Source organism: Rhinopithecus roxellana, chromosome 12 (genome assembly GCF_007565055.1).
Source record: "Rhinopithecus roxellana isolate Shanxi Qingling chromosome 12, ASM756505v1, whole genome shotgun sequence".
Lineage (NCBI taxonomy): Eukaryota > Metazoa > Chordata > Mammalia > Primates > Cercopithecidae > Rhinopithecus > Rhinopithecus roxellana.
In genome coordinates this window covers 135,752,995-135,894,685 of record NC_044560.1, presented here as the reverse complement: position 1 = coordinate 135,894,685, position 141,691 = coordinate 135,752,995, and the positions used below count along the sequence as shown (strand labels likewise).

General features: G+C 48.8%; 4 protein-coding genes across 12 annotated transcripts; 3 read left to right on the top strand and 1 right to left on the bottom strand.

Annotated features, from left to right (window-relative positions):
- The first annotated feature begins 28,233 nt into the window (after positions 1–28,233).
- Positions 28,234–33,355, top strand: LYPD5 (LY6/PLAUR domain containing 5). Its single transcript, XM_010372450.2, has 5 exons — positions 28,234–28,378; positions 29,970–30,098; positions 30,818–30,994; positions 31,206–31,352; positions 31,882–33,355. Exons 1-5 carry the CDS (start codon positions 28,315–28,317, stop codon positions 32,118–32,120), a joined length of 756 nt encoding a protein of 251 aa, XP_010370752.1. The 5' UTR covers positions 28,234–28,314; the 3' UTR covers positions 32,121–33,355.
- A 15,755-nt stretch (positions 33,356–49,110) lies between these two features.
- KCNN4 (potassium calcium-activated channel subfamily N member 4) lies at positions 49,111–66,983 on the top strand. Of its 6 annotated transcripts, XM_030913127.1 has the most exons (10): positions 49,111–49,291; positions 49,995–51,472; positions 55,607–55,702; positions 57,622–58,049; positions 60,750–60,885; positions 63,365–63,475; positions 63,554–63,753; positions 64,165–64,234; positions 65,809–65,976; positions 66,431–66,983. In XM_030913127.1, exons 2-9 carry the CDS (start codon positions 51,314–51,316, stop codon positions 65,971–65,973), a joined length of 1,365 nt encoding a protein of 454 aa, XP_030768987.1. In that variant the 5' UTR covers positions 49,111–49,291; positions 49,995–51,313; the 3' UTR covers positions 65,974–65,976; positions 66,431–66,983. The 6 variants fall into 6 exon arrangements, with proteins under 6 accessions (XP_030768987.1, XP_030768988.1, XP_030768990.1 ...); XM_030913128.1 differs by lacking the exon at positions 49,111–49,291 and having other exon boundaries at positions 49,486–51,472; positions 66,414–66,983; XM_030913130.1 differs by lacking the exon at positions 49,111–49,291 and having other exon boundaries at positions 49,490–51,472; positions 60,754–60,885.
- Positions 66,984–79,696: 12,713 nt separating this feature from the next.
- SMG9 (SMG9 nonsense mediated mRNA decay factor) lies at positions 79,697–103,764 on the top strand. Of its 4 annotated transcripts, none has more exons than XM_030912946.1 (14): positions 79,697–80,073; positions 83,905–84,060; positions 86,621–86,695; positions 86,775–87,039; positions 87,133–87,230; positions 89,775–89,887; positions 94,768–94,879; positions 96,788–96,883; positions 97,323–97,408; positions 100,385–100,584; positions 101,257–101,364; positions 101,546–101,674; positions 101,995–102,139; positions 103,322–103,764. In XM_030912946.1, exons 2-14 carry the CDS (start codon positions 83,911–83,913, stop codon positions 103,398–103,400), a joined length of 1,656 nt encoding a protein of 551 aa, XP_030768806.1. In that variant the 5' UTR covers positions 79,697–80,073; positions 83,905–83,910; the 3' UTR covers positions 103,401–103,764. The 4 variants fall into 4 exon arrangements, with proteins under 4 accessions (XP_030768806.1, XP_010370746.1, XP_010370747.1 ...); XM_010372444.2 differs by having other exon boundaries at positions 100,478–100,584; positions 103,322–103,707; XM_010372445.2 differs by lacking the exon at positions 96,788–96,883 and having other exon boundaries at positions 100,478–100,584; positions 103,322–103,707.
- Positions 103,765–115,687: 11,923 nt separating this feature from the next.
- Positions 115,688–117,202, bottom strand: IRGC (immunity related GTPase cinema). The gene has a single exon (XM_030913853.1). The coding sequence runs from the start codon at positions 117,140–117,142 to the stop codon at positions 115,751–115,753; it is 1,392 nt and encodes a 463-aa protein (XP_030769713.1). The 5' UTR covers positions 117,143–117,202; the 3' UTR covers positions 115,688–115,750.
- Between the last annotated feature and the right edge of the window lie 24,489 nt (positions 117,203–141,691).

The following is a 141,691-nucleotide window of genomic DNA, read 5'->3' as shown; positions in this document are numbered from 1 at the left end:
AGAGAGCAGGTCTCGCTCTGAGCATGGGGACATAATGGCAATTAGGAGGCTTCCCTCCTCAGAGGCCTCTTGTGGCTTTCCACAACTTATTGTCCCATATTTTTATGGCCAGTTTGTGCAGGCACCCCCAAGCCCTTTTCCCAACAGGGGTGGGCAAAACGAGGTCGGGCATCTCCCTGGCCGCGTGTGATGGACCGTCCATGGTAGTGACAGACATGGTGTAGGGGGTGTGTGCAATATTATGTGTGTGATAGAGCCAGGGATGTGCCCTACCGTGCGAATGGTGACGTTACGTCTTTATGAGAGTGCACATGCCAGGGCTGGGATGTCTTGTGTGACACATGGAATGGGGTGTGTGTGTGCATCTGTGCACTTGAAATGGCCAGGGTATGTCGTCATGACTGCGTGTGTGCTCATGACAGAGCAGGTGTGTTTCTTTGTGACTCTGTGACAAACTGTGTGTATGTGCGAAAGAGAAGAAAGTGATGTATGGCAGGACTGGGATAAATCTGTGACTGTGACACAAGTGTGTGGGTTTGTGTGTAGAGTGACAGCTGGAGTGCGTTTTTATGATAGTGTGAATGTGTCCTGTGGTATGTGACAGGTCTCAGGTATGTCTCTGTGACTATGTGGTATGAGTGTGTGTGTGCGTGACCTATGCGTGTGACAAGTCAGCATATGTCTCTGTAACTGTGTGTGACAGGCATCGTGCATGTTTGTTGGGTGGTAGCTTTTATGGATATGACAGTATATGAAAAGTATGTGAAAAGTTAGCACCTGTGCATGTTATAGGGCCAGATGTGTCTGTGACGTTATGTAGAAGACTTTTGTATGTGCATGTTTTGTGTGTGTCTTTGGAAGTGACAGGGCCAAAATGTATTTCCATGACTATATGACAGTTCTTATGTAAGTGTGAATCATGGTACACACAGTTTGACAAATATTATGTGTGAGGGCATCTTTAGACTAGGCAAGCCGGGGCTAGCTTTCTGTGTGTGTGTGTGTATGTAAGTAAGAAAGAGAATTCTGTGTGTGTGTGTGTCTTTGAGCATCTGATTAGTCAGCATATGTGTCTTTGGGACTATGCTAACACACTTATGTGTGAGTACCTTTGCACGTGACAATTCCCGAGTGTGTCTTTGTGACTGTACATAACATATTGCATGCATATGAGTGACAGGTCTGAAGTGGATTTGTGTGTTCCAGACATGGAGTACATGTAGGTGTCTGTATGATTATCAGGGCAAAGATATGTCTCTGTGGTTTGTGACAGATATTATACGTTTGAAAGAGAGAGAGTGGATATGACAGGATCTGGGCATATGTCTGTGACAGATTGAATGGTTATGAGGCTATGACTGACAAGTGATGTGCTTTGTGACTTACTGAATATGTATCTTTTAGTCTTTCAAAGTCAAAATATAGACTAATGTCTGAAATTAAAACAATTTATTTGGGTAGAAAGAATTGCATTGGGGTATACATGCAGACCAGGGGGTCTTTGGTATGTCCAAAGAACAAAGAAAAGTTTCGAGGTTTTATTTTTAAAAAGAGAAATGTGGATGGGCGCGGTGGCTCACGCCTGTAATCCCAGCACTTTGGGAGGCAGAGGCGAGCAAATCACTTGAGGTCAGGAGTTCCAGACCAGCCTGGCTATATGGTGAAACCCCATCTCTATTAAAAATACAAAAATTAGCCAGCCGTGGTGGTGCATGCCTGTAGTCCCATCTACTTGGGAGGCTGAGGCACAAGAATTGCTTGAACCCAGGAGGCAGAGGTTGCAGTGAGCTGAGATTTCACCAACGCACTCCAGCCTGGGTGACAGAACAAGACTCCATCTGAAAAAAAAAAGAAAAAGAGAAATGTTATGTATTGCTCTTTGAGAAAGTTCACTGGCACTAGTAAAATTTTGGGGAGCTGGCAAGTTTTGATTGGTAAGTGACAGCAATGAGTAAAACTATTCTTAGAGTCACTGGAGGCTGTTTCAGCAGCTATTAGATAAAACAGGTTATAGGTTGCAGCGGACTGCTTCAGCAGCCAGGCTTGCAGAGAATTACATTCTTGCAGCAATGTTACATGCCCTGAGTGCTTTTTCCCTCTGGCTTTTCTACTCTGTTTTAGTTGGGTATAACAATAATGACCCAATTCCTGTGATCAACTTTCACAAGTATGAGTGTGGTTTGTATGACTTTGTCATGTATAACTGTGACACAAGACTGAACAGTTATTATTGTATTATATCCGTGGATGGAACATTATATGGCTAATAAAAAATGGATATGACATAACATTAAATGATATTCAAAATTATGATTATTAATAACCAAGATGGCCAGGCACAGTGGCTCACACCTGTAATCCCAGCACTTTGGGAAGCTAAGGTGGGAGGATCACTGGAGCCCAGAGTTCAAGACCACCCTTGGCAACACAGTGAGACCCCATCTCTACAGATTTTTGAAATAAATTTAAAATAATAATAAAATAATAATAATAACCAAAAAATGTAATTATATATGAATAACATCTACTAAGTATTTCATTGGCTATTTTGTGAGGATTATATATTCAAAGTGATATTTTAGTTGAATATTCAATGAATAAGGGGAGAATATAACCACAGGTATTAAGTATCCAGTGTACCACACAATATTCTGTGTTTGCATATATTCCTCATCCCATCTTACCAGAATCAGGCTATTCATAGCAAATCTTGATGGTGAAATGTCCAGTTGCATTAATGAATGTCAAGAACTTAGAGGCATTATGCAGTCAAATGATTTTCCATCTATAGTACAATCTATTTGCTCACACTTAATGACTGTAAGAAAAGTCTTCCCCCACAATTCTGTTATTTTTTTAAATTTGGAAATAGCTTTCTATTTCTGAAAGAATTAATGACAAACTGTGAGGCAGCCAAATATTTATATATGTAGCAGAATATATATATATCGCCATATATATATATGTATATATTTGGTTTCAAGCCCTAGTTCTGGTGCAAAGCTATTAAAACTCAGCTTGGAACTTACTATCTTTTGTATGCTAGTGAGATGACTCATGTTGAGGGGGTAAGAGGAGCCTGGATAACTTCGGGATGGAGTCTGGTCACCAGAAAAACCAACCATATGATCAAAGGGTCAGAACTTTAAGCCTCACCCAACTCCAACTTGGGGAGAGGAGAAGGGCTGGAGATTGAGTTCGGTCACCAATGGCTAATGCTATAATCAATCCTTTTTACATAATGAAACCTCCATAAAAACCTTAAATGATGGGGTTCGGCAAGCTTCTGAGTTGGTGAACACTCCGGGCATGGTGGCTCACACCTGTAATCCCAGCACTTTGGGAGGCCAAGGTGGGCAGATCACTTGAGGTCAGGAGTTCAAAAGCAGCCTGAGCAACATAAACACAGATCACCTGAGTGATCTGTGTTTAAGTCTGGGGCTCATCCAGAATCCGATCTATCCCACTATCCCACACTACAATCCAAATATCAACTTATTTTCTTGTTAATCCTACAAAAACTTCTCTGTCTATAACAAGCCTATCAGAGATGCACAGATCAAGTGTCCACCCCCAGATATGTTAGCTGTATCCCTGTGAAGGACTCATTTATCTTGGAATTTAGTTCCTTAAGGCTAATTTGCCTCTACCACTTCTATCTAACTTCATAGAAAAGTGTGACTTTTATTTTGTCCAGATTTTTCTTATTTTTACAATGGGGTAGAAGGTCTTGTGTGTCATTATACATCCTAAACTAAAGCAAAAGTCTTATATGGGGTCTATTTTTCATTTTTCATTCTGTTTTTTCTTGGTCTTTTTAAAAGGTTATTGTTAAGCGTTGAATTGTGTCCCCTCAAAATTCATGTGTTGAAGACCCACTCCCCAGGACTTTATAATATAACTTTATTTAGATATAGGGTCATTGGGGCCAGGCACGGTGGCTCACGCCTTTTTTTTTTTTTTTTTTTTTTTTTTTTTTTTTTTTGAGACAGAGTCTCACTCTATCGCCCAGGCTGGAGTGCAGTGGTGTGATCTCAGCTCACTGCAAGCTCCACCTCCTGGGTTCACGCCATTCTCCTGCCTCAGCCTCCTGAGTAGCTGGGACCACAGGCGCCCACCACCACGCCCAGCTAATTTTTTTTTTTTTTGTATTTTTACTAGAGACGGGGTTTCACTGTGTTAGCCAGGATGGTCTCGATCTCCTTACCTCGTAATCCTCCCACCTCGGCCTCCCAAAGTGCTGGGATTATGGGAGTGAGCCACCGTGCCTGGCCGTCCCTGACTATATTTTTGACCACCTGTCCTTAATCATCTATTTGTAGACAGCAATTGGTTAAGTTAAATTTTCCACAGACTTCTCTTTCAGCTGCCAGCAAATAGTCTAAGGCCAGTCTATTCTGATAGATGGCATTTCTCATTTGGGTTTCCTGCCAGACTAAAACAGTCAAAGCTCTACCAGTTTCATTAGTGATTATTTATAAGACGGCCTGCAACCGTATGATCCGATTGAGCATGTGGATGGGGGTTCGGTATCCCTATGAGCCGTCTTGTGCCCACGTGGCAAGCCCATAGTACTGTATGACCCTCTCAGGGGGCCACTCATCATCTTTCCAATTTCCTATAGCTGTGCTTCTCTTTTCCTGGGAGGCATAGACAGGGAAACCTAGGAGCTCACCTGTCTTTATGGGCAGTAGAAAAAAGGATGGCTTAATGGTGCCAACGACACAACTACCTGCCCATTGATCAGGTAACTGAGTGTAGGCTGTGTGCCCACATATCTAGTATAGTCCAGCGGGAGCCATCCAGTCTCGATGAGATTCTGGATGAGCCTTGGCAGTCTGTAATTTAGAAAATTTACTAAATGGATTATTTTCAGTATGGTTTAGACCCCACCAAGTGACTGTCCTTGTTGTGCTGTTGTACAACTTCTGTCCTAGACAACTGAGCTTTCCTACAGGGATGGTGAAGTCTTTTCCTTCTCTAGCTACACAGTATTGTCCAATAATTGAAGTTTTTAGGACCCAGAAGTTGCTAGTTTGGGCCTTCTGAACTGGAATTGTGTCAGGAACTGGATCAGTGGGCACCAGCTCTCCTTGGGCTTCCCAAGGTCATCAGTCTCCCATAGTAGTTCCCTCACATACATAACAGAAAGTAACATTGAGGAAATGAGCTACACTTTCTGCTAACTGGAAAAAGAAGTTCTTTGTCTTTTTCGGAAGCTCTGGTGCTGGCAGATTCAGCTCATCATAAAAAGTTTGAAACACTGGTTTGGGAGAGCGCCTGTGGACCTCCCCTTGAACTAAAATGGCAGCTTGGGGGTTTAGCCCGGACCCATCGATCTCCAGGGTTACACGTTCTCCTTTTTTCCAATGGGGGTCTAGGGGATTATTGGGTCATGAGTTAGAGGCCAATGACAATTGTGCCTATTGGCCATGTGTTATTTAGGCTCCTTAGAAAAAGGACAGAAAAGACCTGGTTCACCTTCAAAAAAAGGAAGCCAATCCCTCCTGTTCTGCCGGTCACTGTAACCCACTAGAACTAATAATCACTAATCCCCTAGACCCCTCAGGAGTCTGAGGCAGGAGAATTGCTTGAACCCTGGGGGCGGAGGTTGCAGTGAGCTGAGACCATGCCATTATGCTCCAGCCTGGGCAACCAGAGCATACTCCATCTCAAAGAAAAGGAAGATGGGAAAAATGAAAAGAATGAAGGCTATGTCCAACTTGAAGTTAGAAAACAGAATAACAATAAATACAAAGAAAGTTGGATGAAGTCAGCAATAAGCACAAGTTAAAGAAATAGAAAACACTGATGCAATAGAGGCTAAATGCCAACAACTGCTTATTTGAAGTGATCCACCTCTGAGTTCATTAAAAAATATATTATTTTAAAAGATGAATAAAAAAGAGAACAGGCACAAATAATGTTAAGAAAGAAAAAGACTACACAAGAATAGAAAATATTTTTTGAATTAGAATAAATCTGAAAAGAGATGAAATGGTCAATTTCCTAGAAAGCTATAACTTAAAGAATTGACAAGAGGAGACAGAAACTTTTAATAATAGATAATTTGTCATTAATGATACAGCATTAGTAGTTTAGAATTTAAATTCTAATCATCACCAGGCTCAGATAATTGCATGCAGGAGTTGAATTAGGAAAGAGTTCAGACACATCGTGTGTGTCACTTCAGATCCTCTCAGCCTCACCTGTGCCTGGGGCCTCTGGAAACTTGTTTCTCTTGACTCACTGCTACAGCAACATCCCTGCATGAGCTCGGAACAACTCTTCATGGGCACAAGCAGCAACAGAGCCTGACCTCATGCCTGCAATGGACACTACTTGTCTCAAGCCTTAGGGCTTTCCTGTTGATGCTGATGTGTGAGAGGTTACAGAACCCATTGAACTATTCACACGCGACCTGGAAGTACAGTGGAGTTAATAGTCTCTGGGACAAACCTTTCATGAATAGGTGATAGGAGCCAGTGGATGAATTCACCTCCCTTCTTCTCCTCAGCTAGGTGGTCTTAAAATACAAAATTAAACATCAGTTACACTTGATAGCAAGCAGTGGCCAGCTCAGTAAGACCTTCATACAAGTGTCCTCTCCTTCCCCACCACACTATACTTTTCCCTCGCTCCTGCTTCCCTGGAATTGTACCTGCTGATAAAATAATAGCACAGAAACTTCTTAGGGTCCTCCCTGTAGGGAATGTAAGCTAAGAGGAGTGTTTCCAGGAGAGACCCTCAAGATCCTTGTGATAGGATTTTAAGCTTGTTACTTATCCACATTTGGCCCAAGTCTGATCTCACAGTGAGTTCGGTGAGTCCATGAACTCACTCTATGGTTGTTTTCCTCTGCCTTTTAACATGTATTTGGGATAGATATGCTCATCTTCTGGTAGAACCTATTATAGTGGCTTCCTAACTTGTGAACTAAGAGTCTTTACGGGCCAGGCGCGGTGACTCACGCCTGTAATCCCAGCACTTTGGGAGGCTGAGGTGGGCGGATCACATGGCCAGGAGATCGAGACCATCCTGGCCAAAAAAGTGAAACCTCATCTCTACTAAAATACAAAAAATTAATCAAGTGTGGTGGTGCGCACCTGTAAGCCAAGCTACTTGGGAGGCTGAGGCAGGGGAATTGCTTGAACCCGGGAGGCAGATATTGCAGTGAGCTGAGATCACGCCACTGCACTCCAGCCTGGCGACAGAGTGAGACTCCGTCTCAAAAAGAAAAAAAAAAAAAAAAGAGTCCTTATGGTATAAAGGGCCAAGTGGAAACCCTTCAAACTCAATACTGTGTTGTGGGAGGAATTACAGAGATTGCGTCATCATCAAAAAGTAAGAGGATGCAGGATCCTTTGTCCCTCTCATATTCCGATTCATTTCACTTGGCCCCTGCAAAAAACCTGCATGACTGAAGCTAGTGGATGTGGTAGATTGAAAAAAAAAATCCAGGCCGGGCGCGGTGGCTCAAGCCTGTAATCCCAGCACTTTGGGAGGCCGAGACGGGCGGATCACGAGGTCAGGAGATCGAAACCATCCTGGCTAACACAGTGAAACCCCGTCTCTACTAAAAATACAAAAAACTAGCCGGGCGAGGTGGCGGCGCCTGTAGTCCCAGCTACTCGGGAGGCTGAGGCAGGAGAATGGCGTGAACCTGGGAGGCGGAGCTTGCAGTGAGCTGAGATCTGGCCACTGCACTCCAGCCTAGGTGACAGAGCAAGACTCCGTCTCAAAAAAAAAAAAAAAAAAAAAAAAAAAAAAAAAAAAAAGAAAAAAAAAATCCACAAATTCTTCCCATTCCTGTGTGTATATTCTTTGCAACATGAATTTGCAGCTCTTCCCTTCAAAGGTGGAGTCAATTTCTCCACTCCTTGAATCTTGGCATGTACGTTTGATTTTCTTCGAGACATTAGTAAATGTGACATGTATAGAGGTTTGAAAAATGCTCGCTGAATGGAAATCGCTTTCTTGTTGCATTTTGAACCCAGCTCCCATGAGTTCAAGCAAGCCTGAACTAGACTGAGGGATGATGAGAAACATAAGGCCAAGTCATCCTCATACCCACCCACCTGACAATAACCAACCAACCATTAGAAATTTGAGTGAGGCCTGACTATACTATCCAGCTGCAGCCAAACCAGCCCAGAGCAAAAGAAATGCTCATAAAGCCCCCAGAATTGTGAGAAATACTATTTGTAATTTCAAGCCTCGAGTTTTGGGGTTACTGATTGTATTAGTTCTTTTTCACACCGCTGATAAAGACATACCCGAGACTGGGTAACTGATAAAGAAAAACAGGTTTAATGGACTCATAGTTCCACATGCCTGGGGAGGCCTCACAATCATGGCAGAAGAGCAAGAGAGAGCAAAGGGATGTCTTATATGGCGGCCAGCAAAGACAGAATGATAGCCAAGCAAAAAGGGTTTCCCCTTATTAAACCATCAGCTCTCATGATACTTATTCACTATCATGAGAACAGCATGGGGGAACCCCCCACCCCATGATTCAGTTATCTCCCACCAGGTCCTTCCCACAACATGTGGGAATTATGGGAGCTACAATTCAAGATGAGATTTGAGTGGGGACACAGTCAAACTATATCACTGATTATGTGACCAAAGCTAATTTATAGTGACTACTTTAAATGTAAACAAATAGCAGCTCCAATTTCAGCTGCTGTGTCAGATGTGACGTCTTTACTGGAGTTGACCAACCTAGTTTTTGGTTCTTAGTATGTGCTTAGTGATCTGACAAATGTATTTTACTTGATCTCTGACATTTAGGAGAATCAAAAGCCATTCATGTATGCATGGTAAGGACTGCAGCACTATCTTGCCCCAGGTTCCTGATAACCCTCCTAATCTCTATTATGTTGTAGTCCACAGAGGCCTTGATCATCTTTACATTCTGAAGAACATAGCACTGGTTCATTCCACCAATAACATCATCTAATTGGACCTAGTGATCAGGAAGTGGCAATCACTGTAGAAACCATAGTAATGCAAATGAGTGACAGAAAGAGGGAGATAAACCTCATGAAAGTTCACTAACTTACCACATCAATGGAGATTTTAGAAGTCCAATCATCTGGGACATGCCATAATATCTCCCTTAAGGTAAAGAATAAGTTATTACAACTCACACTTCCTAAACTGATAAAGAGGCACATAATTTGGTAGGGCTCTTTGACATTTGAAAGTGATAGATACATGATAGATGATAGATAGATAGATAGATAGATAGATAGATAGATAGATAGATAGAGTGGGGCGTGGTGGCTCACGCCTGGAATCCCAGCAGTTTGGAAGGTCAAGGCAGGGGGATCACTTGAGGTTAGGAGTTCGAGACCAGCCTGGCCAACATGGCGAAACCCCCTCTCTACTAAAAATACAAAAATTAGGTATGGTGGTGCATGCCTGTAGTCCCAGCTACTCAGGAGGCTGAGGCAGGGGAATCGCTTGAAGTCAGGAAGCAGAGATTGCAGTGAGCTGAGATCACGCCACTGCACTCCAGCCTGGGTGAAAAAGTGAAACTCTGTCTCAAAAATAAAATAAAATAAAAATAATAGATGGGTGTATATAGATGTGTGTATATGTATAATATATAGATTTATATGATAGATATATAAATCACACTTCAGAATAGTGTTCTTTTTTTCTCTTTTTTAAATAGTTCTAGGTGTCTTTTATAGCTGGTTTTTCGTTTTGTTTTTGTTTTAGACAGGGTCTCACTCTATTGCCCAGGCTGGAGTGCAGTGGCACGATCACAGCTCACTGCAACCTTGACCTCCCTGGCTCAAGTAGATCCTCCCACCTCAGCCTCCTGAGTAACTGGGACTACAGGCACATGCCACCGTGCCCAGCTAGTTTTTAAATTTTTTGTGGAGAAGGGGTCTCCCTGTGTTGCCCACACTGGTCTCAAACTGCTTTTTCTTTCTTTCTTTTTTTAGAAATAGGTTCTCACTCTATTGCCCAGGCTGGCCTCAAACTCTGGCTTCAAGCAATCCCCCCACTTTGGCCTCCCAAAGTACTGGAATTACAGGTGTGAGCCATCATGCCTGGCCTGGAATATTGTTCTGACTCATTTTTCAGATAAACTTGAAGCCTGCTGAGTTTCAAAGCAGGTGAGAGCTCTACGGCAGGTAAAGCCTGTGATGCAATCTCTCTGTCCCTGAGCCACATGAATCAGCAACTTCGATGGTGTCAGCTCTATCTGTGATGGTTGGAGCTGTTATGTGGAGTCTCTGGCAAGATACAAAAGCAAAATTACAGCCCGTAAGGTTCTGAAGGAAGTCCGATTATTATGCAGCATATAAGTGCTTTCAATTTGAAAACCAGCTGCTGAGTACTAGTAGAGTCTATGATTTTGACCATGGGACATCAAGTATCTATATGACTAAAACTACCTGTCATGAGTTGGGTATCTAACCCACTGAATCACAGTGTCATTTTGGCACAGTAGTAATTCATTGTAAGAGATCTAGATGGCACAAAAGAGTTACACAGACAGCTCAGACTCTCATGTCATTGGCCTTGGTTGCAGCTATGTTGTTCCTTTAATTCATATTCATGACATCGTATGAAGATTTTACTGTAGAAAATTAAGGAAGAAAAGGTCTGGCTCATAGATGGATCAGTATGACTGATATATTTTGGAAGCTGAACCTGAATTATCGTATTATAGGACCGCTACTCAGAGGCGGGTCCTACAGGCAGTGGTGAAGGTAAATCCTGGTGTACAGAGCTGTGATTGGAGATCTTCACTTCATCTGTTTGTCTGTCTTAGAGATAGGTCTTTCTCTGTTACACAGGCTGGAGTGCAGTGGTAGGATCACAGCTCACTGCAGCCTCAATCTCTTGGGTTCAAGTGATTTTTTCATTTCAGCCTCCCCAATAGCTGGGACTACAGGTGTGCACCACTACACCAGCTAATTTGTTTTAAATGTTTTGTAGAGATGGAGTCTCCCTATGTTGCCCAGATTGATTTTGAACTCCTGGGTTCAAGCTAGCCTCCCGCCTCAGGCTCACGAAGTGCTGGGATTACAGGCTGAGCCACCACACCTGGCCCCTGAACTTAAATTGGAGTGAGATGTGGCCCAATGTGCAGATATACATGGGCTCCTGGGAAATGGCCCATGGCTTTCTATTTGGTCAGAATCTTGTAAGGTATGAGACTGGAAGCTCAGGGGCAAGTAGGTCTAGGAAGAAGTATGTGGATAAATTCATGGGCGTACACACAAAATGCGTACATGTATGTGTCTCTTCCTAATGCCTACTAAAAATAATCCTTGACTGGGCGCAGTGGCTCATGCCTGTAATCCCAGAACTTTGGGAGGCTGATGCAGGCAAATCACTTGAGGTCAGGAGTTTGAGACCAGCCTGGCCAACATGGTGAAACCCCATCTCTGCTAAAAATACAAAAATTAGCCAGGCATGGTGGTGTGCACCTGTAATCCCAGCTACTCAAGAGACTGAGACAAGAGAATCACTTGAACCCAGGAGGCAGAGGTTGCAGTGAGCCAAGGTTGCACCACTGCACTCCAGCCGGGGCAACAGAGTGAAACTGCATCTTAAAAAGTAAATAAATAAAAACAATAATCCTCCACAAAGAAGGCTCTTAACAACAGTGATGATTCATCCCATGAAAGTAAGTTTGTCCATCTGGTCCCATGCTGGTTCAGTGGTCTCATGAACGGAGCGGCCGTGGTGGCAAGGATGAAAGCTATGCCTGTATGTTAGTCCATTTTGCATTGCTATAAAGGAATACCTGAGCCTGGGTAATTTATAAGGAAAGAAAGTTATTTGGCTCACAGTTCTGCAGACTGTACAAGAAGTATAGCGCCAGCATCTGCTTCTGATGAGGCCTCAGGAAGCTTACAATCATGGTGGAAGACGAAGGGGAAACAGGTGTGTCACATGGCAAAAGACAGAGCAAGAGACGGTGGAGGTTCCAGACTCTTTAACAACCAGATCTTGCATAAACTCATTATTGTGGGAGGGCACCACGCAGAGGCTCCCTCTCACCGAAACTAATCAAGTTACTGCCACTACTGAGTACCCAATCTACTAGCAGCAGAGGCTGATCCTGAGCACTTGATATGGAACTGCTTCTCAAGGAGACCAGCCAGCTACCTAATAGTAACATAATTACACAGGACATCTCCTGAATGGAGCAGAAATTTATTCTTACAGTGTTCTTAGTATCTTTATGAGGTAGGAGGTGGGACTTGATTCCAGAGGCGGGGCTCAGACACCAGACCAAATTGAGGACTAGCTAAAACAGGTCCTGGGTGGAAGCAGCTTTCCATAAGACACTCCCACCAGTTTGCCATGTCACTTTACCATTGCCATGGCAATACCCGGAAGTTATCACTCATTTCCATGGTGATGACCTAGAAGTTACCACTCTTTTCCTAGAAATGTCTGCATAACCTGCCCCTTAATTTGCATGTAGTTTAAAGTGAGTATAAAAATGACTGCAAAACTGCCTTTGGGCTGCTACTGTGGACACACTGGCTATGGGGTAATCCTGCTCTCCAAGGAGCAGTCCCTCTGCTGCCGCTGTACACTGCTGCTTCAATAAAAGTTGCTGTTTAACACCACCGGCTTGCCCTTGAATTCTTTTCTGGGCAAAGCCAAGAACCCTCCTGGGCTAAGCTCTGGTTTGGGGGTTTGCCTGCCCTACTTCACTTACAGTAGTGATAATGACTCCAGATGGGAATACGCCTTCCTGCCCGCACTAACTCTACCAGCACCACCCATCTGAGAATGCTTCATCATCAGTAAATTATCATATTCAGCATTGCTCAAAAAAAGGCATGCATTTAAAATAGCAAAGAAGATGTGACAGTGGGTTTACTGTCTTATTAGATATCCCACCTCACAGAAGCAACCAACCTAGTAGAACGCCAGCAACCTGGCCTGTGAAAGGCTTGGTCTTGTCTCCCTGAATGTAGCATAAGCACTGAGCCAATGAATAGTGTAGGGTTCTGTGTTACCAATAGCTAGAATACTGGCACAGAAAGTAAAAGTAAAGGCAGGATTTACTTTTGCTAAATGGACTAGTTTATTGCATCTAAGCTTATCTGGCTGTGCTTTTATCCTGGTCACACCAATAAGATAGATTCTCCAAGAAATCTGGTTAGATGTTGTGACTCAAACCTACAATTTCCTTGTGGGTAAAAATGAATGTTTTTAAATATTTTAATTATTTGGCCTTGTAGGTCTTCCCCCCATGTTCTTTATTACTGTCACATTTATTGTGTGAATGTCAGACGAATGACCAAGGTTCAAGTTATTTAGCCCTTTAAAAATAGTCGGAAAAGAAGGAAAGGGAAGAATTGAATTGGAGAAAGATCCCTTGCCTATGCCAGAATTTATATTTAGGAGTGAAACAAATGATGTCTGCAACTTGCTTTTAATGGTTCAACAGTAATAGACAAATAATACTTGAACCTCCACCGTCTCTTGCTCTGTCTTTTGCCATGTGACACACCTGTTTCCCCTTCGTCTTCCACCATGATTGTAAGCTTCCTGAGGCCTCATCAGAAGCAGATGCTGGCGCTATACTTCTTGTACAGTCTGCAAGAAGTACTTGTCTATTATATCATGATGATGATCAATAGCTGGCTGGATGGCTAGATAGATAGATGATAGATATAGATAGATGATAGATAGATAGATAGATAGATAGATAGATAGATAGATAGATAGATAGATAGATAGATAGAAAAAATAACCACAAATTATTTGCCTCCCTCTATCCACACCATTTGTTAGTGCCCCTCTGCATTGACTCTGGGATACCCCAGTGACTTGCTCTGGCCAATGGGACATGGGATATTAGCAAACATAACATAAGCAAAGGCATGAAAACCACCTGTTTATTAGGGGTTGCCCTTTTTTGCTCCCCTTTGGAACGTTGCAACTCCCATGTGATAAAGTTCAAGCTAGCCATTTGGAGGAGAATTGAGGCCTGCCTGACAGCCAGCCAATTACGAGTCTTGTGAGTGAGACTATTCTGGGTCATCCAGCCACCACCCAACCCTCCAGCTGACCACAAGCACATGACAGAGCCCAGCAGAAATCAATCAAGCCAGACCATATCAGAAGAACAACCCGGGAGACACACAGGATTTGGAGAGGGGTAAAATGCTTGACGTTTTAAGCCCCCACATATTGCTTGTGGTTTCCTACGTGCCAAAAGCTGACAAAGGGAGAAAGAAAGGAAGAAAAGAAAGAAAAAGAAAGAAAGAAAGAAAGAAAGAAAGAAAGAAAGAAAGAAAGAAAGAAAGAAAGGAAGGAAGGAAGGAAGGAAGGAAGGAAGGAAGGAAGGAAGGAAGGAAGGAAGGAAGGAAGGAAGGAAGGAAGGAAGGAAGGAAGGAGGGAGGGAAGGAAAGAGAAAGGAAGGAAGGAAAGAGGAAGAAAGGAAGGAGAAGGAAGAGAAGGAAAGAAGAAAGAAAGAAAGAAGAAAGAAAGAAATAGAAGAAAGAAGAGAGAGCAAGAAAAGAAAAGAAAGGAAGAAAGAAAAGAAAGGAAGGAAGGAGGGAAGGAGGGAAGAAAGGAAGGAAGAAAGGAAGGAAGAAAGGAAGGAAGAGCCGGGCGCGGTGGCTCAAGCCTGTAATCCCAGCACTTTGGGAGGCCGAGACGGGCGGATCATGAGGTCAGGAGATCGAGACCATCCTGGCTAACACGGTGAAACCCCGTCTCTACTGAAAATACAAAAAACTAGCCGGGCGAAGTGGCGGGCGCCTGTAGTCCCAGCTACTCCGGAGGCTGAGGCAGGAGAATGGCGTAAACCCGGGAGGTTGCAGTGAGCTGAGATCCGGCCACTGCACTCCAGCCCAGGCGACAGAGCAAGACTCCGTCTCAAAAAAAAAAAAAAAGGAAGGAAGAAAGGAAAAAAGAAAGGAAGAAAGAGAGGGAGGGAGGGAGGGAGGGAGGGAGGGAGGGAAGGAGGGAAGAAGGAAGGAAGGAAGGAAGGAAGGAAGGAAGGAAGGAAGGAGGGGAAGGGAGGAGGAGGGAGGGGGGGGGATAAGGGGGGGAAGGGGAGGGGGGGGAGGGGAGGGGGGGAGGGAGGGGGAAGGGAGAGAGACTGGGCGCGGTGGCTCAAGCCTGTAATCCCAGCACTTTGGGAGGCCGAGACGGGCGGATCACGAGGTCAGGAGATCGAGACCATCCTGGCTAACACGGTGAAACCCCGTCTCTACTAAAATACCAAAAAAAAACTAGCCGGGCGAGGTGGCGGGGGCCTGTAGTCCTAGCTACTCGGGAGGCTGAGGCAGGAGAATGGCGTGAACCCGGGAGGCGGAGCTTGCAGTGAGCTGAGATCCGGCCACTGCACTCCAGCCTGGGCGACAGAGCGAGACTCCGTCTGAAGGAAGGAAGGAAGGAAGGAAGGAAGGAAGGAAGGAAGGAAGGAAGGAAGGAAGGAAAGGAAGGAAGGAAGGAAGGAAGGAAGGAAGGAAGGAAGGAAGGAAGGAGGAAGAGGAAGGAAGGAAGGAAAAGAAAGAAAGGCAGGCTCATTGATCCTCCATATAGCAATTATCTGGATCAAAACTGTTAACATTTGCCATATTTGCGCGCTCTCTCTCTCTCTCTCTCCTTCTCCCTCTCCCTCTCCTCTCTCTCTCTCCCCCCTCCCCCCCCCACTTTGTCACCCAGGTTAGAGTGTGCAGTGGCACTATCTCTGCTCACTACAACCTCCGCCTTCTGGGTCCAAGCGATTCTCCTGCCTCTGCCTCCCAGGTAGCTGGGATTATAGGCGCCCGCCACCATGTCCGGCTAATTTTTGTAATTTTAGTAGAGACAGCGTTTCACCATGTTGGCCAGGCTGGTCTTGAACTCCTGACCTCAGTTGATCTGCCCGCCTTGGCCTCCCAAAGTGCTGGGATTACAGGCGTGAGCCACTGCACCCAGCCAATGAGCTAATTTTTCAACACTTTCACACCTTTAAATTTGTTTACAATAAAATATAGAAAAATCGCCTTTATTCTCATGATGTCACGTTTCTCAACTATTCCATGTTATCCTTTTATTTTCCCCCTCAAGCTCCTGGGCTCAAGCAATACTCCTGCCTCAGCCTCCCAAGTGCCAGGATTACAGGCATGAGCCCTGGCACCCAGCCCCATGTCATCTTATATTTCAAAGTTAATCTGTGAAATATTGCTTATATCAAGTTGATTCAAAATATTCACCTCTCACCTTTTATTTAGAGCCTTGTTCAGGCTCTAAATAAAATATAAATATAAAGGATATTTAGTAATTCTTTATGAACATATTTTAAAGCTGCATTAGAAACTACACAAATGCTGCCAAAGAAAATGTTTCATCAAACCGTGGGTGGTCTGGTACATATTTACTATTATTTTAAAAATATTTTTCTGTTAGGCTGGGCGTGGTGGCTCACACCTGTAATCCCAGCCCTCTGGGAGGCCAAGGTTGGTGGGTCACCTGAGTTCAGGAGTTCGAGACCAGCCTGGCCAACATGGTGAAACCCTGTCTCTACTAAAACTACAAAGAATTAGCCGGGCATGGTGGTGGGCACCTGTAATCCCAGCTTGCTCAGGAGGCTGAGGCAGGAGAATCATTTGAGCCCAGGAGGCAGAGGTTGCAATGAGCTGAGATTGTGCCATTGTACTCCAGCCTGGGTGACAAGAGCGAAACTTTGTCTCAAAAAAAAAAATGTGTATATACAGTTTTTCTGTTAAAATACAGTACCTTTTTTTAAAGCTAATTTCTAGATCCACCGTCTTATCCTATATTTGACCACTAAGATCTAGGTGTTGTATTTAAGGTTTCCTCCATGCCACTCCTATTTAATGAATAATCTATGATTTGTATTTTCGAGGCACCTGCTATGGTTTGACTGTTTGTCCTCTCTAAACCTCATGTTGAAATTTAATCCCCAATGTTGGAGGTGGGGCCTAAGGGGAGGCATTTGGGTCATAGGAGTGGATCCATTATGAATAGATTAATGCCCTCCCTGGCAGAGGGCGGTGGGGAGGTGTGAGTGAGTTCTTACTCTATTAGTTCCCATGGGAGCTGGTTGTTGAAAAGAGCCTGGCACCTCCTCCCCCTGGCCTCTTCTTTCACCATCTGATCTCTGCACATGCCAGCTCCCCTTCACCTTCTGTCATGAGTGGAAGCAGCCTGTGACCCTCACCAGGTGCAGAGGCCCAATGTTGAACGTTTCCAGACATCAGAATTGTGAGCTAAATAAACCCTTTTCTTTATAAATTACCCAACCTCAAGTATTCTTTTACAGCAACACTAAATGAACAGAGATAGTGCCCCACACATTTACGTTTTCTACAGATCATCAAATGCAAAAGGAAAAGGGGAAAGCTGGCCGGGTGCGGTGGCTCATGCCTGTAATCCGAGCATTCTGGGAGGCCAAGGTGGGCAGATCACTTGAGCTCAAGAGTTCAAGACCAGCCTGAGGTGGGCAACATGGTGAACCCCTATGTCTACAAAAAATACAAAAATTAGCCAGGTGTGTGGTGGTGCACACCTGTGGTCTCAGCTACTCAGGAGGCTGAGGTGGGAGGATCGTTTGAGCCCAGCAAGTCGAGCCTGTTGTGAACTGTGAATGCACCACTACACCCCGGCTTGGGTGACAGAGTGAGACACTAACTCAAAAATCAATCAATCAAAATGAATAAAATCGTATCAAAATTTAAAAAAAAGAGAAGGGGAAAGCTACCAACCTATTTCAACTACCAATGATCTTGAGACTGCTCAAACTCAGTGAAATTCAGATCATCCATGTGGATCTCACATCACTCTCTCGACTGTTGCCTAATGTATTAACACAACTGGAAGAACTGTCAAAGTGAACATATCTAATTTCACCCAAAACCAAACTTAATGATTCAAAAGATATCATTAGGAACCAGGTGCAGATGAAGCAGACCTTTCTGGAGTAGACTCCCTGATAGATATGCAGTAAAACTGACCATGTTCAGAGGGTTTAGGAGGTATCTGATGGTTACTTAACCTCCAGCTTCCTGATCCATCTACCTAGATCCCCAGGATATGGCTCTCTACCTGGGCCTATCTGCCCTGATGTGCAGCTAGGGCCTGAGTAATTCAGTTGACTCTCTGGCCTAGGTGCTGGCCCTGAATCATTGAGTCCACATGGCTGGGAAGAGGGCCCACTGCCCGTAGCCCTGATGTTTTGCCTCTGTAGAGGTGAGAATGGGGAGGCCCTAGTAGGATGGCATAGATCCTGAGGGGTATGAACAGAGATGTTATTCAGGCTATATAGGGCCAGGCATGGTGGCTCACACCTGTAATCCTAGCACTTTGAGAAGCTGAGGCAGCAGAATCACTTGAGCCTAGGAGTTTGACACCAGCTTGGGTAAAATAGTGAGACTCATCTCTGTTTTTTTGTTTGTTTGTTTGAGATGGAGTCTCACTCTGTCGCCCAGGCTTGAGTGCAGTGGCGCCATCTCGGCTCACTGCAAGCTGTGCCTCCCGGGTTCACCCATTCTCCTGCCTCAGCCTCCCAAGTAGCTGGGACTACAGGCGCCCGCCACCACGCCTGGCTAATTTTTTTGTACGTTTAGTAGAGACGGGGTTTCATCGTGTTAGCCAGGAAGGTGTCCATCTCCTGACTTCATGATCTGCCCACCTTGGCCTCCCAAAGTGCTGGGGTTTAGGCATGAGCCACCGCGCCCAGCCTTGTTTGCTTGCTTGTTTTTGAGACGGAGTTTCGTTCTTGTTGCCCAGGCTGGAGTGCAGTGGCATGATCTCGGCTCATTGCAACCTCTGCCTCCCGAGTTCAAGTAATTCTCCTGTCTCAGCCTCCCAAGTAGGTAGGATTACAGGCATGCGCCACGGTACCCAGCTAATTTTGTATTTTTAGCTGAGACGAGGTTTCTCCATGTTGGTCAGGCTGGTCGCGAACTCCTGACCTCAGGTGATCCACCCGCCCTGGCCTCCCAAAGTGCTGGGATTACACGCGTGAGCCACCGTGCCCGGCCAAGACTCTATCTCTATAAGAAATAAAAGATCAGGTCAGGCACAGTGGCTCATGTCTGTAATCCCAGCACTTTGGGAGGCTGAGGTGGGTGGATCACTTGAGGTCGGGAGTTTGAGACCAGCCTGGCCAACATGGTGAAAACCTGTCTCTGCTAAAAATACAAAAACTAGTGGAGTGTGGTGGCATGCACCTGTAGTCCCAGCTACTCGGGAGACTGAGGCACGAGAATTGCTTGAACTTGGGAGGCAGAGGTTGCAGTGAGCCAAGATCACTGCACTCCAGCTGGGCAACAGAGCAAGACTCTGTCCAAAAAAAAAAAGAAAGAAGGATAAAGACAGAAAGAGAAGGAAAGAAAGAAAGAAGAAAGAAAGAAAGAAAGAAAGAGAGAGAGAGAGAGAGAGAGAGAGAAGGAAGGAAGGAAGGAAGGAAGGAAAAAAATTAGCAAAATTAGTCAGGCATAGTGGCACACAACTGTGGTCCCAGCTACTCAAGAGGCTGAGGAGGGAGGATCACTTGAGCCCAGCAGGTTGAAGCTGCAGTAACCCATGATTATGCCAGTGCACTCCAGCCTGGGTAACAGAGCAAGACCCTGTCTCAAAAAAACACACAACTATATAACAACATCAGTAGCAAGACAAGCATTTTTACTCCCATTAATTCTATTCAATTATGTACTGGGGGTTCTAGCCTATACAATAAAGCAAGAAAAAGAAAAAAAGGCATAAAGATTGGAAAGGAAAAAATAAAACGGATTTTATTTTGCAGATGCCATGATTCTACTGTCACCATGTGCAGTTGTTCATGTTGGGCACTGCACAAGAGCACTACACCTAAGGAGGTGCTATTCATTTCACAGACATCTTTACTATTTTGAAAACAACTTTTTGAAAATTATTGTGTATTGTGTATCTATTGCCGGCTGCAAAAGTGATTTACAATTTATTGCAACTATGTTCCAGCAGATGGCAGTAAAGTGTCTTGTTCCAAAAGGGTTGGTAGCTACCATTCTACTTCCATATACTAAGGAGACATTGGTTTTGAAATGGAAAGACCTGTTGATTTTATGTCATTTAAAACAGCCTGTGCTTCTAAACAATGAGCTGCTCTTCCACGTGATATGCAGAACATTTTTTTAAAGTCCCTAATGGTGCCAGCACATTGTCTGTATTTAGTATTTCATATTGCAGTTCATATTTTCATCTAAATCTTTACCAGACTGGAATTGTTGAATTCTGTGCTTAAATCTACAAGTCCTGACCAGGCATGGTGACTCACGCCTGTAATCCCAGAACTTTGGGAGGCCGAGGCAGGTGGATCACCTGAGGTCAGGAGTTCGAAACCAGCCTGACCAACATAGTGAAACCCTGTCTCTATTAAAAATACAAAACATTAGCCCAGTGAATTAGCCGGGTGTGGTGGCAGTCGCCTGTAATCCCAGCTACAGAGGCTGAGGCAGGAGAATCACTTGAACCCGGGAGGTGAAGGTTGCAGTGAGCCGAGATCGTGCCATTGCACTCCAGCCTAGGCGACAAGAGCGAAGCTCTGTCTTAAATAAATAAATAAATCTACAAGTCCTTTCACTTGGCACAAATCACTGTATAATAACTAATATCCAGGCCAGGCGCGGTGACTCGCGCCTGTAATCCCAGCACTTTGGGAGGCTGAGGCGGGCAGATCACGAGGTCAAGAGCTCGAGACCAGCCTACCAACATGGTGAAACCATGTCTCTACTAAAAATACAAAAATTAGCTGGGTGTGGCGGTGGGCACCTGTAATCCCAGCTACTCGGGAGGCTGAGGCAGGAGAAGCACTTGAACCCGGGAGGCGGAGGTTACAGTGAGCAAGACCATACCATTGCACTCCAGCCTGGGTAACAGGGCGAGACTCTGACTCAAAACAACAACAACAATAACACAACAAACTAATATCCAGTTACCATTAATCATCCACAAAGAATGTGTGTGGGTTGAAATTAAAGAGTATTATGCAAGTCTGTTAATTATATTATTATAGTAGTTGTTGTTTATTGCTTTAGAAATTTCATGAGTATAAAAATAAACTCATGAAAATTTAATGATTTGTTACCTACACAGTATTGAAAGATGCTAAAATTCTAAGATAAAATATTAACCTTATTTGATGTCTATCAAGGACGAAAAATAATCAGGACCAGAAAATGGAAAGCTATTATGAAACAAAGTGGATCATTGAATGAATTTTTGAGAAAAACAAGGTTGCAAAGGGAAAAAATTTCCACAGCTGCTATTTTGGCAGAATGTAGCACAGATCCGTTAATGATTGAGCAGAATAGACCATGAATTTACTCCTTCCACTTTTGTGTAAGCCAAGAAAAGAAAATTCAAGAAATAACTGGAAGACAGGAAAAATGGAGAATAAATGAACCCTTTAATTACATGTTCTTTTCGTCAATCCAGGTACCCAGCCACCTAATTTAAATATTAAACTCTTTAAATGTGAATATTTAAATATCAAACCCTTAAATTTAAACTCTTAAAAATTATCCGCCTTAAATAAGAACAATTAGGCTGGGTACAGTGGCTCATGCCTGTAATCTCAGTGCTTTGGGAGGCTGAGGCCAGTACATCAGTTGGGGTCAGGAGTTCGAGACCAGCCTGGCCAACATGGTGAAACCCCGTCTCTACTAAAAATATAAAAATTAGCCAGGCGTGGTGGCGGACACCTGTAATCCCAGCCTGTCTGGAGGCTGAGACATGAGAATCACTTGAACCTGGGAGGCAGAGGTGAGTCAAGATCACACCACTGCACTCCAGCCTAGGCAACAGAGGGAGACTCTGTCTCAAAAAGAAAAAAGAACATTTAACTTCCGAAAGACAGTAATGGTAGATGGAAAAGTTGTTTCACATCAATTTTTTCAACTGAGGAATAAATGACCAGATCAGGTAACTTTGTTTCATCTCAAAGGATTCTGTAATTAATCTTTATTTCAAACAGGTGGAAAAAAATACACTAGAGGTGGAGAAAAATACACTAAGGCAAAGAAACGAGTAGAAGGTGGTGTGGATGCTGTGATTTGCCACCAAGATCTCTTCAAGAATGAAGGACTCTGACAGCTGCTTCTGACGTCAGCCCCTTGGGCATTGCCTCAGCTGACCAGAACCCACAAGCCCAGTGCCAGACCTCCCCCTGGGGCGCACTGAACCCTTGTTTTGACTGAATCAGGACCCAATCTCGCCCTCTGCTCAAAATCCAGCTTCCTTTGCCTCCTTTTCGCAGCTGTTGATCCCAAGGTCCTGCACACTAATCTCAGCCTCACAATCTGCCTCCAAGGAGAGCCCAGCCTGCAACAACACAGGTGAGCACAGCTATCATACATTATTTGAAAATGAGAAGGTGGGTCGGGCATGTTGGCTCACACCTGTAATCCCAACACTTTGGGAGGCCGAGGCGGACGATCACCTGAAGTCAGGAGTTCAAGACCAGCCTGGCCAACATGGTGAAACCCTGTCACTACTAAAAATACAAAAGTTAGCTGGGCATGGTGGCAGTCGCCTATAAATTTAGCTACTACTCAGGAGGCTGAGGCAGGAGAATCACTTGAACCTGGGAGACGGAGGTTGCAGTGAGCTGAGATTGCACCATTGCATTCCAGCCTAGGCGACACGAGTGAAACTCTGCCAAAAAAAAAAAAAAAAAAGAAGAAGAAAAGAAAGAAAATGAGATGAGGGGCAGTTCCATAAGAGTGCACAACATTCAAAATGATTTGATGTAATAACCAAAAAAAATTCAAAGCAGGGTCCCAAACAGATATTTGTACAGCCATATTCATAACAGCATCACTCACAATAGCCCAGAGGCGAAACACCCCCAGTGTCCATTGATGGATGGATGAATGAATAAATAGAATGTGGTATATCCACACAATGAGATATTGTTCAGCCTTTAAAAGGAAGCCAATTCTGACACATGCTGCATACAACATGGTTGTACCTTGGGGACATTATGCTAAATGAAATAAGCCAGTCACTAAAGGACAAGTACTATTTGACTTCACTTATATGAGTTATCTAGAGCAGCGTCCCATCCCCGACCTCTTGGGCATCAGGGACCGATTGTGTGGAAGACAATTTTTCCATGGACCCGGGGGGTGGGGGAGGGTTTCAGATGATTCAGGAGCATTACATTTATTGTGCATTTTATTTATATTATTATTACATTGTAATATATGATGAAATAATTATACAAGTCACCATAATGTAGAATCAGTGAGAGCCCTGAGCTTGTTGGGTTTGTTTTGTTTTGTTTTGTTGAGATAGAGTCTTGCTGTGTCGCCCAGGCTGTACTGCAGTGGTGTGATCTTAGCTCATCACAAGCTCCGCCTTCTGGGTTCAAGATGCTCTTGCCTCAGCTTCCTGAGTAGCTAGGATTACAGGCGCACCTACTATGCCCAGCTAATTTTTATATTTTTAGTAGAGATGGGGTTTTACCATGTTGACCAGGTTGATCTTGAACTCCTGACCTCAGGTGATTCTCCTGCTTCAGCCTCCCAAAGTGCTGGGATTACAGATGTAAGCTACCACGCCTGACCCACTGAGCTTGTTTTGCTGTCACTAGATGGTCCCATCTAGGGGTGATGGGAGACAGTGACAGATCATCAGCATTAGAGTCTCATAAGGAATGTACAGCCTAGACCCCTTGCATGCGCAGTTCACAATAGGGTTCACGCTCCTATGAGAATCTAAGTCACTGATCTGACAGGAGACAGAGCTCAGGTGGTAGTACAAGTGATGGCGAGAGGCTGTAAGTACAGATGAGTCTTCCCTCCCTTGCCCAATGCTCACCTCTTGCTGTGCGCGCCGTTCCTAACAGGTACTGGTACCAAGCCCCCGGGGTTGGGGATCCCTGATCTAGAGTAGTCAAATTCACAGAAACAAAGTAGAATGGTGCTTGCCAGGAGTGTGGGGAGGAGGGATAGAAGAAAGGAGAGTTGTTTGATGGGTAAAGAGTTTAGTTTTGCAAGATGAAAAGTTCTGGATATTGATTGCACAACATGAATACACTTGATACTACTGAACTATAAAAGAAAATTAAGATCTGATTTGAAAGAAAGAAATACTGATGCTGCAGGAAGAATGTATGTGAAAACAACAAAAGAGGCCGCGTGTGGTGGCTCACACCTGTAATCCCAGCACCTTGGGAGGCCGAGGAGGATGGATCCCCTGAGGTCAGGAGTTCGAGAGCAGCCTGGCCAACATGGTGAAACCCTGTGTCTACTAAAAATACAAAAATTAGCCAGCATGGTGGCAGGCACCTGTGATCCCAGCTGCTTGGGAGACTGAGGCAGGAGAATCACTTGAACCTGGGAGGCAGAGGTTCTACCAGTGAGCCAAGATGGCGCCACTGCACTCTAGCTTGGGTGACAGAGTGAGACTGGGTCTCAAAAAGTAAAAATAACAAAACAACAAAAGAATATATTGGCACACAATCTGCATAATCCAACTTTTGACAAGGTAATGACTAGAGTTCCAAAAGAAAACTCACAATTCTGATAATGTTTGGAAGAACATTCATGTAGAACATGAAGATTGGAAGCAAGGGATGACCCACGTTATTTAGGGAATAATATCTTAAAACGTTTTACAATTATGACTTGTTTGATTAGTGGAACCATTTCAAATAAGGCAAGAAATACTAAATACTTCTCAACTATTTGGGCCACAAAGGCCAGAAGCTACCCACATTTAGTAAACTGCTTATGAAAATCAAATATGGAAAAAAATTTTTGAGAGGCAAGATGTTTGCAAACATTATTGGAAATGGAACCATGCGTGGAAACTGATGGAATGCAACAGAAGATCCTGGAGAACATTCTAAGGCATCCAAAATTCTAAGGCATTCAACAGACTCGTGAACACTCAGACACCAGGCAGATGAGGACAGCCAGACGGATGCTCCCAAAAAGTACAGGGAGCTGACACTTCAAAGTCTCCAAAAGCACCTGAAGGATACCAGAATCAAAAGTGCACACAGCACTCACATACTCACACACTCACCAGACTGGTCAGCCTACCCTGTAAGCCTCAATCCTTGAAACTGAAAACTGCTGTGAAAACCTCCAATGCCTTCACCCTCCACGGGGGCTTCAGAAAACCCATCCTCCTTCCTGGCCAGACTCCACTCTCCAGAGACACCGAGCACAACCTTGCCCTGGTCCGGATAGACCCCCACTGAGAGCCTGGGGCAGAAACTGGAGAATCAGGAAGGAAGAATAATTTGGATGCAAAACAGGTTCTGGGAAGTGAGGCCTGATGGGAAGAGGAGGGATTTGGCAAGATAAGGGTAAGGGAGGACATAGCCTGGTGAGTGTTCACAGTGGCTGCTGTCAAAGAAAAATTGCACAGGCAAGGGAGACTTTATTCAAGGTGATTGCAATAGGGAAAGAGACTGAACTCAACTCCACTGAAACAAACATGCTAGGGTGTTTAAGCCCTAGGTAAGTTAATGGAAAAATACTGGAGGACAATAGGGGGAGGTGGGTCAATGGGATGTGTCTAGCACGTGGAGTTATTCCTGAGTCTGAAAATGTTTTTCTCTGTGATTGGGCCATCTGGGTTTCCCGATTGTCAGTTATCAAAGTGAGGCTCCTACCCTCGCACAGAGACTGGGAGATAGGGGTGCTATCTTCCTTGATGATTTCAAAGGGATAATTCCCAGGTCCTTGAAAAAGACATTCCTGGGTTGTAACACTGGCAAGAGACCAGGAGAAGATTTGCCTACATTTCAAATGGGCAGAGAAGGCCAGGCGCGGTGGCTCACATCTGTAATCCCAGCAATTCGGGAGGCTGAGGCAGACAGATTACTTGAGGTCAGGAGTTCGTGACCAGCCTGGTCAACATGCTGAAACCGCGTCTCTACTAAAAATACAAAAATTAGCTAGGCATGGTGGCACATACCTGTTATCTCAGCTATTCGGGAGGCTGAGGCAGGAAAATCACTTGAACCCGGGAGGCAGAGCTTGCAGTGAGCCGAGATCACGCCACTGCCTAGCCTGGGCAACAGAGTGAGAGTCCGTCTCAAAAAAAAAAAAAAAAAAAAGGCAAAGAAAGAATCTGCAATTATATTTGGCCTTCTGTGTCCATGGGGTTTTGCATCCACAAGTTCTACCTCCACGGATTCAGTCAACTTTGGATAAAAAATATTTTGAAACCAAAAACAAAACAAAAAACATAGAAAACAATATGACATAACAACTATTTGCATATTGTTTATATTATATTAGCTATTATAAGTAATCTAGAGATAATTTAAAGTATACAGGAGGGTGCACGTAGCTTGTATGAAAATACTACACCATTTTATATCAGGGACTTGAGCATCCTTGGATTTTGTTATCAATAAGAGCTCTGGAGGCCTGGCGCGGTGGCTCACGCCTGTAATCCCAGCACTTTGGGAGGCCGAGGTGGGTGGATCACAAGGTCAGGAGATCGAGACCATCCTGGCTAACACGGTGAAACCCTGTCTCTACTAAAAATACAAAAAAATTAGCTGGGCGCGGTGGCGGGCGCCTGTAGTCCCAGCTACTCGGGAGGCTGAGACAGGAGAATGGCGTGATCCCGGGAGGTGGAGCTTGCAGTGAGCCGAGATCACACCACTGCACTCCAGCCAGGGAGACAGAGCGAGACTCCGTCTCAAAAATAAAAATAGCCAGGCGCGGTGGCTCAAGCCTGTAATCCCAGCACTTTGGGAGGCCGAGACGGGCGGATCATGAGGTCGGGAGATCGAGACCATCCTGGCTAATACGGTGAAACCCCGTCTCTACTAAAAAATAAAAAAAACTAGCCGGGCGACGAGGCGGGCGCCTGTAGTCCCAGCTACTCGGGAGGCTGAGACAGGAGAATGGCGTCAACCCGGGAGGCGGAGCTTGCAGTGAGCTGAGAGCCGGCCACTGCACTCCAGCCTGGGCGGCAGAGCAAGACTCCGTCTCAAAAAAAAAAATAAAAATAAAAATAAAAATAAAAAATAAGAGCTCTGAAGCCAATACCCTGCATATATCGAGGGATGACTGCACAAGTTTTCTAAAGTAAGTGCTCTACAAAAAGCGTGATCCGGGGCCGAGAGTCAGGAAGAAACCTATCTAAAGTTTAGTCGATCTGAGGAGACCGTTAAGGCTCTTTTGGTCACCAGCGTTACGTGGACTCTGCCATCCATATGTGGGTCCGAGATTCTAGGTGTCTGCACATGACTGGTGCCTACTCTGTGGCTAGTGGATGAGCCTGAGCCAGCAGGCAGCATCTTCAAGCAGCAAGAAGTGAGACAAACCAGCAGGTGGTAACCTGGGGTCTCTGCTCCAGCACCACCCACCTGCTGGGGCCTCCTCTGGACCTCCTCATCTGCTGAGTGTCTGAGCATCCACATGGGTCTGTCTGTGTCCTCAGGGACAGCGTCCCTCTGGTTGTCTGCTGTATCTCCATCTTCCTGATTTCATTCATTTAATAAATGTTTCTGAAACACCTTGGGGGCATGTCATGTCTATCGCAGGTGACCTTCTTCACCTCTGGGTTTGTCTGTGTGACTACAGTTACATCTGTTCACACCAGGCTGTCTGTCTTTCTGTATCTCATGTGTAATTGCTTCCTCAAAGGCGCTCTCTCTCTCTCTCTTTCTCTTTTGTGTCTGTCTCTCCCTGCTTGTCTCTTGGTGCCTCTCTGTTTGTTTGTGTCTTCATTCATTGATTCATTCGCTCACTCATACAAAACTATCTCAGACATTCCTGGAGGCCCCCGAAGAGTTCACAGCCTGTTAGGGGAGACAGACGCTAGCCTAGCCTAGTTTGATCAGGGCTGGGAGACAGGGAGGTGTTGGAGGCTAAGGATGTGTGGATGAGTGGGGAGATGGGGGTCAGAGAAGTCTTAGAGGAGGGGACGATGAATGTGTCTTTGGGTGTGGAGAAGTGGCCCCAGGATTGGAAGCTGTGTGGGTGGTGTGTGTTGGGGTAGGGGGAGGGAAGGGAAGTCAAAAGGCCATATGTGCCACCCTCAGATTAGAGCAGGGTGTTGGGAGGGGTGTAGGAAGAAGGCCAGCAAGACACCAATCATTCAAAATTAAGGGTTCCAGACTTCTAGTTGCCTCCTCCCTCAGACCCAGAAGTGCAGGCCTCCAGCAACTCAGGATCACCCTGGTTCCATCATGATTACCTAGGAAGAGACCCGCCCACATAGGGAGGGTGGGACGGAGAAATACTGGCCAGGCAGGGTGGCCGGGATGCTTAGGACTCAGGAGGGAGAACCAGCCAGGCAGCACATCACAGCGGGAGGAGCTGTCCCAGGTGGCGCAGCTCAGCAATGGCAATGGGGGTCCCCAGAGTCATTCTGCTCTGCCTCTTTGGGGCTGCACTCTGCCTGACAGGTACCCAAACTTCTGAATTCAGTAGTGAGAAGGGGCTGGGGGCCTGGACTCCTGGATCTGAGGGAAGAAGAACTGGGAGCCTGGACTCCTGGGTCTGAGGAAGGAGGGGGCTGGCGGTCTGGACTTCTGGGTCTGAGGGAGGAGGGGGCTGGGGGCCTGGACTCCTGGGTCTGAGGGAGGAGGGGGCTGGGGGCCTGGACTCCTGGGTCTGAGGGAGGAGGGGGCTGGGGGCCTGGACTCCTGGGTCTTGGTGGGCGGGAGCCTGGAGACTATGTCATTTTCATTTCTCTTGCCTGCCTTCGTTCTTCTCCCATCAGTCATTTTTCCTGGTGTCTCTCTTCCCACCATCCCAGCCTTTCTTCTCTTCCTTGCCCAACCCCCAATTCAAAGGTATTTTCAGGGAGCCCTTAGGACTCTTTCCAGAACTGGCAGGAACCCTGGCTTCATCTTCCGGCAACCTCTACCCCATTGTGGGCTAGGACAGGAACATACTCATTTCAGAATGGAAGTGGTTACAAAGACAGGGAATTAGGAAGGTAGAAAGGAGGCTATTCCTGCACACAACTAAATCTGTGTGTTTCTGCTCCTCAATGGGAGAGAGTTTGATTTCTGTATGTGTCCACGTGCAGCACGTCCTGTGGGTCTCTGTGCTTGTGTGTGTTTCTCTGTATAGGTTTCAAAGTCTTAGTCTGAGCAAATGCTTTTGTGGGTCTGTTTCTGAGTTTGCTTTCTTTGTAAAAGAGATGCGTGTGTAATTTTGTGTATCTGGGTCTGTGTTTACGTATTTCTGTGATTTGTAGGCCTATATTTATCTCTATGTCTATGTACTCAGTATTTCTGTGATTTGGGACATCCCGGGGTATGATTTTCCGTGCATCTGGTCCCTCTCTGTGTTGATATGATTATCACACATGCACAAGCATCCTCACAGACACACGCTTTGGTGTCTGTGTGATTTTCCATGTGTGAAGTGCTGTGCTTTAGTTAGGGGGGTTTATATTGCAGGGTCTAGGGGCATACTTGTTTCACGTGGGAATGTAAAACTCTGCCTGGGTGCATTCAGGATATTCTGTGTATATTTGTGAGACCTGGATGAATCTGTGTATATGCTGTTATTGTGTGTTTATGTCAGTGTTGTGTGTTGCTGGGGCCGATGCGTGGGTTTGCAGGGCACTACAGGACCACACATCACTCTGCCTGTCCTGGAGTGCACGTTGCCCGTCAGGGGTCACTTACTGTGCTGTCCACATTGTGAGTTAAGTGTGGGGAAGGATGGGCAGAGTGAGAATGAATCACTTTTCCTTCCTATTCTAAATCATAGATAGGGACCAGGCTTCCTGGAGGAGGGTGGAGACCTGGAGAGGCCTGGAGGGAAAAAAACTGGACTGTCAGCTGCAGAGAAGTCATTACTCTCCCATGAGACAGACACAGCTGTGACTAGCTGCAATAGTAGCACCTGGTCTCTCAAGGCGCAGCTTCCCTGGGAGCAGAGGGGCCAGGCCCATGTGCCTGTCATTGGCTGGGTGGAGCTCTGAGTTCCTGGGACAGGCTCACAGTGGCCCTACTGACTCCGCTATGTCCCTCTCCCCAGGGTCCCAAGCCCTGCAGTGCTACAGTTTTGAGCACACCTACTTTGGCCCCTTTGACCTCAGGGCCATGAAGCTGCCCAGCATCTCCTGTCCTCACGAGTGTTTTGAGGCTATCCTGTCTCTGGACACCGGTGAGGAGCGGGAACGGGGGACAGGGATGAGAGATTAGGGAGGAAAAAAGGGGGAGAAGGGAGGAGAAAGGGAGGGGAATTGGGCAGAAGATGAAAAGATAAAGATAGAAAGATGGGGAGGGAGAGGAAGAAGAGGAGGAAGAGAAAGAAAAGGGTGGATGAGGGCTGGGGTGGTGGCTCAGGCCTGTAATCCTAGCACTTTGGGAGGCAAGCTGGTGGATCACGAAGTCAGGAGTTTGAGACCAGCCTAGCCAACAAGACGAAACCCCGTCTCTACTAAAAACACAAAAAAATTAGCGGGGCGTGGTGGCGGGCGCCTGTAATCCCAGCTACTTGGGAGGCTGAGGCATGGGAATCGCTTGAACCCGGGAGGCAGAGGTTGCAGTGAGCCGAGATCGCACCACTGCACTCCAGCCTGGCGACAGAGCGAGACTCCATCCCCCGCCCCACAAAAGAAAAAGTGGATGAGGGACGAGAGGAGCAGTGCGGGGAGGAGACAATGGGGAAGCAAGGAAAAGAAGGTGGGAGAGGCGCACAGGAAGGAAGAGTGGAGGAAGAGAAGAACTCGGGGAAAAGGTCTGGGGGTGAGAGGAAAGAGGGAAGGAGGGAGGGGAGGAGGTGTAGGTGAAAGCAAAAGGGTAGAGGGAGGAGGAAGCACGCTGAGACTGGAGGAAGAAGGGTTTCGGGAAGCAGAGCACGAGCCCCGATGCCGCCCCCAGGGTATCGCGCGCCGGTGACCCTGGTGCGGAAGGGCTGCTGGACCGGGCCGCCTGCCGGCCAGACGCAATCGAACCCGGACGCGCTGCCGCCAGACTACTCGGTGGTGCGCGGCTGCACAACTGACAAGTGCAACGCCCACCTCATGACTCATGACGCCCTCCCCAACCTGAGCCAAGGTGCGCGGGAGAGCGGGGCTGGGCTCCGGGCGGGACGATGAGAGGCCAGGCAGCCTCGGGGATGGCGTGGCCTCCGCTGAGCGCCTTCTCTTGGCGTGCTAGGATCCCAGCCCCCTAGACGCGCTAAGGCGCGGGCTCTGGCGCAGTGCGCAGTCCGCACGATTGTGCTAGGGTACCACTGCCTGAGTGTGCGTCTACCCTCTCTTGCCAGCACCTGACCCACCGACGCTCAGCGGCGCCGAGTGCTACGCCTGTATCGGGGTCCATCAGGATGACTGCGCTATCAGCAGGTCCCGACGGGTCCAGTGTCACCAGGACCAGACCGCCTGCTTCCAGGGCAATGGCAGAATGACAGTCGGTGAGGGACTGAAAGGGTGGTAGGGCCTGGGCAAGGCATATGGAGGCAGGGCAACCATGAGGGTAGTGACACCAGACAGGCCCAACAGGCAGACATGGCCCTGCTCTGAGGTAGGAGGCATGGCCCTGGTCTGAGGGAGGAGGCATGGCCCTGGTCTGAGGGAGAAGGTTTGGCCCTGGTCTGAGGAAGGAGGCATGACCCTGATCTGAGGGAGGAGGCATGACCCTGATCTGAGGGAGGAGGCATGACCCTGGTCTGAGGGAGAAGGCCTGGCCCTGCTCTGAGGAAGGAGGCCATGACCTGATCTGAGGGAGGAGGCATAACCCTGGTCTGAGGGAGGAGGCATGGCCCCTGGTCTGAGGGAGGAGGCATGACCCTGGTCTGAGGGAGGAGGCATGGCCCTGGTCTTAGGAGGAAAACCTGAAGCAAGTCTGAGGACCGAGGCATGGCCCTAGTCACCAAGGTGGAAGTTCAGGTGCAGCTGTCTCCCTCAGTTCTGACGGCTCCTCACTGCTCCGCCCACCCCCAGGCAATTTCTCAGTCCCTGTGTACATCAGAACCTGCCACCGGCCCTCCTGCACCACTGAGGGCACCACCAGCCCCTGGACAGCCATCGACCTCCAGGGCTCCTGCTGTGAGGGGCACCTCTGCAACAGGAAATCCATGACCCAGCCCTTCAACAGTGCTTTGGCCACCACCCCTCCCCGAGCGGTACAGGTCCTGGCCCTGCTCCTCCCGGTCCTCCTGCTGGTGGGGCTCTCATCATAGACTGCCCCTCCAGGATGCTGGGGACAGGGTTCACACACCTCCTTCTTGCTGCTTCAGCCCCTATCACATAGCTCACTGGAAAACGATGTTAAAATAAGAATTGCACTCCTGTCCCTCTGGCCTTCCATCTCTCCCTCCCTCGTGCCCCCCTGGTCAACAGGACTGGAAGAAACTGGACACAGTCACCAGTATCCCAGGGGAGGGCAAAACAGCCATGTCCTGCCCTGATGAAGAGCAATTCTCATCACAGCTGTTACTTACTGAGCACCAGGCACCCCGTAACACGGCTTCCTGTGCTCTCCTTCCAGAGCTTGTCGCAGCTCTAGGGTGGAGCTATACAATGATGTCTTTATTAGTGTCATCATGAGAGGCCCAATAGCAGTATGCCCTAACAGTTAGTAGGCCAGCCTCTGGAGGTAAGCTGCATGGGTTCAAATCCTGGCTCCACCATTCAGCCTACGGAGACCATGAGCAAGTTACTTAAGCCAGGCTCTGGAGCTAAGCTGCATGGGTTCAAATCCCAGCTCCACCATTCAGCCCGCAGAGACCATGGACGAGTTACTTGAATTCTCTGTGCCAATATTTTCTCACCTATAAGGTGGAGGTGAAAATAAACTCTATAAATGATGACAAGAACTGCTTCACAGTAGTTGTGGTGAGGATTCAACAAGATTAACATTTAGTACTTGGGACACAGCAGTGACCCAGTGTAAGTGGGCTACTGTCATAAGCTCTAAGTCACAGGTCAACAAACTGAAAGGCAAAAGCACTTGGTTGAGCTTGTGTATCTAGTGAGTAGAGAATCAAGAATCAGATTCCCAGCCCCATGAACTGCTAAGCAACACCACCTCCCAAACACATGAGTGCCAAGTAACTTCACAGAAAAACACAAAAGGCAAAGTTCAGCGAGGTGAAATTCTTCAAGCTGTAAAGATCAGGGAAGACTTCCTGGAGGAATTAACCCTTGAGAAAAATCCTAAAGGATCAATAGTAGCTGGCAAAAAGAAGCAAGAGGAAGGGCATTCTAGGTAGAGGAGACAGCCTGGACAAAGGTCTGAGGGAGGAAGGAATACAGGGTGTACAGGACACTTTCATAAGTGCATGAACTTCATAGAGATGGGATCCTTCAGCATGTTCTCTGTGCACATGCTTTACTATGTTCTTTCACATGCTTTTTGCCACTTGATCTTTCCAACAACTCAGTGAGGGAAGCAAAAAAGTAAGTTGCATCCTGCTATTGTCTGAATGTTTGTGCTCCTCAAAATTCATCTTTTGAATCCTAATCACCAAAGTGATGTTATGGGAGGTGGTGAGATCATGAGGGTGGAGCCCCCATGAATAAGATTAGTGCCCTTATAAAAGAGGCCCCTAGGCCGGGCGCGGTGGCTCAAGCCTGTAATCCCAGCACTTTGGGAGGCCGAGACGGGCGGATCACCAGGTCAGGAGATCGAGACCATCCTGGCTAACACGGTGAAACCCCGTCTCTACTAAAAATACAAAAACTAGCCGGGCGAAGTGGCGGGCGCCTGTAGTCCCAGCTACTCGGGAGGCTGAGGCAGGAGAATGGCGTAAACTCGGGAGGCGGAGCTTGCAGTGAGCTGAGATCTGGCCACTGCACTCCAGTCCGGGCGACAGAGCGAGACTCCGCCTCAAAAAAAAAAAAAAAAAAAAAAAAAAAAAAAAAAAAAAAGAGGCCCCAGAGAGCTGCCTTGCCCCTTCCACCACATTAGAACACAGCCGGCAGGTGCCTATAAGCAAGAAAGTGGGTTCTCAGCCAGCCATCGAATCTGCTGGTGCATTGATTGTAGACTTCCCAGACTCCCGGAGCTGTGACACATAAATTTCTGTTATGTGTAACCCATACAGTCTATGGTATTTTGTTACAGTAGCCCGAAGAGACTAAGACACGTTCCTGTTTTACAGACAAGATGCCCAAAGCACAATGAGAAAGCAATTTTCAGAGTAAGTGCATAGCAAGAGTAGCCTCCCGTATCTTCTCGCTCCATGTCAGCAAGCAGCCTTGGGGGAAAGTGGCCAATTCAGAAATGCTCTGCTCCTATGCTCCTGTAAGGCCAACATGACAAGGGCTTCAGTTGTCTTTACACCCTGACATACAAGGGGAAGCTGGATGTCTTCATTCACCCTTCACATTTACTGAGCACCTACTATGTGCAAGGCGCTGTTCCAGTTGTTGGGCATACAGCAGGGAACAAAAGTGGCAAAAATTCCCACCTTCAAGGAGCTAGCCTTTTTGATGAGCTGGCAATCCAAAGCAAACTTTGGATTTTGTTTGTGTATTTATTAGAGACAGGGTCTCGCTCTATCCCAGGCTGGAGTGCAGTGGCACAATCAACTCACTGCAGCCTCAATCTCCCAGGCTCAAGCAATCCTCCCACCTCAGCCTCCCTAGTAGCTGAAACTACAGGTGTGTGCCATCACACCCTGCTAATTTTTGTATTTTTTATAGAGATGGGGCCCCACTATGCTGCCCAGCCTAGTCTCAAATCCCTGGGCCCAAGCAATCCTCCTGCCTCAGTCTCCCAAAGTGCTGAGATTACAGGTGTGAGCCACCATGCCCAGCCAGATTTTGGATTTTATTGCAAATGTGGTCTGAAGTTGGAATGGCCAGTTTGATGTGTCAACTTACCTAGGTGACAGTTCCAGTTATTCAGTCAAACACTAATCAGTGTGTTGATGTGAGGGTATTTTGTAGATGTGATTAAAGTTCATAATCAGTTGACTTTGAGGAAGGGAGATTGTTCTAGACAATTTGAGTAGGCTTGACTCAATCAGCTGAAAGGTCTTCGGAGCAGAGATGAGGCTTCTCTGAAGAAGGAAAAAAAAAAACGGCACCTATGGACAGCTGCTTCAGCCCATGTCTAAGATTCCAGCTTGCTCCTTCTGACCTGTCCAGCCAGGCCACATAAGCCAATTCTTTGCAATAAATATTGTATTATAGATCGTCTACTGGTTCTGTTTCTCTGGTTCATCCAAGACTAATACAGAATGCGTTGGAGCCACTATGGTGGCTCACGCCTGTCATCCAGCACTTTGGGAGGCTGAGGTGAGCAGATGACCTGAGGTCAGGAGTTCAAGACTAGCCTGGCCAATATGGTGAAATCCCATCTCTACTAAAAATACAAAAATTAGCCAGGTGTGGTGGCATGGACCTGTAGTCCCAGCTACTCAGGAGGCTGAGGCAGGAGAATCGCTTGAACCCAGGAGGCAAAGGTTGCAGTGAGCTGAGATCATGCCATTACATTCCATCCTGGGCAACAGACTGAAACTCTGTCTCAAAAAAAAAAAGTGTTGGAGAAGTAGAAGACTGACATAATCATATATAGGTGTGTATATATATGTTGTATGTGTATATAATTATATGCACATATAATTACATGTAATATATATGATATAACATTTTCGTTGAGGCATAAAATATATACAATAAAATGCATAAATTGCAATTTTTCCATATGTATATACCTGAATAACCTCCACCTAGGTCAAGATGTAGAAAATTTCCAGCCCATGTCCCCAGAACCTCCCTCATAGCCCTTCAGAGTCAGTTTCCCACCCCAAAGATAACCATGACTCCAACTTCTATCATAGATCAATATTGCTTATTTTAAACTTTGTACGAATGGAATCTACAGCATGTGCTCTTGTGTACGTGCTTTACATTTTAAAAGCTTCCCTGTGGCAAGAATAGAAGCTAGACCTGTGAGGTGGCTACTGCACCAGTCTAGGTAAGAGATGATGTACCCATGATGGCAGAGGTAGTGCAAGGAGTTGGAAAATGAATAGATTTTTAATTTAGCTGCTCCTTTACAGGTTGCAGGGAATAGATTTTATTAGTGAAGAAGACAGGACTTGCTGATATATTGGTTGAGGAGTACTTGAGATGACTCCTAGGTTTCAGCCTGAGGAACAACGTAAATACGTTTCAGCCTGCAGAACAGGGGGAAAAAAAGAAATTGTTCAGCTTCATGGTAATCTTATTTTTTCTTCTTTTTTTTTAGACAGAGTCTTGCTCTGTCACCCAGGCTGGAGTGCAGTGGCTCGATCTCGGCTCACTGCAAGCTCCACCTCCCAGGTTCAAGCGATTCTCCTGCCACAGCTTCCTGAGCAGCTGGGATTACAGGCATGAGCCACCGCTCTAGCTAATTTTTTTGTGTGTTTTTAGTAGAGATGGGGTTTCACCATGTTGGCCAGGCTGGTCTCAAACTCCTGACCTCAAGTGATCCACCTGCCTCAGCCTCCCAAAGTGCTGGGATTACAGGTGTGAACCATCACGCCCAGCCAGCTTCTTTATAATCTTATGGTGCCACAGTGATGATAAAGGCAGTTCGACATTGCCCAAGGGGTTGTTAGGCAGTGTATGACTGTACTTCTGAGACAGAAGATTCTCCCTGAGGTGTGGTGGCCAAGGACTCCTGTGAGATGCAATACATGAGCAATTGGCAGTTCTTTGCCATGAGAGTGATTCAAAAACTTCTAAAAGGTTATACTTGACAGCTCTCACTAAGCAGAACAGGGGTGCACCGACTGTCTTAGAACTCATCGTATGGGGAGTCCAAGTGAAACTGTGGACTCAGTTATGTAGCTGCGTGGGTATCGCGACCCAGATGCCTTCGTGAGTGCTTAGCAGAGAGGGAGATGCTTTTCAAAAGTAATTATGGTTTTGGACCATAAATTTTATTTTATTTATTTATTTTTTAGACGGAGTCTCGCTCTGTTGCCCAGGCTGGAGTGCAGTGGCATGATCTCGGCTCACTGCAACCTCCGCCTCCTGGGTTCAAGCAATTCTCCTGTCACAGCCTCCCGAGTAGCTGGGACTGTACAGGTGCATGCCACCACACCCGGGTAATTTTTGTATTTTTAGTAAAGATAGGGGCAGGTGCGGAGGGTGGTGCTTTCACCATATTGGTCAGGCTGGTCTCAAACTCCTGACCTCAGGTGATCCACCCTCCTCAGCCTCCCAAAGTGCTGAGATTACAGGCATGAGCCACCATGCCCAGCCTGGACCGTGAATTCTAAATCATTATAACTAGGCTCACACACATCTTTATGAATCAAAATAGGAACCATTACAATCAACACATTTTTGCCAACGAGAAATAAGTTTGTTGATTCCTGTAATATAAAAATACGTGCTTCAGGATTCAACAAACTCTGCTTTATGACCAGTTTGAACTCAAATAAGAAAGTCTCTCTAATTTGCTTTTTGTCTAATATCATTTCCATAGTCTAAAATAAACATCAAGTAGTAAGTCATTTGCAAAAAATGTAAAGCAAGAAATGCCCATTAAAATGATGTATAACAGGCCGGGCGTGGTGGCTCACAACTGTAATCCCAGCACTTTGGGAGGTCAAGGTGGGCAGATCACTTGAAGCCAGGAGTTCGAGACCAGCCTGGCCAACATGGTGAAACCCTGTCCCTACTAAAAATACAAAAATTAGCCAGACATGGTGGTGCACACCTGTAATCCCAACTGCTCGGGAGGCTGAGGCAGGAGAATCACCTGAATCTGGGAGGCGGAGGTTGCAGTAAGCCTAGATCGTGCCACTGCTCTCCAGCCTGGGTGACAGAGCAAGACTCTGCCTCAAAAAAAAAAAAAAAAAAAAAAAAAAAGATGTATAACATAACCACATTTATTTAAGAATGTATTCCAATATCAAATGGCAAATTCCAACAATGCAAAAATCACCATTACTTTTGCACTCGCCTAATAAAAGCTTCACCTTCTGGAAACAGTGACTCACACCTGTAATCCCAGCAATTTGGGAGGCAGAGAAGAAAGGATTGCTTTAGCCCAGGAGTGCGAGACCAGCCTGGCTGTCTCTTTAAAAAGTTTAATTAAAAGTAAAATAAAAAGCTTCATTTATTGGCAAGGATATGGAGCTACTGGGATTCTCACATCCAGGTAGTATGTGTGTAAAATAGAACAACCACTCGAAAAACTATCTTTCAGTACCTACCTAAACCAGACTCTGCACCCACACTGTGACCCAGCATTTCCACTCCTGGATAGAGCCCTCCAACATAAATTAGTGTCTACATTTTCCCAAAAGACATGTACTAGAATATTCCTAGCAGAACAATTTAGAATAGTCACAAAATAGAAACAGCCCAAGTACCAATCAACAGTGGAGTGGATAAATCAATTTGTGGCCTATTTGCATAATAGAGTACTACACAGCAATGAGAATGAACACTCTACAAGTGTATGCAATAGCATGGAGGAATCTCACAAACAAATGTTGAGCAAAAGAATAAAGACACACAAGAGAACATTCTGTATGTTTCCATTTAAGCAAATCACAACAGTTGGCAAAACTAAATATGCAATCAGAAGTCACAGTAGTGACTATTTGGGGGCAGTTGCAACTGGAAGAGGGTAAAGGAGTATCTAGGAGCCTGACCATTGTGTTTATTCATCTGAGCATTCATTGAGCTGTTCACTTGGCATTTGTGCTCTTTCTATATGCATAAGATTTCCAATGAACGTTTTAAAGATCTTAAAAAAACTTTCTTGGGGTAGAAAAGGCAAATGGAACCCAGGCATGGTCGCTCATGCCTGTAATCCCAGCACTTTGGTAGACCAAGTGGGGAGGATTGCTTGAGCCCAGGGGTTTGAGACCAGTTTGGGCAACATAGCAAGACCCCATCTCTAAAAAGAAAAGAAAAGGCAAATAGTGGTGGTGTCAGGGGATGGGGAACAAAGAAGAAACAAGAGCCTCCTTCTTTCTTAAAAGTATTAATTTGGCCGGGCGTGGTGGCTCAAGCCTGTAATCCCAGCACTTTGGGAGGCCGAGATGGGCGGATCACGAGGTCAGGAGATCGAGACCATCCTGGCTAACATGGTGAAACCCCGTCTCTACTAAAAAATACAAAAAACTAGCCGGGCGAGGTGGTGGGCGCCTGTAGTCCCAGCTACCCGGGAGGCTGAGGCAGGAGAATGGCGTGAACCCGGGAGGCGGAGCTTGCAGTGAGCTGAGATCCGGCCACTGCACTCCAGCCCGGGCGACAGAGCGAGACTCCGTCTCAAAAAAAAAAAAAAAAAAAAAAAAAAAAAAAAAGTATTAATTTGTTTACAACCAATGAGCAAAAGAGTAAAGACTTCAGTTAATCACCTTATCACATGAACCAGGGCATTTTATGCAACATGTTACATGAAAGAATTTAATAAGTGAATAGATCCAGAAAATACAGTCTGTATTCCCTTTATTGGTCCTGAATTATCCAAATTATGTGTAACATTTTTGTGATTGAATGGACTTAAGTTTGCGTGTCATTCGTTTTTGCCTACCCTGTCACACACATCTCTTTGTACTCTTGATCTATGGTCATCTGTTTGAATATTTAGCCATTTTTTACTACTCACTCAACAACTAATTATTGTTGTCTTCTAGTTGCAATGCACAAGAAATATCTGATTTTGATGGAGTGGGGGAAGCAATGGAGAAGTAAGATGGATTTTACTCACAAAGTTTTTATTTACAAACACTTGATAAAGGGAAAGATGAGGCAAGGTCAAAATAAATTAGTAGATGGATTATACATGAAAGTAATGGAAGGGAGGGAAGAAGGAAGGAAAGGAGGGAGGGAAGGAAGGAGGAAACAAGAAAAGAGAACAAAGAAGAAAATATGTGGCCAGGCACAGTGGCTCATGCCTTTAATCCCAGTACTTTCGGAGGCTGAGACAGGTGGATCACCTGAGATCAGGAGTTCGAGATCAGCCTGGCCAACATGGCGAAAACCCGTCTCTACTAAAAATACAAAAATTAGCCAGGAGTGGTGGCAGGTGCCTGTAATTCCAGCTACTCGGGAGGCTGAGGCAGGAGAATCGCTTGAACCCAGGGGGCAGAGGTTGCAGTGAGCCGAGATCACACCACTTCACTCCAGCCTGGGTGAAACAATGAAACTCCGCAAAAAAAAGAAAAAAGAAGAAGAAAATATGCATAGCTGCTACCATTTGCACTTCTGTAATTGGTCACAAGGCCATAGTTGATAAGTTTAACCTCTTCCGTTACTCATGCCAAGTAATGGAATTAGTGGAATGTAGTATCTTTGCCCTCAGTTGGCTGGTGGTCTTTATTGAACAAGATGACCCAAAACTGTTTTCCTGAAAGGTCTAAATCCTCCATGGGGTCAGTGGGTCTAAATCCTCAGTGGTCCTACCTTTTGTTTGTTTGGTTGGTTGCTTTCACTAATGAATATGGATGTTCTAACAGGTGCTCCAGAGCATGACTTGGGTCCCAGACATGGCCTTTCTTGGCCCCACTGTGTAACCCAATTTCCTCTTGGTAATTGAGATCAATCGCCCTAGCAAATAGAGTAATCCTTTTCTTTACCTCTTGATTCAGTGGCAAGAGGACCTGCAAGTGGCCAGATGGCTGTCTCATCGTCCAGCTCAGTGGACCAGCCGCTGCGCCCCCTGGTGGAGGCATACTTTATTTGAGACTCGACCCAAACCAGCAGAGCTCAGAGCTGTTGCGGACAGGAAGCAAAATTCTGCAAGTGAGTATTAGATGTAATGATGAGGGGTGTGGTGGCTCATGCCTGTAATCCCAGCACATTAGGGAGACTGAGGCAGGAAGATCGCTTGAGGCCAGGAGTTCGAGTAGGAGGTTGCCACGTGAACAGACTCGGGAACAGCATGCAGGCAGAGGGACAAGCCCACCCCAAGCCCTCAGGAAACACTTGTTAAATGGCAGAGAGGCCACGGGACAGGAGCAGGAACTCATAAGAGACAGAGAACTGCAGGGACAAATGTCCAGCAAACAGTTATAACCCATTATTCTGGGTTGATGATGCTGGGGACCTAGCAATGAGTTAGATCAAGCCCTGCCCTTCTGGGCTGAAAAGAGACAGTCACAAACCAGGAGGCTCACAGTTGAAAAAACATGAGATGTGAGGGACTAAGGGAGCTCCAAAGAGGAAAACCAGGGAAGGATCCTCCTAGGAATGAATCCCTGAGAAGAAACATAAATGATAAGTAGGAATTGGCAAAGAAGCAGGAAGAAGAGCATTCCAGGTAGGAAAGGTGGGAGGCACAAAGACTTGGTATGTGTGTAAAGTGTGAGGAAGGCCAGAAGTAGTGGCTCACTCCTGTAATCCCCGCACTTTGGGAGACTAAGGTGGGGGGAACACTTGAGCCCAGGACTTTGAAACCAACCTGGGCAACATGGTGAGACCTTATCTCTACAAAAGACAAAATATTAGTGGGGCATGATGGTGTGTGCCTGTGGTCCCACCTACTAGAGAGGCTGAGGTGGGAGGATTGCTTGAGCCCAGGTATTTGAGGTTGCAGTGAGCTGTGTTCGCTCCATTGCACTCCAGCCTGGGCAACAGAGTGAGACCCAGTCTTTATTTATTTATTTATTTTGTTGAGACGGAGTCTCACTGCAAACTCCACCTTCCGGGTTCACGCCATTCTCCTGCCTCAGCCTCCCAAGTAACTGGGACTACAGGCGCCCGCTGCCACGCCCGGCTAATTTTTTTGCATTTTTAGTAGAGACAGGGTTTCACTGTGTTAGCCAGGATGGTCTCGATCTCCTGACCTCGTGATCTGCCTGCCTCGGCCTCCCAAAGTGCTGGGATTACAGGCTCTATTTTATTTTTTAAGCGAGGAAGATGTGAATGAAGAGGTGGCAGTGCCCCTGAGGGGCTTACAATGTCAAATAGGGATAACACTTTCTGAACTTTCTCCTACAGCCAATGGGGAGCCATGGACTGATATAGAGAAGGGGAGAGGCATGGTCAAAGCCAGGTGACACGAGGCTCTCCCTGTGGCCATGCAGGAGACAGACCCGGGGGAGTGAGATTGCAGACCGGGAGACCAGGGAGGTGGATGTTGAGAGGGCCTCTCATGCCTCCTGGCTTCCAGAGTCAAGGGCCATTTAGGATTAAAAGGCTGGAGGCAGAAGGAGGAACTGAGAAACCAGAGTATGAGTGTTATGGTTTACAAGGAGTTAAAGTCCCTTCTAAGTGATGATAGTGGTTTCCTCTGGAGGTTGGGGGTTCCTGATCGTAAAGGAGCACATAAAGAGATTCCAGGGAATGCAAATATTTTCTCTTGGTGTGCCTTTGATTTTATTGAGTTTCACACTACATCATTTATCCAAAATGTACCACTATGTTTTATGCACTTTCTACATATAAGGTATATTTTATTTATTTATTTATTTATTTATTTCTGAGACGGAGTCTGGCTCTGTCGCCCAGGCTGGAGTACAGTGGTGCAATCTTGGCTCACTGCAAGCTCCACCTCCTGGGTTCACGCCATTCTCCTGCCTCAGTCTCCTGAGTAGCTGGGACTATAGGCACCCGCCACCATGCCCAGCTAATTTTTTTTGTATTTTTAGTAAAGACGGGGTTTCACCACGTTAGCCAGGATGTTCTCAATCTCCTGACCTCGTGATCCACCTGCCTCAACCTCCCAAAATGCTGGGATTACAGGCTTGAGCCACCGCGCCCGGTCTATTTTTTTTTTTTTTTTTAATGTCAAAAGCAAAGACAAGGCTAGAGCTCATGTCTTTGGACATCTATATTAGAGCTTTTTAATCTTTGGTGATAGGGATTCAGAATACTGGCTATCTCTAGTGTGTCAGTTGGGAGGGTTACAAGAGAGTCTCTTGTGATGATGGAGATAGCTTGATCGAGATGGTGGTCACTCATGTCCATACACAGGTTTAACTGAATTGATCCATACACTTAAGATCTGCAGACTTGTGATGTGTAAGCCATACCTCAACAAAAAGAAAACAATCTTAGATCAGTCCTGGTGGCTCACGCCTATAATCCCAGCACTTTGGGAGGTCGAAGTGGAAGAATTGCTTGAAGCCAGGAGTTCAGGACCAGCCTGACCAACATAGAGAGACCCTGTCTTTACTAAAAATGTTTAAAGTAACAATGGTGTGCGCCTGTAGTCCCAGCTACTTGGGAGGCTGATGCAGGAGGATCACTTGAGGGCAGGAGGCCGAGGCTGCAGTGAGCTATGATTGGCCCACTGCACTCCAGCTTGGGTGACAGAGCGAGACCCCCACCTCTAAAAAGAAAAAGAAAACAATTTTAAATACCACGTATAATTAAATGGTATTATGTCTACTATTTACACTGAAATAACATAGGAAGTGAGGAAGTAAATGGAAGCATAGATGAAATGCAATTGACCATGAATTAGTATCTGTTAAATGGATACATAGAGGTTTATTATACTCTTTTGCTCACTTCTATGTGTTTGAAATTCTTGATAATAAATATATATGTACATATATATGAGTATGTATGTATATATGAAAAGGTAGATAATAGATAGATAGAACTAATATCCATTTAACTCACAGTGACCCATACACTCACTTCCTTGGGAACCCAGACATCTCTCTTCTCCTGGTAATGCAGGTAGTGATCATCTAATGCCTGGATTTTACATAAAGCCTTGCCCCTTCCCAAGATTCCCCCACCCTCCCTAGCTTAAGTGGAAGTGGAAGTCCAGGTCAGCACCAAGGACAGATCCATAGAATTGGGTCTCGGAACCACAGACAGCAACTCAACTAATGGAGGACAAAAGTCAGGGAAATGAAGAAATGCCATCTCGCCCCCATCCAGAACAGTGTGGAACAGGACAAGAGGCTAGAGTCGAAAAAAGCCTATCAATATCATTGAACAAGAGCATTCCTTCAATAAATATTCATTGAGCATCTGCTATGTGCCAGGCACTGAACACAGGATGGCAAGGTTCCTGTCCTTAAACCTTAAAAGGTTCCTCAGATAAAATGAGATCATTTTACATAGTCATAAGTTCTGTGATAAAATATAAAGCAGTGAAATAAGATGCAAGGTGATTGAGGGAGATGGAAGAGACCGTTTTTAAAGAGGTGGTTAAGGCGGAGATTATATTTGAGCAGAGTGGCTGGATGCTGTGGCTCATACCTGTAATCTCAGTACTTCAGGAGGCTGAAGAAGGAGGATCATTTGAGTCCAGGAGTTTAAGGCCAGCCTGGGAAACATAGGAAGATCCCTTCTCTAGAAATTTTTTTTTAATTTGGTAAGCCTGGTGGCTTGTACCTGTAGTCCCAGCTACTCAGGAGGCTGATGCAGGATAATCACTTGAGCCTGGGCGGTTGAGGCTGCAGTGAGCTATGATCACGCCACTGTACTCCAGCCTAGGTGACAGAGCAAGACCCTGTCTCAAAAAAATTTAATAAAATGGGAAATAAAAATTATATATAAATATATAAATAATATAAATACATATATATGAATATATAAATAATATAAATTTATATAAATTTATACATATATAAATAATATAAATATAATGATATATTTGTAATATAAATAATATAAACATAATGATATATTTGTAATATAAATAATATAAATATACTATATTTATATATAGTATATTTAAATAATATAAATATAAATAATATAAATTTTTATGTATTTATATATAATATAAATTTTATATATTATATATAAATTATAATTATATATTAGATATATATAAATTACATATAATATAAATATATATTTATATTATTATATGATTATATATTTATATTATTATTAATATATGTATTATTATTTTATTATATATTATATATGTTATATAATATTATATATCATTGTATTTTATTATAATATATATTATACTTTTTATATATATTTGAGCAGGGAACTGAATGAAGTGAGGGAGTGGCCCATGAGGAGAGTGGAGGTAAAAGCATTCAGGAAGAGGGAACAGAAAATGCTAAGACCCAGAGGCAGAAAAAAGCTTGGTATGTTTGAGAATCAGCAACAAGGCTAACGTGGTAAAGCAAAGTAAATGCAGAGGAAAGCGGTGGGAGGAGTTTTGACAAGATAGGAACAGACACACAGAAAGAAAGTGAAGAGGAAGACAGACAGAAAAGTTGAGACACAAGCCAAGATTGACCGAGAAAGGCTCATAGGCAAAAAATTAGGAGCAAAATGATGCTAGTTGCAGTGTATGGAGTGCAATTTGCATTATACATTTTATTATTTTATTATCTATTCACATACACATACATATTCATAGATAATTTTTTTTTTTTTTAGTTGAAGTCTCACTCTGTCACCCAGGCTGGAGTGCAATGGCACGATCTTGGCTCATTGCAACTTCTGCCTCCCAGGTTCAAGTGATTCTCATGTCTCAGCCTCCTGAGTAGCTAGGATTACAGGCGCCCGCTACCAGGCCCGGCTAAGTTTTTTTTGTATTTTTAGTAGAGATGAGGTTTCACCATGTTGGCCAGGCTGGACTTGAACTCCTGGCCTTAAGTGATCTGCCTACCTCAGCCTCCCAAAGTGCTGGGATCACAGGCATGAGCCACCGTGCCTGGCCCATATATATAATTTTTTATTATGGAAAACTTCAAACATGCAGAAATGAACAGAAGGGTATAATAATCTACTTTTTATTGTGTAACAAACCTCTCCAAAATTTAGTGTCTTAAACAATCTCACGATTGAGGGTTGACTGGGCATTTCTGCTGGTCTCTGCTGAAGTCATTCACATGGTTGCAGCATTCTGTTACCGTGGGATTGGGGCTTTAGCCAAGATAGCTTCATTATCCCGGCATGGCCTTTCCGTGTGATTAGCTTGGGCTTCCTTACAGCATGGTGGTTTTCAAGTTCTAATGGTGCAAAAGCAGAAGCTTCTAGTTTCCTTTATAACTGGACGTGGAACTGGTCCAGTGTCACATTTGCCACATTCTATTCGTTAAAGCAAGTCATAAGCCAGATAGACTGAAGGAGAAGGAACATACTGTATCTCTTCGTGGGAGGAGCCACCTGTCAGTGCAGGGAAGGGAGAAGTCACTGGCAGGCAACTTGGGAGACAATGTATCACAAGAGTTTAACATAGACCAGGCCCAGTATTAGAGCTCCAGACATTCTCTCTCACCTAAGCCTCAAGCAGCCCTGTCACATAGGAAACATAATCCCTCTTTTACAAGTTTCACAGAGCACACAACTATGGATGGCAACTAGGCTTGAATTCAGGTTTGTCTCTAAACCAGGCTGTACATATGACATATTCCATACAAAAATAAAGTTAGGTCGGGCATGGTGGTTCACCCCTGTAATCCCAGCACCTTAGGAGGATGAGGCAGGAGGATGGCTTAAGACCAGGAGTTCGAGACCAGCCTGGCAACATAGTGAGACCTGTTTTTATGACAAAAGAAAAAAAAGGTTTTTTAATTAAAAAGAAAGAAAGAAAAAGAAAGAAGAGAGAAGAAAAAGAGAAAGAAAGAAGAAAGAGAAAGAAGAAAGAAAGAGAGAAAGAAGAAAGAAAGAGAGAGAGAGAGAGAAAGAAAGAAAGAAAGAAGAAAGAAAGAAGAAAGAAAGAAAGAAAGAAAGAAAGAAAGAAAGAAAGAAAGAAAGAAAGAAAGACAGACAATGAGATACAGAAAGAAAAATGAAGACTGAGAGCGAAGAAGAGATTGAAGTTGATGCAACCACGAGGTCTCCCTCCTTTAGCCTGGAAGCTCTACAAGAGCAAGAATTTTGTCTGGTTTTGTTCATTACATATCACCAACTCCTTGAGCAGTGCCTGGCACTCAGTAGGTATTCGCTATATGCTGGCAAGAAACCAGGCTGGACATGGAGAGTGCCTGCAGTTCCCTAAGTGAACACCAGGTGACAGTATTTATAAGCCCTGGAGCTTCCAGGCTCCAAGGTCCCAGTGATGACGGTGGAGGATTTGCCACCACTGACCTCTGACTTTCAGGATCTCTTCCCCAGGGCTCAGCCCTGCCTTTCCCTGCACAAGCCCTGGGCGATGAATGACCTTTCCGCCTGAGACACCCTCTTCAGTCTCCTTCACCAGCCTGCCCAGTTAAACAACTCTTTGTCCCGGGCCCCTTCCTGCTGGGCCCCGAGGCACCTGGGTTCTTTCCAGGCCCGGAGATGGGGCACGACAGAGGTGGTGCAACTGGGACAAGGCCAAGGAAAAATCTCGGAGACTCTGGAATCAGTTCTTCCAGTATGTGAGACCCAGCCCCTCCTCCCTCAGACCCAGGGGTCCAGACCCCAGCCCCTCCTCCCTCAGACCAGCAGTCCATGCCCCAGCCCTCCTCCCTCAGACTCAGGAATCCAGACCCCATATCCTCTTCCTTCAGACCCAGGAGTCCAGGCCTCAGCCCCTCCTCCCTCAGACCCAGGAGTCCAGGCTTCTTCCTCCTGGACCCCTCTTCTTAGGCATTTTGAGGTCTCCTACTCTTCCCTCTCCCTCCCTTTTACACAAACCCCTCTCTGCCTCCACTCCCCACTCTAGGATTGAGACCAACAGTGAGTCACAAGAAGCCCTGGGGCCCTGAGTCACCTCTCCCTCCCTGCCTAGCCCCTCCCTGGGCTGGAAGCAGCTGGCTGTGGAGCAAAGCAGTTTGTTTCCTAGGACTGACCCCTGCATCCCAGGACTGCAGTTTGAAGGCAGGTGCCCTTCCCACTGTAACCCCATCACTGCCACCCAGGCATGCCCATGCCCAGCGTCTGCTGTTTTTCAGTCATGGTCTCTTTGGAGACAAAATTTCTCTGTGCTCTAACTTCCGTGTCTTGATTCTATTTTCCGGTTTCTCTGCACCTGTGGATCTGTTTGATTTTTTTTAACACATGCCCCCCGCCTTCCCTGGGCTGAACGCCTCAAGGTCTCTCTGATTCTCTCTCTCTCCCTCTGTGTCAGTCTCTGTCTCCATTTTTCACAAGTGCCTGAACTGGGGCACAGATGCCATGGCATGGCCACAGCTGGAGAGCTCTCTATTTAGTGGCTTCTGACCCTCGGGTGGCCACAGTCTCTGGGTCACTGGCTCTCAGCCTCTGAGTGGGGCTGGGGTAGAACTGGAAGGAACCAGGCTGTCCATAGCTGTGCCAATGACAACAGAGAGAAACTGAGGCAGAGACAAGCATAGAGAGCCCCAGGGAGAGAGAGAGACCCAGAAGGAGACCAGGAGGCAGGGAGAGAGTGAAACAGAGACAGAGAGAAACATCGATTCAGCAAGAGACAGACAAAAACGGAGGGCCCTAGAGACAGAGAGATGGAGACAGAGTGAGACAGGATGACAGAGACACAGGCAATGACAAACACAGAGACAGACATAATGACAGAGACACTGACAGGGAGAGAAGGAAACAGAGGAGCAGAAAGGGACACGAAGATGGAGAAAGGGACAGAGAGATGAGAGAGACACAGAGAGGCTAAGAGAGGCAGAGACAGAGAGACAGAGCGGAGAGAGACAGAGAGAGACAAAGGTACCGGGAGAGAAAAACAGAGAGAGAGAGACAGAGACAGAGATAAAGACAAACCTGGCCGGGAGCGGTGGCTCACACCTGTAATCCCAACATTTTGGGAGGCTGATGCAGGTGGATCACCTGAGGTCAGGAGTTCAAGACCAGCCTGGCCAACATGGTGAAACCTCGTCTCTACTAAAAATACAAAAATTAGCTGAGTGTGGTGGTGCATGCCTGTAATATCAGCTACTCGGGAGGCTGAGGTAGGAGAATCGCTTGAATGTGGGAGGTGGAGGTTGCAGTGAGCCGAGATCCTGCCACTGCACTCCAGCCATGGGAAACAGAGCAAGATTCTATCTCAAAAAAAAAAAAAAAAAGACAAACGCAGAGGCTTCCAGACCAGGAGAGACTGAGACATGAAGCAAGGCCCAAAGATCCAGAGAAAGAGCCAGAGAGGGAGGAGAGAGACGTGGAGAGCCTGGCGGCCAGTGGGCAGGGGTGCCCAGGCTGCAGGCTCGGGAGTGCCTGGCGGCTGCATTTTCTCCAAGTGGACGCATGTGTGGTGTCTGGGCGCGCCCGGGTGTGTCTCCAGCCCTCTCCCGCCAAGTCTCGCCGAGTGGGTAATCGTGTGTGCCGAGGGGCGGAGCCCCCGCAAGGGTTGTGTTTTTGTCACAGGGCGTGTCCGTGTGTATGGTTTGGTGTCTCTGGGTGTGTTTGTGTGGGCTGCCTCGGTGTGCAACCAGGCATGTCTGTGCGTGTCTCACTTCCCTGGGGCTGGTGGATCCAGGGTCCCACATGACCTAGGACACAAGGAGGAGGAGGGTTGTGTCTGCGGGTTCCTCGCAGATGGGTGTGCATGAGGCCAAGGGCAGTGTCACCAGGTCAGTGCACGACGCTGGGAGGTGATGTGCGTCACCAGGTCAGTGCATGCCTGTGTGTCTCCACAGGAGGGTTGGGTCTGTGTCAGAGCGTATGGTATACAGGCTCATGAGTGGCTCATACCGCGACGCATGGTGATGTCCTTTGTCGTGTGTCGCTCTGGGAGTCACCGTGCGCATTCCACACTTCCATTTGCTGCTGTGTGTGGCAGTGCATGTGTTTTCTCTTGGTGGGTCTCATGTATGTAACATTGTGTATCACTCAAGGACGTGACATTGTGTCTCACGTCGGGGTCCATGTCGCTGTCAGGGGCCTCTTCCTTCCCAGGCCCCAGCACCCAGCCTGAGTGCCAACCACCCCAAGTGTCTTGTGTTTGTGTGTTGTGTCGGAGGATATGTCCCGCTCCCCGGATGCTGGTGTTGTGTGGGTGGTGGTAGGCCTCAGTGTCAGTGGTATCAGTGAGTGGTGACATCTGGTGTTTTATGGGACACGTGGAAGGTTGTGGTGTGTTGGGAAACATTGTTTGTGGAAGGTTGGGTGTGTTGGGAAACATTGTGTCTATGCATTTTGTGTTGCTGTGTGCTGGTGTATTACTCCGTGCATGTTGTCTGTGTGGCCACGCATGTTGGAATATAACATGTGCTGGGATGTGTGGCAGTATTGTCTGTGATGTTTGGGTGTGGCTCATGGGTCAAAGGTGATGGTGTATGTTGCATTTGTTTTTTTGTTTTTGTTTGTTTTAGAGACAGGATCTTGCTATGTTGCCCAGGCTGGTCTCAAACACCTGGGCTCCAGCGATCCTCCCACCTCAGCCTCCCAAACTGCTAGGATTACAGACATGAGCCACCGCACCCAGCCGTATGTTGCATTTGGGCACTGGGGTCTATAAAGGTCCAACCCCATCCCCCTCCCCTGGGGCATCATCCTGGGTCGAGTCCTGTGTGACCAGAATATACCAGAATCATCTTGCTTCAGGCATGTGCTGCTTGGGTTTCTCCGTGTGTCTCTGTACCTTGTAGGTCTCCACACGCATCCACTCAGCGTGTCCTCTGACCATACATTGGAATCGCATCACACACCGGAGCACGCTGGATCAGTGTGTGTTTTGAATCATAACCGTGAGCACTTGTGTTCGAGTCAACAGGTGCCACAATGTTTGTGCATTTCTCTAGATGCTGGGTGATTGGAGGCTGCTATAGGTATGTCCCTAAATGTTGTGTGTCTGCACATATCGGGTTTCATTCCAAGGGTGTGTAGTGTTTAGGAAACTGGGACTGCACCGTGTTTCTGTAGATGTGTGGTGTGTGGCGTCAGGGTGTCAGTATTTTAATATGTATTATGTGTTTGTGTAACACCTGATGTATGTTGTGTTTGTGTGGCCACAGATGTGCATCATCCCATTTGTGGTGTTTGAGTGAGGCTCTTTGTGTCGGAGAAAGTTGTGACAACTTTGAGTGTAATATTTGTGCCTGTGTGTGGACGGTGTTTGTGTGGCTGTGTGTGCCACGGGACGCTGCCTGCTTGCTAAGTGCTGGTGTGTGTCACACCATGTGTGTGGTGTCTGGGTGTGGCTGTGGGTTTCAGAGCTTGCTGGGAGTTGTGAGTCACTCTGTGTAGGTTGTGGTGTGTGCCCTGGTGTGTGAGTCTCTGTCTTGGGCCGTGGAGTGTCCTTCGGTGTCTGGGTGTGGTGAGTGGAGGTGTGTGTCACAAGGTACAGACCATTGTGTGTGACAAAGCCCGTCGTGTGTCGGTGTGTGTCTTTACCCACGTGGATGGACGTCTCTTTCTTGCTCTGCCCCAAGACATACCCTAGCCCCTCCTTATTCTCAAAAGGGGGAGCTGGGGAGCCTCCCCCTACCCTGGGGCCTCCCCTGCCCCTCCCCGCCCTGCCTGGCCGCCACCACTCCCCAGAGGGCACAGGGCTCTGCTGTGCCTCAGAGCAAAAGTCCCAGAGCCAGCAGAGCAGGCTGACGACCTGCAAGCCACAGTGGCTGCCCTGTGCGTGCTGCGAGGTGGGGGACCCTGGGCAGGAAGCTGGCTGAGCCCCAAGACCCCGGGGGCCATGGGCGGGGATCTGGTGCTTGGCCTGGGGGCCCTGAGACTCCGAAAGCGCTTGTTGGAGCAGGAGAAGTCTCTGGCCGGCTGGGCGCTGGTGCTGGCGGGAACTGGCATCGGACTCATGGTGCTGCATGCAGAGATGCTGTGGTTCGGGGGGTGCTCGGTGAGTGGGGCATGGTGGCTGGGAGCTGGGACTCCTAGTTCTAAGGGTGGAGGGGCTGGGGGTCAGGACTCCTGGGTCTGAGGGAGGAGGGGCTGAGAGTCAGGATTCCTGGGTCTGAGGGAGGAGGGACTGGGGGCTTGGACTCCTGGGTCTGAGGAAGGAGGGGCTGAGGGGCAAGACTCCTGGGTCTGAGGGAGGAGGGGCTGGGGGCTTAAACTCCTGGGTCTGAGGGAGGAGGGGCTGAGGGTCAGGACTCCTGGGTCTGAGAGAGGAGGGGCTGATGGTCAGGACTCCTGGGTCTGAGGGAGGAGGGGCTGATGGTCTGGACTCCTGGATCTGAGGGAGGAGGGACTGGGGGTCAGGACTCCTGGATCTGAGGGAGGAGGGACTGGGGGTCAGGACTCCTGGATCTGAGGGAGGAGGGACTGGGGGTCAGGACTCCTGGATCTGAGGGAGGAGGGACTGGGGGTCAGGACTCCTGGATCTGAGGGAGGAGGGACTGGGGGTCAGGACTCCTGGATCTGAGGGAGGAGGGACTGGGGGTCAGGACTCCTGGATCTGAGGGAGGAGGGACTGGGGGTCAGGACTCCTGGATCTGAGGGAGGAGGGACTGGGGGTCAGGACTCCTGGATCTGAGGGAGGAGGGACTGGGGGTCAGGACTCCTGGATCTGAGGGAGGAGGGACTGGGGGTCAGGACTCCTGGATCTGAGGGAGGAAGGCTTGGGGGCCTAGACTCTTGGGTCTGAGAGAGGATGGGCTTTGGCTGGGACTCCTGGGTGCTCCCAGGAGAGAGTTAGTTGTTGGGGACCTCTGCAAAAGGAAGGGAATATTTGTTTCAGTGTGTCAGTCTTTAAAGATGTTGCCATTAGATGGCTGGAGGTCCAGGACCCCTGGAGGCCAGAGGGTGGCTGATCAGACACTCAAGTCCCCCAAGAGCCAATAAGGGGAGAGGTAGCCCCAGGTTTGGTGAAGGGAGGGTGGAGGAAAGACAAAGTTCTTCCAGTAGGCGGCAGCTCTTTGGTCCTTATCTAACCTCTAATGTTTACCCAGTGCCTTAGATGCGAAGGACGGAAAAAACTGCCTGGGGGTGGGGATAGGAAATGGGAAACGAACTTCTCCCCTGACCTGCCTCCCCCATCCCACCCCCAACCCAGTCTCCGTGTTAACAAGCTCGATTTCTCCCCAAATCTGCATATGCTAATTAGTCAGGGAAATAGTGGCGAGGTAGGCTCACAGTGGCCTGGACTCCTAGGTACCAGGGAAGGAGGGGGCTGGGTCCTGGATTCCTGAGTCTTAAGGAGAAGGGGGGTTTGAATGTCTTTGGGGAAGAGGGGCTGACTCTGAGGATCGTGGTGAGTAGGGAGGAAAGGGGAAAGCGGGGTCAGGACAGGTCTCAGCAGGCTGCCGTCACATTCCAGCCCTGGTCAGGCCAGTGATGGGGCAGATGAAGGACAAGGGTTGGAATAAGTGGCTTGAGGGGAGAACAGACTTACTCAACAGGAAAGGAGGGGCTGGAGACCTCTCTGGCGGAAGGGTTGTGGAACTGGGCTGGTAGAGCCAGGAGCGGACACTGAGTTGAAGTTTGGGTAGATTCCTGAGGGTCTGATGTTCCGACTCGGATCTGGAGGGGGTGGTGGGCAGCTCTGAAGTGACCAGCAGTCACATGGAGGGTCAGACAGGCAGCTTCCTCTGGCCGGCGGCGGGCACTGAGGGGGTGGGGCCGCCGAAGTCCATGCCAACAGGAAGCATGGCTGGGGCCTGCCCGCCGCTCCCACGCCAAAGCACCGCACCCAGCAGCCAAGGTGGGAACACAGTGACCCTGGCAGATGGGAAGAGTCGGGGTCCATCCTACCCCACTTCCCCCTCTGCTTTCTCACCCCTCATTTCCTCCTTCCCTCCACCATGGCCAGGTCAGCACCTCTATCAGTAGGACCTTGGGGAAGCTCTTCCAACCCTCTGAACCTCAATTTCCCCATCTGTAAATTAGGGTGAGGGTTCAAATACATGACCCTAAGGGTCACCCTTCACCCTTTTTAATTTATTTTTTGTAGAGATGGGATCTTGCTTTGTTGCCCAGGCTGGTCTTGAACTCCTGGACTCAAGCAATCCCCCTCCCTCAAAGTGCTGGGATTACAGGCCTGAGCCATAGCTCCTCAGTCCCCTTTTGAGGTCTCTCTTAATAACATCCATGGCCCCTCACCACCTCCATCTCAATCTAATGAGCTCATTTCTGCAAAGGACCCAGACACCTGCTCCCCAAGGGGAGGGGCTGGCAGAGAGGCAGGTGCCAAACCCTAGGGAGTCCAAGGGAACCAGATAGAGATATCCAAAAGCACCAGGTGGGGTGGAGGAGGAAGGATGGCGAGAGGTACAGAGAGAGAGAGACACACACAGAGATACAGGGAGAGAGAGAGAGACAGAGAGATGGAGACAAAGATGCAGAAACAGAAAGACAAAAAGGGCTATCAAGCTACTGAGAAATCCACCAGTAAGAGATACACACATGGTGTTAAAAAAGACAATAGAAACAGAGACCCTCAAAACACATAGAGAGACAGAAACAACCATCCCTGGAGACAGGGAAATTCAGAGAACAGAGCACAGGCCCAAGTGCAGACAGGTCTGGGATTTGGGGGAAGGGGAACTGGAAAAGTAGAGACCACCAGAGAAGCGAATTGCAGTGTGAGGAGGGGGCTTGTTGTCTAGCGGTGTGGGGGGTTGAGACAGACTGAAGGAGGCAGGGAACCAGGGAGCCATAGAAGGTGGGGGAAGGCTGGTGACAACAGCACTATTGTTCTGGTAGGGGGTTGGGGAGCAGGCCCCTAGGGCAGGAAACTGGCCCTCTTCCCCTGCTCAGAGGCGGGGTGCTGGCCCAGCCAGGGGAGCTGGCAGCCCTCTTAGGAGAAACAGGTGCAATGGTTTGTAAGGATGCCCACATGGACCCCTCCCCCTGCAAATACCCACCAGGCAGGGACCAACCCCTCTTAGGAAATCCAACAGTCCCAGTCCCCTCTAAATCCCTCTCTCCAGAATTCTAGATTCCTCCAAGGTTGTGCCACACAAAGAGAGGAAAAAAAAAAAAAAAGCAACAACTGCTCCGTGGTTTCTGGAGGCCCTGTGCTTCCGGCCAGATCTGCCCTGGGCTTAGAGCCAGAAGAGAGGGGCGGGGGTGGGAGTGGGGAGCTGCAGGGAGGCAGAACTGAGGGGGCTGTCTCAGAGCTGAGGCTGGGGTCTCAGGGACTCAGCCCTCTGGATGAGAGCAGGGAAGGGTGTGATTCAGTCTTTGAGGACTGAATGATAGTTTCTACATTCTTCCAGATTTGGGGTTGGGGATGGTTGAAGTTGGTTTCTAGGGCAACACCAGCTGGGTAGGAAGGGAAGGGGAGGGGGCACTCTCCAGAAGCTAGATGTCTTTTTCTAGACACCACACACACACACACACACACACACACACACACACACACACACTCCTGCAGAACTATTTTTGATGGGAAACAGGACAGGAATAAGAAGGAATGTGAGTTTCAAGGTCCCCCTTCATGGATATGGGTCTTGGGAGAAGAGCTGAGGAAGAGGGTAGACACCAGCATCTGAACAGGGTTGTCCTGTTGGAGAGAAATAGAGCATTCCTGGGGACCAGATGACAGTGTTTTTTTGTTTGTTTTTGTTTGCTTGCTTGCTTGTTTCAAGACGGAGACTCACTCTGTTGCCCAGGCTGGAGTGCAGTGGCGCGATCTCTCAGCTCACTGCAACTTCCACCTCCTGGGTTCAAGAGATTCTGGTTCCTCAGCCTCCCAAGTAGCTGGGATTACACACCTAGCTAATTTTTGTATTTTTAGTAGAGACTGGGTTTCACCATGTTGGCCGGGGGTCTCAAACTCCCGACCTCAGGTGATCGCCTGCCTCGGCCTCCCAGAGTGTTGGGATTATAGGTGTGAGCCACCGCGCTGGGCCCAGATGATGGTTTGGAGACTTCCCCAGAACCAATACATCAAGAGGGACTGGCTTGTGGGGGAAGGAGGCTAGGAAAATTGGGAATAGAAAAAAAAAAATGGTGGTTTTGAAGGAAAGGTGGAGCGCCAGGTGGAGGGGGACCTGGGATCTCACATTCCTTTTTCTGTCCCTCCTGACAGTGGGCGCTCTACCTGTTCCTGGTTAAATGCATGATCAGCATTTCCACCTTCTTACTCCTCTGCCTCATCGTGGCCTTTCACGCCAAAGAGGTCCAGGTAGGGCAGGCCCTGCCCCTAAGCCTTGCTCGCCACAACCCCCTCAGTGCCCTGTCAGCTCATACTTTCCACCCTCCTCCTCCTCCTGATCTGAGTAATGAAGTTCCTCTGCCCCAGATGCTGAGTCCACACCCTCACCCACCCAGATGGGATGAACCACGAGCAGACAGGCAGAGCCTCCCCAGCCAGCCCTGCTCTTCCCCTGTAGCCCCTGGTCCCCCCTTGCACACTCACAGGTGCTGAGAGCGAACCTGCAGCCCTGCTTCTGCCCCCAGACCTCTGTCCACTCTGCTCCCAGGCAACCTCAGCCTCCCAGATCTCTGTGCTCCAACATCGCATCCCCAATCCAGTCCCCATGCAACCTAAGGTCCCAGAGGTGCCCACTCCTTTCCTTTTTTTTTTTTTTTTGGCCTGTTGTCCAGGCTGGAGTGGAGTGGCACGATCTCTGCTCACTGCAACCTCCACCTCCTGGGTTCAAGCAATTCTCATGCCTCAGCCTCCCAAGTAGCTGAGACTGCAGGCAGATGCCACCACGCCCAGCTAATTTTTTTGTATTTTAGTAGAAACGGGGTTTCACTATGTTGCCCAGGCTGGCCTCCAACAAATGAGCTCTAGCAATCTGCCTACCTTGTCCTCCCAAAGTGCTAGGATTACAGGCTTGAGCCACTGCACCTGGCCTGGTCCTAGGGGTGCCCACTCCTAATCACCCTATCTCTGTGCCAATAACCTCCCTCTTGCCCCAGACCCAGGAATTCTCCCCATCCATACTCCACCTTGGGTCTCACCCAAACACATCCCATCCCCCACTGCCCCATTGTCCCAGATGCTGTTGCTCCATTCCCTTTCCCCTCTTCCGCCTCTCCTATCATAACTTTGCATGTAAAATGGGGATTATCAGTCATGTGTGGCAATTCTCTAAGCAGTGCCTGGCATATAAGAGGTGCTCAGTAAATGGTGCACATTATCATCTTATCATAGAGTAGTCAAATGGCCTGTAGCCCAGTGCGCCATTGCCCATGGGAGACACCTGGACCTCAGTTTCCATATCTGTAAAATGGGGGCAATAACAATATCAGTCTCACTGGGCTGTGAGCATTTACTAAGTCACAACATGTAAATGGGATAGAGCAGTGCCTGGCATATCCACAGTGCCCAGTACATGCTGATTTTGCTATTGTTATTGTTTTGTTTTGTTTTTGTTTATTTTGAGATGGAATCTCACTCTGTCACCCAAGCTGGAGTGCAGTGGCGTGATCTCGGCTCACTGCAACCTCTGCCTCCCGGGTTCAAGTGATTCGCCTACCTCACACTCCCCAGAAGCTGGGACTATAGGTGTGCGCCACCATGCCCTGCTTATTTTTGTATTTTTCAGTAGAGATGGGGTTTCATCATGTTGGCCAGGCTTATCTCGAACTCCTGACCTCAAGTGTGCCATCCACCTCAGCCTCCCAAAGTGCTGGAATTACAGGCGTAAGCCATCTCGCCCAGCCCAAGGCTTTGTTATTGCTGATATTATTATTACAGTTATTACGCGTGTCAACCGAAACAGAAGTAGGAGCGAGCTCCAGGCACGTGGAATGCAAGCTCTAGGGAGGCAGGGGGGTCTGTTTGGTTCACTGTGTATCCTTAGCACATAGAACAATGCCAGGCACACAGTCGGCGCTCAGTCAGTGTTCAAAGGCTGGAAGTGGGCTGAAACTAGTGGGGTGGACGGTGGGGAAGGAGGAGAAAGTGGAGAGATGTCTTCCACAAGTCCTGTCCTGCTGCCTCCCTATTCCTCTCCAGTCCTGCGCTATCTCCCTCCCTCCCGGCCAGGCGGGCACACCCCACTTATCTCAGGGCGCAGGCGGGCGCGGACCGCCGCCTGACCTGCGCCTGACCTGCGCCTGACCCCTCCCTTCTTGGCCCCTTCCCGGCAGCTGTTCATGACCGACAACGGGCTGCGGGACTGGCGCGTGGCGCTGACCGGGCGGCAGGCGGCGCAGATCGTGCTGGAGCTGGTGGTGTGCGGGCTGCACCCGGCGCCCATGCGGGGCCCGCCGTGCGCGCAGGATTTAGGGGCGCCGCTGACCTCCCCGCAGCCCTGGCCGGGATTCCTGGGCCAAGGGGAAGCGCTGCTGTCCCTGGCCATGCTGCTGCGTCTCTACCTGGTGCCCCGCGCCGTGCTCCTGCGCAGCGGCGTCCTGCTCAACGCTTCCTACCGCAGCATCGGCGCTCTCAATCAAGTCCGCTTCCGCCACTGGTTCGTGGCCAAGCTTTACATGAACACGCACCCCGGCCGCCTGCTGCTCGGCCTCACGCTTGGCCTCTGGCTGACCACCGCCTGGGTGCTGTCCGTGGCCGAGAGGTGAGGGTGTTGGAGGCATAAATGTGCAGGGGAGGGATCCCCGGACAGCCGCATTGGCCGTCTTGTGCCGCGGTGCAGGTTGAGGCCCCCTAGAACCAAGCAGAGGACAAAGTTCACACTTTGACCCCTTCTCCTCTTGCTGGCTGCAATTTGCCCACACTGCCATCAACTGGGGTGAGAGGAACCAACAGACAAGCCCCCAGCCAATCCTCCCATGTGCAGCCTTCAGTCTCCCCAAAGGCACACACAGACCCTAAAAAGCCCTTCCCTTCCGGCTCCTGGACTTCTACTGCCTCAGGTTTCCGGGTCATCTGTTCGGTCTCCAAACCTGTCTCTGGGACCTGCCTAAAGGGTTGCCTCTGCCTTGGAGGAAGGGGACGTATTTTCCCAATTAGCACAGAATGCACTGCAGGTGGGTGCTTTCTGTGACCCTAGGAAGGGGATGATTTGGAGCTTCTCTGGAAAACAATTCCATGCAGGGAATTGGAACTAGATCCTGGTTGCCCCCTGGATACTGTGTAACCCGATGCCGTGCCTCAATTTCTATCCCTTACAGAGAAAGAGGTTGGGAGTGATCTCAGCCAGGGGTTCTCAAAGGGTGGTTTCAGGACCAGCAGCATCACCTGAAAACTTGCAAATGAAAACTCTCAGGTCCCTTCCAGACCTGCTGAATCCTGGAGGGTGGGACCGGCAATCCGCTTTAGTAAGCCCTCCAGGTGATTACATGGCCCAACCAAGGTTGAGAACCTCTGGTCTAGTGTATGTGGCAAAGATCCTTGAGGGCAGGAGGAGAACGAGAAGATCTGGCTTTAGATCTCTCCTCTCTGAAGCCTCAGTGTCCTCATCTGAAAAATGGGTGTCACATTCCACCATCGTAGTCTCCCTGGCAGTTCTTTTTTTTTTGAGATGGAGTCTCAATTATCTCGGCTAGAGCGCAGTGGCACGAACTCTGCTTCCTGCAACCTCTGCCTCCCTGCTTCAAGCGATTCTCGTGCCTTAGCCTCCCGAGTGGCTGGGATTATGGGTGTGCACCACCATAGCTGACTAATTTTTGTATTTTTAGTAGAGACCATGTCACCATGTTGCCCAGGCTGGTTTTGAACTCCTGATTTCAAGTGATCCTCCTGCCTCGGCCTCCCAAAGTGCTAGGATTACCATGCCCGGCCTCTGTCATGATTTTTTTTTTTTTCTTTTTGAGACGGAGTCTTGTTCTGTCGCCCAGGCTGGAGTGCAGTGGTGCGATCTTGGCTCACTGCAAGCTCCGCCTCCCAGGTTCATGCCATTCTCCGGCCTCAGCCTCCCCAGTAGCTGGGACTACAGGCGCCCGCCACCTCGCCCGGCTAATTTTTTGTATTTTTAGTAGAGACAGGATTTCACTGTGTTAGCCAAGATGGTCTTGATCTGACCTCATGATCTGCCCGCCTCAGCCTCCAAAAGTGCTGGGATTACAGGCGTGAGCCACTGCACCCGGCCCTCTGTCATGATTTTAAACTCCTTCACCTCCCAGGATCTTAGTTTTCCCAACTGGGAAATTGGTCAGAATCAGGACTGATGAATGATCCCCCTACCATGTTTCTCATCTGAATGATGGGAGAATGGGGAGGAAGTCAAAGTTCCAAATTCCAAGGCAGAAGTCCTGAAACTAGAATGTACTTGGGAATGAGGGGAGTGGGGTTTGTAAACAGTGCAGATTCCATCTTCGCTCCTAGAAACTCTAACCTGGTGGGTCTGGGGTGTCTGGGGCCCTCATGAATGAAGTTTTCCCTGCTTATCTTGCAGCAAGGGGCCTGTGGACAAAGTTAGACAAATCTCAATGCTTCAACCCCTTCCATGGCTGGACTTAAATGTCTCCTTCTGGCTGGGCACGGTGGCTCAAGCCTGTAGTCCCAGCACTTTGGGAAGCCGAGACAGGCGGATCACGAGGTCAGGAGATCGAGACCATCCTGGCTAACATGGTGAAACCCTGTCTGTACTAAAAAATATAAAAAACTAGCCGGTCGTGGTGGCGGGCGCCTGTAGTCCCAGCTACTCGGGAGGCTGAGGCAGGAGAATGCTGTAAACCCGGGAGGCGGAGCTTGCAGTGGGCTGAGATCTGACCACTGCACTCCAGCCTGGGCGACACAGCAAGACTCTGTCTCAAAAAAAAAAAAAAAAAAAAAAAAAAAAAAAAAAAAAAAAAAATCTCCTGTGAAGTGAGAGGAAAGGAAGGCAGAGTCCCACCAAGCCTTTTTAGAGTCCTTTTTGATCCTGATAGGGCCACTTCTGGACCACACAGCATCTTTGTGGGAATTAGAAAAATATACCCCTTCCTCTGGTGGATGCAGCCGCCAGTCAGGGTCTGACTGGGTTTCAGCCCCCTCTTGACTCTCCACCCTCAACCACATGCTCTGAATGCCACAGCAGCCCAGGTAGCCTAGCTGAGACCATACCGGCATTGGGATTGTCCAGATCCAGTCTCAAATCCCAGAGTGGCTAAGCAACTTGCCCAGGTCACACAGCAGAGAGGAGGCCATGCAGACTTTCCAAAGCTCAGAACTTAATGGCTTTTTGTCCAGGTGATTCTTAGGACTATGGGTGTATACTGGGAGGGGAGGGGAGGGGAGTCGGGGGAAGGGGAGGGGAGGGTATAGAGGGAAAGGGACTGAATATCATGGAAACCTCCATGGTGGGGTTTTAGAACTAACCCACCCTTCCCCATAGGCAGGCTGTGAATGCCACCGGGCACCTTTCAGACACACTTTGGCTGATCCCCATCACATTCCTGACCATTGGCTACGGTGACGTGGTACCGGGCACCATGTGGGGCAAGATCGTCTGCCTGTGCACTGGAGTCATGGTGAGTACAGCCCCCTTGGGGACCTGATCCCTATCCCAAACTGGTCATCCTCTGGCCCCAGGAAGCCATGGAGGCAACACAGGCTCTCAGGGACAGCTCCTGAGAAACTTGAGTGTCTGGGGCGCCCACAGCCCCATTCTCTCTTCAAGACCAAGATACTCGCCGGTAATCCCAATATTTTGGGAGGCCAAATAGAGTGGGAGGATCATTTGAGCCTGAGTTTGACGTTCCAGTGAGCTATGATCATACCACTGCACTCCAGCCTGGGTGACGGACTGAGACCCTGTCTCTTAAAAAAATAAAATAAAAAATCAGACCTAGGAATCCAGTCCCTAAGGCCTTGCTCACTCTAGAACCTAGGGCCCCAGCCCTTATCCTCCTCAGGGACCCAGGCTCCTGACTTCCCAGCCCCATTTTCTTTCAGAACCCAGAAATTGTCTCCCAGCCCCCACCAAGGGTGTAGAGTCCAGTTATCAAGTGCATGCCTGTGGGGCCAGGCTACCTGGGTCCAAATCCTGCGGCTGCCACTTCCTGGCTGGGGAGCTCAGGCGAGCCACATGATCTCTCTGGGCCTCACTTTCCTCCTCTATAAAATGGGGATGCTGATGCTAGCATGCTCCTCATGGGCTTGCTGAGATGATTAAATGGGTTCAATTACGGAAAGCGCTTCCAACAGTACCCAGCCAATAGGAGGTGCTCGGTAAGCAGGTCTGGGGGCGCCCAGGCATCCAGCCACCTCCCCACCAGCTCCTGTGCCCTTGAGGATGAGGCAGAGTCTCTGCAGCCTGAGTCAGCCTTTTCGTGAACCCTGACATCCGCCTCCTTCCCTCCATAGACCCAGTCACTCAGGTCCTCCCACCCAGCCCTGGCCCCTCTAGAGACCAGCACCTAATGCCTTGGCCTTCACCTCCCTACAAGATCGGGTTTCCTTCACCCTCTGGGATCTAAGCCACCAGCACTCAGCCCAGATGTGGACCCAGGAAAGACATATTCATCCCCCCAATCCCTGGGTGCACAGGTGAAGGATGTGGTGACCTTCACTCCCCCAGTGGTGAGTCTTTAGAGCAAGGGAAGAGGGGCAGAGACTCAGTTAGGGAACTGCAGTGCCGCTCAGGACCTCCTCCTTCACTTGACAAAAGGAGAAACCGAAACCTAGAGAGATAGGGCAATGCGCACTTGAGCTCACAGCCTGCTGCTGGCAGAAAGGTTCCATGGCACAGTTGAGCCATAATAGCTTACTTTTTTTTTTGAGACGGAGTCTCGCTCTGTCACCCTGGCTGGAGTGCAGTAGCGCCATCTCGGCTCACTCTCAGCTCAGCCCCCCAGGTTCATGCCATTCTCCTGCCTCAGCCTCCTGAGTAGCTGGGATTACAGGCGCCTGCCACCACACCCGGCTAATTTTTTGTATTTTTAGTAGAGACGGGGTTTCACCATGTTAGCCAGGATGGTCTCAATCTCCTGACCTCGTGATCCGCCCACCTGGGCCTCCCAAAGTGCTGGGATTACAGGCATGAGCCACCACGCCCGGCCCATAATAGCTTACTTTTACTGAACACATACTCTGTGCCAGTCTCTGCCCTAAACACTTGCCAGGGGTAACTCATGAAATCCACCGAGTAACCCTGTCGAGGCCATGCCCATTTCACAGATGAGACACTGAAATACTGAGAGATTAAATAATTGGCTCAGAACTGGGACTGGAACCCAGGCAGTCCACTGGAGCCAGTATTTGTGACTGGAAGTTGTTCTGGGTGATCAAAAGCTGAAACTACAGGGTGGGGGATGCTTCCTAGGACGATTCATTCTAACTAGGGGACAGGTGAGCAGGTGCCACAAGCAGCCAGGAATCGGCAAGGCCATGGCCAGGAGCATTGGGAGAAGGAAGGGAGGAGAATGAGTGTTTGGAGGAAGGTGCTCAGGGAGGGCAGGCAGAATGGAGCCAGGGCTGAGTTGTCTGGGTGAGAGGCGTAGACCTTGGAAGGCCTTGGTAGCCAGGCTGAGAAGTTCAGGGCAGTGGAAGCCTAGGAGATTAGAGGGGGCCAAAGGGGTTAGGGGAGGATGAGTGGGAGGCTGGAGATGGTCCAGGAGAGAGAGGACAGGGCTGGAGTTAGGAAGAGGCTGTGGAGGTGGGAGAAGGAGGGACACCCTCCATAATGCAATGGCCAACCATGTCAGCAGTGAGGACCCAGAGGCCTGCCCCTGGCTCAGAACCCAGCCTTCCTCTCGCTCTTCCAATCACACCCCTAATGCAAGAGGCCATCCTGCGAGTGTGAATACGACACATTAAAGTTGGTCTCGTACATAGGCGATTTATGATTCTAGCTCCCCCATTCTGAGCTGGGACCTTGGCTCTCCTCTCTGAGCCTGTTTGCTTGTCTGTCAACTGGGGATATTGTGCTTGCCTTCTGTGGCTGCTGGGAGGGTTCAAGGAGGAAGTCGGTGGCACAGGCTCATGCCACAGTACCTGTTGTGCCCACAGGGGGTCTGCTGCACAGCCCTGCTGGTGGCCGTGGTGGCCCGGAAGCTGGAGTTTAACAAGGCAGAAAAGCACGTGCACAATTTCATGATGGATATCCAGTATACCAAAGAGGTGAGGACTGGGCATGTGGCCCCCGTGGCACACCCCTCTTTCAAGAGGCAGGAGTCCAAGTCCCCCCACTTCCCCTAGGACCCAAGAGTCCCAGCCCAAGCCCTGCCTTCCCAGAACCGTAAGGTCTCTCTCCATGGACACTGTGCCACCCACCCCCAGATGAAGGAGTCCGCTGCCCGAGTGCTACAAGAAGCCTGGATGTTCTACAAACATACTCGCAGGAAGGAGTCTCGAGCTGCCCGCAGGCATCAGCGCAGGCTGCTGGCTGCCATCAACGCGTGAGGGCGCTTTGTATGCACATGTGTCCATGTGCACCCATGTCCAAGTCACCTCTCTGCACGGCTTGTGTGTGTGCGTGTCCATGCCCGTCCAGGTCAGGACACCCAGGTGTGGTCTCACTCAACAGCTCGTCTACCTGGATCTGACCATGCATGACTCTATGTGTCTGTGCTGGTTTGTCTTTGCATATCTTGGCATGTCTGTGGACCTGGGGACCTGGGTTTCTACTGGGGATGGGGGCTCATGGGGATGTGCGGTGCGGTCATCCCCTCCCACTCTTTCAGCTCTTTGACAACGTTTTGTCTTTGTTTTGTTTCTTCATGTGCCTCTCCTCCCTTCATTCCACCCCTGAGCTACAGCCACTTTCAGGGACCAGGCTTGTAAAACTGACTCCCCACTTCTTCCCACAGGTTCCGCCAGGTGCGGCTAAAGCACCGGAAGCTCCGGGAACAAGTGAACTCCATGGTGGACATCTCCAAGGTACTAGGATCCCATGGGAGGAGGTCTCGAAGAAGGGGGAGGTTGGGGCCACAGGGAGGGAATCTGGCTCTAGAACAGGGAACTTTGGCAGGAGCCTGGCACACACAGGCTGTCAGTAAAGGTCTGTGGTTGAATGAAAGAAGGAAGGAAGGAATGAATGATGCAACACAGAGCTTCTTACATTCATGCAAGGAACAGATCCCTTACAAACTGAAAAAAAAAAAAAAAAATTGCACAAAGAACCCCAGTGTTTGGTTTCAAATTATTTTTATTGTTAAGTTACTTACATGTGGACGGATATAAAATTCCTTCCAACTACAACTCATACAATAAAACCAAAGCAAATTTACAAACCAAACCCATAGATGGCAAAACCAATACAATTAAAATGAACAACACTGACAAGGACACAGGTGACGTTGTTTCTGCAAAACTCAATCTCTGCTGCTCTTGTGGAGGGGTGCTCAGGGCCACAGGGACTTCCATGCAAGTTTGCCTGGCCAAGGCGTGACTCAGCTACCCGCCCCCTTCTTCTGCTGAGACCACTTGATTTTGCCGGTGCTCAGGGACAGTGATGTCACAACACCCCCTTGGCCTGGCTCACAGCATCTTCTGCTTATCCAGTGGTGTTTGCTTTTTCTCGTTAGCCCATGACAGTTCAAACAGTGGCCCCTGGCACCAATGCCATGGTAAGCACGGTCACAGATGCAGGCCCCAAAACCGCATGGCAGGTCTCAGTGAGGAGGCGGTGGCCCAGATCTGCAGGAACTGGCAGGCGGTAATTTCTGAAGGTTATCAAGCCAAAAACACAGAATTCAAGAATTTCCACAGAAAATCCACAAACCCTCAGGGATCAAGCTGTGAATCCTAGCCAGAGAGTGTAGTAAAAGACTATGTGGATTTGGAAGTCAGGCATCATCCATGCTACAAACATTTAATGAGTACCTACTATGTTCTAGGTCTTATTTCAGGAGCTGCTTTGGGCATGTCATTTAACGGTTCCATCTTATAGCTTGTTTCCTCAGCTATAAGATGGGAACAGGATTCCCACTCCCTGTGGCTTTTAGGAGGATTTTAAACCATACAGGGAAACACCTGGGCAGGTAGCTGGGAAGTGGTACATGGTAACAGTTATTTATTTTATTTTATTTTTTTTGAGGCGGAGTCTCGCTCTGTCGCCCAAGCTGGAGTGCAGTGGCCAGATCTCAGCTCACTGCAAGCTCCGCCTCCCGGGTTTACGCCATTCTCCTGCCTCAGCCTCCTGAGTAGCTGGGACTACAGGCGCCCGCCACCTCGCCCGGCTAGTTTTTGTATTTTTTAGTAGAGACCGGGTTTCACCGTGTTAGCCAGGATGGTCTCAATCTCCTGGCCTCGTGATCCGCCCGTCTCGGCCTCCCAAAGTGCTGGGATTACAGGCTTGAGCCACCGCACCCAGCCGGTAACAGTTATTATTGAGGATAATCCTCAGAGGACCACAAGGATGTAGTCAATATTGGTTCCACTGCCTTACGCTATGGAGCAGGCAGGGGTCGACCCCACCCCTCTGACACCTCTGATCCTCTCCTCCCGCCCAGATGCACATGATCCTGTATGACCTGCAGCAGAATCTGAGCAGCTCACACCGGGCCCTAGAGAAGCAGATTGACACACTGGCAGGGAAGCTGGACGCCCTGACTGAGCTGCTTAGCACTGCCCTGGGGCCGAGGCAGCTTCCAGAACCCAGCCAGCAGTCCACATAGCTGGTGAGGGGGCTGGGACTTGGGCAGGAAGCCATCCTGGAGGAAGGGTTCCTGTGGCCAGCACCCTCTGTGGCCAAGGGGGCGGGGGATGGCTGGGAGACACGGCCACCTTTTCCCGTCAGCTCTGGCACTGTCTGGAGGAGAGGACTCGGTTCAGGGCTGGATTGGCAGTGAAGGAAGATGGTGTTCCCTCTCCCCTTCACTGACCCTTGATGCCCTTCTCTCTCTTTGCTTGGTCTCTCTCTCTCTCTCTGCCCTGGGCACATTCTCTGGCTCTGTCTATCCAATGTCTCTGTCTAAATGCCCTCCTGCACCCTGGCCTCGGGGCCCGGAAACACCTACCCCCTGCCTCCCACCTCTGCCCAGCAGGTTCTGTCTGCACCTCCGTGTGTCCCACTCTCACTCTCCCTCTCCCTCTTCCTGACCTGCCTCTCCATCAGTCTCTCCGTCTCTCCAGGACCCACGGAGGAACCAGGCTACTTTCCCCAGACTGAGGTGATGCACATCGTCTCTGCCACTCCTGCCCCGGCCCTGAACAAAGCACCTCAAGTGCAAGGACCAAAGGGGGCCCTGGCTTGGAGTGGGTTGGCTTGCTGACGGCTGCTGGAGAGGACACTGGCTAAAGTGGGAAGGCCTTGGCCCACCTGAGGCCCCAGGTGGGAACATGGTCACCCCCACTCTGCATACCCTCATCAAAAACACTCTCACTATGCTGCTATGGACGACCTCCAGCTCTCAGTTACAAGTGGAGGCGCCTGGAGGCCGGACTCCTGGGTCCCTGTGGGAGAGGGTACTAGGGGCCCGGATCCAGGATTCTGGGAGGCTTCAGTTACCGCTGGCCGAGCTGAAGAACTGGGTATGAGGCTGGGGCGGGTAGGAGGTGGCGCCCCCTGGTGGGACAACAAAGAGGACACCATTTTTCCAGAGCTGCAGAGAGCACTTGGTGGGGAGGAAGAAGTGTAACTCACCAGCCTCTGCTCTGATCTTTGTAATAAATGTTAAAGCCAGAAGTTGCCATTTCTCTCTAAACATATCTACACTCCTAACTGGCAGACCATCCAGTGGAAGACTGCTGCCCTGTTTGAACCTGTCTCAGAGGCCTCCTCCTCTAAATGCCCTCTCAGGTCTGTAGGCTGGGCAGTCCTCAGCAAACCCCTGCCTAGATCTGAGGCAAAGAGCAATGGCTTTGAACTCAGACAGATCAGGTTCCAAATCCTGGTTCTGCCATCCACTGGCTGTGTGACCTCGGGTAAGTGGCTTCACCTCTGAACAGTTTACCTCACCTGTAAAATGGGACTGTCTCCCCATGGGACTGCTGTGAAGATTAAAACATGGAGTAGCCCAGAGGCATTTAGTAGGAACCAAATATGTGAGAAAGAATCTTTTTTTTTGAGATGGAGTCTCGCTCTGTCACCCAGGCTGGAGTGCAGTGGCACAATCTCGGTTCACTTCAACCTCTGCCTCCTAAGTTCAAGCGATTCTCCTGCCTTACCCCTAAGTAGCTGGGATTACAGGCACCTGCCACCACGCCTGGCTAATTTTTGTATTTTTAGTAGAGATGGGGTTTCACTATGTTGCAGAGGCTGGTCTTGAACTCCTGGGCTCAAGCAATCTGCCCACCTCGGCCTCCCAAAATGCTGGGATTATAAGCATGAGCCACTGTCCCTGGCCAAGAATCATTTTTATTATTGTTTTTGATTTTCACACACAATGCGTGGCTGCCCTTTTTCTGATTTTTTGTTGTTTTTCTCCCTCTATTCATGCCTTACCAGAATCTAGATGACAACTCACCCATCAAGAGACTAACAGAAGCCCCAAACTTCCCCAAACCACCCACATACCCATTTCACATCCGCTGAAGAGAGGATGTGAAAGAGAAGGGGGCAAAGGAGGGGACTGGCACTTCCAGAGGCCCTACTGTGTGCCCTGCTCTGTTTGTAAGTCACCATAACCATTCTCCTGACCCTCCTTACCCCACTGCATATATACAGAAACTGAGGTTTCAAGAGGAGCCAGGCCTCCCCCTCAGGCCCCCAGCCGGAAGCTAGGAATCCGGGCTGCAGAGCCCAGATTTACACCCATCCCGCCCCACTGCCAAGGTGAGTCAGAGGCAGAGTGGCCTTGGGCCACAAACCCAGGACTGACTTCCCGCCGCAACTTCATTCCAGCTTGAGGGGCTGATTCATTCTTGCTTCCCTCCTCTTGAGGGGAAGATCAGGCTGCGAGTCATCCTTTTCTGCTGAGCTATCTTTGGATTTCCCTTAAAGTCCACAGCCAGCCTCGCCCCTTCATCCCTGAGAGCTAAATTGGAGCCTCCGCCATGAACTGCCCTTCCTCTGGAGGCCAGCCCACCTGGGGAGTAAAGGCAGGGACTCAAGAAAGGAACTGGATGAGACCTCCAGATATTGCTGACACCCTTCCCCTGCAAGAAGCCCTCCTGGCAGTGTTGCCAAAGCCCCTGCCAAACTCATTCTTCTGGGACCTCTCTTTCCTTGCCTCCACTCCCTTTTAGCTGGCAAACTCCTTCCTATGCCTCCTTTAGGCCTCAGCTAATATGTCCCCTCCTCAGGAGTCCCGGTCTGACACTCCTATAGCCTCATAAACCTATCCCTATCACAATAACAACATTGGGTCTGGCCAGGCATGGTGGCTCATGCCTTTAATTCCAGCACTTTGGTAGGCTGAGGCGGGCAGATCACCTGAGGCCAGGAGTTGGAGACCAGCCTGGCCAAAATGGTGCAACCCTGTCTCTACTGAAAATACAAAAGTTAGCTGGGCGTGGTGGTGCGTGACTGTAATCCCAGCTACTCGGGAGTCTGAGGCAGGAGAATTCACTTGAACCCAGGAGGCGGTGTTTGCTGTGAGCCGAGCTCGTGCCACTGCACTCCAGTCTGGGTAACAGAGCAAGACTCCATCTCAAACAACAACAACAAGAACAACAACAAATTAGCCAGGTGTGGGGGCACACACCTGTGGTCCCAGCTACTTGGGAGGGTAAGGTGGGAGGATCACTTGAGGAGGCTGGGAAGTCGAGGCTGCAGTGAGCTGTGATCGTGCCACTGCACTCCAGCCTGGGTGACAAAGTGAGACCCTGTCTCAAGTAATAATAATAATAGTAGTAATAATAATAATAATAATAATAATAATAATGGGTCAAGCACCACGCTAAGCCCTTTTAATAAGTGATCTCACAAAAGGAGGCAAGGTAGGCACTGTTGGTCCCATTTTGCAGATGAGGTAACTGCCCAAAGCCACAGCAAAGCAGTTTGGAGCTAGGATATGACCCAGGCAGCCTGGCCCCAGAGCCCCAGCACTTAGCCACCTGGCCCATTCAGACACTCAGGAGATCACCACATTCTGTTTTCATTTTTGTTCACGATGTCTTCAACACCAAGGGCCTGGCGTAGACAGGGCCTCAGTGAATGTCATTAAACGAACCCTCTGAATGCCTGGGATGACCTGAAGTCATCCTATGTTGGTTTCAGCTGAGGCAAGGTCAGAACCAGTGAGAAGGGGTTTTTGACTAAGAACCCAGGAGAACATACACAAGATCCTGTGTTCTGAATTATCTCAGATCTGCCCTGGGCCACCTGCCCTCATTCTCCACTGTGGGGATCAGGCCTGGATGCCCCCACTTGTGGCAGGTTTTGCACCCCCCTCACCAAATCAACACTTCCTGAAGGCCCTGAGCCAGGAGCTGGGCTGCAAACATGAATCAGAGGGCTCTGTCCTCCAGAGGCTCAGTCTCATGGTGATTTTGGCTCTTTCCCTCTATTTCTGCTCTGCCTGCACTCCTGTGAGGACTGGGTGGGGGAAAGGAGGTCCAGAGAGGGGCAAGGGCTTTCCCAGGGTCATACAGTCAGTCACGGGCCTTTCCCCTTCATGAATCCCCCGACTGCCCCTGAGGACCTTTCTGACACCCACACCCTTCCCATTCCTCCCACTGCCCTCCTGTCAAAGTCTAGCTCTGAGTCCAGCTGCTTTTTTTTTTTTAAGAGACAGAGTCTTGCTCTGTCACCCAGGCTGGAGTACAGTGGTACAATTGTAGCTCACTGCAGCCTCGAATTCCTACACTCAAGTGATCCTCCCGCCTCAGCCTCCCAAGCAGCTGGGACTACAGGTATGCGCCACCATGCTTGGCCCTCTTTTTTTCTTTAACTGACATACATTTTAACATACAGTAAAGTACAGAAGTTGTAAATGTAATCTCAATATGTTTTTTTAAATACATTCACCTGAGTAGCCATCACTCAGATCAAGCTAGAAGTGTCTAGCCCCCTAAAGCTCTCATTTCCCTCCCAGCCAACAGCCCCCTTCATCCCAGGAACCACCATCCTGACCTATCTTGATTCCTTTCATTCCACTTCGAACTTTGGAAGGAACCCTGCTGCACGCCCTGGTGTGTATCTGTGTCTTGGGCTCTGCAGGATGGTGGTGAGATTCAGCCACGCTGCTCATCTTTTTCATGACACAGTAGTAATCCATTGTGTCAGTATGCCCACGAGCCTCACCCGGGGGGCTCTGCAAGCTCAACTCTGCAAGACTCTCTGGTCTTCTGGTCTCCCCTTCTCTTCCCTGTCCTGGCTGCTCAGGCCACTAGGCTCCTCTTCCTTCCCAAACTGCCTGCTGCTCTCCCCTCCTTCTTGTCCCATCCACTTAGAATAAAAATAAATATCACTAACATGTTTTCAGTTCTTTTTTGTAGAGATGGGGGTCTCATTATGTTGCCCACGGTGGTCTCGCACTCCTGGGCTCAAGCAATCTTCCCGCCTTGGCCTCCCAAAGTTCTGGGATTACAGGCAGGAGCCACCACGCCCAGGCCAGTTATTTATTACGGTCTATAAAGGAAGCTGTATCATCATCATCAATACCAGACTGGCAGTCTAAAGGCATGCTTTAAGCTTTTGTGTTGTGTGGAATAGCTGCTAACATATACAAACCAGGAGAATGCTTTTTATAATTTGGAGGGGGTGTCAAATGATAAAACTTTCCTTTCTTTTTCCAGGATGAGCTGGCCCTTGTTCAAGTCAAGTCCAACCCCCTCTCCACTTGTACCCTGTCCACACCTCCTCAAAACACTCAGCTCCAAAGTCTCCTTGTCTCTTTTCCCTCTATCATTCCCATCTGCACATAAACATGCTATAATTTCTCCCATCTTATAAACATCCCACTGGAACTTTCAGAAGCATTTTAGATTCTCCATTTTCCTCAAAGTTCACTATTCACCAAACTGCAAAATATCTGTCACTCTGTCACCCAGGCTGGAGTGCAGTGGCGTGATCTCAGCTCACTGCAACCTCTGCCTCTCAGCTTCAAGCAATTCTCGTGCCTCGGCCTCTCGAGTGTAGCTGGGATTACAGGTGTGCACCTCCACCAAGCCCAGCTAATTTTTTGTATTTTCAGTAGAGATGGGGTTTCATTATGTTGGCCAGGATGGTCTTGAACTCCTAGCTTCATGTGCTCTGCCTGCCTCTGCCTCCCAAAGTGCTGGAATTACAGATGTGAGCCACCAAGCCAGGCCATAAAGTTGCTTCTTATACAACAAACTCCTGCTACATAGAATGACATAAAAGACTTTCCCAGACATAAAGAGCTAAAGATGCCAGACACACGGAAGACATGCTGTAAGATTTCATTCACATGAAGTTCAAAAACAGACACAAAGAATCTCTGTGCCTGTTTTTGAAAGGCATTAGACGGGTGGTTGCTTCTGGAGCGGGGGAACTGACAGGGAAAGAGCACAAGAAAGATGTCTGTGTGCTGGAAATGTTCTCTGATTAGCAGTGACATGGATGCATAAATTTGTAAATATTCATTGCCCGGTACACTTAAGATCTGTGCCCTTTATATACTTTACCACACTTAAGTTATAGTTCACACACAAAAAAAAGATAAAGAAAAATAAGTACTTATATGTTTTTCCTTACAGATACTGAGAAGGTTCCATAACATAGTTAGATGGAGGATCAAAAGCCATGTCTTTTCCATGGTGGACCCCACATCCGCTTCCAGCTGCTGCCCCAGGTCTCTGCTCCTTAGTCCATTATCTTCTCTTTGGAACCCTTTGCTCCCATGGCGCCAGGTCATCCCTCCTCCTGACACTCCTGGCTCCATCTCGGCCCCTCTCCAGGATCCTGGCTCCTACATGAGGGAGGCTCAGGCCTAGTCCCTGCTGTCTTCAACCTCTCAGCCTAGATGATCTCAGCAAATCACAGCTTTAAATATCATCTATACATAGGCAGCTCCAAAATCCAGTATACTTGTATAGTTATTATCAAAATGACAGGTTATCTGTGATTTTCTTAAAACAAAACTCCAGGGGGTGGCGGGAAGTGTGCTTATATGTGGGAGGGAAAAATAGAAGCCATAAGACAAGAAAAATGCAGATGACTGTCAATATTGGGCAATGGGTACGTGGGAGTCTCTGTGTGTGTGTTTTTTTTTTTTTTTTTTTTTTTTTTTTTTTTGAGACGGAGTCTCACTCTGTCGCCGGGGCTGGAGTGCAGTGGCCGGATCTCAGCTCACTGCAAGCTCCGCCTCCCGGGTTCACGCCATTCTCCTGCCTCAGCCTCCCGAGTAGCTGGGACTACAGGCGCCCGCCACCTCGCCCGGCTAGTTTTTTGTATTTTTTAGTAGAGACGGGGTTTCACCGTGTTAGCCAGGATGGTCTCGATCTCCTGACCTTGTGATCCGCCCGTCTCGGCCTCCCAAAGTGCTGGGATTACAGGCTTGAGCCACCGCGCCCGGCCGTCTGTGTGTGTTTTTAAAATTCTGTAGTGACTGTAATCCCAGCCTTTGGGAGGCTGAGGGGGGTGGACTGCTTGAGCCCAGGAGTTCGAGGCCAGCCTAGGCAGCATAGTGAACCCTCATCTCTAAAAAATTAGCCAGGTATGCTAGAGCACGTGTGGTCCCAGCTGCTTGAGAGGCTGAGGCAGGAGGATTGCTTGAGCTTGGGAGGTGGAGGTTGCAGGAAGCCAAGACCGTGCCACCGCATTCCAGCCTGGGTGACAGAACAAGACTTTGTCTCAAAATAAATTAATTAATTAAACTAAATTCTGTAATGAAAAGTCAGAAAAAAATCTTTATCTCCAAATCCCGTCTTTTTCCTCTAACTCTGACCACTTATTTGATGACCAACATGCATCTCAAAGTTAAGAATTTCAAAGCTTGCTGATTTCCCATCAAAAGTACTCTTCCTCATCCCAGTAAAAAGCCTCAGTCTTAGGCCGGGCGTGGTGGCTCACGTCTGTAATCCCAGCACTTTGGGAGGCCAAGGTGGGTGGATCACGAGGTGAGGAGATCGAGACCATCCTGGCTAACATGGTGAAACCCCAACTCCACTAAAAATACAAAAAAATTAGCCAGGCATGGTGGTGGGCACCTGTAGTCCCAGCTACTCGGGAGGCTGAGGCAGGAGAATGGCATGAACCTGGGAGGTGGAGTTTGCAGTGAGCCGAGACCACACCACTGCACTCAAGCCTGGGCGACAGAGTCCCGTCTCAAAAAAAAAAAGGCCGGGCGCGGTGGCTCAAGCCTGTAATCCCAGCACTTTGGGAGGCCGAGACGGGCGGATCACGAGGTCAGGAGATTGAGACCATCCTGGCTGACACTGTGAAACCCCGTCTCTACTAAAAAATACAAAAAACTAGCCGGGCGAGGTGGCGGGCGCCTGTAGTCCCAGCTACTCGGGAGGCTGAGGCAGGAGAATGGCGTGAACCCGGGAGGCGGAGCTTGCAGTGAGCTGAGATCCGGCCACTGCACTCCAGCCCCAGCGACAGAGTGAGACTCCGTCTCAAAAAAAAAAAAAAAAAAATAGCCTCAGTTGACCCGGCCCAAAACCTCTAGAACTTTTTTTAATGCTGCAAATAATAGGATGTTTTAACATACGTACACATTGTGGAATGGCTAAATCAAGCTAATTTACACATGCATTATTTCACGTACTTATTTTTTTGTGGTGTGAGAACACTTAAAATACATTCTTTTAGTAAGTTTCAAGTATATAACACGTTGTTATGAATTAGAGTCACCCTGTTGTACAACATATCTCTAGAATGACTTTTAAGTCATCCCTGATTCATGCTTCCTCTCACACCCCACTTTTAATTCCTTGGCGCTACCTTCAAAACATATCCCAGTTCCTGACCCTTCTCAACTCATCTATCAGCACCACCCTCTTCCTGAACCACTATCCTCCCTCACCCAGGCAAGGACACCAGCTCTCTCATCTCCTGCTTCCGCCCCTGCAGGCCATTCTCCTCACAGCAACCAGCACTGTTTTCATTGAACGTTTTTGCGCATAGCTAATAATTATGTGGTTAAAAAAAAAACACAATGCTTTTTAAGTCCCCATAGCCCTGACCCACATCTGTCTATAACCCTTATCCCTACAGGCAATCACCTTTAATTTTTGTTGTTCACTGGAGACGTCTTTGTAAACATTCATTGGAACAAGTCAGTGCTTGTTTGCAGCCCTTCAATGGCTTTGTTACATTTGGAAGTAAATTCCAAATGCTTACCATGGCCTATAAGACTTCATGTAAACTGGTCCTGCCTAGAGCTCTGTCTCTAAACAATCCTGCCCTTCTTTCCCTCCCCTGCTGTTTCAGTCACTCTGGCCACCTTAACCATCCTTGGACAGCCAGGCCCACTCCCACCTTGGGGTCTTTTTTTTTTTTTTTTTTTTTTTTTGAGACGGAGTCTTGCTCTGCCGCCCAGGCTGGAGTGCAGTGGCCGGCTCTCAGCTCACTGCAAGCTCCGCCTCCCGAGTTTACGCCATTCTCCTGTCTCAGCCTCCCGAGTAGCTGGGACTACAGGCGCCCGCCACCTCGCCCGGCTAGTTTTTTGTATTTTTTAGTAGAGACGGGGTTTCACCGTATTAGCCAGGATGGTCTCGATCTCCTGACCTCGTGATCCGCACGTCTCGGCCTCCCAAAGTGCTGGGATTACAGGCTTGAGCCACCTCGCCCGGCCGGGGTCTTTTATTGGTCGTTCTTCAGCATCTTTAGATGGCTCATTCCCTGACCTTCCTTAACTGCACTCAGGCCTCTGATCAAATGTCACCCCCTCAAAGCAGCCTTCCCTGGCCACTTGTTAGTCTCTAAGACCTCTATCACTCTCAATTCCTGTAAGCTGACTTTTTTTTTGAGACGGAGTCTCGCTCTGTTGCCCAGGCTGGAGTGCAGTGGCGCGATCTTGGCTCACTGCAAGCTCTGCCTCCCAGGTTCATGCCATTCTCCTACCTCAGCTTCCCGAGTAGCTGGGACTACAGGCGCCCGCCACCACGCCCGGCTAATTTTTTGTATTTTTAGTAGAGATGGGTTTTCACCATGTTAGCTAGGATGGTCTCGATCTCCTGACCTCATGATCTGCCCACCTCGGCCTCCCAAAGTGCTGGGATTACAGGTGTGAGCCACCATGCCTGGCACCTGACTTTATTTTTAATTGAAAAATAAAAATTGTATACATTTACGGTGTACAACATGTTTTGTATATGTATACATTGTACAATGGCTAAATCAAGCTAATTAACGTATGCATTATTTCACATATTTATCATTTTTGTGGTGAGGACATTGAAAATTTATTCTCTTAGCAATTTTCAAGTATACATTGTTACCAACTATACTTACCATGTTGTGGACTGGACCTCTTGAATTTATTCCTCCTGTCTAAATGAAATTTTGTATCCTTTGCAATGTCTTTACAATTCTCACCCCCAATTTCCTTTTCTTCCAAGCATCCTTTATCTGATGTCATCTGCCCCACTAGAATATCTGCTCCCAAAGGGTAGGTGCTCTTCCTATTCACTACAGGATCTCCAGCCTACAGCTGTGCCTGGAAGATGACTAGAGTTCCATAATTCATTCAACATATAACTGAAAGAAATGAACAGAGAAGTGAAAAAGAGATGAACAGGGCCAGGCGTAGTGGCTCACACCTGTAGTCCCAGCACTTTGGGAAGCTGAGGTAGAAGGATTGCTTGAGCCCAGCCTAGGCAACGTGGTGAAACTCTGTCTCTACAAGAAATACAAAAATTAGCCAGGCATGTTGGTGTATGCCTGTAGTCCCAGCTACTCGGGAGGCTGAGATGGGAGAATTGCTTGAGCCTGGGAAGTTGAGGCTGCAGTGAGCTGTGATCATGCCACTGTACTCCAGCCTGGGTGACAGAGGGAGACCCTGTCTCAAAAACAAAAAATAAAGAGATGAACAGATCATTTGGCAATGGCTCTCAAAATTCCCAATGCACATACCCTTTGACCCAGCAATTCTAGCTGCACTTCAAATGAGATAGTCTACTGACAATACAAACATATACATGCAGTCACGTGTATAAGGATATTAACTGTAGCATAATCTCAGCACTTTGGGAGGCTGAGGCAGGAGGATTGCTTGAGCCAGGAATCTGAGCCAGCCCAGGCAACATAGTGAAAACCCATCTCTACAAAAAATAAAAAAGTAGCTGGGTGTGGTAGCACATGCCTGTGGTCCCAGCTACTCCACAGGCTGAGGTGGGAGGATTGCTTAAGCCCAGGAGGTTGAGGCTGCAGTGAGCCACAACTGTATCACAGGACTCCAGCCTGGGTGAGACAGCAAGACCATGTCTGAAAAAGAAAAAATTAGAAAATAAAAACATACACACAAACCCCTGCAGTAAATGTTTGTAACAGCAGAAGTTCAGCAACAGTCTAAATGCTCATCAATAGAGAAAGTGTTCAAGTATGATATATCTCCAGAATAGCACACCACGCCACTAATACAAAAGGCAGCTCACTGGGGGCCTGACTGTACTGCTGACTCATCACCAGGCTGGCTCCCTGGTGCCAGGGAAAAAGTGTAGGCTTGCTCTAGAGTGAGACAGGCTTGGGTTTGAATCCAGGCCCTGCTGCTTCCTGGCTATGGGGACTTCGGTAAGGCCCTTCTCTTTTCCAGGCTCATTTGTCTACATCGGTTTTATTTTTTTTTTATTTTTTATTTTTTTGAGACGGAGTCTCGCTCTGTCGCCCAGGCTGGAGAGTAGTGGCGCGATCTCGGCTCACTGCAAGCTCCGCCTCCCGGGTTTACGCCATTCTCCTGCCTCAGCCTCCCGAGTAGCTGGGACTACAGGCGCCCGCCTCGTCGCCCGGCTAGTTTTTTGTATTTTTTAGTAGAGACGGGGTTTCACCGTGTAGACCTGGATGGTCTCGATCTCCTGACCTCGTGATCCACCCATCTCGGCCTCCCAAAGTGCTGGGATTACAGGCTTGAGCCACCGCGCCCGGCCGTCGGTTTTATGAGATGGAGTCTCACTCTGTCACCCAGGCTAGAGTGTGGTGGTGCGATCTCAGCTCACTGCAACCTCCACCTCCCGGGTTCAAGTGATTCTCGTGCCTTAGCCTCCCAAGCAGCTGGCATTACAGGTGCATGCCACCATGCCTGGCAATTTTTGTATTTTTAGTAGAGATGGGGTTTCGCTATGTTGGCCAGGCTGGTCTTGAACTCCTGACCTCAGGTGATCTGCCTGCATCGGCCTCCCAAAGTGCTGGGATTACAAGCATGAGTCACTGCATGGGTCAATATCTGTTAAACAAATTAGGGGAGTGGCCGGGCGCGGTGGCTCAAGCCTGTAATCCCAGCACTTTGGGAGGCCGAGGCAGGCGGATCACAAGGTCAGGAGATCGAGACCATCCTGGCTAACACGGTGAAACCCCGTCTCTACTAAAAAGTACAAAAAACTAGCCGGGCGAGGTGGCGGGCACCTGTAGTCCCAGCTACTCGGGAGGCTGAGGCAGGAGAATGGCGTGAACCCGGGAGGCGGAGCTTGCAGTGAGCTGAGATCCGGCCACTGCACTCCAGCTTGGGCGACAGAGCGAGACTCCGTCTCAAAAAAAAAAAAAAACAAACAAACAAATTAGGGGAGAAGATTATAGTGATGTATATAAAGCAGAGAACACACAACCTGGCACACAGTGGGTCCAAGGTCAATGCCAGGCCTCTTCTCTCTTTTAAGAAAATTCTACCTCTGAGAGTTGCCCTGATGTGAATGAAACTGGCAATCGTGGGTGATCTGGGGTTGAGAAATTCAGATATGGCCTGAGCGAAAGAAGTAAAATTGGACACCAATAGACATAATACAGAGATGGCCTGTCATGTGTATCTTTGTCAAACAACCAGAATCTCTCCCCAGAATCCATCAACAGTGGACTCAAGTCAGTCTGGGTGACTGGTGTTTCTACCTGTGGCAGCCTGGAGAGGTGGCTCCACCTGGTACTGGTACTGGGACAATGACAGTAGGGATGAGGCCTGGAGGGGAGACGGCTGCTCAGAATCTACAACTATCATCATGGTAGATCACAAAATAAAACACAGTGACAACACACAGTGCTATTAGGCAACAGGCACTGTTCTACGCACTCTCACCCATTTAATGCTGGTGGCAATGCTGTAAGGTTATACCACACCCAATTCACAAAAAGGGACGTAGAAGCAGAGAGCATTAAGTCATTTGGTCAAGGTCAGCAGCTATTTATATGAACTGAACACATGCTCTTAACTCCAATGCTTTATTATAACAGCAGCTCCAGAAGAAACCGGGAACCAGTGCTTTAGAAAAGGAAAATGGGAACCAGAGGTGGAGACTTACTTTTATTGTATACAGCCAGAGAGGCTTGAATTGTGTATGTACATGTTAATACCCGTTCAAATACAATTTTATAAAACATTTTTTAGGCCAGTCACGTTGGCTCACGCCTGTCATCCTAGCACTCTGGGAGGCTGAGGCGGGCAGTCTGGAGTTCGAGACCAGCCTGGCCAACATGGCAAAACCCCGTCTCTACTAAAAATACAAAAAAATTAGCCAGGCATGGTGGCAGGCGCCTGTAATCCCAGCTACTTGGGAGGCTGAGGCAGGAGAATCGCTTGAATTTCGGGAGGTGGAGGTTGCAGTGATCCGAGATCATGCCACTGCACTCCAGCCTGGGCGACAGGGCGAGACTCCGTCTCTAAATAAACAAATAAAATAAAAATAAAGAAAGTCAAATAAGAAGCTAGAACTTTCCCATTCACGCACTCTGCCCACTAGAGAACCGCCGACCCTTTCGACTGCGCATGCGCTCCCAGGCCGCGCCCCTCGCCCAATGCTCCTCTTCGGCGCGCGCAAGACTCCGCCCACGGGTGTTTAAATTTTCGAACGTGGAGCAGATTCTCTCCTCCAACGCAGCCTTCGAGGGCTTTAAACATGGTTCTCTCTCAGACTATTCTGCATCTCCCAGGCCTTAAGGATAAAACTGACACAGGAGACCCTTCAGGGTCTGATCTGCCCACTCTGCTGCCTCACCTCCCACCCTGGAGTACCCTGAATCCAAGCGAGTCTGGACCTCTCCCCTGGGGTCTTCGCCGCCTTTGCTTAGCTGTCCCCTGGAGTGCCCTCGCCTGTCTGTCCTTCAAGGTCCAACCGGACCCGCACCCTTTCCTAAGTGATTGAGGCCCTCTCCACAGGCTGGGGTGTCTTCCAGGACGCACGCCAAGTCTGATTCATTCATGTGTTCTTGGCACTGAGCCCAGAACAGTGAAATTCCTCCCTGTCGCCCCACCCCACCGCATCCCGCCAACATCACTGAAGAGGCACAACTCGAACCCCAGGTTCCCCTCCCGCTCCTCGGCGTATCCATTTCCCTACTCATCTCCCCACCCTCAAGCCCCAATCGCGCGCACGCGCATTGAGTCAGAGCCGCGGCATCCTCCCGCCTCCCCCTCCGGAACCCGCATGCGTGCTGAAGTCTACCGCCTCCATCCACGCATGCTCCGCCCGGCGCGCGCGTTCGGTTCTCGCGCTTCCAGCCCTCAGCGCATGCGCAGGAACAGCAGCCTGAGGGACCTGATCTCAGCTTGGCCCCGCATTGCCTCCTTCTCCTCCTCTTCCTCCTTCAGGCCAGCTTTCCTTAGGGGCCCGGACGCCGAGGCCAGTTTCGGAGTAGGGGGTGCCCACTTTCTCTCCCACGTTCCTGGCCCCCAGACGCCATTTACAGGCGGGTGGCTGGGGTCAGCCTCGCCGCCCCCACCCGACTCCCGTCACGGGAGAGCCCACACCGCGCCCCGAGAACCAATCAGCAGCCGCCTTAGGTAAGGGGGCCGCGAGTCCGCGTGAGGCTCGCGCACCGGCAGGGGGCGGGGCGCGCCGGCAGGCCCCGCCCTTGCCTTGGCTAGTAAAAGGTTGCTGGGCTGTCCGGCAGGGGTGCGGCACTGGGTAGGGGTCCGGGTCCCGTCATTTCGATACTGGGTTGGCAGGAATGGGGGCGGGGGACGGAAATAACGTGTAAATAAGAAACTAATGCTCTGCGAGATCCAAGTAGAGCCTGCAAACTGCCCGTCAAGTACTGGGGAGGCCGCCCCAATAACGCGTAACGAGAAACTTGAGTTGGGTTCCCTGAGGGAAGCTTTGTAAATCAATGCCTAAATCCGGGGAGGCCCCCCCTCTAGAACGGCGTAGAGAGAAGTTTAAATCCTAGGGAGTCCTTAGGAAAATGTGCAAATCGACTACAGTTCTGGGGTGAGTGTCCCACGCGGAGCTTACATACTCAGGAATCGGGAGAGTCTCCCCAAATATTTGCGAATAGTCACTGAGGTTCTGGGAGATCCCCGAAGGGAGTGTGTGAAGCGATGCCTAAGCACTGAGGAGACACTCACCAAAAATATGTAAATTCGATTGTTAATTTTCGGGAAGTCACCCTAGAAGTCCATCAGTAGTAGACACTTAAATAGACAGGCTTTCCTGAGTTTGGGGGGAATCCCCCAAAGGAGCCCGGAAATAGCATTGGAAGTCCCCAGCTTGCATGTGGGGTGGGCCTTTTTTTTTTTTTTTTGAGGCCGAGTCTCGCTCTGTCGCCCAGGCTGGAGTGCAATGGCACGATCTCGGCCCACTGTAACCTCCACACCTGGCTTAGGTGGGCTCTTAAGTTCCAAGGAACTCCCCACATTCAGATACTGTGGAAGCTCCCAGAATAAAGGGCACAGGGAGGCCAGGCGCTGTGGCTCACGCGGGGAATCCCATCCCTTTGGGAGGCAGAGGCCGGCGAATCACTTAAGGCCAGGAGTTCGAGACCAGCCTGGCCAACATGACGAAACTCCGTCTCTACTGAAAATGCAAAACTTAGCTGGGCCTGGTGGTACGCGCCTGTAATCCCAGCTACTCGGGAGGCTGAGGCAGGAGAATTGCCTGAACCCGAGAGGCAGAGGCTGCAGTGAGCTGAGATCGCGCTGCTGCACTCCAGCCTGGGCAAAAGAGCAAGACTCCGTCTCAAAAAAAAAAAAAAAGAAAAGCACACACATAGGAGCGCTTACTTTGCACAGGAAAGGGCATCCTCATAGGCGGGTAAACAGAAACTTTAGGGCTGGGCGGAATCCCAATTGAGACATGAAGACAGGTACTTAAGCACTGGGTAGATTTCGGAATAATGTGTAAAGACACTTAATTGCAAGGGAGGGAAGAGTCTCAGATTCTGGGGAGAATCTCCATCCGAGACTGTAAGCAGTTATTTCGGTATTGAATGAGTCATTTTCCCTAAGCATCTGTAAACAGGCCCTTGTCCTCCTCTGTCTAGGAAAGCAGTCTTCAACCTGGCTTGTGGCTGAGGGAGAGGTCATGTAGCACAGTAAGAGAGGAGCTAGACAAGCCACTTGTCTGGCTAGCAAAATTATGACTCTCTCTTGTAAACAGACCCTTCAGTTCTGGAGAGTCTCGGAGGGACCTGTTTATGTCATTATGAGGTTGGGCTGGGGAGGATTCATGGAGGGATTTAACAGATACTTCCAAGCTAAGCAAGGGTCAGCAAACTTTTTTTTTTGAGATAAGGTCTTGCTTTGTTTCCCAGGCTAGAGTGCAGTGGTGCAGCATGATCATGGCAGCCTTGACCTCCCAGGCTCGAACAATCCCACCACCTCAGCTTCCCAGGTAGCTGGGACTACAGGTGCATGCCACCATGCCCAGCTATTTTTTTCTTTTTAAAATGTTTTCTAGAGACAGGATTTTGCTATGTTGCCCAAGCTGGTCTCGAACTCCTGGGCTCAAGCAGTCCTCCTGTCTCGGCCTTCCAAAGGTGTGAACCACCATACTCGGCCATTCAGTAAAACTTTCTGTTAAGGCCAGAGAGTAATTATTTTAGGCCCTGCAGACTGTATTGTCTGTCTCAACTACTCAGCTTTGCCATTGCATCAAGAAGGCAGCCATAGACAATTTGTAAATTGATGGATGTGGCCATGTTCCAATAAAACTTTCTATTTACAAAAACAGAAGGCAGACCAGATTTGGCCCCTAGGCCACACTTTGTCAGCCTGACCTCTGAGCTTCAGCAGATAGCCCCATTGAGTTCTACAAACAGTTAAGTAGCAAAGGCCACCCTAGAATGATGTGTGAACAGCTGGAAAACTCTCTAAGGATCTGTAAACAGATACTAAAACGGTGGAGAGTGGGTTGCTTAGATAGCCAGACATTATATAACATGTCAAATAGAATAAACACGGGGGATACCTTGAAATGAAATTCATTGGGAGGGAAGGCAGACCGTCAGGAACGGAAGACAGACAGACACTGAAATGTAGTGGGATACCAGATGAAAACAGGCCCTTGAGTGCTGGAGCCCCACCATGACATACACTAGTAATGGATAATCAAGAGTAGCTGTTGGACTGAGGATCACATTGCTGGTTTGTAAGCAAATGCCTTGCTGCATTTTGTTAAGGAGAATATCCTATTTTTACGTGAACTTGCCCCTATGAGTTTATTTATGTTGGAGCATTTTAATAGTCAGGAATAGTTTTGGCTGCAAGTAAGAGATAGGTATGTATTTGTTTTTCACTGTCTCTTGAAGTAGGCAATTCAGGGTTAACGTGGAACCCCCCAACCTTGTTTCTTATTTATTGTACCTTCCATTAAGTTGCCTTACAGCCCAGGATAGCTGCTTGAGCTCCAACCTCCACACCCACATTCCTGTCACTGGGAGGAAGGGGCAAAAGGCATGTGCCAGAGTCTGTGAAGGGAAGTTTCTGGAAGCTGCCAAGCCACACTTCTAGTGTCATACCATAGCCAGAAAGTACTTACTCACATGGCCACACCTAACTGCAAACAAGGATGAGAAGTTTGTTCTGGATAGCCATGTACCTAGCTCAGAACTGAGGGTTTTACTTTTTTGGAAGAAGTCGAGAGTGGATGTTAGGAGCCAGCTTGCAGTTGCTACCACAGGCCCAGAGCTCTCTTGAAAGGAAGGGCCTTGGCCGGGCGTGGTGGTTCACACCTGTAATTCCAGCCCAAGGGCTGAGGTGGGTGGATTGCCTGAGGTCAGGAGTTCGAGACCAGCCTGGCCAACATAGTGAAACCCCATCTCTACTAAAAATACAAAAAAAATTAGTCGGGTGCGGTGGCGGGCACCTGTAATCCCAGCTACTCAGGAGACCGAGGCAGGAGAATTGCTTGAATCTGTGAGGCGGAGGCTCAGTGAGCCGAGACCGCACCATTGCACACCAGCCTGGGCGACAAGAGCGAAACTCCGTCTCAAAAAAAAAGAAGAAGAAAGGAAGAGCCTTGGTTGGGCACCGTGGCTCACGTCTGTAATCCCAGCACTTTGGGAGGCCAAGGTAGGTGCATCACCTGAGGTCAGGAGTTCGAGACCAGCCTGGCCAACATGGTGAAACCCCATCTCTACTAAAAATACAAAAATTAGCCAGGCATGGTGGTGGGTGCCTGTAATTCTAGCTACTTGGGGAGTCTGAGACAGAAGAATCACTTGAACCCGGGAGGCAGAGGTTGCAGTAAGCCAAGATCAGGCCACTGTACTCTAGCCTGAGCGACAGACTCCATCTCCAAAGAAAAGGAAGGAAGGGACTTCGTATAGTCTAGGGTATGCCAAGTAGAGTAGGAAGAGACTCTTTCATCCTGAAATCCCCTCATTCCCTCCATAGGTGACCATGTCTGAGTCTGGACATAGTCAGCCTGGACTCTATGGGATAGAGCGGCGGCGACGGTGGAAGGAGCCTGGCTCTGGTGGCCCCCAGAATCTCTCTGGGCCTGGTGGTCGGGAGAGGGACTACATTGCACCATGGGAAAGAGAGAGACGGGTGAGTGTCTGGACCCAGGAGCAGCATTCATGTATCTATTTGGCTCCACAAATGATTATTGAGCACCTGCCATGTGCTAGGCACTAATCCAGATGCCGGGGATATATCTGTAAAGAAAACCTACCGCCCTCATGGATAAAGAAGGTGGAGAGTGATAAAGGAGACTGTTTTAGATAACATGGTCAGAAAAGGTCTCTCTGAAGAGGTGACTTTTTAGCAGAGGCTTTAAGGAGATGAGGGAATAAGCCGTGCCAACATCTGAGATAAAGAGCATTCTAGACAGAACAGCAAGCGCAAAGGCCCTGAGGTGGCCCATATCTGGCGTGTTCAAGGAGTAGCCAGAGGAGGCCAGGATGGCTGCAATGGGTGAGGAAGGAGGGAGAGAGGAGATGAAGTCAGTTAACTGGCGCCAGATCATGTTGGACTTGGTAGGCCTTGGAAAGAACTTTGTATTTCACTGAGTGAAATTGGCATTGGAGAGTTTGAGCCGAGAGGTTTCACAGCTCATGTTTTAAAGAGTCATGTCATAATAACAACAACTGTTTCTGTTTCTTTTTACTTAGCAGCCTACACTGGGCTTGCACTGTGCAAAGTCCTTCACATCCTTTGGGTCTTCCTGAACCCTTACAGCTACCCCATGAAGTAGATTCTATGATAGATCTGATTTTCACTAATGAGGAAAATGAGCCCCAGAGGTGAAGGGACCTTTCCAAAATCAGAGTCAATAAACTTTGGGTCCAGGACTCAGATCCAGGTCCAGCTTAGTCTCACATATAGCATCACTCTGCCTGCTGTAGAGAGTGCCCTGGGCTGGGAATCAGGAGGGATCGGCTTGTATCCAGGCCCTGCCTCACTCCCCTCTTGTACTTAGGTGACTCACTGCCCGAACCTGCCCCCTGGGCTTTTTTCTCTAGGGCCTTGTCCACCTCAGACATGTCTGGTAGGGTGGAAGTAGGTAACAATTGAGGCCAGCTTCTGAGCTATCAAACTGTACAAACATGAAGAATAGTTTATTCACAGTGAGCTGGGCTCTTACTTGCTCCTTCTCTTGGGCCACGGCATAAATGAGAACGCGTAGTCTCTCTTCCTTCCACATAATGCCCTCCTGGGGAATGTTACCCCACCACACCTTCAGGTTTAATTCCTGAGCAAGCAACTCCTAAATCTCATCTTTGTCTCTAAATGTGCTTCTGAGCCCTGGCAGCCTCCTGTCACACCCATGGGCTTCTCATCCTCTGTGTCCCCTGCTGACCTCAGCATCTTTCTGCCATTTTTCCTCCTCCCATTTTTTTCTCCCATATCAATGACAGCCCACTGGGCCTCATCCTGAATGCCTCCCTCACCTCTCCCCTGCTTCCTCTGTGGTAGTCAGGCGCCAGTGCTTTACATTCTGCCACGTGGGTATATCTGTGTGTCTTCTCTCCACCCTCACAGTGCTCATCCCAGGCACAGATTGAATATCTGAAGTGCTCCAAAATTCAAAACGTTTTGAGCACCAACATGACATTTAAGGGAAATGTTTATTGGAGCCTTGCAGCAGATGGATTTGGGGTGCTCAACCAGTAAATATGCAAATATTCCAAAGTTCAAAAAATCCCAAATCCAGAGTACTTCTGGTCCCAGGCATCTCAGATAAGGGATACTCAGCCTGTATCATCTCCCCACTCCTAGCCTCCTGGAAGTCCACAGCCTCTCCTCCTGTAGTTTTTCCCTTGAAACTTCTTTTCGAAGCACTTTCACATCATCTTTTTGTTTGTTCTTCACCGTAAGCCAGTGAAGTAAGCAGGATTTAAGTAAGTGTCCTCAGTATGTTGGTGAAGAAACAGAAGCAGTGAGGGGTCAAGACTCTCCTGAGGTTCCTCAAGGAACCAGAGAAAGAACGGGACTGAGACTCAGATTTCTCCCCTCTTCAGCAGACTGAGGGTGAGTCGGGGAGGCATGAAGAGGTCAAAGCGTGGGATCAGCCTGCCAGCTTTGCTAGAGCAGGAGCGGGGCTGAGGGCAGAGGTGATCAGGATAGCAAGTGCCACCAGCAGCTCTCACATATGAGCACTTGCCATGTGTCAGGTGCCACGCTAGGCACTTGAGGAGTTCTGTCTCCTTTCATCCTCATCATAATCCTGTGAGGAAGGAATTCCTGTACCCACTCACAGATGGGAAAATGAAGCATATGTGAAGGTGGTAAGACTGGCTCCTTATTCAAGTTCACACAGCCAACACGAGGCAGGACCAGGTTTGCACCCAGACCTGTCTAGCTCCTAGTTCCTTTCCACTTGGGCTTGTTGCCTCGCAGAGGCAGCTGAGCAGAATGCTTGAGGATTTGGTTCTGCAGCCAGGCTGCCTGGGCTTTGTGACTTTGGGCAATCTGCTTAACCTTTCTGGGCTTCGTTTTCTTCATCTGTAAAGTGGGGATAATAATAGTATCTATCTCACAGGGCTGTTGGTAGGATCAAGGTAGTTAATGTATTTCAGCATTTGGAATAGTTCATGGCACATAAAGATCTGAAATGTCCAGGAGAGCCAGTGAGCCATTCCTGAGTAACTGCCCTCCCTCACCACAGGATGCCAGTGAAGAGACAAGCACTTCCGTCATGCAGAAAACCCCCATCATCCTCTCAAAACCTCCAGCAGAGCGGGTGAGCAGAGAAGGAGGGAGGAGGGGAGCCATTAGGGAAGGGATTGCCCCCATTAACGGAAACTTCTTTACCTCTGTAGTCAAAGCAGCCACCACCTCCAACAGCCCCTGCTGCTCCGCCTGCTCCAGCCCCTCTGGAGAAGCCCATCGTCCTCATGAAGCCACGGGAGGAGGGGAAGGGGCCTGTGGCCGTGACAGGTGCCTCTACCCCTGAGGGCACCGCCCCACCACCCCCTGCAGCCCCTGCGCCACCCAAGGGGGAGAAGGAGGGGCAGAGACCCACACAGCCTGTGTACCAGATCCAGAACCGGGGCATGGGGACTGCCGCCCCAGCAGCCATGGACCGTGAGTTGGGGCCGGGCAGGACCGGGTTGGGAACTGGCATCTCCTCACAGACCCTCACTGCATTCTCTGTCTCCTGCTTTCTCCAATCTCCAGCTGTGGTGGGCCAGGCCAAACTGCTGCCCCCAGAGCGCATGAAGCACAGCATCAAGTTGGTGGATGACCAGATGAATTGGTGTGATAGTGCCATTGAGGTACCGACGGGCCCCTCCCTGCCTGAGCTTCCACACATCCTGCATCCTCTGATCCTCCACCCCTTCCTCCACCTCTTGGTAGGCAACACCAGACTGGAGAGCTTTCAGGCAACTTACAGCAGTGAGACGGGGTAGAATCAGAACATTCTCACCTCACCAGAGCTGAATTTTTCAGCTAGCTCAGCTGTGCTTGCTAGTTGGTAAAATACTGAACTACTTTGGTACTGATTAGTAAAGAGGTACTGTCCCTACCACCCCAGGACCCCTGGGATCTCCTGTGCCATCCGCAGCAGGGGAGTCTCTTCAACCCTGCCCCAGTACCCTTCTTATTTGGTTGAAACCCTTGCTGTGGCTCATGCCTGTAATCCCAGCACTTTGGGAGGCCAAGGTGGGAGAATCGCCTGAGCCTAGGAGTTCAAGACCAGCCTGGGCAACATAGGAATACTCCATTTCTACCAAAAATATAAAAATTAGCCAGGCATGGTGGCAGGTATCCAGGCCACTCAGGAGGCTGAGGTAAGAGGATCACTTGAGTCCAGGAGGTCAAGGCTGCAGAGAGCTGTGATCATGAAATTGCACTTCAACTTTGACAACAAGAGTGAGACCCTGTGTCAAAAAAAAAAAAGTAAATAAAAGAACAAGAAACCCACGCTGTCTCGGTGTTCACCGTTTTGAATGTCACCCCCATGGAGTGCCCCCCCATCCATCCCAGCACCCCCTGCTCAAGTTCAGACCTCACATTCTTAGATATCATACATACCTCCAGTCTCCCAGACTTTGTATCCCCTCTTCCGCTTTTTCTCCCCTAGACCTGTCACACCTGCTCAGATTCTCCCAGAAGTGTCACCTCTCCTACCCAGCAGCCTGGACTTAGTAGCGAGCCTCAAGTCTGTTTATTGCCTTGCCCCTGCCACTTCTATGTCCACTCTCACATTGGAATTCACTGGGGAGCTTTCAAAAAACAAAAAGCAAAACAAAGAGCCAAGCCCTACCCTTCAGCGCTATTAAGGAAAACTTTCTGGAGTGATGAAGATCATATATATTTGAACTATCCGTCCGGCATGGTAGCCACTATTCCCAGATGTGGCTTTAGAGCACTTGAAAAGTAGCTAGTACAACCAAACAATTTTTAATGTTGTTTAATCTTATTTAAATAGCCGTATATGATCGATGCCTACTGATTGAACAGGGCATCCCTAGATATTCAGCTTTAATGTGTTAAAGCACATTAAATTCTGATTGGGCCCAGGGTTTGCTTTATTTATTTAGGAGACGGTCTCGCTCTGTTGCCTAGGCGGGAGTGCAGTGGCACCATCTCGGCTCACTGCAACCTCCACCTCCCAGGTTCAAGCAGTTCTCCAGCCTCAGCCTCCCAGGTAGCTGGGACCACAAGTGTGCGACACCACACACACATAGTTGTATTTTTTTTGTTGTTTTTTTGAGACAGAATTTCACTCTTGTTGCCCAGGCTGTAGTGCAGTGGTATGATCTCGGCTCACTGCACCCTGTGCCTCCCGGGTTCAAGCAATTCTCCTGCCTTAGCCTCCCAAGTAGCTGGGATTACAGGCATGTACCACCATACCCAACTAATTTTGTATTTTTAGTAGAGATGGAGTTTCTCCATATTGGTCAGGCTGGTGTCGAACTCACAACCTCAGGTGATCCGCCTGCCTTGGCCTCCCAAAGTGCTGGGATTACAGGTGTGAGCCACTGCACCCAGCCAGTGTTTGTATTTTTGGTAGAGACGGGGTTTCACCATGTCGGCCAGGCTGGTCTTGAACTCCTGGCCTCAAGCAATCCTCCTGCCTTGGCCTCCTAAAGTGCTGGGATTATAGGCATGGGCCACCACACCTGGCCTGTAGGATTCGCTTTTGAAAAACAAAACAATTTTAAGGTAATTCTAAGGAGCAGCAGCCACAGTTCAGGAGGTAGCTTTTTCCTTGAGGAGTGTCTCTTACACCCCCTGGTGGTGAAAGTCAGCAGAGCTGGTGGCCCAGGGTTGGTCTCAGTAATTTCCAGAGGGGCTCTTAAATCCCACAGACAACAGCATATGAATGTAAAACAAAACAAAAAAACACACAGACGAGAGCCTGGGTGGCTCCTGTTTGCACACCACTCCCTTTCATGTGCTTTCCCAGGTTTCCCAGGAATCTGCGCCAGTAGCCCTAAGTTGCCGAGTCCTATCTTCTCCAACCTGCCCTTTGTTTCTGTGACTCACTTTCACTTCTCCGAGATCAGATTTCCCTTTTTCCCGCTGTGTCCAGCCACGCTGACTTCCTTTTAGCTTCTTGACCATGCTAGGCTCTTTTCTACCTCAGAGTTCTCACAGACACTGTTCTTTGTGTCTAGAACATTTGACATAATCCTACCATGACACGGAACAGAGGCCCTATGCCTAGTTGAAGGGGTTGCAACCATAGGAGTTTCTCTTCCTATATGATAAGGCAGATGGGGGAGCCACAAGGGTCTCTGGAGTCCCCCCTCTGATTCCAGCTCCAGCAACTGACAGACTTGTCAGAGTCTTATTTCTGTATTTTCCCACAGTACCTGTTGGATCAGACTGATGTGTTGGTGGTTGGTGTCCTGGGGCTCCAGGGGACGGGCAAGTCCATGGTGATGTCGTTGTTGTCAGCCAACACTCCAGAGGAAGACCAGAGGTGAGGGGCTATCAGGTAGGGTACAGGAGGGAGGTGGGCACCCACCAGGGATAGGGGCAAGGTGGGCTCGGGTGTTGTAAGTGGTGTTACCAAAGGACTTTGGAAAGTTGCTTTTCTTCCCTAGGCCTCAGTGTCTTCATGAGATGAGGATGATAATGGGCTGGACTAAATCTGTGTAGCTCCAAGGCATCCAATCCTGTTCCTCCCTCCTGCCCTCCCTCCCTTCTTACCTGGCCCCAGGAAATGGTACAGGCCATAGACAGGAAGTGGGATGATGTAGTTGTTAAGGTTTTGGATTTGGGCCCACCTCAGGCTCAGCCCTGCTCCATAAGTGGTTGCCCTTGGGCAGGTCACTTCATTTCCAGTATCCCCTGTCCAAGTAGATTTTTGGAGGATAAAGTGAGATCAAGAAGGCAAAAGTCAATGAATACCTGGCACAGAGCAAGTACTCACAGGATGGTAGCTGATACGAGCTGAGAAATAGGGTGGGTGGGGAAAGAGATCTGGAGACAGAGAGTGGTTTCTGTACTAGCCTCAGTCCTGCTGTGTCACCGTAGCAAAATGGCTCTGCTTCTCTAGGCTGGGGAGGATCACACATGAGGATACTCTGGCCTGAACAACATTCTTGAGTGAGGATGGAATGTGATTATGAAGATAACGCATAAGGGCACAGGAGCAGGTTCTGGGGAGGGGAGAGCTTAAGAAACAGGTCCCGAAACTGGGGGCAGAGAAGGAAAGGGAAAAAGGTAGGAATTTGGGAATGGGGGAGACAAACATCTCATTAAGGAAGAATCAAAATGGGGAATGAGAATGGATGGTAGCCACTGGGGTGATAAAGAACAGAGACACACTGAAGTTACCTAAAAATACAGGGATCTGTTTTTTGTAAAGCAGGCGATAACTACCCTGGCCTCCATGGATGACCGTTGAGCCCATTAACCCCTTAACAGGATATGCAGAATTTCATTTATTTATTTTTGAGACAGGGTCCTGTTCTTTCACCCAGGCTCAAGTGCAATGGCATGATCATAGCTCACTGCATCCTCTACCTCCCAGGCTCAAGTGATCTTCCCACCTCAGCCTCCCAAGTAGCTGGGACTGCAGAGGCATGCCACCACACCAGCTAGGTTTTAACCTTTTTGGTAGAGATGGCATCTTCCTGTGTTGCCCAGACTGGTCTCAAACTCTTGGACTCAAGCAATCCTCTCACTTTGTCCTCTCAAAGTGCTGGGATTACAGGTGTTAGCCACCACCCCTAGCCATATGCAGAATTTTACACACATTTGCAGTCAGGCTTTTCTTCTAGGGAAAAGGTCCCTAGTTTGCACCAGATCTCAGAGTGGGCTGATAGAGGTCTAGAAAAGGTGAAGACCACTGTTGTGTGAACACACATCCCATAGAGCTGGAGCTGTGAGTTTCCTCTGCCTCTCTCCTTGCTGTTCTCTGCTCACTCATGACTCAGTTTGGCTCCACTTTGGAACAGCTCGAGGTCTTAGATAACATTCTTTCCGTTTCAGCTTTTCACCCCAACTAGCAGATTTTCCCCATAGCTCTCAGTTCGATTCCTGAGGTAGAGAGAATCCTGTCGCCCAGCTTGTCTTTTTGAGCCACGTCAGCCTGTGGTGTGGTAGACTTTAGTATCAACTCTTTTCATCGGGTCTAGGTTTGGCCTCCTAATTCTCTCTCTCTCTTTTTTTTTTTTTTTTTTGGAGACAGTCTCGCTCTGTCGCCCAGGGTGGAGCACAGTGGCACAATTTCGTCTTAACACAATCTCCATCTCCTGGGTTCAACCGATTCTTGTGCCTCAGCCTCATGAGTAGCTGCGACTACCATGCCCAGCTAATTTTTATGTTCTTAATAGAGATGGGTTTTTGCCATGTTTACCAGGCTGGTCTCGAACTCCTGACAGGTGATCTGCCCACCCTGGCCTCCCAAAGTGTTGGGATTACAGGTGTGAGCCACTGCGCCTGGCCTTCCTCCTAATTCTCTTTCTAATTCATCTGTTTCTTCCCTCCTTCACTCCCACCTCCTTAGTCCAAGCCATTAATATCTTACATGGAGGATGCCAAGAGTTTTCTATCTGGTCTGTGTGATTTAATTCAGTTTGACAAGTACTGTATTAATTGCTTACTCTGTGCCAGGCACTGTTCCAGGTGCTGGGGATACAACGGTATACAAAACTGGAAAAAATCTGCCCTCATGGGGCTTATGTTTTAATAGGGGAGATAGTAAACAAAATAAACACACTATTTGGCACATTAGAATATAACAAAATGGGAAAGGGTTATAGGGAGGTGATGTTGGGCCTAGGTTACAGGTTTTAAAAATTATTACTATTTTTTAAGAGATGAGGGTCTTGCTCTGTCACCCAGGCTGGAGTATAGTGGCGTGATCATGGCTTCACTGCAGCCTTGAACTCCTGGGCCCAAGCCATCCTCCCACCTCGACCATATGAGTAGCTGGGACCACAGGTATGCACCACCATGCCCAACTAATTTTTTAATTTTTTGTAGAGACAGGATCTCACTGTGTTGCCCAGACTGGGCTCACGTGATCCTTTCACCTCAGCTTTTTGAGTAGCTGGGACTACATTTGTGTACCACCATGCCTGGCTAATTTATATATTTTTTATTTTTGAGACAAGTGTTGCTCTGTCACCCAGGCTGGAGTGTAGTGGCTCAATCTCGGCTCACTAAAACCTCCATCTCCCAGGTTCAAGCAGTTCTCCTGCCTCAGCCTCCCGCGTAGCTGGGATTACAGGCATGCGCTACCGCATCCAGCTAATTTTTGTGTTTTTAATAGAGACAGAGTTTCACCATGTTGGCCAGGCTGGTCTTGAACTCCTGACCTCAAGTGATCCTCCTGTCTTGGCCTCCCAAAGCGCTGGGATTGCAGACATGAGCCACCACGCCATTAATAATTTTTTTTATTTTTTGTAGAGATGAGGTGTTGCTGTGTTGCCCAGACTAGTTTGTAGTTTTAAATACGATGGTGAGGGAAGGCCTTCCTAAGGGGAACGTTTGAGAAAAAGCATGCTTGGAGGAACATTCCAATGAGAGGGACTGGCACAATCAATGTCTCTAAAGTGGGAGCTTGCCCAGAGTGTGTGCAGAAGAGCATGGCAGCCTTGGAAGGGGAGGGGTAGGAGATAAGGCCAGAGAGGCAGAGGGAGGCACTATGGCACTGGGCCTTGTAAGCCTGTCTCCACTTTTTCCACCCTACGGTCCTCGCCACATAGCAGCAAGGGGGACCTTTCCAACCACAATTGGATCCTGTCTCTGCTCTACTTAGATCTCTCCAGCAGCTTCTCCAGGCTCATAGGCCAAAGCCTTACCACGCCCCACAAGGGTCTGTAGCCTCCTGCTCCCTCCCCTCCCACACACACCATCTTTCTGCTCTTGCCATGCTGGTCTTTGAGTGCTGGTACAACAAACCACCTACCTTCTGCCGACACAGCCTTCCTCTGCGTCCATCCCCCACCCAGCGCCAATTAACTCCCTCTTTCTCTCTCAGCCTCAGCATTGTCATTTCCCTCTCCAGGGCAGCCCTTCCTGGCTCCAGCAACTAAGTGATCTGCACTTGGAGTACTACACGCCTCTTCTTTCTAACACCCACAGTTACTGATTTCTGGTAATTTGTAAACTAGACCAGAAGCTCCACAGAAGCCAAGTTAGTCTTTTTTGTTCACTGCTATATTCTGGTATCTGGCAAATAAGAGGTTTTCCGTAAAGTGTTTGTAAAGTGGAAGGATGCCTGCTGTGTGTCAGACAACAGATTATGTATCTTGGGGGGAGATAGAAATTACCCTTTGAGAGGTAGGTACTATTACCCTGATTTTACAGATTTCAAAAGGTAAAATCGCTTTGCCCAAGTGACAGAGTCACCAAGTTGAACTTAGTGGTTTAGGGCAAGGCCCTGCCTCTGCCTTCTTTTTTTTTTTTTTTTTTTTTTTTTTTTTTTTGAGACGGAGTCTTGCTCTGTCGCCCAGGCTGGAGTGCAGTGGCGCGATCTCGGCTCACTGCAAGTTCCACCTCCCGGGTTCACACCATTCTCCTGCCTCAGCCTCCCGAGTAGCTGGGACTACAGGTGCCCGCCACCTCCCCCGGCTAATGTTTTGTATTTTTAGTAGAGATGGGGTTTCACCATGTTAGCCAGGATGGTCTCAATCTCCTAACCTTGTGATCCGCCCGCCTTGGCCTCCCAAAGTGCTGGGATTACAGGCGTGAGCCACCGCGCCCGGCCCCAGCTCTTCCTTCTTTGCCCTCATATTCCCAGCACCCAGCACACGTAGAAGTGAGGGAGACTCACCTGACAGGGGAAGATGCTGGGAACAAAACCAAAACTCCCTCACTGTGGGAGTGGAGGGCACTCAATGCTCTCTCTCCAGTGCCTGGGATCTAGCAGGTTTATTTGGTAATTAATAGCTAAAAGTATATATCACTATGTATCAGGCACCATTCTAAGGGCTTTACACATACCGACCTCACAGTAATACACAGAGTTTTGATCATGTGGTTATCCCCATTTACAGATGAGGAAATGGACGGAAAAAGGTTAAGGAATATACCTAAAGCCACATAGCCAGGAAGAGGGAGAGCTGGGATCTGAATCCTGGCAGACTGGCAGTCTCTGCCCTTCAGCACCTCAGTGTACTGGCTTCATCAATTGAACTAATGGATCTCATTATGGGTAGGAGTGAAGTATGCTTCAAAACATGCACTGCCCCTGCCTCCCAACCCCTGACATGGGCCGCAGATGGAAAGCTTAGGGAACAGGCAGGGTACCACGGCTCACATGCTCAGCTCACAGGGTCACACTTCGGATGCCTCCAAGGCTGAGAACCAGAGCTCTCATGCACCCCTGCCTGCTCCTCTCCACAGGGCTTATGTTTTCCGGGCCCAGAGCGCTGAAATGAAGGAACGAGGGGGCAACCAGACCAGTGGCATCGACTTCTTTATTACCCAAGAACGGATTGTTTTCCTGGACACCCAGGTGCCAGCCCCGCCTGCCTTTGCCCCACCCTGCCACATCCTGCATTGAGCCTCTTCCTGGAATGTGATTAAGCCAGAACCCTGCGTGGATTCCGTGTGCTTCCAGTCAAGCCATGGACATGCTGGGTGCCCTGGGGAAAGTTGTGTCTTTTCTTGGCCCTTAGTCTGTTGTCAGTTTTGCCCCCATCTCATTCGCCTTCTACACAGTAGCATAAAGGATCTTCTAGTATAGTGCTGAAAAGTGTGGGCCCTGGAGAATATATGTTCTGATCCTGCCTATTAATTCTTACCAGCTGGGTGACTTTAAGTTTTAAACTCCCTTAAACCACAGCTCTTTATAAATAGGGATGATAACTGTACTCAGCCTCTTAGGAGTTTCAAGGATTCAGTGGAACAGTCCAGGCAAAGGGCTTGGCCGGGACCTGGCACAAGATTAGTGCTCAGGCTCGTCACTGTCATTAGAACTGACTAGTCATGCGTTTACCTGGCAGTTTTCCTCGGCTTCTCCTCTGTTCTCAGGCAAAGTCCAGATTCCTTAAGCTAGCATTCAGAGGGTATGGCTTGACTCCCTCAGACTGCCTATCCTCGCCTCTGGAGGAGCCCCCAAACCCCAAGCACACACACACTGATCTTTCTCTTCTCTGAACTTTGCATATCCTGAAACTACCTGAAATTGTTTTTACCTGAAACTACCAACAAATTGTGTGACCTTGTCAAGCTATTTATTTTCATTCCTCAGTTCTCTTAAGTGGGAAAAACAATATTGCCTACCTCATAGGAGGTTTGTGAGGTTTCAGTGCATTGATGCAAGTAAAGTCCCAATGACAGCACCCAACAGGAGTTAGGTGCTAAACACTCTTAGTGATTAATACCAGTATCAGTACAATAATCTCTCACCTTGTGTTCTTGCCTGGCTGATGCCTCCTTCTTCCTCAAGATTCCACTGGGGTGTGGCCTCCTTTCAGAAGCCCTCCCCTTCCACTGTTGCCCATATGCACCTCCCACCACAGCATGTGATTTGCCACTGTGTCTATTCCCAGTCCCTACCTGCCTGAAGCTCTTCAGAGCAGAGCCCTGGCTCTGGGGGTGAGAGCTGGGGCACAGGGCCTGGCCCTTAGTTGGCACTCATAGTTGGTGGAACAGAGTTCTGATCACTGTGGCATTGATGACACAGAGTGGAAAATCTACAAATGTGATGTGAGCCTTGTGTGCAGGGGCCATGGAGACCTGGAGACAAACCAAACCAGCTGTGGTCTGAGTCAAGAGACCTGTGAAGAAGAGGACAGAAGTTAACAAAACAAGACAGAATAGAGCGCTGCTCAGTGTTTGGTGTTCGAGAAAGCGAGCAGTTGTGAAAGCCCCTTTCTAAAAGAATTTCACTGCAGCAAGAAGCCAGTAGACTATCAGGCCAATTTAATTTAGCTCTTAAAGTTTTTTGATTGAATGTTCCTTTAAGAAAAAAAAGTCTGGTGAGCTCACCACTGATTCTTGTACGTACTGATGCAGTTTTTAAAATTCTCACCAGTTTTCACACTAATCATTTTTTTTCACCTAAGTAATTATCTTAGCAAAGTTTTGAAAGGGTCTGAAACAACTGACAACAAAATGAGTCTTTAAGGGACATGACTCATTTGAGTAAACATTAAAAATTCATTAGCAGAAAGCGATTTCTTTTTGGGCATGAGGCGCTTGAGAGCAGCAGTGATTTGTAAAGGAGTTGGAAAAGTGTATCATCTTTGAGTTTTTTCTTTATACTTCCCCTTACTGTTCTAATGAGAAATTGCCTGCCTTTGTTTCTGACCTTGTTTTGTCCTGAGATAGGCGATGTAGTTGCCTTGAGCATGTGAAACTTGCTCAAGTTTCTGTGAGCAGCCCTTTCCCTGACATTCTGTTCTCTTCCTTGCTGCAGCCCATCCTGAGCCCTTCTATCCTAGACCATCTCATCAATAATGACCGCAAACTGCCTCCAGAGTACAACCTTCCCCACACTTACGTTGAGATGCAGGTGAGGGAGCCAAGCCAGGCCCAGGACTGAGGTTTTACATCCCAACCCCCATCCTCCCAGGATCTGAAGAGCTGGGTATGGATGGTCCACTTAGTTTCTGCTTCATAAGAGCCCTGGCTGCCCCAAGGGCTGTAGGAAGAGGACTGCACTGAGAGTCAGAACCGGCTCACCTCCTGGCTCTGCCTCTCAGGCAAGTCATTTCCCACTCCAACCCCTTTGAAGCCTCAGCATCTGCCTGTGTAAAATGGGGGTGATAATTCCCATCTTTCCTGAGTTAGGGATGGCCTGTGAGAGAAGTGCCATCACAGTGCTGGGCACACAGTAGCTGCTCGAAAGCTCCTTGCCCTGCTGCCTCCTGAGCTGAGTCCTGGGATCAGGGACTCCTGATTAGTCCAGACAAAAGAGGTCCTCACCTCCCTTCCTTCCTGCCCACCCTCAGTCACTCCAGATTGCTGCCTTCCTTTTCACGGTCTGCCACGTGGTGATTGTCGTCCAGGACTGGTTCACAGACCTCAGTCTCTACAGGTGAGGAGCTGAGGGGTTGGGGGGTGGAGAGGAGGAACGAGGCAGGAGACAAAGGCCCAGAGACTGAGGGCACTGCCCCAAGGGACAGCAGCCAGAAGGACCCTTTTAAAATTTAAGTTGGAGCAAATCACTGCCATCTAACCTCAAAGCACTGCGCGCACACACACACCCCTCCACTGACGTTACATATCTACCAGAATAAATCCAAAGTCTGCCTGTGCGTGGCTCACAAAGTCCTGCGCCCTCTGGTCACCTTGCTGACTCCTCTCACTGCCTCCCCTCCCTTTATTTTTATTTATTTATTTATTTGTTTATTTATTTATTTATTGAGACGGAGTCTCGCTCTGTCACCCAGGCTGGAGTGCAGTGGCGTGATCTTGGCTCACTGCAACATCTGTCTCCTGGGTTCAAGCTATTCTCCTGCCTCAGCCTCCCGAGTAGCTGGAATTACAGGCGCCCACCACCACGCCCAGCTAATTTTTGCAGCCTAGCCATGTTGGCTAGGCTGGTTTTGAACTCCTGACCTCAGGTAATCTGCCCGCCGCGGCCTCCCAAAGTGCTAGGATTACAGGCGTGAGCCACCGCGTATTAAAGCCACAGGGCTTTGTGGCTGTTCTTCCTGCAGCCCAGGACCTCTGCGCTCTGCCTCCCTCAGTGGGAGATACCCTTCTCCCAGATCTCAGACTCTCCCTCGTGCCATTCGAGTCAACTTCAGGCCTTCCCTGACCATCTAACACAGCATCCCTTGTTACTCTCCCTGCCTTCTGTGTTTTCCTTCACTGCATTTACCTCTCCTTAATAGGATACTGTAGCTTTCATCGTGATCTTTCTTCCCCATTCGAATGTAAGCCCCAGGAGGGCAAGGTCCCCAGCACCTCACACAGTGCCTGGCATACGGTATTTACTACAAATTGGCTGAATAAGTAGCATGAGGAGCTGACTTGTCTGGTCTATGGAGTTTTGCTGTTCATGTCCTTCAGGTTTGTGTGCCATCCTGTTGGTATTCAGGCAGGCAGGAAAAGAAAGGGAGGCAGGACCTGGCAGGAGTCCTGACTGAAGCAACCACAGGTTCCAGAAATGCCCCCAGAAGAGACTGGCTCAGAACCTATGGCCACAAAGGCTCTTCCTGGCTTCAGGCCCCAGGAGACCACTGGGAGGTGTTGGGGGGAGCAACTTTGGGCACAGGGGCCAGGCAGAAGGAAGGGATAGGAGCTTATAGAGAGGGGAGAGATGAAATTAGGAAGCAGATTCCTTCAGAGCTAGGCAGTGCCTTCGAATCCTAGCTTACTGGGCATGTGTCTCTTCCCTCCTCAGTTCCTCATCAGCAGAATTATGTTGTGCAGATTCAGTGAGTTAAGGAATTTAAAGCATTCAGCATAGTCCTTGTTACATAGTAAGTGGTTGATAAAGAGAACTTAGTGTTTGTATTAGTAACCCTGGTGACAGGGATGAGCTGAGAGTCTGGCCAACAGCAAAAAACGCTTGCTAGGGAGTTGGTTGTTCTGACCAGATCTAATGCGGTCAAGCTGTGATTTCATTCTGAAACACCCATTCCTACCACCATCTGGGATTCATTCACATCTAGGTGTGCCAGGCACTGTTCTGGGCACTAGGGACACAGGTGTGAGCAAAACAGATAAAAGAGATAAAACTCCTTGGGAAGTTTACGTTCTGGCAGAGGTATTGGCTCAGGCTGGCACATGGCAGAGCCTTGTTTTTAAGCTCTTGTCTACAGGTGGGCTTCTCAGAGTAGGGGAGCCCCTTGAGATTGTAGATGTGTTTGTGTGTGAGGAGAATGTCCCCATATTTTAGCAGATCCCAATATCCTTTACCTTAGAAAACAGGTTTGTGTGCTCTTACCTATTTGAGACAATTATTTTAAAATAACAAACTGAAAATTTATATCCACTCAAAAACCTACACACATTTTTTTTTTTTTTTTTTTTTTGAGATGGAGTCTTGCTCTGTCACCCAGGCTGGAGTACAGTGGCACAATCTCGGCTCACTGCAACCTCTGCCTCCCAGGTTCAAGCACTTCTGCCTCAGCTTCCCAAATAGCTGAGACTACGGGTGTGTGTCACCATGCCTGGCTAATTTTTGTATTTTTAGTAGAGACACGGTTTCACGATGTTGGCCAGGCTGGTCTCAAACTCCTGACTTCAGGTGGTCTGCCTGCCTCAGTCCCCCAAAGTGCTGAGATGACAGGTGTGAGCCACCATGCCCAGCCACACAGATATTTATAGCAGCTGTATCCATAATTGCCAAAACTTGGAAACAACCAAGATGTCATTCAGTAAATTGAATGGATAAACAGTCAGTGGCACATCTAGACAATGGAATACTGTTCAGCACTAAAAAGAAATGAGCTGTCTAACCGTGAAAAGACATAGAGGATCATTAGATGCAGACTAAGTGAAACCAATCTGAAAATGCTATATACTTGTAATTCCAGCTATACAGTCTGGATAAGGCAGAACTATGGAGACAGTGAAAAGATCAGGGATTGGAGGGAGGGAGGGATGAATAGGGAGAGTACAGAGGATTTTTAGGGCAGTGAAACTACTCTTTGTGATGCTGTAATGGCAGACACACACCATTATACATTTGTCCAGACCTGTAGAATGTACAGCACCAAGAGTGATCCCTGATGTAAACGGATTTTGGGTGATAATGATGTGTCAATGCAGCTTTGTGAGTCTTGACAAATGAACCATTCAGGTTGGAGATGTTGATAGTCGGGGAGGCTGTGCATGTGCAGGGGGTGTGTGGGAATTCTACCTGCTTTCTGCTCAGTTTTGCTGTGAACCTAAAACTGCTCTAAAAAATCATCTTTTTAAAAAAAAAATAGGGTAAACTCATAAAGAATTATTAGTTGATGTATGTCCATGGATTGGTATCTGAGAGGATTATCTCTGAATTCTCTGAAATTGTGAGAAACATAGTGTGTTTATGGTATTTTTCTGAGCATGGCTGTAGCTTTCATCAGAATCTCAAAGGAAGCCCCTGTCCCAGGCTGTGGGACTTGGGGTGCAAGTGCAAGAGGAACAGCCACTCACCCCAAACCCCAAGGTTCCTGCAGACAGCAGAGATGGTGAAGCCCTCCACCCCATCCCCCAGCCACGAGTCCAGCAGCTCATCAGGCTCCGATGAAGGCACCGAGTATTACCCCCACCTGGGTGAGAGGCTTTCTAGGGTCTGGAGGGGTGGGCAGGAGCAAAAATGAGGCGCTGAAGGTCAGGAGCATGCTGGAGAAGTAGGGAGAGACAGAGAAGGAGTGAGGTTCTGGGTGGAGCACTTTTGAGAGTTGTGAAGAGTGAAGTCAAAAAGGATTAGCTGCTCCTTCCTCCCAAGTTCCCACTGCCCTGGTCCCCCCTGACAGTTGAGGGCATGACCCCCTGAGCCTATATCTGGCTCTGTGATGGGAATGGCACAGGCCCCAGGTCTGCTTATTTCTGGGTCCCTGGAATCTCCCAGCTCAGGAAATGAGTATTAGATTGGGTTCATCTGAGTGGCCCCATCCATCTGTTCTCCCTCCTCCAGCCTTTGCACATGCCGTTCCTTTGCCTGTTTCATGCTTTCTCCGCTCCACTCTTCTGCAAAGACCCAGCTCATTTTATGATCCCTCGCTAGGGCCTCAAAGAGACTAGGGGCAGAAACCAGATCTGACTCACCTCTGGGTCCCCAATATTGCCCTACACAGAGCCTGGTGCTGAAGTGAAGTGAAGTTACATAAATATTTACACAGTGATCTGAACTCAGGGGTAATAGCAGGTCTTTGGGGTGAGAAAGGGGAGTCCATGAAGCCAAGCCATGTCTGCCTCACAGGGCCCGTCTCTTCCCACCCTCAGTCTTCTTGCAGAACAAAGCTCGCCGAGAGGACTTCTGTCCTCGGAAGCTGCAGCAGATGCATCTGATGATCGACCAGCTCATGGCCCACTCCCACCTGCGTTACAAGGGTGAGGGTTCCCAGATCACCCCCCAAGCTAGTCAGTAGCCTCCTGATTCCTGATCCAGCCCTGTGGGTCAGTCTCTACCCCCAGACTAGCCCCTGATCCTGCCTTGACTGTCAACGATTCCCACCCCACCCCCCGAAACCCACAACATGGTACCTGAAGGCTGAAGCATTTTCTCCTCCAGGGACTCTGTCCATGTTACAATGCAATGTCTTCCCGGGGCTTCCACCTGACTTCCTGGACTCTGAGGTCAACTTATTCCTGGTACCCTTCATGGACAGTGAAGCAGAGAGTGAAAACCCACCAAGAGCAGGTACAGTTACCCTCAACGGGTTCATGGAGAGACAAGTCCTATCCTCATCGGAGAGAGACCCAGCACCCCCTGGTCTAGGAGGCAACATGGGTTGCCCTGGTTTGGGAGCAGTGTGGAGCCTACCTGGTCTGAGAGAAGACCCTGGTTCATTCCCGGGTGCGTGGACCCTTTATGAGAAGTGTGTTTCAGAGTCATGAAAGTACAGGAAGAGCTCGGCCGGGGCTCAACTCTCAGGTGCTCCTTGAAGCCCAGGATGCTGTTACCTGGGAGAAAGACCCTGGCAGTCTATCCCTCTTACCCTCCCTGCCCCAACTTTCCAGGGCCTAGTTCCAGCCCACTCTTCTCCCTGCTGCCTGGGTATCGTGGCCACCCCAGTTTCCAGTCCTTGGTAAGCAAGCTCCGGAGCCAAGTGATGTCCATGGCCCGGCCACAGCTGTCACACACAATCCTCACCGAGAAGAACTGGTAAGAGCTCTTTGCAGAGGGGGTCAATTTGAGGCACCCCACCCTGGTGTAGAGAGAAGGGGGCATCTCTTAGATCGGCATGACCTCATGAAGCCCCTCCTCCCCAGACCTCAGCTTCCTTTTCTGGAACAGTGATGATTGCTACTGTCTTGTAAGCATCTCACCCACGCAGCAACATGCTGTTTTGTGTGACTTTGAATCCTCCTCATCAGCCAGCATCATGTAGGTCCTTGTCACCAGTTTTCCTGGTGGGGAAATTTAGGCTCAGAGAAAAGTGTTACATAGCAAGGCCACACATCTGTGGCTAGGAGTCATTTGATTGCTAGGAGTAGGACCAGTGACCGGATTTAGCTTAAGGAAGATTTATTCCAGGGACCTGATCACAGAAAACAGGGCCCTTCAGGAGATGGGAACCAGAAAGCCATCAGGGTCTCATTGTCCACTCTTCTGCATTTGCCTTGGTTCCTGCCTGTGGCTTTCTCACCCTGCTTTCACTTGGCCCTGCCCTACCTCTGTGGCCCCTACTTTACATGACTTCTTTGTCCAGAGCCCTCAGCATATGAGTCCAGGTCTCCCTCATCTTACTTCAAAGAGAAAAATTGGAAAGCTAAATAGCTTGACTGAGTGCAGCCTCTCTACCTTGGCTCCCACATCTGCAGTTGGCTGTGCCTGGAAGGGGTCAGGAGTGCAGACAAAGCAAGCAGCAGGAAGCCCCTCAGGGCTTGTAGGGCAGCGATGGGGCAGAGCTCTGTGTCCCAGCTCTGCTCCTGCCGTTGGTCTAAACCAGGACCCAGAGGGGATAGGGGGAAGATTGTGGGTTGTGCAGCTGCTGTTAGATGTTTTCCGTGTCGTAAGACTCTGGAGGGAGGTAGAAACTGAACCCTTACCCACAAAGCCAGCACTGTCTGGAGGGGAGAAGTTTAGGTGGTAGAGACTTGAGGTCTTAGTCCAAGCCCTGGAACCTTCAGCTTCGCTTAACCTGGGTGAGCTAAGAAAAGTGGGGCCACCTCCCATCACTGTCAGGATCCTCCCTGTATCCCTGTTGAGGAGATTGGGCTCCAAGAGGTTCAGAGTCACATCTCAGGTCATAAAAGGGGTCTCAATTTCCCCACCTGTCCAGGGTTGGTGCTGGGCTCTGGGAGCCCTGGCCAGGCAGCCCCGACTGTTGACCTCCTCTCACAGGTTCCACTATGCTGCCCGGATCTGGGATGGGGTGAAAAAGTCCTCTGCTTTGGCGGAGTACAGCCGCCTGCTGGCCTGAGGCCAAGGAGAGGAATGTCACGCAGGGGACCTCCTGGGTCCCCAGTGGACGGCGAGGGAGCACAAACGTCCATCCCCCACCGGGGTGGAGAGCAGCAACAGGCCTGATGGATGAGGGATTGTGGCTTCCCGGCCCAGAGACATGAGGTGTCCAGGGCCAGGTCCCCTACCCTCAGTTGGGGGCTGTTCAGGGGGTGACTGTGAGCGATTCCCCCCACCCCAACCTGAGATGGGGCGGCCCATCCTACGTCCTCCACAAGGACAAGCAGTGGGAGGAGTCTGAATGGGCACCAGGAAGCCCTGGCCCCTGGAGAGCTCTTTATTGGAGCAGATCTGGTGGTTCAAATAAACACAGTCATGCAAGCTGTTCTTGTGTTCCACTTACTCCTCTACCCAACATGCAGCTCTGGGAAGCAGGACAAATTGGACACCCAGCCCTTGTGGACAGATCATCCCCTGACTACCCGTTGGAGCCTGAACAAGCTTCCCTCAGGGCCACAATCACTGTGGGTCATAGAGTTGTGGGGAACAGATGGAGACCAGTCTCTGCTAAGAAGGAAGTCCCTAGAAGGGGTTATTCTGTTTCTGGGGGTGGCATCAAGCCTCCCCTGTGTATGTTTTGGATGGGAGAATACACTGTGCAGCTGAGTACAGCAACTACCCTGGTGTCTTCTGCTCTCACTTAAAGACAGTTGCCTGCCTTTGGGTTAAATGCCCAGTTGAATACAATGCCTGGCTGGGCACGGTGGCTCATGCCTGTAGTCCTAGCACTTTGGGAGTCCAAGGCAGGCGGATCACTTGAGGTCAGGAGTTTGAGACCAGCCTGGCCAACATGGTGAAACCCCGTCTCTACTAAAAACACAACAAAAAATTAGCTGGGCGTGGTGGTACACACCTGTAATCCTAGCTACTTGAGGACTGCTTGAGCCCGGGAGGCAGAGGTTGCAGTGAGCCAAGATCATGCCACTGCACACTCCAGGTTGGGCAACAGAGCAAGACTCCATCTCAAAAAAAAAAAAAAAAAAAAAAAAAAATACAATGCCTATTTTTGGTTTAAAAAACAGAACTTGTCCTTAAATGTAGTAAGTACTTACCCTTAATCCAAATACCATGCCTCACCCTTACAGACTGTGCCTTCTGTTGGTTAAATACAGTGAATTTCCTTTCATAAACCTCTTTTTGCTTAGAAACAGCAACCCCTACCTTTAATGTAAACCCAGAACCTACCCTCAGTTAAATCCGCTCTCCGATTTGGTACGGTACCAACCCTCATCTGCTCAGTTAAATACAGTGCATGATCTTAGTTTGAGGTTTCCCAAAGTATGTCTCCAATTTGGTCTCGCCACCCCAAATCAATCCACCGCTCAGTAAAGCAGTCAGCTCCAGTCCAGCTGGCCGAGTCTGTTCAGCCACTGCCCTCCCCCCCCCCCCCCCCCCCCCACCTGTGGCACATCTTTGTCTCCCTGGTTTCCTCCTGCTTTCAACTATCCCATACAGCCCTGGTGTTTCATACCATAGGGATCCGGGGCCTTTTGAGAAACAACTGAAGTGGGGAAGGGCAGGGGGGTCAGTGAAGAAAGCGCTCAGCAGGGCCAGAGAAGGTCAGGCCAGAAGTGGACAGACTGCCAGTCTCTACAGAGGGCTGAGGCCTGGGAGGTAGGAGGCCCAGCACAGGCTCTGGCATGGCCACTTCCTGACTGACCATAGTAGGCAAGGAGCCTCCCCTCCCCTGGCCATTATTTCAACATTAAGGTCATTCTCAAGGCCCTTCACAGCTGTGACATTCACTGCCCTCTTACCGAAATGCTTCTAAATCCTTTGCCCCACTGTTGTGATCTATACAGAACCCTCCTGACCATCCTCTCCAGCTAGATAACTGCACTCTTCCCTGCCTCGTCAAAACTTCTGCCCCGTGTCTCATCCCCACCCCTACTTCCCCAGGGGGTCTGCCTGCTGGTTGATTTGGGGGTTTGCCAGAGTAGGAAAGGTGGTGGGGGCAACAGCCAGAGAAGGATGGGAGACCCAAGGCAAGACAGCACCAGACAGCACGTGACTCAGTCCAGGAGAGCTGGACCTTCAGTTTCTTCGTCCCAGCCCCTTTCAGCACACGGCTGGGGACAGGTAGAACTATGTCCTCCCAGCCCTAACCTGCCACCTCCTGCTGGCCCAGCTCAGGGCTGAGATTGTTGATTGGATTCACCTGTGATCTTGTGGCCAGTGTTGCCAAGGAAGGTCTGAATCAGCACACTTGGTTTCCCTGGCTGCCAAATCCAGGCCGTGTGAAGCATGCGGTAGACGGTGGTGAAGGAGGTACTGCAGGTGACCAGGGTGCCCAGGATGGGTGAAAGGAGGCACCTCTGGAAACCCGGCCTAGCGTTTCCACCACCAGCACTGTGGTGATCTGGTGACCTTGGTCCGAAGGCCCTGTCCCACCTCCAGGGTTTTGTGCAGGGGCTGGCCCGTTGAGGCAGTTTGACAGAGGAGTCACACTGGCAGTAGCCTTCTGAACAGTGGGTAGGTATGTACAGGTCACCTGCCACCGCCTTTACACCCAGCAGAGGACTCAGGCTGATGTTGCCAGCAGGCCACTGTGGATACCAGCTAGATAGGCTGCTGCAGGGAGGTCTTTTGCTCTAGGATGAGCTGTAAGATAGGTCTGGCCACCAGGAATGCTTGCTGCTTGTGGCTCTCCAGTCCCTTCACCATCATTCCCAGCAGGTGGAACTCACCCTTTTCAATTCAGACACAGGAATACATCGGTATCCTTCTCACCCTCCACTGCAGGAAACGAGCACCGCTCAGTCAGCTTCTACATGGAAGCTGGCCATGTTGTGCTGGCAGCTGCCTGGGCTCAAGCGCCTGTCACGAGCACAGCACTTGGCTTAAGAATGTCAGCCCTGCAGCCAGGCTGCCTATGTTCACATCCCGGCTTTGCCATCTACCACCTGTGGGGCGTTGGACAAGTTGCCAAAGCTTGCTGGGCATCTGTTTTGTCTGCAAAATAGGGTGATGATTGTACCCACCTCCTAGAGGTGTTGTGGTGGTTAAGTTCACGATAATTGTGTCTGTTTTAGTTGGTTCTTGCCTTGATGTAAAGAAATACCTGAGACTGGGTAATTTATAAAGAAAAGGGGTTTAATTGGCTCACAGTTCTGCAGGCTGTACCAGAAGCATGGTGCTGGCATCTGCTCAGCTTCTCAGGAGGCCTCAGGAAATTTATAATCATGGCGGAAGGTGAAATGGGAGCAGGTACTTCACATGCCCAGAGCAGGGACAAGAGAGAGGGGAGGTGGCATACACTTCGAAACGACCAGATCTCACAGAACGAATTCACTATGGTGAGGACAGTACCAAGGGGTTGGTGCTAAATCATTCATGAGAAACCACCCCCATGATCCAGTCCCTCCCAGCAGGCTCCACCTCCAACAGTGGGGACTACAATTTGACATGAGATTTGGTGGGGACACAGATCCAAACCATATCAGTGCCTGACCTGTGCTGAGCCTCAATAAATGTTAGATGCCACCATCATCCACTGGTGCCAGGTCTGCATTGGCCACATAGCATTTTGCAGTCCTCTAACTTTGCAGATACGTGAGCCGATACATCCTCTTTTTTCTCCTTAATGCATGTGATTGGTCTCTGTCACCAGTGACTGAGAAGTGCCGACTCTTAGGGAATGGCAACTGAAAAGCATTATTTCATGGTGGAGTCTAGTTCAGTCATGTGATGGTACCTGGGGTGACACCTTTTCCCACTCTGGGCCTCTGCTGGAAGGTGAAGGGGAAGAGGTAGGCAGTCTCTCAAGGGTCCAGGCCTTCCTCCTCTGCCACCAGTCCCCCAGAGCCTGTGTCTGACCCCCTAGCTACTGTCGGCAGCCATCCAGGATCTGGCTGAGCCCACTCTCCTCAGAGAAGGTGCTGGGGTGGCAGTTGTGGGGGTGGCAAACTCCATCTTGGAACAAAGGAAGGAGAAACGCCCTGCTGCAGGATCTCGCCAGCCAGCTGGACATGGTTGGTGGTTAAATGCTCTGATGCAATGATAATGAGGTTGTAACGGTCCAGCAGCACCTGCTGGAGGTACTTGTTAGCTTGGAAAGTGGGCGTGCCTATGCCTGGAGGGTCTGATGATGACCGTGGGTGCAGGTAGGCTGTAGGGTCCACAGCCATTTCTATCACACCCATGCAGGCTGAGTTGGGGTCTTCATTTCGTAGCCTCTCATGGTGTTGATAGGTCAACTTGCCTGAGCCTGTGGCCCTGGTAGTGCCAATGTGCACCCTGACATTCTCTAATGAACAAAATGTGGCCTGCAACTTGGCAGCAACTGCTGGCAGATTCCACACCTTGCAGGCCTCTGTCAGAGCCCTCGCCACCTCTCAGAATAGCAGCAGTCTCTTGAACTGGCTGAGGGCTGGCTGGGCTGTACTTGCCATGGGTTGCCTGACCCCTAGTTCTCCAGCTTCAGAACTTGGTGACCCTCAGCAGAACAGGTGAGGGAGTATTTTCACCCTGAGTTACCCATTCTCCAATCCCTCTGCATGCCTGTCATAAATGTGTTACAATATACTTGCTGCCTTGGCATCCACTTTTAGGCCTGACACACACTGAAACCCAGTGAAAACCTCATCACCTTAGCCTAGTTAAAACTTCCCCTTGCCCTTATGGCTCGCAGTTTAGCCCACCTACCTGTTCTTCATCTCACCAACCCAAAACCCAACAACATCCTACAGTGGCTGACCATGGCCCTATGGGATGGTCAGTCAACATCAGAGCCATGTAAATAAGTTCCCACTTCAAGCGTGTTTTCTTTAAAATAGCCGTCCACAACCACCATTGGAAAGTCTAAGGGAATACAGGCATAGGCCCACAGGTTCTTTTTTTTTTTTTTTTTTAATTTGAGACAGAGTCTAGCTCTGTTGCCCAGGCTGGAGTCCAATGGTGCAATCTCGGTTCACTGCAACCTCCAGCCTCCCGTGTTCAAGTGATTCTCCTGCCTCAGCCTCCCGAGTAGCTGGGATTACAGGTGCCTGCCACCACCCCTGGCTAATTTTTTTGTATTTTTAGTGGAGGTGGGGTTTCACTATATGTTGGCATGCTGGTCTCGAATTTCTGACCTCAGGTGATCCGCCCACCTCAGCCTCCCAAAGTGCTGGGATTACAGGTGTGAGCCACCGCACACGGCTCTCCATGACTGTTTGACACTATCTTGTGATTCCCTAAAAAAAGTTTAAAGAATTTCCACTAGATAATGCTGAACTAGCTGAACTATGGATATAGATGGATTGTATCTGAAAGATGACAATAGTAAAAACTGTGCAAGATATGTAGTTACCACTTCCTTCGAAATTGCTGAAGCCGCTCCCTTATCTGTGGCTACTTTTTTTTTTTTTCTTTTGAGATGGAGTCTTGCTCTGTCGCCCAAGCTGGAGTACAGTGGCACAATCTCAGCTCACTGCAACCTCTGCCCACTGGATTCAAGCAATTTTTCTGTCTCAGCCTCCTGAGTAGCTGGGATTACAGGCACCCACCACCATGCCTGGCCAATTTTTTTGTATTTTTAGTAGAGACAGGGTTTCGTCATGTTGGCCAGTCTGGTCCTGACCTCCTGACCTCAAGTGATCTGCCTACCTCGGCCTCCCAAAGTGCTGAGATTACAGGTGTGAGCTGCTGCACCTAGCCCCTGCGGCTACTTCTGCCCAACAAACTAAACTCACTGCCCTTACCTGGGCTGGCCTCGTGAAAGGGCAACCTGTTACTCTATGCAGATAGTACATATGCCTTTGGGGTTGCTCCTGATTTTGGACTGCTATGGAAATGAAGGGGTTTCCTCACTTCCACTGGAGATCAAATTAAAAATGGATCCTATGTACAGGACTTACTGGATGCCATCCAGCTGCCAGCTGCCTTGGCTGTTATGGAAACTTCCGGACATTCAAGCTGAGCCTCTGCGGAAGCTAGAGGAAACAGCTTTGGCTGAAATGCCACAAAGGATGCTGCTATTAAAGGTTCGGTTCCTCAAATCTCTCTCGTTGCCCAGCTAAAAGAGCCACCAAAAGATGATCTAAAAGTGATTACCAAAGATGCACAAAATTGGGCACCAGAAACCAAAAAACAAAATTGGAAAGATCACGCTGCTAGTTCAATGATTTGGAAAAAAAAAAAAAAAAGCTATAGTTTAGGCCTGATAACTAGTTCTCTCCAACTCAATATTGTTAACTACAGTACATAATTTGACTCACTGGGGAACTTACAAATTATTTTATGAAACAACATGACGGGGAGTGACATTAAAAGAAACTGTACTGGCCGGGTGCGGTGGCTCTCGGGCTTGTAATCCCAGAACTCTGGGAGGCCGAGGCGGGCCGATTGCTTGAGTCCAGGAGTTCAAGACCAGCCTGGGCAACACAGCGAAACCCTGTCTCCACTAAAAATGTCAAAATAAGAAGTAGTTTCAACTGCTGGGGAGGCTGAGGTGGGAGAGTCACCTGAGCTCAGGAGATCAAGGCTGCAGTGAGCGGAGATCGTGCCACTGCACTCCAGTCTGGGTGACAGAGTGAGACCCTCTCTCAAAAAACAAGCAAACAAACAAAAAACAAAAACACGGCAAAAAAAAAAAAAAAAGCCTATATGACTTTTGCCGCCTGCCGTAAGTTTAACTCAGGAAAATGTGTATATCCTGATCCTGGACATTTTTATCTATGTAATAGGCCCTTCAAGGGTTGGCAAATGGATTTTATCCAATTACCCACTTCCATGTGTATGTGGGCATGTGTATATATATACTATATATGTACTATATATAGTATGTGTATATATACTGTATATGTACTGTATATAGTATGTGTATATATACTCTATATACTATATATGTGTATATATACTATATATGTACTACATATGTATATACACTGTATACTATATATAGTATATATACCTTATATGTACTATATACGTGTATATAACTATATGTGTATATATACTATATATAGTACTATATGTACTATAGTGTATATATACCATATATGTACTATATATATGTGTATATATACTATATATATATATATATGTACTAGTAATGGTTTGCACATTCTCCTATTAGGTAGAGGCTTTCCTGGTAGACAAGCCACTGCTTCAGCTGTGGCCAAAATTCTTCTGGAAAAAAAAAGGATTCTCACCTAGGGAACTCCCCTTGAAGTACATCGTGATCAGGAGCCCATTCTACTGGCCATATAATAAAACAAGTGCATTCAGTTTGGCAAATTTTTCAGCATTTCCACTGTCTACAATCCCCAGTCTTCTGGCTCAGTGGAACAAACAAGTGGAACTATAAAAACCCAATTGGATGGCCGGGTGCGGTAGCTCACCCCTGTAACCCCAGCACTTTGGAAGGCCGAGGCAGGCAGATCACACCCCAGCACTTTGGAAGGCCAAGGCAGGCAGATCACTTGAGATCAGGAGTTCAAGACCAGCCTGGCCAACATGATGAAACCCCATCCCTATTAAAAATACAAAAATTAGCTGGGTGTGGTGGTACACGCCTGTAATCCCAGCTACTCGGGAGGCTGATGCAGGAGAATCGCTTGAACCCAGGGGACAGATGTTGCAGTGAGCTGAGATCAAGCCACTGCACTCCAGCCTAGGCGACAGAGTGAGACTCCATTTCAAAACAAAAACAAAAAACCCAGTTGGCAGAATTTATCTACATCTTCCTTGACCTAAGTTCCTCCTTTGGTATTATTAAATCTAAGGGCCACTCTTTGGGGCTCATATACTTTCACCTTTTGAAATAGTCACAGGCCATCCTATGCACTTGGGCTCCTCTGCTATTGACCCTTAATTGATAAAAGGAGACATACCCATCTGGGTGCAGTGGCTCACACTAACACTTTGGGAGGCTGAGGCAAGGGGATTGCTTGAGTCCAGGAGTTCGAGACCAGCTTGGGTGACATGGCAAAACCCTGTCTCTACAAAAACACAAAAATTAGCTGGGCGTAGTTGTGTGCAATGTAGTCCCAGCTACTCGGGATGCTGAGACTGGAGGATCACTTCAACCCGGGAGGCAGAGGTTGCAATGAGCTGAGATCCCGCTATTGTACTTCCAGGCTGGGCACCAGAGGGAGACACTGTCTCAAAACAAAAACAAAAACGAAACAGACATACTCCAACATTAATAAAGCCTGAATAAAGTAAAGGCATTAAAGCAATGGATAGAAATCATACTTTGATAGAACAGTCTTTCCACAGCACAATCATAGGAGACAAAGACCTACAGCTCTATGGTCTGCAGCCCGGCGACTTTGTCTATCAGAAGAGACACCTGCGCAAGAGTCCTATCCAGCCTTACCAGAAAGGTCCATATTAAGTCCTTCTCACCAATCCCTGTGCTGCCAAACTAAAGGGCATTGACTTCTGCATTCACATCTTTCGTATTTATTTTTGAGATAGAGTTTCGCTCTTGTTGCCCAGGCTGGAGTGCAGTGGCACGATCTCGGCTCGCTGCCACTTCTGCCCCCTGGGTTCAAGCGATTCTCCTGCCTCAGCCTACCGAGTAGCTGGGATCACAGGTGCCCGCCACCGCGCCTGGCTAATTTTTGTGTTTTTAGTGGAGATGGGGTTTCACCATGTTGGCCAGGCTGGTCTTGAACTCCTGACCTCAAGTAATCCGCCCACCTTGGCCTCCCAAAGTACTGGGATTAAAGGCATGAGCCATCCACCACGCCCAGCCTATTTTTTCTTTTTTTGAGATAGGATCTGATTCCGTCACCCAGGCTGGAGTGCAGTGGCACAATCATGGCTCACTGCAGCCTTGACCTCCCAGGCTCAAGTGATCCTCCCACCTCAGCCTCCTGAGTAGCCAGGCCTACAGGCATGTGCAATACCTGGCTAATTTTTTGTAGAGACAGGGTCTCACCATGTTGCCTAGGCTGGTCTTCAACTCCTGGGCTCAAGTAATCCTTTTGCCTTGGACTCCCAAAGTACTGGGATTACAGGTATGAGCCCTGTGGCCAGCCACAAAGTGAAACTTTGAGACTTACATGTTCAGATTTACTGTTTCACCCTAACAGTGACTACAGTCTACAGAAAAGACTTTGAAGTTAGATTTTAAAATTGCAAAACAACAGAATTTAACAATGAAAAAATACGCTGGGCATGGTAGTTCATACCTGTAATCCCAGCACTTTGGGAGGCCGAGGCGGGAGAATCACTTGAGGCCAGGTGTTCAAGACCAGCCTGGCCAACATAGTGAAACCCCATTTCTACTAAAAGTACAGAAAAATTAGTCGGGCATGGTGGCTCATGCCTGTAATCCCAGCAACTCAGGAGGCTGAGGTTGGAGAATCGCTTGAACCCCAGAGGTGGAGGTTGTAGTGAGCTGATATCATGTGACTGTACTCCAGCCTGATGACAAAGCAAGATCTTGTCTCACAAAAAAAAAAAAAAAAAAGGCAAAAATAACTTATGCTCCTAATCCTTTAATTGTTGATGGTCTCCAGCAATGCCATAATTAGATAATAGAAGCTTGGGCAAATACTGGTTGACACCTCCCGACAACAGCCTTGGGCAAGTTTTTTGTTTGTTTGTTTCAGAGAGTCTTGCTCTGTCGCCCAGGCTGGAGTGCAGTGGCATAGTCTCGGCTCACTGCAACATCTGCCTCCCCAGTTCAAGCGATTCTCCTGCCTCAGCCTCCCAAGTAGCTGGGATTACAGGTGCCTGCCACCACGCCTGGCTAATTTTTGTATTTTTAGTTGAGACGGGGTTTCACCATGTTGGTCAGGCTGGTCTCGAACTCCTGACCTCAGGTGATCCACCCGTCTCGGCCTCCCAAAGTGCTGGGATTACAGGCATGAGCCACCACACCTGACCGAGCAAGTTAATCATTCTCTCACTGCCAAATGTAAACAGTAAGAGAAGCTTCTTTTCCAGGCTGTTACGAGCCAGGAGTACCTAGCAGTGATGAATAAATGTTAGCTAATATAAAGTACTTAGCCTGGCATGTGGTTACACTCTCAGTATTATCACTGGTGATGCCTCAGACACTCTGGGCATTGTTATGACTTTTACTATTGTGGTTACTTTTTAATTTGGTCTTGAGCAGGGAAAAGTTGGGTTTGAGTGTGTCAAAGTGAAAAATAAAAATGTAGACATGAATCTCTAAACTTAGCAGTTTCTTTTTTTTTCTTTCTTTCTTTGAGGCAGAGTCTTGTCACCCAGGCTGGAGTGCAGGGTCACAATCTCAGCTCACTGTAACCTCCGCCTCTGGATCTCAAGCGATTTTCCTGCCTCAGCCTCCCGAGTAGCTGGGACTACAGGCAGGCACCACCACACCAGCTAATGTTTGTATTTTTAATAGAGATGGGGTTTCACCATATGGGCCAGGCTGGTCAGAAACCTCAACACATAGTTGCCCTCACATTAAGACCCAGGGCCGGCTGGGTGCGGTGGCGCAAACCTATAATCCCAGCACTTTAGGAGGCCGAGACGGGCGGATCACGAGGTCAGCAGATCGAGACCATCCTGGCTAACCCAGTGAAACCCCATCTCTACTAAAGAATACAAAAAAACTAGCCAGGAGAGGTGGCGGGCGCCTGTAGTCCCAGCTACTCGGGAGGCTGAGGCAGGAGAATGGCGTAAACCCGGGAGGCGGAGCTTGCAGTGAGCCGAGATCTGGCCACTACACTCCAGCCTGGGCGACAGTGCCAGACTCTGTCTCAAAAAAAAAAAAAAAGACCCAGGGCCTTTCAGCAGGTCCCAGTATTCACACACGCACACCCCAATCCAATCCCACAGAGACAGGTGACCCCAAACTCAGCAAATGTGTCACAATCTTAGGCTCACAGCATCAAAATCAAGAAGTCAAGGCTGAAGGGAGCTGTGATTATGCCACTACACTCCAGCCTGGGCGACAGGGCAAGACCCTGTCTCTAAAAAAAAATTTTTTTTTAAGTCATGGAGAGACCAGGATTCTTCCCAATCACAGACACGCCAGATGTCTCAACTCCATGTGCCTTCCTGCTCTGAGACATACCATCCATCCTTCTGGAGTGAGATTCATGCTAGGCCACGGAGTTGCATTCTCAGCCTCCTCTCTCCTCCGATATTCAAGGAAACATCCAGTCACTCTCTCCCCTTGCCATTCTCTGTCTCCTCAAGCACCACACAGAGGTGAGCCCTCTGGCCGCCTGCCCTCCCTCTCCCTGCCACCCCCCACCCCTCCATGACTCCCAAGCAGCAGGCAGGCACAGATACCCACTCTCCCCCAACCTGTTTAGCCATTGCTGGACACCGCTGTGCTCATCCCAGGCCCCAGGGGCTGTCTTTGGTACACTGGGTTCTCAGAAAAGGACATGAGATTGAAACTAAAATACCTTAGCAGGGGCCGGCGCAGTGGCTCACGCCTGTAATCCCAGCACTTTGAGAGGCCAAGGTCAGGAGTTCAAGACCAGCCTGGCCAACATGGCAAAACCCCATCTCTGCTAAAAATACAAAAATTAGGCCGGGTGCCAGTTTAGGAGGCCAAGGTGGGCGGATCACCTGGGGTCAGGAGTTCAAGACCATCCTGGCCAACATGGTGAAACTCCCTCTCTACCAAAAATACAAAAATTAGCTGGACGTGGTGGCGTGTGCCTGTAATCCCAGCTACTTGGGAGGCTGAGGCAGGAGAATTGCTTGAACTTGGGAGGTGGAGGTTGCAGTAAACCAAGATCGTGCCACAGCACTCCAGCCTGGGCTCTGAGTCTCAAAAAAAAAAAAAAAAAAAAAAAAAAAAAAAATTCGCTGGGCGTGGTGGTGCTCACCTATAATCCCAGCTACTCAGGAGGCTGAGGCAGGAGAACTGCTTGAACGTGGGAGGCAGAAGTTGCAATGAGCCAAGATCGCGCCACTGCACTCCAGCCTGGGTGACAGAGCAAGATTCCATCTCAAAAAATTAAAATAAAATAAATAAAGTAAAATAAAATAAATAAAATAAAAGGTACCTTAGCAGGATGCAGTCTCCTGTCTTGTCCCTGCTGTCCTGTGCCCCACAAATTCCTCCTGGCCCCTTGGGGACCAGGGAGAAAGACACCACCAAGAAGCCCTGGGAACCCTGGGCCCACCATCCATGTCTCCAACCTCCCTCCCCAGGGCACTCCTGTCCCCGTTCACTACACTCCTGTTGGCCCTGGGCCCACCTGCCTCCCTCCTCCCCTCCCCAGTGCCCCCTCCTTTGCCCTGCCCGGAAGGCAGGCTCCCTCCACACCCACCCTCCAGGCAACTGCAGCCCTCACGTTCACCACATTGGCCTTTTTTGTTGGTTTGTTGGATTTTGTTAAGACTTAGTTTGTGGGTGAGGTAGGGGGGCGGGGCTGCACTCTATTTCTCTTCTGAGTCGTGTTTCTTCCAGCTATCCAGAATGCACTTAAGAATGAGGCCGAGCTTCCTGCGGGTTGAGAGTGAGGCTTCCTCGCTGCCTCCCTCCTCGGACGCCCCCTTCTCCACGCCATTGTCACCAGCCACTTCCAAGCTGACCTCTGGCTGCGACTCGTCCTCCTCCAGGGCCTTGATGCGGACACGCTGGGCGTCCTCGGCCATCTCGTTGAGGCAGCCCTGGAGCATGGTGTAGACAGCGCCAAAGCTGATGCCGCCAGCCACCAGCGTCCCAAACACAGGGATGCCCCTCTCAAAGGCGCGGGCCACCCGCATGGCGCCGTCGGATGACTGGGAATAGAGCCGCAGGACAGTCTCAGGCGAGACCTCCTTGGCCAGCGGGGAGCGGATGACCGAGCGCAGGTCACCTGCCTGTTTGCCCACCTGCTCAGCCAGCTTGGCCAGCGAGTCGTCGTCCAGACCAAAGCTGCGGTGGTAGCCACGCAGCAAGTGGATGAGCAGGGCATCATCATAGGCAGCCGCCAGTCCCGGCACAGGCAGGGCCTGGATGACGCCCAACACCAGGGCGGTCTTGAGGACTTGCTCTTGAAGCATGGCTTTCTTCTTCTGCAAGGCCTCCAGTGAGATGTCGGGGAGCGACAGCAGGCCAGCGTGGCGCCGGTGGGCGGGCAGGTCATGTTCCCAGGTGGACACCAGCGTGGGAAAGTCGTAGCGGGCCGGTGAGAGGTTGGACACCAGGAAGATGCGAGGTTCAGCCACGCCGGCCTCCCGCAGCCGCTCAGCACAGTGGTCTCGGATCTCCTGCAGGACAGCGGCCTCTCTGAAGCCCGATGGCCGCTGGGTGCGTGTGGCCGCCAGGTCCTCGTCCACCTTGGTGCGCACAAAGTAGAACTTCTTGCCCTGGCACAGGATCTCGGCAGCCAGGCGGGTCTCGACGGCCCCGCAGCGGCGGGGGGAGACCAGCAGGAAAAAGTCATAGCGGCTGAAGTCCACCTGCTTCAGGTACTTGTCGGCCGGGCAGCCTGGAGAGCCAGCCCCTGGCAGGTCCCAGAGGGTCACGTCGGGGAACTGTGGGTGCGGGTAGGATGACGGTTGCCTCGTGGTCTCCACAACGCCCGTGAGAGCCGCACCAGGGTCCTCGGCGCCCAGGCCACACAGGGCGTTGATGAGGGAGGACTTCCCGGCGCCCAACTCGCCCGTGACGCCCACCTCCAGGCGGGTGCTCTCCGTGGAGGCCAGCAGCTCCTGGAGGTGAGAGGCGGCCTGGGGGAGGTTGCCTGACTCAAAGGCTGTGAGCAGGGCCTCCAGCCTTTCCTTGGCCATGAGGATGGTGGTTTGCTCCTCCCCAGGCACCACAGGCAACTTTGAAGTAGCCATGGTGGCCAGTGGTTCAGAGGGTGGCGGGGGACAGGGGAGAGTCACAGGATGCGTGATCCTCAGCGCCTGCAGAGGAGAAGGGAGCCATTCACACCACCTGGGCCTTGGCATAGGGCGGGGAGAGACAGACATCACAGATGTGAAGGGAGTCCCCCTGGAAACCCACAACTCTCTTTCTCCTTCAAGAACTGGGGACACATTTTTGGCACAAGTTAAAGGGCTTTGGGATCTGGCAGGCCCAGGTTCACATCCCTTTTCTGCCACTAACTTGCTGTGTGACCAGGGGCAAAATGAAGCACCTCTCTGTGTAATGGGCATGACCACTAAGCAGCCTCTTGGAGCACTGGTGGAATCTCCAGGGTAACCTAGGCACAGGTCAGTTTTCTGGGTGTATGTGTGCCTTGGAGGGCTGTGTGCTTAGAATGGCCCAGTGCTTGGTTTAACGCTCTGCTGACACTGGCTGAAATTCTTTGTTTGAGTCAGGATCTCTGTCATCCAAGCTGGAGCACAGTGCTACAATCATGGCTCACTGCAGCCTTGATCTTCTTGGCTCTAGCAATCCTCCCACCTCAGCCTCCTGAATAGCTGGGACCACAGGCGCATGCCACCATGCCCAGCTACTTTTTAAAACTTTTTATAGAGATGGGAGTTTCACTATGTTGTCCCAGCTCAGCTTGAACTTCCGAGATCAAGGTCCTCCTGCCTTGGCTTCTGAGTGCTGGGATTAAGGGCATGAGCCACCATACCTGGCCTGAAATTCTTTGTAATATTTGAACCCCAGGGGCCCCATATTTTCATTTCGTACTGGGCTCTGCAAATTACATAGCCAGGGCAAATTACATAGCCAGGGCTGCATAGGAAAGGGCTTAAGCCCAGCTCCTGGCCTGTGGCACAGACCCATTCAGAGGAAACAGCTGCCTCCTGCTGCGGCTAGGACTGGAGGGTGGGGTGAAAGGGACCCAGACCCGGAGCCAGACTGCCTGGGATCAAATCCTGGCTCCACCACATACTCACTGAGTGATGTGAGGCAAGTTACTTAATTCTTCCCTCACTGTCCTCATCTGTACACTGAGAAGGATATCTACAATCATGACAAACCACCTTGTAGGATCTCTGTCACTTGAGTGAGTTATGACATAAAACAGCCCATAAAACAGTGCCTGGCTCAGGGCAGGTGCCGCGTGTCATTGGCATCATCATCATCATTGTACTTACCATTAGTAATATTCTTAGTTGTGTGACTTTGAGCAAGTCCTCGCCCTCTCTGAGCCTCAGCTGCTCCATGGAGGATACTCCCCTCCACCTCACAGGGCTGCTGTGATGACCATGAACCCCGTTCAGCTAGCCCTAGGCTGACTTTGGGTTCAGATACCCTTGGGTTCGGGAAGCCAGTCATGGGGACCACCTGGACACTGGGAGTCATTTCCATGAAATCCCAGCCCTGCCATGGCAGCCCTTGCCTCCCGGGGTTAAGTTTCCCCACCCATCCCCCTGGAGCTCCTGTTGTGATGGTCCCCCCTCAGATCCCTCCTCCTCACCAGGAGCTTCCCTGGTCCTCCCCCTTCCCACTCACCCCTCTTCTGGCCCATCACCTCTAAAATACATTTACTTGCTAAGGGTCTTCAGGGAGCCCTGGGAGAGCTGCTCATGTCTGGGATCACTGTCCCCAGTTGACAAGGAGAGGGACTGAGGCTCAGACATGACAAGTGAGGCCTCCTCAACCAGAGGCACAGCCAGGACCCAAACCCAGGTCCCCAGGCTCCTTCACCCCTCTAGAGAGCTACTCTCCCTTCAGCCGCATGTCCCTGCCTCCCACCTTGTCTCCTTGCCCCCTGCATCCTGTCTCTTTACCTCCTACCCCTCACCCCATCCTCTGCTGAAAGAGATCAAATGAAAAAAACTAAAAGGCAGAAATGAAGTCCACAGGCAAACAGCCCGGGCGGCGCCCTGAGCCTAGTTAAAGATTGACCCCGGACCTAACCGATTAGGTTATCTATAGACTCCAGACATTGTAAGGACAAACATTGTGAAAGTCTCTGTCCTGCTCTGTTCTGTTCTAATTACCGGTGTCTGCCACATATCTTAGTCCTGGGCCCAGTACAAACACATTCCTCTATTTTGCCCCAACTTCCTGAGCCCAACACAAACACATCCCCCCCCCACACACACATCTCAGAAACACCACCTAGAGAGCCCCTGATAAGGTCACAACCGTTTGTAGTTTTACTAAATGCGCGGGAACAAATAGAAAACTGTTAATTGTATAACTTAAAATATTAACCAATTACCAGTTGTGATGCTGCAACCAAAAGAATTCCTTTGTACCTCTGTAACCTTACATATCCTGTATGCATCGGGCTATAAAAAGCGGGCACATACATCATTCGGGGCCCTCTTGTATGTTGTAGAACGGAGGGACCAAGTTCGAACTTGCATTAAAGATCCTTGCCGCTTGGCTTTGACTCTGGACTCTGGTGGTCTTCTTCGGGGAATAAACGGTCTGGGCATAACACTGCTACCGCACTCCACCCCCCACAGAAATGTGTCCTTAAGACATTGTTCCCGGCTGGGCGTGGTGGCTCACACCTATAATCCTAGCACTTTGGGAGGCCGAGGTGGGTGGATCACTTGAGGTCAGGAGTTCGAGACCAGCCTGGCCAACATGGTGAAACCCCATCTCTACTAAAAATACAAAATTAACCAGGTGTTGTGGCGCATGCCTGTAGTCCCAGCTCTTGAACCCGGGAGGCGGAGGTTGCAGTGAGCCAAGATTGCACCACTGCACTCTAGCCTGGGCAACAGAGAAAATTAAAAAAAAAAAAAAAAAAAAATAAGACATTGTTGCCTCCAGATCTGAGCCTCCTATCCTGGGTCAGAAGGGTTCCCACCTATGCCCTCTCCCTAGTATGGTCTGGGTGGGAAGAGTGGGAAGCTGGAACAGGTCCTGGCAGCAAGGGGCAGAAGAATCAGTGGTTGGAATTTGGGCTGAGAGAGTCCGGATTAGGACTGTTAAGCCCCTGCTCCACACGTGCACAGGGGCCCAGCGAGAGAGCCCTGGGGGACTCACCTGCCCTGTAGGCTCTCCCTCTCCCCTCACACTCTCCCCACTGATAGGATCTCCTTCCCTGCTAACCCAAGGTCAGACGCCGTTGCTAGGACCCATTGTAATAGCAAGCAGCAGCTTATTGGTCAGCCAGCCTTGGTGCAATAATGCGACAGTGATGTCGGGGGCGGGGCCTGGAGGTGGAGCAGGGACCCCAGGCCCCAGCTGCTCATGGGCTCACCACCCACTCACACTGGGCCCTCCAGTTCCGCTGAAGAGATCTTTCTAACACTGAGACCTGTTCAAAATCCTCCATGGTCTCCATCACCCCCAGGACAAACTCTCAGATTCACAGCTTGGTGTCCGAGGGCTTGGCCCTGCTACCACTCCACCCTCCACCCAGGGCACTCTCAGTTCCCCAGACAAGTGTGAAAGTTGATGATACAAATTGGGTCATTGCTGGTGGGCACAGTGGCTCACGCCTGTAATCCCAGCACTTTGGGAGGCCAAGGTGGGTGCATCAGTTGAGGCCAGGAGTTCGAGACCAGCCTGGGTAACGTGGTGAAACCACATCTCTACTAAAAATACAAAAATTAGCCAGGTGTGGTGGCACATGCCTGTAGTCCCAGCTACTCGGGAGGCAGAGGCAGGAGAATCACTTGAACCTGGAAGGCAGAGGTTGCGGTGAGGCAAGATCATGCCATTGCACTCCAGCCTGGGTGACAAGAGCGAAACTCCATCTCAAAAAAAAAAAAAAAGAAAAAAAGAAAAGAAAACCTGCTTATTGCAAGTAGACTCTCAAAGAGACTGAAATCTGTCTCCCTGTGCTGGATTCAAAGCAGTATTTTTGGTGTCCTAGGGCAGGGGGATTTAAAAGCCCTTTCACGCCAGGTGCGGTGGCTCATGCCTGTAATCCCAACACTTTGGGAGGCCGAGGCAGGTAGATCATTTGAGGTCAGGAGACCAGCCTGGCCAATATGGTGAAACCCCATTTCTACTAAAAATCCAAAAAAATAGCTGGGCATGGTGGCGTGTGCCTGTAATCCCAACCACTCGGGAGGCTGAAGCAGGAGAATCACTTGAACCCAGGAGGTGGAGGTTGCAGTGAGCTGAGATCATGCCACTATACTCCAGCCTGGACAACAGAGCAAGACTCTGTCTCAAAAAAACAAACAAAACAAAAGGATTATTTTTATTAGAAAAGGTTCAGAGGGTGGATTGTGAGATTAGCAGGTGATTGGTGGAAGGATGTGGGAGGTCTAGAAAGTCCGTGGGCCATGCACCATTACTTCTTCATGCTAACTCATTGCATGTGCAAATTCAGGGGAAGTTAGTATAAGACATGCAGTGGAGATTCAGGCTGTGACCTCGGCAAGCTCATTCTGCCCAAATTCTAGTCGATCATCTTAGTTCCAACCATTTCCAGCCAGTTGTTTCTTGATCTCACAAGTGGAAGGAATTTCAGCATTTCAGCAGGTGGTTTCTTTTCTTACTTGCTATCCTGCAAACTCAAGAATTTCTGTTCGTTACTGGTTTCTGACTTTGGGGTACAGTTTCTGTTTCAGTGTTTCAGTAAGCTGTTTCTTTTCGGGGGGAGGGATTGCATTGGGAGTTATACCTGACGTAAATGACGAGTTGATGGGTGCTGACGAGTTGGTGGGTGCAGCACACCAATATGGCACAGGTATACATATGTAACAAACCTGCACGTTATGCACATGTACCCTAGAACTTAAAGTATAATAATAATAAAAAATAAATAAATAAATAAAAATTAAAAAAAAAAAGCTGTTTCTTTTCTTATCTGCTATCTTGTAAGCCCAAGAATTTAGTCATTGGTTTCTTTCTCTCTCTCGCTCTCTCTCTTTTTTTTGGAAATAGTGTCTTGCTCTGTCGCCCAGGCTGGAGTGCAGTGACACGATCCTGGCTCACTGCAACCTCCGCGTCCCAGGTTCAAGCGATTCTCCTGCCTCAGCCTCCCGAATCGCTGGAATTACTAGCATGCAACACCAGGCTCAGCTAATTTTTTATTTTTATTATTTTTAGTAGAGATAGGGTTTCACCATGTGGGCCAGGCTGGTCTCGAACTCCTGACCTCAGGTGATCTGCCCTCCTCGGCCTCCCAAAGTGCTGGGATTACAGGCGTAGCCACTGAGCCCAGCCCCTTCTTGTCCTTTATAAGTGTCTCAGTCCTGTCTCCCCTCCTGGCTTCCTCTCTGCCCAGGCCAGGCTCCACGGGGCCTTCTCCATCCCCATTTTATAGGGAATTTACAGAAATGCTACTCAGAGGATTTTCCTGACCATCTGCAGGGCAGTTCTGGAAAGGAGCTTCTGAAAACAACTGAGAAGGAGAGAGAGGCCCAGAAGGGGAATAGACTAGCTCAGAACCACCCTGAGAGCTGGGGAAGGGTGGGCTGTTGGCCGCATAGTGCAGAGTTCTTAAGCCACAGGTGAAAGGGACGTGCGGGCCAAAAGCCACATGACTCACCCGTGCTCTCACTGACTGACACAAATGCACAGAGCCGAAGAGAGTGAATGACACGGTTCTCAGACTTTCCCGGACACCAAGCAACACAGACCAGCAGACAGCAAGGACTCCTTCCCAGAATGCATGGACACGCACCCCTGCCCCAAGACAGAAGGGAAAGACACAGAAAGAGCCTCAAATACAGAGTCACTTCATGGCTGGGCGCAGTGGCTCACTCATGCCTGTAATCTCAGCAATTTAGGAGGCCAAGGTAGGAGGTTCTCTTGAGCCCAGGAGATCGAGACCAGCCTGGACAACAGAGCAAGACCCTATCTCTTAAAAAAAAAATTAGCCAGGTGTGGTGGTGCACATTTGTAGTCCCAGCTACTCAGGAGACTGAGGTGGGAGGATTGCTTGAGCCCAGGAGTTCAAGGCTGTAGTGAGTCATGGTCGTGCTACTGCACTCTAGCCTGGGTGACTGAGCAAGATTCTGTCTCTAAACGAAACAAAACAACAGAGTCATTGAAGGAAAGCAAGACTCAGACAAACACACAGTTACCAAAGCCTCACCAACACCCTCATTCAGGGACACAGACGTGCAGACTTTAAGAGACACAATTACACACTGACAACATATACAGAAACCACAAAACCCACTGACTCCATTCAGGAACCTCATTCATTCTGCTGCAGCAGCTAGGGCCCCAGAGATGCATCAAACCCAGGCACTGCATCAGGGGCTCCAGACCCAAGAAAATGGAGATAATTGCAGCCCAGGATGATTGTGGACCAAGAAAGAGAGCCACCGCCACCTGCACATATGCACCGATGCAGACTGGCGTGTTCCCAAGGATGCCCCTAGCAGCTCCTCAGAGCACCAGCCAGGGAGGGGTTGCACCCTGCCTATCTGCATATTGGGAACACAGCAATGAACAAGACAGCCCCAGGTTCTGCCCCCACAGGACTCAGAGTCCAGTGGTGGAGTCAGATCCATCCCAAGATAGTGATGACAGAGGGGGCCGCTCTGGGATGCGGGACCCCAGAGGGCTGTGGGAGCATAAAGGGGGATGCCTGACTCAGCCTGGGAGTCAGGGAGGGCTTCCTGGAGGAGGGAGCACCTGACCTGAGATCCAAAGGATGAGTAGGAGTGAGCCAGATGGCACATTAGGGAGTTGCATCCCAGGCTAAGGGACCAGCCTCTCCAAAAACCCTGAGTTGAGAGAGAACTTTCATTCATTCAATAATAAATTCAGTTTCGGCACACCTCATTTTATTGCACTCAGCTTTATTGTCCTTCACAGATACTATGTGTTTTTTTTTTGCCCGGGGGGTGGGTTATGTGGTGGAGAAGAGGGTCTTGCTCTGCCATCCAGGCTGGAGTGCAGTGGCATGATCTTGGCTCACTGCTCACTGCAATCTCTACCTCCTGGGCTCAACCAATCTCTACTACCTTTGCCTCCCAAGTAGCTGGGACAACAAGCATGCGCCACCATTCCCAACTATTGTTTTATTTATTTATTTATTTATTTATTTACTCATTCATTTATTTATTGAGATGGAGTTTTGTTCTTGTTGCCCAGGCTGGAGTGTGTAGTATGATCTTGGCTCACTGCAACCTCCGCCTCCCAGGTTCAAGCGCTTCTCCCACCTCAGCCTCCCGAGTAGCTGGGACTACAGGCATGCGCCACCATGCCCAGGTAATTTTGGTATTTTTAATAGAGACGGGGGTATCGCTATCTTGGCCAGGCTGGTCTCGAACTCCTGGCCTCAAGTGATCTTCCCGCCTTGGCCTCCCAAAGTGCTGGGATTACAGGCATGAGCCACCCCACCTGGGCCGATACTATAGTTTTTACAAATTGCAAGTGTGTGGCAACCCTGTGTCCAGCAAGCCTGTTGGTGCCATTTTCCCAACAGCACGTGCTCATTTCATGTCTCTGTGTCACATTTTGGAAATTCTCACAACATGTGAAACTTTTTCATCATTATTATCTCTGCTAGCGTGATCTTTGACGTTACCATTGTAATCATTTCAGGGCACCATAAACTGTGCCCACAGAAGACAGCAAACTTAATTGACAAACATCGTATGTGTTCTGACTGCTCCACTGACCAGCCATTTTCCTGTCTCTCTCCTTCTCCTCGCGCCTCCCTCTTCTGTGAGACACAGCTATAGTGAAACTAGGCCAGTTAATAACTCTAAAATGGCCTCCAACTGTCCAAGTAAAAGGAAGAGTCACATGTCTCTCACTTTGAATCAAAAGCTAGAAATGATTAAACTTAGTGAAGAAGGCCTGTCCAAAGCCGAGATAGGGGCCAGTTGTGGTGGCTCACACCTGTAATCCCAGCACTTTGAGAGGCCGAGTTTGGAGGATCCCTTGAGGCCAAGAGTTTGAGACCAGCCTGGGCAATATAGTGAGACCCCATCTCTACAAAAAAATTTTAAAGTTAGCTGAGTGTGGTAACACATGCCTGTAGTTCTAGCTACTTGGGAGGCTGATAAGGGAGAATTGCTTGATTCCAAGAGTTGAAGGTTACAGTGAGCTATGACCACAACACCGTACTCCAGACTGGGCCACAGAGCCAGACCCTGTCTCAAAAAAAAAAAAAAAAAAAAACAACTGCCGGGCATGATGGCTCATGCCTGTAACCCAGCACTTTGGGAGGCTGAGGCAGGTGGATCACCTGAGGTCAGGAGTTTGAGATCAGCCTGGCCAACATGACAAAATCCCATCTCTACTAAAAATACAAAAATTAGCTGGGCATGGTGGTGTGCATCTGTAATCCCAGCTACTCGGCAGACTGAGGCAGAAGAACTGCTTGAACCTGGGAGGCGGATGTTGCAGTGAGCCGAGATCGCGCCACTGTACTCCATTCTGAGTGACAGAGCAAGACTCCATCTCAACAAACAAACAACAACAAAAAAGACTTCAGTGGAGGCATTTACTGCAGATGTGCTAGAAATAGCAAGAGAACTAAAATTAGAAGTAGAGTCTGAAGATGTGACTGAATTGCTGCAATCTCATGATAAAACTTGAATAGATGAGGAGTAGCTTCTTATGGATGAGCAAAGAAAGTGGTTTCTTGAGATAGAATCTACGCCTGGTGAAGATGCTGTGAATATTGTTAAAATGACAACAAGGGATTTAGGATATGACATAAATTTACTTGATAAGGCAGTAGCAGGGATTGAGAGGACTGGCTTCAATTTTGAAAGTTCTACCGTGGATAGAATGCTATCAAACAGCATTGCAGGCTACAGAGAAATCTTTTGTGAAGGAAGAGGCAAATGATGCAGCAAACTTCACTGTTGTCTTGTTTTATTTATTTATTTATTTATTTATTTACTTACTTACTTAATTATTGAGACAGAGTCTCACTCTGTCACCCAGGCTGGAGTGCAATGGCGCGATCTCAGATCACTGCAGCCTCCGCCTCCCAGGTTCAAGCAATTCTCCTGCCTCTGCCTCCCAAGTAGCTGAGATTACAGGCACGTGCCACCACGCCTGGTTAATTGTTGTATTTTTAGTACAGATGGGGTTTCACCAAATTGGCCGGGCTGGTCTCAAACTCCTGACCTCAGGTGATACCCCCGCCTCGACTTCCCAAAGTGGGATTACAGATGTGAGCCACTGTACCCAATCAGTTGTCTTATTTGAGAAATTGCAGCAGACCCAGTGGCTCACACCTGTAAGCTCAACACTTTGGGAGGCCGAGGCAGGAGGATTTCTTGAGCTCAGGAGTTCGAGACCACCCTGGGCAATATACGGGGATTCCCGTCTCCACAAAAAAAAAAAAAAAAATTAATTAGCCAGGCATGGTGGCGTGTGCCTGTGGTTTGCTACTCAGGAGGCTGAGGCAGGAGGATTGCTTGAGCCCTGGCAGTCAAGGCTGCAGTGGGCTGTGATCATATCACTGCACTTTAGCCTGGGCAACAGTGAGACTCTGTCTCTTAAAAAAAAATTGTTAAAATGTGGAAAAAGAAAAAGGAAAAAATCTATCTTAGAATCAATGAAGGTGTTTTGTGAGTGTCTACTCTGTGTCGCTCTGGGGTGAGAATACAGCAATGATGGGGCCGGCTCTGCCCAACAGAGAGGAGGTTGATGCAAAGTATACTTACTACCTCCAAGGACCCCTTGGTTGATGTTGGGGATCCAGTGGTGACTGAGACAGCACCAACCCTGCGGACTCTGAGTCTAGAAGGGAACACACCTCTGTCGTCAGACAGTGATGACCCATGGTGGTCACAATGGGGTTGAAGCTGCCCAGAGAGGTGTGGGAGCCATGGGGGTGCCTGACCCAGCCTGGGGGTGGGGATGGAGTCAGTGAAGGATTTTTGGAGAAAGTTAATTCATTCAACACATGCTTTCCAGACACCTACTGTGAGCCAGGCCCTGGCTGCTCGAGGCTGGAGACACAGCAGTGAAAAAGATAGTCCCTGAATCATTTCTCCTGCCCACTCCCAAGCCTCCTTTTCTGCCTGCCCTTTCTGTCTGTGTCTCTTAGAAATTCTAAAGCATGTCCCTAGGAATATATACACGTGGTGGCCTCCACCTTCTCTCCACTCTCCACAACCTGGGTAAACCTGAAAAGAGTCCTCAGAGATTCATATTCAATATTTATGTAAATATTGGCTGCCTTTTAGGTGCTAGGCACAGTTTTAGGCACTGATACATTGATGAATAAGACCCAGAAGGCCCTTGCTCTCGTGGAGCTTATATATTTTTTAAATATATAGATAGTAAACAAAAGTAATTAAGGTAGTGTCAAGTAGTGATAAGAAAAAAGAAGAAAAAGGGCCAGACATGGTGGCTTACGACTGTAATCCCAGCACTTTGGGTGGATCACTTGAGGTCAAGAGTTTGAGACCAGCCTGGCCAACATGGCAAAACCCCATCTCTACTAAAACTACTAAATAAATAAATAAATAAAAGAAGAGCCGGGTGTCATGATGGGCACCTGTAGTCCCAGCTGCTCGGGAGGCTGAGCCACGAGAATTGCTTGAACCCAGGAGGCAGAGGGTGCCGTGAGCCGAGATTGTGCCACTGCAATCCAGCTTGGGTGATAGAGCAAGACTCTGTCTCAAAAAACAATAAAAAACAAAACAAAACAAAACAGTCCTTGCTCTCATGGAGCTTATAAGCAAAAGTAATTAAGATAGTGTCAAGTAATGATAAGAAAAACGAAGGAAAAGCAAACAAGAAGATAGAGATGGGCAGTTGGGGAAGGGGTTGGGGGAAGGAGTAGACTGCCACTGGCAATTTTCCCATCCTGTGGGCATGTGCCACTTTTCCAGCAAGAGGCAGAGTCTCTTTCCCCTTCCCTTAAATTTGGGCCAGTCTTGTGACTTTCTTTGTCACAAGAAGTGACACTCTGAGACTCCCAAGCCCAGGCCTTAACAGGTTGCATCTCCTGTTTTCTCCTTCTTTCTCCGAAGCTGCTATGTGAAGAGGTCCTGCTACCCTGCTGGAGAGACCTCATGTAGAGACTGCAACCACATGGAGATGAGCTTGAAGCCATCCAGGACATTTCAGGCACAGATGAGCTCCAGCTGAATGCAGGCACAGGTGTAACCCCAGCCAACACCACATGGGGGCAGAAGAACCATACAGCTGAGCCCAGCCAACCCACAGGTTTTCCCGTAACAAGCTAGGAGTGAGGTGGGACCCGTCTACATTCAGTGACTCAATTTGGTCAGACCTAGGGACAATGAGGAACTGGCCTTGGGTGCAAAATTTAAGGGAGTGCCAAAAATTCAGTCATTAAGATAAATTATATTTTAATGCAATTTTTAAAGCAATATTTTAACTAATCAAAATTAATGCCAGAAAATTAATGAGTTTTTTGTTTTGTTTTGTTTTGTTTAGACAGTCTTGCTCTGTTGCCCAGGCTGGAGCATGATCTGGGCTCACTGCAACCTCCGCCTCCTGGGTTCAAGCGATTCTCATGCCTCGGCCACCTGAGTAGCTGAAATTACAGGCGCCTGCCACCATGCCCAGCTAATTTTTGTATTTTCAATAGAGACGAGGTTTCACCATGTTGTCCAGGCTGGTCTCAAACTCCTGACCTCAAGTGATTCGCCCTCCTTGGCCTCACAAAGCGTTGGGCTTACTGGCGTGAGCCACCATGCCTGGCCCTATGATATTTTCATGAACAAAATATCAAAATTCTGAATAAAGACCAACGCCATGCCAAGCCCTAAACATACACTCCAGCTTTGATGGAAAAATAACTCATCAATAATGTTTTCAAAATCTACATCTTGGCTTATTTCATTTTCAGTTGAGAGAATCTCCATGCTTGACAATTTCTCTTAACCAAGTGATGATGTTCAATAATTTTTAATTAACTTAAGCTGAAATAAAACTATAATGCATTTCATATTGTTATAATTAAAATATTTTAACTCGAAATAGCATGAGTTTTAATACACTCACTCAAGAAATTTTTCAATATTATTTTGACTACTTTACTGTTCTGGAAAAAAATTAGCCATTAAAAAATACATGAAAGGTCAGGCTCGGTGGCTCACATCTGTAATCCTAGCACTTTGGGAGGCTAAGGCAGTCGGATCACCTGAGGTCAGGAGTTCGAGACCAGCCTGGCCAATATGGCAAAACGCTGTCTGTACTAAAAATACAAAAATTAGCTGGGCATGGTGGCATGTGCCTGTAGTTCCAGCTACTTGGGAGGCTGAGGCAGGAGAATTGCTTGAACTCGAGGGGTGAGTTTGCAGTGAGCTGAGATCACACCACTACACTCCAGCCTTGGTGACAGAAAGAGACTCTGTCTCAAAAAAACAAAAAACAAAAAAATACATGAGGGCCAGGTACAGTGGCTCACACCTGTAATCTCAGCACTTTGGTAGGCCGAGGTGGGTGGATTGCTTCAGCCCAGGAGTTAGAGACCAGCCTGGGCAACGTGACAAAACCTGGTCTCTACAAAAATTAGCTGAGCTTGGTGGCAGGCACTATAGCCCCAGCTACGTTGGAGGCTGTGGTAGGAGGATGGCTTGAGCCCAGGAGGCGGAGGTTGCATTGAGCTGAGATCAAGCCGCTGCACTCCAGCTTGGGCAACAGAGCCAGACCCTGTCTCAAAAAAAAAAAAAAAAAAAAAAAAAACCCATGAAAATCATGAAACCATGACAGAGGGGCATGGGTAAATAGTGCCTTTTGTATCAGGCCCCACGTGGCTCAGCACAACACTGGTCAGAACCCCAAATTGTGGCCTTGGAAGGTTCACTTGGAAGGCTCAAAGAGAGAGGGTGGGAGGAGGCAGAAGGGATGGCTGGGAAGATGGATTTGGCCTGATGGAGAGAAACAGGTGTTCTCCATGCAGGAAGGCCCCAGATGAAACACTTGAGGCAAATCTGACAACACTTATTAATTAATTAAATGCACACATTTCCTTCAATTGAGCATCCCTGCTCCTAAAGATCTATCCAATGGACCTTTTCATGACTGAAGGAATTTCATTGACTGCTCCCTGGAGTCTGCAGGGGAAAAAGGATGTCTAGGGGGCCCCATCTGGGTGGAAATGGCACCTGGGGAGTGGAGCACACCCAGGGAGGTGAGGGCCACTTCACTGTTTCTTACTTCTTTTTTTTTTTTTTTTTTTTTTCTTGAGACAGAGTCTCGCTCTGTTGCCCAGGCTGGAGTGTAGTGGTGTGATTTTGGGTTACTGCAACCTATGCCTCCCAGATTCAAGCGATTATTCTGCCTCAGCCTCCCAAGTAGCTAGGATTACAGGCAAGCACCACCACACCTGGCTAATTTTTCTATTTTTCAATAGAGACAAGGTTTCACCATGTTGACCAGGTTGGTCTCGAACTCCTGACTTCAAATGATCCTCCCACCTTGGTCTCCCAAAGTGCTGGGATTACAGGTGTGAGCCACCACACCCGGCCCCAAGCTTTTGAAATTCATTAGAAATTATTTAAGACACAGAGACACATAACAGATGATAAACTGTCTTGTCAGTAGGATGTTTACTGCTGCATCTCTCATAGTGGGAGGGACAAAAGAGAAAACAAGGTGAATTCCCCTCAATAGGACAGTGACTGCTGAATAAATGTTGGTACCTCCATGCCATAGGCCATGGAAACCACACCACACAACCATTAGAAAGGGTGAATCGAATGACTCGGAGGGTTGAGAAAAGCAAGATGCAGAGAGTTGGCCAGGCATAGTGGCTCTTGCCTGTCACCCCAGCACTTTGGGAGGCCAGGGTGGGTAGATCGCTTGAGCTTAGGAGTTCGAGACCAACCTGGGCAACATAGTGAGATCCCATCTCTATGAAACGTATACCTATAGCTCGGCATGGGGGTGCATGCCCGTGGTCCCAGCTACGTGGGAGGCTGAGGTGGAAGAATCACTTGAGCCCGGGAGATCAAGTTTGCAGTGAGCTACGAGCATTCCTATGAAGGAGTCTGCGGGGGAGAGAAGAGAAAGGTAAGGAGAGAACCAAGCAGAAAAGAAGAAAAAACTTCCCTTAAAAAATTAAAAGTGGCTGGGCATAGTGGCTCACCCTGATCATTGTAATCCCAGCACCTTGGGAGTTGGAGGCAGGAAAATTACTTGAGCTCGGGAGTTTGAGAACAGCCTGGGCAACATAGGGAGACCAGAAAGAGGGAGGCAGGGAGGGAGGGAGGGAGGGAGGAAGGAAGGAAGGAAGGAAGGAAGGGAGGGAGGAACGAACCAGGTGCAATGGCTCACGCCTGTAATCCCAGCACTTCGGGAGGCTGAGATGGGTGGATCACCTGAGGTCAGGAGTTCGAGACCAGCTGATCAACATGGTGAAACCCCATCTCTACTAAAAATACAAAAAAAAATTATCCAGACGCAGTGGCATGCACCTGTAGTCCCAGCTACTTGGGAGGCTGACAGAATCACTTGAAACTGGGAGGCGGAGGTTGCAGTGAGCTGAGATTGTGTCACTGCACTCCAGCCTGGGCAACAGAGTGAGACTCCCCCTCAAAAAAAAGGGAGAAGGAGGAGAGGGAGGGAGGGAGGGAGAGAGAGAGAGAGGAAGGAAGGAAGGAAGGAAGGAAGGAAGGAAGGAAGGAAGGAAGGAAGGAAGGAAGGAAGGAAGGAAGGAAGGAAAGGAAAGGAAAGGAAAGGAAAGGGAAGGGGAGGGGAAAGGAGGGGAGGGGAGGGAAGGGAAAGGAGAAGGAAAGGAAGAAGGAAGGAAGGAAGGACGGGCTGGGCATGGTGGCGCATGTCTGTGGTCCCAGCTACTCAGGAGGCTGAGGCAGGAGGATCACTTGAGCCCAGGAGGTTGAGGCTGCAGTGAGCTATTGATAGCACCATTGCCCTCCAGCCTGGGCAACAGAGTAAGACTTTGTCTGAAAAAAAAAAAAAAAAAAATTAAAAGCATGCCTGTAGGTGACAAAACTGGAAGTATCATGTGCAGGACAGAGGTGATCTCAGGCAAGGAGAGAGGAAAGGAGCCGTGGCCAGGGAAGGCTGTGGCCCCTGGGCGTGTATTTCAAATGTTCTGATGTTTTTGTCTTTCAGCTGAGTGCCAGGAGACTCCACTGATTCTTTATTTGTTTTTGTTTGTTTTAAATAATTTATAATAAAATTTAAAAACTTGAATAATATGCCTACATGTATGCCCCTATGGAAAATTAGCAATGTACAATAACATCAAATTCTTCACCCAGGTCAGTCCCACCCTATCCCCGAAGTCCCTTTTATCCCTGCAGATTCCAGGACTATTAAATGACTGTTTTCCACAAACATTTCCTGACCACCTGCCATGGGCTCTGGACTCAGCCAGGATGGGTCATATCCGGGACCCATCCCCTAGAGACTCCAGTCTGTCAGAGATGTTGCCTTCCTTCCTCACCACCCCCAGGTTCCTTCACACTCATACTTTGGGGCGGGCAACCTTCACCACGGGAGGCCATATTGGATAACAGACAGAAATGGCACCCATGACCCAAAGGGCACTCCCTTCTCCAATAATGACAGTAAGGGCCACTGTTTACCTGCGTTGAACTCTGAATTCCAGGCGCTGTTCTGAGTTCTGTGTACGTGTGGACTCCCTCAACCGCATGTCTACTCTATGAGTAGGACCCATTATCGTCCCATTTCACAAATGGGAAAGCTGAGGTGGAGATACGCACCTGAGGCCACTAGTAACTGAACTAGTGACTGGGCTCAGTGGCTCACAAAACGGTGATAATCCCAGCATTTTGGGAGGCCGAGGCAGGCGGATTGCCAGAGCTCAGGAGTTAGAGACCAACCCGGGCAACATGGCAAAACTCCATCTCTACTAAATATACAAAAATTAGCTGGGTATGGTGGTGCACCTGTAATCCCAGCTATTGGGGAGGCTGAGGGAGGAGAATCACTTGAACCTGGGAGGCAGAGGCTGCAGTGAGTTGAGTTCGCGCCACTTCACTCCACCCTGGGCGACAGAGTGAGACTCTGTTTCCAAAGGTTAAAAACAAAACAAAACAAAAAAAAAACTAGTAACTGGCAAAGTTGGCTTTCAAACCCAGACAGACTGGAACCTGAGTATCCTCTGAACCACTATGCTGAGCTCTGTGGATGTGTCTCTTGTATCCATATTGAACCAGTCACTTTTTTTTTTTTTTTTTTGAGACAGGGTCTCGCTCTGTCGCCCAGGCTGGAGTGCAGTAGTGTGATGGCAGCTCATGGCAGCCTCAGCCTCCCAGGCTCAAGTGAGCCTCCCACCTCAGCCTCCTGAGTACCTGGAACCACTGGGTGCATGCCCCCACACCCAGGCTAATTTTAAATTTTTTTTTGTAGAGACAGGTGAACTTGTCACTTTTGATATGAGCTTTCCATGAAGGATTTAGAAGAATGTCACAGATCCATGAGTGAGGGGAGATCTCCCCTGAAAGATTAGGATATTCTAGGCCTTCTGCAAACAGGCAGGGATGGGTGCAGGTTATGCTAAGCTCTCAATATGCTTTATTTTATTCCATCCTCCCTCTCAGAAAGGATGCGTCTGTCCTACAAGAGTTGAAAGCATGGGCTCTGATACACATGGAAGTATTTATGGGTGAAATATGATGACTGGGATTTGCTTTAAATGTCTCAGCACAAAAAGGAAGGAAGGGAAGAGGGAGAGAATATAGGAAGGAAAGAAAGGAGAAAGGAAGAAAGAAGTATGGAGGAGAAGAGGGAGAAAGAGAAAGAGGAGGAAAGAAGGAAGAAAGGAAGGAGGGAGAGAGAAAGAGCAAAGGAGGGAGGGTAAAAGCAACGGAAAGGCCAGGAGCAGTGGCTCACACTGTAATCCCAGCACTTTGGGAGGCCAAGGCGGGCGCATCACTTGAGGTCAGGAATTCGAGATCAGCCTGGTCAACATGGTGAAACCCTGTCTCTACTAAAAATACATAAATTAGCCGGGCACGGTGACACGTGCCGGTAATCCCAGCTACTCAGGAAGCTGAGGCATGGGAATCGCTGTAACCCGGGTGGCAGAGGTTGCAGTGAACCAAGATCACACTACTGCACTCCAACCTGGGCAACAGAGCGAGACCCCACCTCAAAAAAAAAAAAAAAAAAGCAAAAGAGAGAAGAGAGAAGGGAGGAAGAGGGGAAGGTATAGGAAAGGAGGAGGCAGGAAAGACAGGAAGGAAGAGATAATTTGGCAAAATGTGGATAATTTTGGACACTGGGAGATTGAGACCTGAAGGGTCATTTAATGACTGTTTCTGCCTGCAAACATTTTCCTGAGCACTCTGCCATGGGCTCTGGGCTCAGTCACATTCTGATTCCATCATAGATTGGGGTATCAGTCTATCATAGATATTAGACTATTTTCTCTACTTTTGTATATATTTGGACGTTTTCTTAACTTAAATAAGGGTGGGAAATTTTATCTTCTAGTGTCAGATAGATGTGTGTTCAATCCCAACGTTCTACATACTAGCGGCCTCTTAGCCTCCTTCAGCCTCAGTTTCCTCCTCTATACAATGTGGATAAATAATAGCACAGTCCTCATGATTAACAACCCGAAGACATGACTGTTTCAATTGGTTGAAAGCTTAGTGTGGGCCAAGTTTTGTGCTTAACATACGTTACAATAGCAGCTTATGATATGGGAACACAAGGCTCAGGGAGGTTATGAAACTTGTCCAAGACTACACCGAAGATAAATTGTGAATCCACATCACAAACCCACCAGGTCTGTTTGAGTCCAAAGATCTTTTATTTTTTTCAATTTTTTTAATTTTAATTTTTATGGGTACATATTAGGTGTGTATATTTATAGGGTACATGAAGAGTCCAAAGATCTTCACCAACCTATCTGGGGCAGCAATTTGACATATTTGGTTCTACCCTCACCTCTGTCATCAATCCCCTCTGAGACTTCTGGACTAGTCAGGATAGGCCAGGTGATGCTACAGTAACAAATAGCCCCAACGTCTTGGTGACTTACAACAGCAGGTTGCTCGCTCCTATCACATCTCTGCTGGAGTCCACTGTGGCTCTGTTCAATGTCAGCTTCACTCCAGAAGCCGGCAGGTGGACTCTATCGGGAACCTTGTGGTCCGTACGGCAGAGAGAGCAGTGACAGGGCAAATCACTTTATTTATTTATTTTTTTTTGAGACAGGGTGTTGCTCTGTTGCCCAGGCTGGGGTGCAATAGCACAATCACAGCTCATTGAAGCCTTGAACTCCCGAGCTTAAGCGATCCTCTTGCCTCAGACTCCCAAGTAGCTGGGACCACAGGTGTGTGCCACCATGCCTGGCTAATTTTTTAAATTTCTTGTAGAGACAGGGTTTTGCCATGTTGCCCAGGCTGGTTTTGAACTCCTACGCTCAAGCAATCTACCCACCTTGGCCTCCCAAAGTGCTGGGATTACATGCATGAGCCCCCATACCCGGCTGACAAACCACTCAAGCTCTGAAATCTGCTGGAAATGACTCAGGTTACATCTGCCCACAGTTCAGAGTCCCTGCAAGGACATTCCTGTCCTTTCTTCCAACATGGGACCTGCTGACCTTTTGATCCACATGAATCATGAATCAGCAGTCACAGCTGGGTCCAGCTACTTGCTGTTAGACTTTGAGATGAACACTCAGAAGTCTCCATCCCTCATCTGCAAAGTAAGGGCTTATAATGCCTACATCATAGGGCATCAAATGCAATAAATTATGTGAAACATCCACACAGTTCTAGCCAGAAATGATACCTCCTTCCCTGTTTCCTTTCTTTTCTTTTTTTTAAATTACTATACTTTAAGTTCTAGGGTACATGTGCACAACGTGCAGGTTTGTTACGTATGTATACATGTGCCATGTCGGTGTGCTGCACCTGTTAACTTGTCATTTACATTAGGTATATCTCCCAATGCTATCCCTCCCCCTTCCCCCAACCCCACGACAGGCCCCGGTGTGTGATGTTCCCCACCCTGTGTCCAAGTGTTCTCATTGTTCAATTCCCACCTACTTTCAATAGTGATATGGATGGAATATTTGTGTCTCCTGAAATTCATATGTTGAAGCCCTAACCCACCAACATGTGGTATTACAAAAATGACCACAGCAATATTTCAGGCCCTACATCTTTTTTCAGAACGCTGTTATTCTTTTGCCCCTTCCCTTGAACGTGGACGAACAGAATATGGCAAGAGTGATGCTGTATGATCTCTGACGGTACGTCAGAAAAGCAACATGGCTTCCCTTTCTTGACATTCTCACCCAAGGGTACCTAGTGCTGAGTAATGAATTACCACAAGCTTAAGGGCTTAAAATAGCACCCATGTGTACACACCCGTTAGGAAGGCTACTGTAAAAAACAAAAACAAGCAGGGCATGATGACTCACTCAAAATTCCAGCACTTTGGGAGGTTGAGGTAGGAGGATTGCTAGAGCCCAGGAGTTTGAGACCAGCCCAGGCAACAGAGCAAGACCCTGTCTCTACAAAAAAAAAAAAAAAAAAATTATCTGGATATAGTGGCACATGTCTATAGCCCCAGGTACTCGGGAGGATCACTTGAGCCCAGACGTTTGAAGCTGCAGTGAACTGTGATTGTACCACTGTACTCCAGCCTGGGTGACAGAGTGAGACCTTGTCTCTAAAAAAATGTAAAAAATTAAAACACACACACGCACACACAGAGAAACCAGAAAATAACAAGTGGTGGTGGCAATGCAAAATTATGTAACTACTATGGAAAATAGTATGGTGGTCCCCCAAAAATTAAACATAGAATTACCATATCAGGCCAGGCACGGTGGCTCATGCCTGTAATCCCAGCACTTTGGGAGGCCAAGGAGGGTAGATCACGAGGTCGGGAGTTCAAGACCAGCCTGGTCAGCATGGTAAAACCCCGTCTCTACTGAAAATACAAAAATTAGCCAGGTGTTGTCGTTCCCAGCTACTCAGGAGGCTGAGGCAGAAGAATTGCTTGAATCCGGGAGGCAGAGGTTGCAGTGAGTCGAGATTGCGCCACTGCATTCCAGCCTGGTGGGCAACAGAGCAAGAATCTATCTCAAAAAAAAAAAGAATAACCACATCATCCACCAGTTCTACAGGGTATATATCCAAAATAATTGAAAGCATGGTCTTGAAGAGAGAGTTGTATGACCATGCTTATGCTCATTGCAGCATCATTCAGCATGTGCATCACAATAGCCAAGAGGCAAAAGTAACCCAAGTGTCCATCAACCAATGAATAGATCAACATTTGGGTCTATCCATACAATGGAATATTATTCAACCTTAAAAAGGAAGGAAATTCTGACACACGCTGTAACATGGATGAACCTTGAGGACATTACGCTACGTGAAATAAGCCAGTCCCAAAAGGACAAATATTGTATGATTTCACTTATAAGCGGTATCTAGAGTAGTCAAATTCATAGAAATAGGAAGTAGAATGGTGGTGGCCAGGGACTAGGAAGAGGGAAAGGAGGAGTTGTTTAATGAGTATAGAATTTCACTTTTGCAAAATGAAAAAGTTCTGGAGATTGATTCCACAATAATGTGAATATACTTAACATTACTGAATTGCACACTTAGAAATGATTAAGGTGGGCTGGGGTGTGGTGGCTCACACCTGTAATCCCAGCCCTTTGGGAGGCTGAGACAGGCAGATCACCTGAGGTCAGGAGTTCGAGACCAGCCTGGCCAACATAAAGTGAAACCCTGTCTCTACTAAAAAAGACAAAAATTAGCTGGTTGTGGTGGAACACACCTGTAGTCCCAGCTACTTGGGAAGCTGAGGCAGGAAAATCCCTTGAACCTGGAAATAGGAGGTTGCAGTGAACTGAGATCGCACCACTGCACTCCAGCCTGGGCCACAGAACAAGACTCCGTCTCTCAATAAAATAAAATGGCGGGCCATGGTGGCTCACGCCTGTAATCCCAGCACTTTGGGAGGGCAAGGTGGGTGGATCACCTGAGGTCAGGAGTTCGAGACCAGCCTGGCCAACATGGTGAAACCCCGTCTCCTAAAAATACAAAAATTAGCCAGGCATGGTGGCACATGCCTGTAATCCCAGCTACCAGGGTGGGGGTCAGGGGCTGAGACAGGACAACCCCTTGAACCTGGGAGGTGGACGTTGTAGCGAGCCAAGGTCGTGCCACTGCACTCCAGCCTAGGCAACAGAGCGAGACTCTGTCTCAAAATAAATAAATAACAAATAAATAAACCAAAAAACAGCTCATTCAGGTGTTCAACAGAATCAGTTACTTGTAGTTATAGAACTGAAGCCCCCACTTTCTTGCTGGCTCTTGTCTCAGGTCACTCTTGGCCCCTAGAGGCTGCTCTTGGGTCTTTTCCACCTGATTCCTTCAATGTTCAAGCCCACAATGCCGCATCAGACCCTTTTCCATGCTTCAAATCTAACTTCCCCTTCTGCTACCAGCAAGAGAAAACATTCTACTTTTAAAGGGCTTGTATGAGTAGATTAAGCTCACCAAGATGATCTCCCTGTTGACGAACTCAAAGTAAAATTGGTAAGCGATAATCTTGTTTTTTTGTTTTTTTGTTTTTGAGATGGAGTTTCACTCTTGTTGTCCAGGGTAGAGTGCAATGGTGCAATCTCGGCTCACCACAACCTTCACCTCGCGGTTCAAGCGGTTCTCCTGCCTCAGCCTCCCAAGTAGCTGGGATTGCAGGCATGCGCCATCACACCCGGCTAATTTTGTATTTTTAGTAGAGACGGGGTTTCTCCATGTTGGTCAGGCTGGTCTTGAACTCCCAACCTCAGGTGATAGCCCCGCCTCAGCCTCCCAAAGTGCTGGGATTACAGCCATAAGCCACTGCGCTCAGCTGAAATTGCTAATCTTAAATTAGAAGCTAATGTTAATCTCCTTTGGCAATATCCTCACAAACACACCCAGGATCAATAATTTGCATCCTTCAATCCAATCAAATTGACACTCAGTATTAACCATCACACCCCACCCCCAAATCCTGATTCACAGTCCTGAATTGTTTTATGCCACCAAATTTTGGGGGGAAATATGTCACACAGCCACAGTAACTGAACCCTCACTTTCTTCCTCTCTACTCTCCAGCTCCCCTGCTTCTCCCTTTTGCTCTCCCAACCCTTCCCAACTCCCTGCATTAAATTCCTTCTGTTGAAATGCCTTGGGTAACTTGTCTTTCTGACTGATCCCTATCCATCCATTTCTTCTTTTTCTTTTCCCCTTTTTCAAACCCCATATTTTCACCATATCCCCCTTTTCAAACCCCATATGTTTTTCATTTCCCCCTTCTCAAACCCCATATTTGTCCAGACTCTGGGGCAGCCATGATCCATAGGAGAGACTGGAACATTTCTCAACCCCAGGGACTGAATCTTGATTAGATGAAGTCAATCAGGATAAGTCTATCATCTTGCCAGGGATTGGCTGGCTCAATATTGGCCAAGGAGGTATGAGGGAAAGTCTGCTAGGGGTTGGGGCTTCTGGAAAGACAAGGATGAGAGGTCCCCCCTTCTGGCTTTGGATATGGTTGTACGAGGCCATGATGCTGCAGCTATGGCCATCATCATGGAAACATGCAGAGGACGGCAGAGGAGAAAGATAGTTTCTCAGTATTTCCTTTGAATCGCTAAATTACTGACCTCTGGATACCCTCTACTCTACCTCCATTTGTATAACATTAACTTCTTTCTTTCTCCTGCCTCCCTCCCTTCCTTCCTTCTCCCTCCATCTTTCTTTTCTCTTTCTTTCTTTCTTTCTTTCTTTCTTTCTTCTTTCTTCTTTCTTTTTCTTTCTTTCTTTCTTTGTTTCCTTCTTGCTTCTTTTCTTCCCTTTCCTTTCTTTTTCTTTCTTTCCTTCTTTCCCTCCCTCCCTTCCTTCCTTCCTTTCTTCTTCCCTCCCTCCCTCCTTCCTTCCTTCCTCCCTCCCTCCTTTCTTTCTTTTTTCTTTCTTTCTTTTTCTTTCTCTTTCTTTCCCTCCTTCCTTTCTTTCCTTTTTTCCTTCCTTTCCTTCTCTTTTTCTTTCTTTCCCTCCCTCCCTTCTTTCCTTCCTTCCTTCTTCCCTCCCTCCCTCCTTCCTTCCTTGCTTCCTTTCTCTTTCCTTCCTTCCTTTTCTTTCTTTCTCTTTCTTTCTTTCTTTCTTCTTTCTTTCTTTCTTTTTCTTTCTTTTTCTTTCTTTCTTTCCTTCCTTCCTTCCTTCTTCTTTCTCTCTCTTTCGTTCTTTTTTTCTTTCTCTTTCTTTCATTTCTTTCTTTCTCTTTCCCTTCCTCCCTCCCTCCCCCCCTTCCTTCCTTCCTTTTTTCTCCCTTTTTCTCCTCTTTTTTTTTGTGGGGGGGGGCAGGGTCTCACTCTGTAGCCCAGGCTGGAGTGCAGTGACACAATCATAGGTCACTACAGCCTTGAACTTCCAGCCTCAAGTGATCCTCCTGCCTCACCCTCTCAAGTAGCCACCACCATGCTAGGCTAACTTTTCAATGTTTTGTAGCGATGGGCTCTTGCTATATTGCCCAGACTGGTCTTGAACTCCCGGTCTTAAGCAATCCTCCTACCTCAGCCTCCTAAAATCACACTGTGATTACAGGCGTGAACCACTGCATCTGGTCCACATTAACTGTTTCTTACTGCATCTGCCTTGGAGCCTTTGCCTTTGCAGTTCCCTCTGCCTGGAATGCTCCCCTTCCCCACCTCAGACACCTGCATGGTCTTCTCCCTTGCCTCACTTAGGTCTTTACTCGAACGTCACCTTACTGAGGCTTTTACTCACCATATATAAGATCACACCTCTTTGGCAGCATTGCCCATTCTCCTTCCCTGCACTATGATTCCTTCCTAGTACTCACTGATGTGTGATGTATGATAGGTGATATTTATTTATTATGTGTCTCCTCCACTAAAACACAACCTCCATGAGAGCAGAGAATTTTGTCTGTATCACCAGTGTCTCACTTACAAAAGGATGCATAGCTTGTGACTGATAAAGATTTGTTAGATGAATGTTAAATAAATTGTTTCTGTTCTTTTGGCTGGGCTTTCTGTTACTTTTCAGTTTTTGTTTTTGAGACGGAGTCTCGCTCTGTTGCCCAGGCTGGAGTGCAGTGGTGTGATCTCAGCTCACTGCAACCTCCGCCTCCCAGGTTCAAGTGATTCTCCTGCCTCAGCTTCCTGAGTAACAGGGAACACAGGCACCCGCCACCATGACCCGCTAATTTTTTGTATTTTTAATAGAGACAGGGGTTTCATCATGTTAGTCAGGCTGGTCTAAAACTCCTGACCTCAAGTAATCTGCCCGCCTCAGCCTCCCAAAGTGCTGGGATAACAGGCGTGAATCACTGCGCCCGGTGGGGGCGGTCTCTTTCAAGGCCCCTAGAGCCACGCCAGCTAATCTGTCTGGTGCATGGCCTGGAGTGGTTTCTTAGGTAGCCCTCTCTCCCACTGTCAGCCCCCGGTCACTGGGATTACAGGCGTGAGCCACCACGCCCAGCCACTTTCAGCAGAAAGCAAACGGTTCCTGGCTTTCTGCCTATGGTGAGCTCCCCAGTGTCACCTCTCCGCTCAGTCCTCTGAGTTCAGTTCTAGATGCAGCATTTGGTCTTATGCCCACCCTGGCTCCCAGACACTGTTGTCA

Bases quoted from the DNA above. Each gene is read 5' to 3' on its own strand.
- KCNN4 (XM_030913127.1), top strand. From the start codon at position 51,314: ATGGGCGGGGATCTGGTGCTTGGCCTGGGGGCCCTGAGACTCCGAAAG. The intron at 58,050-60,749 runs GTGAGGGTGTTG...CCTTCCCCATAG, and splicing joins GTGCTGTCCGTGGCCGAGAG to GCAGGCTGTGAATGCCACCG. The intron at 60,886-63,364 runs GTGAGTACAGCC...TTGTGCCCACAG, and splicing joins GCCTGTGCACTGGAGTCATG to GGGGTCTGCTGCACAGCCCT.
- SMG9 (XM_030912946.1), top strand. From the start codon at position 83,911: ATGTCTGAGTCTGGACATAGTCAGCCTGGACTCTATGGGATAGAGCGG. The intron at 89,888-94,767 runs GTGAGGGGCTAT...TCCTCTCCACAG, and splicing joins ACTCCAGAGGAAGACCAGAG to GGCTTATGTTTTCCGGGCCC. The intron at 101,675-101,994 runs GTACAGTTACCC...CCAACTTTCCAG, and splicing joins TGAAAACCCACCAAGAGCAG to GGCCTAGTTCCAGCCCACTC.
- IRGC (XM_030913853.1), bottom strand. From the start codon at position 117,142: ATGGCTACTTCAAAGTTGCCTGTGGTGCCTGGGGAGGAGCAAACCACC.
- LYPD5 (XM_010372450.2), top strand. From the start codon at position 28,315: ATGGCAATGGGGGTCCCCAGAGTCATTCTGCTCTGCCTCTTTGGGGCT. The intron at 28,379-29,969 runs GTACCCAAACTT...CCCTCTCCCCAG, and splicing joins GGCTGCACTCTGCCTGACAG to GGTCCCAAGCCCTGCAGTGC. The intron at 30,099-30,817 runs GTGAGGAGCGGG...TGCCGCCCCCAG, and splicing joins TATCCTGTCTCTGGACACCG to GGTATCGCGCGCCGGTGACC.